Source organism: Eubalaena glacialis, chromosome 13 (assembly GCF_028564815.1).
Source record: "Eubalaena glacialis isolate mEubGla1 chromosome 13, mEubGla1.1.hap2.+ XY, whole genome shotgun sequence".
NCBI classification, from domain to species: Eukaryota; Metazoa; Chordata; class Mammalia; order Artiodactyla; family Balaenidae; genus Eubalaena; species Eubalaena glacialis.
The window spans coordinates 38,756,442-38,900,620 of NC_083728.1; the positions used below are offsets into that span (position 1 = coordinate 38,756,442).

At 38.5% G+C, this 144,179-nt stretch overlaps 1 protein-coding gene across 9 annotated transcripts; it reads right to left on the minus strand.

Moving 5' to 3' along the window:
• Nucleotides 1-57,244: 57,244 nt before the first annotated feature.
• On the minus strand, nucleotides 57,245-116,796 carry GPCPD1 (glycerophosphocholine phosphodiesterase 1). Of its 9 annotated transcripts, none has more exons than XM_061207909.1 (20): nucleotides 116,692-116,796; nucleotides 111,788-111,864; nucleotides 108,427-108,523; nucleotides 103,778-103,862; nucleotides 97,804-97,879; nucleotides 95,889-95,930; nucleotides 93,750-93,873; nucleotides 90,185-90,416; nucleotides 88,019-88,181; nucleotides 87,574-87,706; nucleotides 86,753-86,807; nucleotides 82,781-82,873; nucleotides 78,509-78,586; nucleotides 77,775-77,814; nucleotides 76,053-76,114; nucleotides 73,545-73,610; nucleotides 72,058-72,194; nucleotides 71,460-71,595; nucleotides 70,873-71,033; nucleotides 57,245-58,448 (listed from the first exon to the last, which is right to left on the minus strand). In XM_061207909.1, the coding sequence occupies exons 2-20, from the start codon at nucleotides 111,834-111,836 to the stop codon at nucleotides 58,259-58,261; spliced, it is 2,019 nt and encodes a 672-aa protein (XP_061063892.1). In that variant the 5' UTR covers nucleotides 111,837-111,864; nucleotides 116,692-116,796; the 3' UTR covers nucleotides 57,245-58,258. The 9 variants fall into 9 exon arrangements, with proteins under 9 accessions (XP_061063892.1, XP_061063893.1, XP_061063896.1 ...); XM_061207910.1 differs by lacking the exon at nucleotides 116,692-116,796 and adding an exon at nucleotides 116,503-116,531; XM_061207911.1 differs by lacking the exon at nucleotides 57,245-58,448 and adding an exon at nucleotides 67,325-67,477.
• Nucleotides 116,797-144,179: the final 27,383 nt, after the last annotated feature.

Here is a 144,179-nt window from a genome sequence, read left to right on the forward strand (position 1 = left end):
CCCATACGAGAGAGAGAGGGAAATAGAACACTTTCCAGGTTATTGTGCAGACTCCTTTTTGATGTTGGGTCTCTTCACAAACATCCATGTTAATTTTAAGGTTGTACATATTTTAGTGTTTTTATCTTAATAATTCTGATTTATTTCATGTATTTATTCAATCATTTAACAAGTACTTACTGAGCACTGACTATGTGCCTTACACTGTTCTAGACCCTGAAGAACAACTTTGAAAAGGCAGAGGAAATCTCTGTCTCCTGGAACTTACATTTTAAGAGGGAGGGGAAAACAACAATAAATATACGTAGAGAATGATATTGGGTGGTGAAAATTGTTATGACTAAAAACATTTTTTTAAAATAAATTTATTTATTTATTTATTTAGGCTGCATTGGGTCTTTGTTGCTGCATGCGGGCTTTCTCTGGTTGCGGTGAGCGGGAGCTACTCTTTGTTGCAGTGCACAGGCTTCTCATTGCGGTGGCTTCTCTTGTTGCGGAGCATGGGGTCTAGGCACGCGGGCTTCAGTAGCTGTGGCACGCTGACTCAGTAGTTGTGGCCTGCAGGCTCTAGAGCGCAGGCTCAGTAGTTTTGGCGCATGGGCTTATTTGCTCCACAGCATGTGGAATCTTCCTGGACCAGGTCTCAAACCCGTGTCTCCTGCATTGGCAAGCAGATTCTTAACCACTGTGCCATCAGGGAAGCCCTGACTGAAAACATTTTGACAGAGGAGGAAGGGTAGACATTCTTGTGAACAGCCTTACAGTTACCTGTCACTGTCAGCTGGATGAAAAGTGAAGGATTAATAGTAATGCAAAAATTATTGTATTTGCTGGGAAGTAGAATAGAGGGAACTCATTCTCTGGAAAAGACTTTGGAAAAGAGTTTGGCTTTATCCAATGAAGCTGAATGTGAACTTTGGCCCTGCAATTCCACTACTAGATAAAACTTTGCATGTGTGTCCCAGAAGACAGGTAAATCTTGTTCAAAGAAGCAAAACTGAAAACAGTCCAAGTGTACATTAACAGAAGAATGGAGAAATAAATTGTGGTGTAGACATTGCACTGGAATACTTCACAGATGCAAAAATATACAAACCACCATTCTATGCCACCAGATGCAAGGAAGTCATACACATGGTACAGAGCAGCAAAATGAGTTAGAAGACCAATGCAAAGAACTGAGATCAAAGTAAAAAGAAAGGTAATCAATTGAGAACCATAAAACCTACATAAAACCATAAAACCATAAAAGCTACATTGGGAAAGCTTCTGTAATTAGTTCTCTTTCTGTTTTTTCATGTTAGCTACTGCATCTTATGTCTTCAAATAGAGAAAAACACCCACGCACAAAAACCTTGGCTTCTAGTAATTTATGAGAACCTAGGCCACAGCACTCAATCCTCCTTTGGATGAACTTCCTGCTAAAAACCAATCTGGGAAAAAAACCTCATTCAAAAATAAGTAAAAAGAAGCTGGGGAGAAATATAAAAAACTACAAAAAGAAGTGGAAAGAAAAGGCAAAGCAAGGCTTACTGAAAACACTCACCAGAAAAACACTGCTTTAAAGCAAAGACACAAAATGTTGGAACAAATGGCAGTGTAGCAATTGTGAGATCTAAGTGCTCACACACAGCAGACTGGAGACAGCAGGATGTCTTGAACTAGAGCTGGCCATGCTGGGGCGTGGGGAGAGGGAGGGAATATAAAAAAGTATCTCTGTGGCTCAGCTCAAACAGGAGAAAATGGCTTTCTAAGGGGGCAGGCAATGGGGACAGGCCAGGGGAGGAAGTGGCTATTTCCTGAAATAAAACCTTTTAGAGGTTATTTGTTCAATCTATGTTGAATGAATAAGTTTGATATAAAAAATAGAAAATAATAGAAAGGAACCTCTGGGAATTCCCTGGCAGTCCAGTGGTTAGGACGCTGCACTTTCACTGCCAAGGGCTCAGTTTCAATCCCTAGTGGGGAACTAAGATCCCACAAGCCGGATGGCATGGTCCAAAAAAAAAAAAAGAAAGAAAGGAGCCTATTTCCTGGCCATCACCCAGTGATGACTCACAGATGGTGTTCCCTGCAGGAGGAGTCTCAGACCTCTGTTCACACAGCCAGAACACCCACCACCCCACCTGCCCGGTCCCTTCCAGGACAACCCCATCAAGCACCAAGGTCTTCCAAAGACAGAGCACACACACACCCCACCCACCTCTCCCAGTGTATCTTCCTCAGGCTGGTTCTAGTGCTGGCCACCAAGGACCCAGGAACATATGGGCTCCCTCAGTCAAACCTCACCCATGTTCCCCAAAGCTGCTGAGACCCTGATTTCCTGTGTTCCCTGTCACTGCCACCCTGATACTCAAGTCCAGACCCCCAGGTTTCAGTGCCTCTCCTTTCCTTGTCTGAGTCCTCAAGGCTTGGCACCCTCCTGGAGGATCCATTTCTCTGTGTTCCTGCTCATTGCATCTGTACATCTGGGCTGTCAACCTGTGACAGTATTATACTCTTTGCACCTGTTACTTTTTTCTTGTGCAAATTTGGGATGTGTAATCAACTTCACTCTGGACAGATGGGGGTGGGATGGGGTAAGATGGAAATAGGAGCTAGAAAAAGGGAAGCACTATTGCTGGATTGGTACCTCTGAGACTGGGAGTTGGGCTGGGGCAGGTTGGGAGGCAATTCCCAGAATAAAGTAACTGGGGTAGGGGCAGTGATGTCATGAAGGTCCCATTGTGACACCTACCCACACACTAGGAGGGGAGCTAGGATTGGCCAGGAGGGCATAGAAGGGAATAAAAGACATCTGCCCAGCTATCAAACTAGAAATTCATAACAAATAACAAGAAAATCTCCAAAGTACTTGGAAACTAAACCATACATTCTAAATAATCCATGGATCAAAAAGGAAGTCTCAAGGAAAAAATTTTAAATAGAGTGAAATAAATAAAAATGGAAACACGACATATCAAAATTTATGGGGCACAGTTAAAGCGGTGCTAAGAGGGGAATTTACAGCACTAAATGCTTACATTAGAGAAAAGAAAATATCTCAAATCATTTACCTAATCGCTCCCTCAAGAACCTAGGAAAACAAGAGCAAAATAAACCAAAAGCTAGCACAAGGAAGGAAATAATAAAAAACAGAAATCAATGAAATTGCAAACATAAAAATAGAGAAGATCGGGGCTTCCCTGGTGGCGCAGTGGTTGAGAGTCCGCCTGCCAATGCAGGGGACACGGGTTCGAGCCCTGGTCTGGGAAGATCCCACATGCCGCGGAGCAACTAGGCCCGTGAGCCACAATTGCTGAGCCTGCGCGTCTGGAGCCTGTGCTCCGCAACAAGAGAGGCCGCGATAGTGAGAGGCCCGCACACCGCGATGAAGAGTGGCCCCCACTTGCTGCAACTAGAGAAAGCCCTCGCACAGAAACGAAGACCCAACACAGCCATAAATAAATAAATAAATAAAATTAAAAAAAAAAATAGAGAAGATCAATAGAACAAAAAGTTTGCTCTTTGACAAGATTGGTAAAATTGACAGACCTCTAGCAAGAGTGACAAAGGGAAACAAAGACTACTAATATCTCTCTGATAATAGTTCTTAGAGATTATAATACATAAGCTTCTAATACTGGAGTGAAACAGAAGATATCACTGTTACCAAGCTTGTTCTGCTCACCGCATGACAGGCCAATAAATTGGGAGACGAGTTGTTGTGGCAAGGAATAACAACTTTAATCAGAAAGCTAGCAGACCAAGAAGATGGCAGACTAGTGTCTCAAAAAAACCATCTTCCCTCAGTCCAAATTTGGGCTCCTTTTATACAGAGGAAGGGGAGGAGGAGGGGCCCACTGTGATTCCAACCAGTGGCTGAGCAGGACTGTTAATGGTTACTCACTAACAGCTGCTCCCTAATGGTAGCTCACTAATGGTCACTCGCTTGGGGGAGGGGTCCACTGCAACCCCAACCACTGGCTGAGTGGGACTGCTACTGGTTGCTTACTAACAGCCATGCACCTGTCCTGCCCCTATTACAATTCCCCACTGTCAATGTCCATTTCACAATCTTGTGGGGAAAGGGGTGATGATTTTTCTGGCTACTTCCTGCTGAACAGGGGTGAGGAGGGGGTGACTGTGAAATGGAATTGATCAACTTTGTGTTGGGAATATTCCTTAAAATTCTTAGTAAGTAATACAATTCTTTCTTTATCTACAACAATTTGAACCTGATGAAATTCCTTCTACAATGAAATTTTAATCTCAATACTTACCCTTTTCGAAGAGCAACCTTAACCCTTCTAAGGGTTCACAAACCCATTGCTGTCTAGGCCTCTCAGTGTAATAGAGCAGGGTAATGAGCAGCCCTTAGCACATGGCCATCACTGGGCACCATTACTGGGCAACCCATTACAATGTCTGCCCAAGAGGGATGTTGAGTGGCAAAGATAGAAGTGAAAATTCAGTCATGCAGAGGGGGTCCTCTTGGTAAGAAGGTTTATGATTTTTGCAATTAAACCAATCTGAAATTGAGAATGGCTTGTGCACCCATAGAAACCCAGCTGGTTGGCCATCTGCATTAAGACCTCTTACAGGATATTGGCACAAGGGAAATTGCCCTGCTCTGGAAGTGGGTCCCAGTCCCAATTGGGTGCCCTGTCGGGTCTTAGGTGGTGACACCAAACCAGGCCCCTGTGCCCTGGAGGTTAACACAGAAACTTCTAATTGATCCCCATAAGTAGGGGAAACAGGAGATGGTGAAAGGAGTGAATATATTGGTGGCATGAGGGCAGTTGGAACAACTGCCAATGCAGCCTGCTCAGCCAGTGGGAGAGCTGGGTTTGCTGGAAGGGGGTTTATGTTTTGAAATAACATGTCCTCAGTCTCATTTTCTCCCTCTCCCTCTTGTAGAACAGGTTTTCCCTTTAGACTGCTGTATCATAAGACAACAGCCATCTGACTTCTTTTCCTCCTGATGCAATAGCATAAATGCTTCTACATATTGGAATCTCATTTTAACCTGCTTTTTCACAAAACAACTCTAATTTCAAGATCGTATAATAATTAAGTGAGCCATTCAAGGTCCATCGCTCTCCTGATCCTAACATATATTTGGACCACACACTATTACAATAGAATATCATCTCTTTCTTAGTCACAGGCCCACAGCAATATTTTGCCCACTTATTTAAGATATGTCCCAAAGGCCTTTCCTTAGGGACAGATGGAGTATTTCCCAAATTTATAAGTTCAAAAACAGCAAAACACAAAAAGCACAAGCAAATTCCAATACCAAAAGCACAGATCCCATCATGAATGAATGCAAAACAAAAGCAAATAAACCAGTTCACAAATCAGATAGAGTCCAACAACAATTTCCCTCTCCAACAAGCTACCCCAATCAAATGTAAAACAAATTGGCTTTTCTCCTAAAGAAAAAGCCGAATACCCTAATATATGGAGCCCATTGGCTCCCAAATGTTGATTCATTGCTCCAACTGCCAAGCACTGGGGCAGCCGGTGTCACTTCAAGGAATTTTGAAGGGAAGAGCCTCAGGACAAGTGGTCCAGGCAGCTGCTAGGGCCTCACCCCAAAATTCTCCAACCAGGGCAATTGGCCACAAGCAGCAAGGCTCCTGGCTGGCTTTGCCAAAATTGCTACCAAGCCCAGGCTCGCTCTGCTCACTGCATGACAGCCCAATAAATCGGCAGACGAGTTGTTGGGGCAAGGAATAATGACTTTAGCCAGAAAGTTAGCAGATGGAGAAGATGGCAGACTAGTGTCTCAAAAAAACCATCTGTAATAAGGGTGGGGCAGGCACAACCTGTAGCATCCCCACTCAGCCATTGGTCAGTGTCACAGTGGGCCCCTCCCCCAAGTGAGCAACTGTCAACAAACAACCATTAGTGGTTCCACTAAGCCATTGGTTGGCACTGCAGTGGGCCCCTTCCACTCCCCCTCCTCTGCATAAAAGAAGCCTGAATTTGGACTGGGACAAGATGGTTTTGGGGACAAGAGTGAGATTGGGCTCAGTAACACATCTTCCCTTCATCCAAATTCAGGCTCTTTTTATACAGAGGAAGGGGAGGGGAAGGGGCCCACTGTGATTCCAACCAATGGCTGAGCAGGACTGCTAACGTTTGCTCACTAACAGTTGCTCCCTAACGGTTGCTAGCTTGGGGGAGGGGCCCACTGTGACGCTGACAATGGCTTAGCAGGACCGCTACTGGTCACTCGCTAACAGCCATGCACCTGCCCTGCCCCTATTACATCACTACAGACCATGCAGACATCAAAAGATAATAATGGAATACTATAAGCAACTCTACACACATAAATTTAACAACTACTACTACAAAAGCACAAACTACCACAACTCACTCAATTGAAATAGATAATTTGAATAGCCACATAACTACTAAATGCATTGAATTTATAATTAACCTCCTGAAAAAGAAATATCCAACCCAGATGGTTTCACTGGAGAATTCTAGCAAACATTTAAAGAAGAATTAAAATTAACTCTACAAAATCTCTTCCAAAATAGAATAAGAGGAGTGAACATTTCCCAACTCATTATAGGAAGCCAGTATCATCCTCATACCAAAACCAGATAAAGACTGTACAAAAAAAAAAAAAAAAGAAAAGAAGAAAATGAAGAAAAGAAAAAGAAAACTATGGGCCAATAGTCCTGAATATAGATACAAAAATTCTTAACAAAATATTGACTAATAGAATTCAGCAAAATATAGGGAGAATTATATATCATGAACAAGTAGGGCTGGTTCCAGGAATGCAAGACTGAGTCAATATTTGAAAACCAATTATACAATGTAATCCACCATATTAGCAGGCCAAAGAAGACAATCACATAACTATATCAGAAATTTCCTAGCAAAATAAATGGGTCCTCTTTGTGGATGACATGATGTTCTACCTAGAAATTCCCAAAGAATCTAAAAAAAAATAATAAAAAAACCTCCTAGAACTAATAAGTGAGTTCAGCATACAATATCAACCTACACTATCAACAAATATGTGGGCACTAAATTTGAAAATACAATACCATTTACAATTACTTAAAAAGATATACTTACATGCAAATGTAACATAACTTGTACAAAACTTACATGCTGAAAACTACAAAACACAGGTGAAAGAAATATAAAGAGGTCTAAATAAATGGAGGAACATACTATGTTCATGGATTGAAGACACAATATGGAAAAGAGATCGATTATCCCCAAATTGGTATACAGGTTTAGCAAATCACATAAAAATCCCAGCAGGACTTTTTTGTAGATTTAGAAAATATTATTGAAAAATTTATAAGGAAAGGCAAAGGAACTATGATAGTTAAAACAATTTGAAAAATAAGAATAAAGGGGGAGAAATCAGTCTGATTTCAAGGCTTATTACATAGCTATAATTAAGACTGTGTTGTATTGGCAGAAGAATAAAGATATAGATCAAAGGAACAGAATAGAAAACCCAGAAATAGCCCCACACAAGTATAGTGAATGCATTTTTGACAAAGGTGCAAAAGCAGTTCAATAGAGGAAAGACAGCCTTTTCAAGAAAGGGTGATAGAACAATTGCGCATCCATAGGCAAAGAACAAACCTTGACCCAATTCTCACACCTTATACAAAAATTAACTTGAAATGGATCATGAACTTTAATGTAAAATGCAAAACTATAAACCTTTCAGGAAGAAAAAAAACACAAGAGATCTAGGGCTAGAAAAGAGTTGTTAAATTTTATACTGAAATCCTGATAAATAAAGGGCAAAATAATAAATTTAACTTCATCATAACTAAAAACTTTTCCTGTGCAAGAAATTCTTTAAAGAGGATGAGCATCTCTAGATAGGGAGAAAGTATTTGCAAACTACATATCTGAAAAAAATGACATATCTAGAGTATATAAAGAACACTTAAAACTCAATAGTTTGGGACTTCCCTGGTGGTGCAGTGGTTAATAATCCACCTGCCAGTGCAGGGGACACGGTTTGAGCCCTAGTCTGGGATGATCCCACATGCCGTGGAGCAACTAAGCCCATGTGCCATAACTACTGAAGCCCATGCACCTAGAGTCTGTGCTCCACAACAAGAGAAGCCAGCTCAATGAGAAGCCCATGCACTGCAACGAAGAGTAGACCCCACTCACCGCAACTAGAGAAAGCCCGCACACAGCAACGAAGACCCAACGCAGCCAAAAAAAAAAAAAAAAAACTCAATAGCTTGAAAAAAACCCAAACCAATTACAAAATGGGCAGAAGAGACACACACTGAAGGGGCTATACAGATGGCAAATTGACACATAAGAAGATGTTCAACATTATGAAACATTAGGGAAATGCAAATTAGGACCACAGTGAGATATCACTATATAGTTATCAGAATAGCTAAAATAAAAAATAGTGACAGGAAGAGATCAATATGGTGGAGTAGGAGGAGGCTGAGCTCACCTCCCCATGAACACATCAAGAATACCTCTACATGTGGAGCAATTCTCACTGAAAACAAACTGGAGACTAGCAGAAAGACTCTTCTATAACCAAGGCTCCCACACAGAGTTGGGTAGGAAGGGAGGAGAAGTGATCAGCCAGGACCTGAGTCCCTAGCAGCAGACACAGAAGAGGAGGGGGATTACACAGGCTTGATGATCCTCCCTGGGGAGTCAGTATTTAGAACCACATACTGGGAACCCCAGTCCTGGGGTCCAACACACAGAAGACGAGTGCCCTTCGCTGGTTTGAAAATGAGTGGGACTTAGAGGAGGGCTGTGAGAAACCTAGACTTTGCTCACGAAGATCATGCACCTGCTTGCTTACTCCCAAGAAACAGATGAAACTGCCCAGGGCTCTAGCTGGTTTCCTGCCACCACCCCAGTGTGTCCCCAGCCCATGATGAGCATCCACTCAAGGCACTCTGGCTCCAGCACAGCTCCCTGCTAGGGTGGCTGCCATTGCTGAGGAGAGTACACAGTTCAAGGGGACAGAGCTGGGACTGGAGGGGACAGAGCAGGGACTGCATCTGAATGGAGCAAGGGGCCATTGCTGGTGCTCACAGAGGTGGTGGAAAGGGAGCTGTCCCAAGTTCTGACTGGAATTCTGGGACTATCCCAATGCACAGTGGGCACACAATCTTGTCCCTTTTGATCCAGCACTGCTCCCCCCTTGGGCAAAAGTGCTATTGCTGGAAGGGGGGAGAGTGTACACTTAGAGGGAATGGAACTAGCTCAAACCTGACCCTCAGGGCTTCTGCTCCAATACCTTGGAACCCACCCTTGCCCCCAATAGGGTGGTGATGGTGCTGAGCATAGGAGAAGCCCTGGCTCACACCTGGCTCTGGCTCTAGCTCCTCCTTCTCTAGCCCCACCTCTCACCAAGGTGATAGCTGCCAACACACCCTGGGGGAAGATGCAGCCCATGCTCACTTCACATCAAGCTCTCCCACCAAAGCCACTGGGCACTTGTAGACTACATAGGGACACTCCCACACAAAGACACCCCTTCAAGACCAAAATAGGTAACTGTTTCATCTAATTTTATAGAGACAGAGAAAGTTAAACAAAATGAGAAGACAGGGGTATTTGTTTCAAATGAAAGAACAAGGAAAGAAACTTGAAAAAACAGCTGATGATACAGAGATAAATAATTTACCATATAAAGAGTTCAAAACATTAGCAATAAGAATGCTAACTTAACTTGGGAAAAGAACAGATGAGCACAGTGGAAATTTTAACAAGGAACTAGAAAATATAAATGAACCAGTCAGAGATGAAGAATACAATAACTTAGATGAAAAATACAGTAGAAAGAATTAACAGCAGACTAGGTGATACAGAAGAATGCATAAGTGATCTGGAATATAGAATAGTGGAAATCATCTAATCAGAACAGCAAGAAGAAAAACAAATTTTAAAAATGAGAATAGTTTAAGGGACTTCTAGGACAAAATCAAGTGTACTAACATTCACATTATAGGGGGTCCCAGGAGATGAGAGAAAGGGGTCAAAAATCTATTTGATGAAACTATGACTGAAAATTTCCTGAATCTGAAGAAACAGATACCCAGGTACAGTAAGAACAGAGAGTCCAAAACAAGATGAAACTAAGAGACCCACACCAAGACACAACATAATTAAAATAACAAAAGTTAAAGATGAAGAATTCTAAAGGCAACAAGAGAAAAACAAAGAGTCACATACAATGGAATTCCCATAAGGCTATCAGCTGATTTTTCTGTAGAAACTTTGTAGCCAGAAAGGAGTGGCATGATATATTTTAAGTGCTGAAAGGGAAAAACATACAATCTAGGATACTCTATCCAGAAAGATTATAATTCAGAATTGAAAGGGAGATACGAATTCCTCAGACAAGCAAAAACTAAAATAGTTTGTCAATATTAAACTGACCCTAAAAGAAGTGTTATAGGGGCTTCTCTAAGTGGAAAAGGCTACAAGAAGTAAGAATTTATAGGAAATGAAAAATCCCCTAGTAAAGGCAACTATATAGTAAAGGCTGTGGATCAACCACTTGAATAAGCTAGGACAAAGACTAAAAGATAAAAATTGTAAAATCAACTATAATTACAATAAACAGTTAAGGGATAAACATGAAGAAGTAAAATATGACATTAAAAACACAAAACATAAAAGAAAAAAAAAAACACAAAACATGAAGAAGGGGATTAAAAATGTAGATCTTTTAGAATGTGTTTGAGTTTAAATGATTATCAGTTCAAAACAAGTAGATATAGCCAACATATATGAACCCCATGGTAACTACAAATCAAAAACCTACAATAGATACACAAAAACTAGAGACAGAGGAACACAAGCATACCACTAAAGAAAGTCATCGAACTACACAGAAAAAATGAAAAGGAGAAGAACTACAAAAACAACCAGAAAACAAGTAGCAAAATGGCAACAAGTACATACCTATCAATAATCCCTTTAAATGTCAATGGACTAAATTCTCCAATCCAAAGACGTAGGGCGGCTGATCAAATTTAAAAGAACAAGACCGAGTACTGGCACAAAAATAGACACATAGATCAATGGAACAGAATAGAGAGCCCAGAAATAAACCCACACACTTACGACCAATTAATCTATGACAAAGGAAGCAAGAATATACAATGGAGAAAAGAAAATCTCCTCAATAAGTGGTGCTGGAAAAACTGGACAGCGACACATAAAAGAATGAAATTAGAACATTCTCTAACACCATATACAAAAATAAACTCAAATAGATTAAACATCTAAATGTAAGATTGGAAACCATAAAATTCCTAGAAGAAAACATAGGCAGAACATTCTTTGACATAAATAATAGCAATATATTTTTGGATCTGCCTCCTAAAGCAAGGGAAACAAAAGCAAAAATAAATAAATTGGACCTAATTAGAGTTAAAAGTTTTGCACAGCATAGGAAACCATTGACAAAACAAAAAGACAACCTACAAAATGGAAGAAAATATTTGCTAGTGATATGACCAATAAGGGGTTAATATCCAAAATATACAAACAGCTCATATAATTCAACAGCAAAAAAACAAACAACCCAATTTTTAAATGATCAGAAGACCTGAATAGACATTTTTCCAAGGAAGACATACATATGGCCAACAGACACATGAAATGGTGCTCAACATCGCTAATCATTAGAGAAATGCAGATCAAAACCACAAGATATAACGTCACACCTGTCAGAATTGCTACCATCAAAAAGAACACAAATAACAAATGTTGTCAAGAATGTGGAAAAAAGGGAACCCCTGTACACTGTTGGTGGGAATGTTCATTGGTGCAGTCACTGTGGAAACAGTATGGAGTTTCCTCAAAACACTAAAAATAGAAGTACAATATGACCCAGAAATTCCACTCCTGGGAACATATTAGAAAAAAACAAAAATGCTAATTTGAAAAGATACATGCACACCAGTGTTCATAACAGCATTATTTACAATTGCCAAGATATAAAAACAATCCAAGTGTCCATCAACAAATTATATAGATAAAGATATACATACACACACACACACACACACACACACACACTAAATGGAATACTACTCAGTCATAAAAAATAATGAAATTTTGCTATTTGTAACATGGATGGACTTAGAGGGTATTATGCTAAATGAAATAAGTTGGAGAAAGACAAATACTATATGATATCATTTATATGTGGAATCTAAAAAATAAAGCAAACTAGTGAATACAAAAATGAAATAGACTCACAAATGTAGAGAAAAAACTAGTGGTTACCAGTGGGGAGAGGGAAGAGGGGAGGGGAAGACAGAGGTAGGGAATTAAGAGGTACAAAATATTATGTAAAAAAATAAACTACAGGGATATACTGTACAATGTAGGAAATATAGCCAATATTTTATAATAACTATAAATGGAGTATAACCTTTAAAAATTGTGAATTACTATGTTGTATACTTGTAACTTATATAATATTGTACATCAACTATATCTCAATAAAAAAAAAAGACCCATCTATATGCTGCTTACAAGAGACTCACCTCAGAGGTAAAGAAACACACAGACTGAAAGTGAGGGGGATGGAAAAAAATATTTCACGCAAATAAAAATGACAAGAAAGCTAAGGTAGCAATACTCATATCAGACAAAGTAGACTTTAAAATACAACAAAAGACAAAGAAGGACATTGTGTAATGATTGAAAGATCAATACAAGAAGAGGATATAACATTCATTAACATATTTGCATCTAATATAGGGACACCTAAATATATAAAGCAAATATTAATATACATAAAGGGAGAAATAGACAATAATACAATAAAAATAGGGGACTTTAACACCCCAGTTACATCAATGGACAAACCATCCAGACAGAAATGAATAAGGAAAGAGTGGTCTTAAATAACACATCAGACCAGTTGAACTTAATAGATATCTACAGAACATTCCATCAAAAAGTGCAGAATACACATTCTTTTCAAATGCACATGGAACGTTCTCCAGGATAGATCACATGCTAGGCCACAAAACAAGTCTCAATAAATTTAAAAGGATAGAAATTATATCAAGCAGTTTTTCCAACCACAAGGGTATGAAACTAGAAATCAGTTACAAGAAGAAAAGTGGGGAAAACACAAACACATGGAGACTAAACAACATGCTACTAAAACAACAACAACAACAATAGGTCAATGAAGAAATCAGAAAATACCTCAAGACAAGTGAAAATAACAACACAACTTTCCAAAATCTATGGGATACAGCAAAAGCAATTCGAAGAGGGAAGTTTATAGTGATACAGGCCTACCTCAAGAAATCTATGGGATGCAGCAAAAGCAATTCTAAGAGGGAAGTTTATAGTGATACAGGCCTACCTCAAGATACAGGCCTACCTCAAGTTTATAGTGATACAGGTCTGTATAGTGATACAGGCCTACCGACTATCTAAAGGAATTAGAAAAAGAAGAACAAACAAAGTCCAAAATCAGCAAAAGGGAGGAAATAAATAATATAGAGACCAAAAAAAAAAAAAAATAGAAAATATCAATGAAACAAAGAGCTGTTCTTTTGAAAAGATAGTTTTAGCAAGGCTCATTAAGAAAAAAAAAAGAAAGTACTTGCTTTGGCAACACATATACTAAAATTGGAATGATTTTCCATGTGCATTTGAAAAGAATGTGTATTCTGCTATTTTGGATGGAATGTTCTGTAGATATCTATTAAGTTCAACTGGTCTGATGTGTTATTTAAGACCACTTTGGCCCCTACACAAGGATGGCATGCAAATTCATGAAGCATTCCATAGTTAAAAAAAGAAAGAAAAGAAAAAAAAAGAGAGAGAGAACACAAATAAATAAAATAAGAAATGAAAGAGGAGAAATTACAACCAACATCACAGGGAAAGAAAAAATCATAAAAGAATACTACAACAATTATATGCCAACAAATTGGACAACCTAGAAGAAATGGATAAGTTTCTAGAAACATACACTTTTCCAAGACTGAATTGGAAGAAATAGACAATCTGAAGAGACCAAACACTAGTAGTGAAATTGAATTAGTAATAATTAAAAAAAAAAAAAAAAACCTGCCAGCAAACAAAAGTCCAGGACTGAAAGGCTTCACAGGGAAAGTTTACCAAACATATAGAGAAGAGCTAATGTCTATTCTTCTCAAACTATTCCAGAAAAAACTGAAGAGGAAGGAACACTCCCAAATTCATTCTATGAGGCTACCATTACCCTGATATGAAAACCAAAGACACTACAAAAAAAAAGGAAGTTATAGGCCAATACCTCTGATAAATATAGATGCAAAAATCCTCAACAAAACATTAGGAAACCAAATTTGACAATATATTAAAAGAATCATGCACCACGATCAAGTGGGATTTATTCCAGGGATGCAAGAATGGTTTGATATCTGAAGATCAATCAACGTAATCCATCACATTAATAAAAGGAAGGATAAACTCACATGATCATCTCAACAGATGCATAAAAAGCATTAAAAAAATTCAACATCCATTCATGATAAAAAAAAACTCTCATCAAAGTGGTTATAGAGAGAATATATCTCAACATAATGAAGATTATATATGACAAACCCAAGCTGACATCATACTCACTGTGAAAAGGTGAAAGCTTTTCCTTCAAAGTTAGAAACAGGACAAGGATACCCACTCTCACCACTTCTATTTAACATAGTGCTGGAATTCCTAGCCAGCAATTAGACAAGAAGAAATAAAAGGCACTCAAATTGGAAGGGAAGAAGTAAAACTGTCACTATTTGCAGATAACACAATACTATACATAGAAAACCCTGAAGTCTGTAAACTAAAAAATTATTAGAACTAATAAATGAATTCAGTAAAGCCATGGGATAAAAGATTAATATACAGAAATCTTTTGTTTTTTATACACTAGTAATGAGCTATCAGAAACAGAAAGCAAGAAAACAATTTCATTTAAAATCACATCAAAAAGAATAAAATACCTAGGAATAAACTTAACAAGAGAGGTGAAAAACCTATACTCTGAAAACTATAAAACATTGATGAAGGAAATTGAAGATGATACCAAAAAAATGGAAAGATATCCCGTGTTCATGGACTGAAACAATTAATATTGTTAAAATGACCATACTTCCCAAAGAAATCTACAGATTTAATGTAATGCTTATCAAAATAGCCATGACATTTTCCACAGAACTAAAATAAATAATCCTAAAATTTATATGGAACAACAAGAGACCCCAAATAGCTAAAGCAAACTTGAGAAAAAAGAACAAAGCTGGACGTTCATACTCCCTGACTTCAGACTTTACTACAAAGCTATGGTACCCAAAAGAAATGAAAACTTATGTATACAGATGTTGATAATAACTTCATTCATAATAGCCCCAACCTAATAGCACAATCCAGATGTCCTTCAGTGGGTGAATGTCCAGAGAAGTTTGAGAGCAGATACTGCAGAAGTTTAGACTTGGATTGTTTGTGACTTTCCAGAGAATGAGTACATGACTGGGGCAGAGTTAGGGTGTGTGCTGGGAGGCTGGGAAAGAGCAATGATGACACACTAGCAGAACTGAATACTTCAGTCTATAACTGGTAAATATTGAACTACGTCTCTAAGGCCTTAGGTTTCCCAGATCTGCTTCAGTCCAAAGCACTTAGGAAACAGAGACTCAATAGGGCAGCCTCCTAGGCCTATGGAGGGACATGTGGTTTTCCTTCTTTGGAAGAGATGTGCCTTGTCATCTGTTCTCCTACATTTAGAACAGCCTGTGAATAACTTCATGGGCAAAGTGGCCCATTTTGTGGAACACAATTTTTGTGTGTGGATTTATGGGTGTTTATGTAAGATGTATGTGTATGTAGTATGCAGTATGCAATGCTCAGAAAGGTTAAACCTCACCAAGTGAGCTAACAGCGCCAGAACACATCAGAGAAATGTTCCTCAAAATACCACAAGATGGCAGCACATGCACACAGCATTTAATGCCCCTTCGCCCAGAGAACTTTGCAATTAAACTGTCCTCCGGTAATACCCCTGCCATCCTGGAAAATCCTGCACTTAAATAGACATTTCTCCAAAGAAGACATACAGATTGCCAACAAACACATGAAAGTACGCTCAACATCACTAATCATTAGAGAAATGCAAATCAAAATTACAGTGAGTTATCACCTCACAACAGTTAAAATGGGCATCATCAGAAAATCTACAGACAACAAATGCTGGAGAGGGTGTGAAGAAAATGGAACCCTCTCGCACTGTTGGTGGGAATGTAAATTGATACAGTCACTATGGAGAACAGTATGGAGGTTCCTTAAAAAACTAAAAATAGAATTACCATACGACCCAGCAATCCCACTACTGGGCATATACCCTGAGAAAACCATAATTCAAAAAGAGTCATGTACCACAGTGTTCATTGCAGCTCTATTTACAATAGCCAGGACATGGAAGCAACCTAAATGTCCATTGACAGATGAATGGATAAAGAAGATGTGGCACATATATACAATGGAATATTACTCAGCCATAAAAAGAAATGAAATGGAGGTATTTGTAGTGAGGTGGATGGAGTTAGAGTCTGTCATACAGAGTGAAGTAAGTCAGAAAGAGAAAAACAAGTACCATATGCTAACATGTATATATGGAATCTAAAAAAAAAAAAAAAAGGTTCTGAAGAACCTAGGGGCAGGACAGGAATAAAGACACAGATGTAGAGAATGGACTTGAGGACAAGGGGAGTGGGAAGGGTAAGCTGGAATGAAGTGAGAGAGTAGTATTGACATATATACACTACCAAATGTAAAATAGATAGCTAGTGGGAAGCAGCTCCATAACACAGGGAGATCAGCTCGGTGCTTTGTGACCACCTAGAGGGGTGGGATAGGGAGGGTGGGAGGGAGATGCAAGAAGGAGGGGATATAGGGATATATGTATACATTATAGCTGATTCACTTTGTTATACAGCAGAAACTAACACAACATTGTAAAGCAATTATATTCCAATAAAGATGTTAAAAAAAAGGTTTATGATGAAGTATGCTTTTATGATAATGTGTTGCAAACACGAAGAATTTTGAGATAGATACATAGATTCAAAAGATGATAAGAGATCGTGTAGTTAGAATTCTTCACCTTTTGGTGAAAAGTATGTTTCTTACACCTGAAGCCAGAAAGTAATGATACCAGATAAAAGGTTTTTTTTTTTTTTTTGAAGTATAGTTGATTACAATGTTGTGTTAGTTTCAGGTGTACAGCACAGTGATTCAGTTATACACATATATATATGTATCTATTCTTTTTCAGATTATTTTCCCTTATAGGTTATTATAAAATATTGAGTATAGTTCCCTGTGCTATACAGTAAGCCCTTGTTTGTTATCTACTTTATATATAGGAGTGTATATATGTTAATCCCAAATTCCTAGTTTATCCCTTCCTCTCCCCTTTCCCTCTTGGTAATCATAAGTTTGTCTTCTATGTCTGTGGGTCTATTTCTGTTTTGTAAATAAGTTCATTTGTATCTTTTTTTTTTGATTCCACATATAAGTGATATCATATGATATTTGTCTTTCTCTGACTTACTTCACTTAGTATGATAAATCTCCTAGTCCATCCATGTTGCTGCAAATGGCATTATTTCATTGTTTTTTATGGCTGAGTAATATTCCATTTTATATATATATATATATATATACACCCCACATCTTTTTTATCCATTCATCTGAGATGGACATTTAGGTCACTTCCACGTCTTGGCTATTGTAAATAGTGCTGCAATGAACATAAGGGTGCATATATCTTTTTGAATTAGAGTTTTGTCAAGATATATGCCCAGGAGTGGGAATGTTTGATCATACGTTAGTTCTATTTTTATTATTTTTTAAGAAACTAAAAACTGTTCTTCATAGTGGCTATACCAATTTACATCCCACCTACAGTGTAGGAGGGTTCCCTTTGCCCCACACCCTCTCCAACATTTATTGTTTGTAGACACTTGGATGATGGCTATTCTGACATGTGTGAGGTGATACCTCATTGTAGTTTTGATTTGCATTTCTCTAATAATTAGCAATGTTGAGCATTTTTTCATGTGCCTGTTGGCCATCTGTATGTCTTCTTTGGAGAAATGTTTATTAGATCTTCTGACCATTTAATAGGATTTGTTCAGTACAGGTATCCCTCTTGGGTTCATGGCTTGAGGCTGGCTGTGCCGTACACTGTCCCTGCATCTCATAATTGCTACTGTTCATTTATTGAGAATTTAGCTTGATGCTGGGCATGTGCATTATGCATTAAACTTTACTGCAGCTGTCTGGTGTAGCAATTGTTATCCTCATTTTACACATGGGAAAACTAACTATTAGAGCCACTAGGAATCTTGGTAATGGAACAGAGCTAGTAAAGACTGAGGTGCACTCTTAATCCCATGAACTTCCCAACACTCCCCCAGTACACAAGGACTCCTCCAGGTGGTGCTCATGTCTAAGCTTTTACTGCTTCATGATGGATGAAGTCTAGGACAAATACTCTAACTGAAGGTGTCTTCTTTCTCTTCCATCAAAAATATCTTGGCACTCCCTATCAAGATACCAATGGCATTTTTCACAGAAGTAGAACAAATAATTCTAAAATTTGCATGGAAATATGAAAGACCCCAAATAGCCAAAACAATCTTGAGAAAGAAGAACAAAGTTGGAGGTATCACACTCTTGGATTTCAAACTATACCACAAAGCTACAGTAATCAAAACAGTATGGTACTGGCACAAAAACAGACACATAGATCAATGGAACAGAATAAAGAGCCTATAAGTGAATCCACACTTACATGGTAAATTGATTTATGACAAAAAAGGCAAAAATATACAGTGGGGAAAAAGTCTCTTCAATAAATGGTGTTGGGAAAACTGGACAGCTACATGTAAAAGAATCAAACTGGACTACTTTCTCACATCATATACAAAAATAAACTCAAAATGGATTAAGGAATTAAATGTAAGACCTGAAACCATAAAACTCCTTGAAGAAAACATAAGCAGTAATGCTTTCACAATGGTCTTAGCAAATTTTTTTTTTTTGATATGTCTCCTCAGGCAAGGGAAACTAAAGCAAAAATAAACAAATGGGACTACATCAGACTGAAAAGCTTTTACATAGCAAAGGAAACTATCAACAAAACAGAATGGCCACTTATTGAATGGGAGAGGATACTTGCAAATGATATATCTGATAAGGGGTAAATATCCAAAATATACAAAAGACTCATACAACTCAACATCAGAAAACTCAACAATCCAATTAAAAAATGGACAGAAGATCTGAATACACATTTCTCCAAAGAAAACATGTAGATTGCCAATAGGCACATGAAAAGATGCTCAACATCACTAATCATCAGAGAAATGTAAATCAAATCCACAATGAGATATCATCTCACACCTGTTATAATGGCTATTATCAAACAGACAACAAATAACAAGTGTTGGTGATGATATGGAGGAAAGGTTACCTTCATGCACTGTTGGTGGGAATGTAAACTGGTGCAGCTACTGTGGAAAACAGTATGGAACTTCTTCAAAAAATTAAAAATAGAATTACCATACAATCCAGCAATTCCACTTCTGGATATTTTTCTGAAGAAAATGAACACTAATTCAAAATGATATATGCACCCCTATTTTCATTGCAGCATTATTCACAATAGCCAAGATATAGAAACAACTTAACTGTCCATCAATAAATGAATGAATAAATCAGAGAAGAAAAAGAAATAAAAGGAATACAAATTGGAAAAGAAGAAGTAAAGCTGTCACTCTTTGCAGATGACATGATACTATACATAGAGGATCCTAAAGATGCCACCAGAAAACTACTAGAGCTAATCAATGAATTTGGTAAAGTAGCAAGATACAAAATTAATGCACAGAAATCTCTTGCATTCCTATACGCTAATGATGAAAAATCTGAAAGAGAAATTATGGAAACACTCCCATTTACCATTGCAACAAAAAGAATAAAATACCTAGGAATAAACCTACCTAGGGAGACAAAAGACCTGTATGCAGAAAACTATAAGACACTGATGAAAGAAATTAAAGATGATACCAACAGATGGAGAGATATACCATGTTCTTGGATGGGAAGAATCAATATTGTGAAAATGACTATACTACCCAAAGCAATCTACAGATTCAATGCAATCCCTATCAAATTACTAATGGCATTTTTCACAGAACTAGAACAAAAAATTTCACAATTTGTATGGAAACAGAAAAGACCTCGAATAGCCAAAACATTCTTGAGAAAGTAAAATGGAGCTGGAAGAATCAGGCTCCTGGACTTCAGACTACACTACAGTCATCAAGACAGTATGGTACTGGCACAAAAACAGAAATATAGATCAATGGAACAGGATAGAAAGCCCAGAGATAAACCCACACACATATGGTCACCTTATCTTTGATAAAGGAGGCAAGAATATACAATGGAGAAAAGACAGCGTCTTCAATAAGTGGTGCTGGGAAAACTGGACAGCTACGTGTAAAAGAATGAAATTAGAACACTCCCTAACACCATACACATAAATAAACTCAAAATTGATTAAAGACCTAAATGTAAGGCCAGACACTGTCAAACTCTTAGAGGAAAACATAGGCAGAACACTCTATGACATAAATCACAGCAAGATCCTTTTTGACCCAGCTCCTAGAGAAATGGAAATAAAAACAAAAATAAACAAATGGGACCTAATGAAACTTAAAAGCTTTTGCACAACAAAGGAAACCATAAACAAGACCAAAAGACAACCCTCAGAATGGGAGAAAATATTTGCAAATGAAGCAACTGACAAAGGATTAATCTCCAAGACTTACAGGCAGCTCATGCAGCTCAATAACAAAAAAACAAACAACCCAATCCAAAAATGGGCAGAAGACCTAAATAGCCATTTCTCCAAAGAAGATATACAGATTGCCAACAGACACATGAAAGAATGCTCAACATCATTAATCATTAGAGAAATGCAAATCAAAAGTACAATGAGATATCATCTCACACCGGTCAGAATGGCCATCATCAAAAAATCTAGAAACAATAAATGCTGGAGAGGGTGTGGAGAAAAGGGAACCCTCTTGCACTGTTGGTGGGAATGTAAACTGATACAGCCTCTCTGGAGAACAGTATGGAGGTTCCTTAAAAAACTAAAAATAGAACTACCATACGACCCAGCAATCCCACTACTGGGCATATACCCTGAGAAAACCATAATTCAAGAAGAGTCATGTACCACAATGTTCATTGCAACTCTATTTACAATAGTCAGGACATGGAAACAACCTAAGTGTCCATCGACAAATGAATGGATAAAGAAGACGTGGCACATATATACAATGGAATATTACTCATCCATAAAAAGAAACGAAATTGAGTTATTTGTAGTGAGGTGGATGGACCTAGAGTCTGTCATACAGAGTGAAGTAAGTCAGAAAGAGCAAAACAAATACCGTACGCTAACACATATATATGAACTCTAAAAAAAAAAGTTGGTCATGAAGAACCTAGGGGCAAGACGGGAATAAAGACGCAGACCTACTAGAGAATGGACTTGAGGACACGGGGAGGGGGAAGGGTAAGCTGGGACAAAGTGAGAGAGTGGCATGGACCTATATACACTACCAAATGTAAAATAGATAGCTAGTGGGAAGCAGCCGCGTAGCACAGGGAGATTAGCTCGGTGCTTTGTGACCACCTAGAGGGGTGGGATAGGGAGGGTGGGAGGGAGGGAGATGCATGAGGGAAGAGATATGGCGATATATGTATATGTATAGCTGATTCACTTTGTTATAAAGAAGAAACTAACAAGCCATTGTAAAGCAATTGCACTCCAATAAAGATTTTTTAAAAATAATAATTCCAATTAGGTTAAAAGCTGAAGCAGTATAAAATATTTTTCTGTTAATCACAGCTTTATTGTTTTGGTAGAGCTACATTTCACTGTAACTGTTGAAAACCCAAATTGAAAGATGCTCTAAGTGCATAATACACACCAGATTTCAAAGTCAGTATTTAAAATATGTAAAATAGCTTATTAATATTTTTATACTTTTTGCATGATGAAGTATGTTGGGTTACATAAATATGTTTTTGCATGTTGGATCTGTTGTGTGAGAAAATCTGTTATTAAAATTAGTTTTAACTGCTTCTTTGTACCTATTTTAATGTGACTACTAGAAAATTTAGAATTACATATGCGACTCACATTACATTTCTATTGGGCAGTGCCAACTTAGAGAAAGATGAAGGAAACTCCTAGAGAAGAGATGGGGGACATAGGACACTTAGATGACAACTGGCTGAGTATTCCAGGAGACACAGTAGAAAGACTTCTGGGGTTGGCTGGGGCTGCCAGAGGGGTCAGAGGGGCAGAAGCACAATCATATGGGGATGGGTGTCTTGGGACTGAGGGATCTCCAGGGAGTCCTGGGCCTCTTGTGGTGCCTGGAGAAAGCAGAGACAAACATCATAAAGAGTTAAGTCCTGATTTTCTCAAGGCAGGTACTGGTGGTGAAGCTGTGACTCTTTGGAGGTAAGAAGGCTATCCAGTTCTAGTCAGGGGCCCCAATTCACTCTGCCAAAGGAGGCAGGGAAAACAGGAAAATTTTGAAGGAAGCATATTTTTCGAGGCATGGAAGTAAACGAGGAGTCAGGGGTGACTCCAAGATTTGGCATGAGTAACTGGAAGGATGGAGTTGCCTTTTATTGAAAAGGGAAGACTGCAAGTCAAAGCTGCGGTGGAGGTGATGGATGGCATGAATTCACACTGGGACACGTTAGGTTCAAAGATCCTCTTAGACTTCCAAACAGAGATCTTGAGGCACTTGGTGGTAGGAATCTGCAGTTCACAGGAGAGATGAGGCTAGAGATATCAATCTGAGAGTCTTCAGCATCTAGATGGTATTTAAAGCTATGGAATGTGAATTCAGAGGTCAAAAAATTCTAGATCAATCCAGTTATTTCCCAATAGTTTGCTGAATAACTATGGTATAAATAATAGCCAATTCATTTTTTAGGGCGATTTTTCCCCCTGATGTATCTTCCTGTTGACATTTAGCTCAATCTTATATTACCCTGAACACCTACCAGCTAATAGAGAGTACAAGTGTCTAGAAGCCAGACTGGTGTTTCTACATTTCATAACATAGAGAACCTATCACCATCAACTCATCGAGAACTTTCTAACCACTGCTCACCTTGCTCACAAGTTGTTCCTGCCTCGTTGCAAATATTTCCCTGCATACATAAAATTTTGTTACAAAAAATAAAATGTTGGGTAAGAGCCTTTTGAATTCAACCAGCCATGTCACCCCAGCTGAAGAAAGCCATTCCCTCTGCATTAGGCCAACTGGTGAATAAGCAGTTCTCCTGTCCAGACCCTTAGCACAGAGCTTTCTGCACAGTAATTAACCAAGAGCATACACAAGAGAAAGAAAGAGAGAGAGAGAAAGAGAGGGAGGGAGGGAGAGAGGGAGGGAAGGAGGGAGGGAGGGGGGGAGGGAGGAAGGGAGGGAGGGAAAGAAAAGCAAAAAAGAGGGACATTGCATCCGATGAATCTTTCTTCCCTTTTGTGGCTCCTTGGTTAGCTGAACCAAAACACAAACTTGATTTTCACCACTTAACCCTGGGTTGGTTCTGCATTCCACTTTCCTCTGGAACCTCCCTCCCCTTCCCAAACAACCTGTACTATGGATGCCTCCCGTCACGGACATAACTGGGAAGGCATTTTAAAAACGCCTTCCAAGTCGAAGAGAGGATAAAGAACCACAGAGGTCAGACTGCAAGCTTGTCTTTTTGATTAATCGATTTGCTGATAAGGAGACTGAAGCTTAAAACTGGTGGTGACAGAATCAGAACTAGAACACTTACCCCTTTTCTGCCTCCTCTTTTAGCTTCTTGTTACAGAAAATTACAAACACATACAAAAGTAGACAGAATACTATAATGATTCCGTATATACCCATCATTCAGCTACAAAAATTATCACCATTATCAACATTTTGCCAGTATTGTTTTATCCATTCCCCCTTCTATTTGCACTGAATTGTTTTAAATAAAATCCAAGATACTATGTCATTTCTCTTCTACTCTGGCATGCTTCTCTAACTGATAAAAATATTTAAAAAAAGAAAAACACATGCCATTAAACATTCAATAAAGTTAATAACAACTCCTTTAGTATCATCTAATATCTGTCGATATTCATTTTCCTGATTATCAAAGGTGTCTTTGTAGTTGGGTTGTTGGAATCAGGATTAAAAAATTCATGCATTGCATTTGGTTGTATGTCTCTTAAGTCCCTTGTAGTCTATGGCAATCTTATCTCTCTTTTTGATTTAATGCCATTGATTTCTTCAAGAAGGTGGATCAAATGGCTCCCAGAATGTTCCTTGCTCTGAGTTTGACTTTTTGCTTCCTGGGGTGTCATCTGTGTCCCATGGTTCTCTCTTGTTACCTGTATTTCCCAAACACCAGAAGTCAGGTCTAGAGCCTTACTCAGATTCAGATTCAACTTTTTAGGCAAGAAGACAGGAGGTATTGTGCCTTTGCTATGGCTATCCATCAGGGGCATATCATAGCTCCTGGCTATTTCTGGTGATGCTAAAGCTGCTCACCAGGTCCAGGTGGTATTGGCCTGATCCCTCCATTATAAAGCTTCCTATGAATTTTCACATTGTGGTTCTAGCATCTCTTGAAGGTCACTGCCTACACTCACTGTTTCATTAATGCTTGCAAGATGACGATTTTTCTAATTCTGTAATTCCTTTTGCTTCTATTAGCTGGAATTCTTCTATAAAGGAAAATTTTTCCTTATTAACTACTTGGTTTTCCTGAAATACAGCTGATCTGGTCAAGGATAAATGCTTAATTCTGTCCCTTTATTTATCAATTGTCAGAGAACTGAGTTGAGCCCTGGAAACTTCTAGTGGTGACAAATGCAGGGTTTATGTTTTTTCATTTTGTTCTTGTATCATTATGATACGTTTCAGTCTATTATCTATTTTGGTGCTAAAGCTGTTCAAACTTAGGTGAGTGAAAGTCCCTTCAGATTGGCTCGTGTGTTCTTTGACTTCATTCCATTCTTTGATACCTTCCTTTCTTTGGGCATAATAAGGTATCCCATGACTTCTCCTTCAAGCCCTGCTCTACACCTGTTAATATCTATTTTCTGCTGGTCCAGTGTGACTCATGTGACATTCCACAGCCTTTCCTGATACTGGCTGTTCCTTAGGGCTTATCTGGGCCTTTCCTTTAGCTAACAGTTGTGGTCGTTAGAATCTGGTCTTCATCACCTCTTCACTTGGCAATAAACCTTGGAAATTTTACTCTGTGAGTTTATATAGCCCCTTTCTTTTAAGGCCTCTGAAGCTCTTTGTATGCCCAGATCTCATGCTTTGCTTTTTGTTTTGTTTTTCCTCTTAACATGGCTGCGTCATAGTCACTTAGGCAGACACAGAGGTAAAGGGGGAGAAAGCAGAACATTCTGGAGGTTCAGGTTAGCCCTTGGAAGAATCCAGTTTTGATTCAGGCACTTTCTTCCCCCTTTCCTCTCCAAACACTGCTTCCCTTGACCAGAGTGGATGGCTTAGCTGAGGCAGGTTCTGGAAAGAGCATGTTGACATCCAACATCCAAAGAACAAATTCCCACTTGCCATTACCCACTTCTGACTCTTCCTCTCTCTGAGAGTCAGAGATAAAGTGGGACTCAGGGACAGGAAGCAGTGGGAGGAGCCGGAGGAGCAGGGACGGGCTGGAGCTCCAGGTGGGAGTGGAGGCCCAGGGCAGGAGTGGTCTCACTGTTGGGTGCGGCTCAGGGATGTGGGGCATCAGGAAGGCTGGGGAAGAGGAGGGGAGGCAGAGTGGAGCAGAGTGAGACTCAAGGGTGGAGTGAAATTACCTACTGTCCATATACCAGCTGAAAGTTCAATTGAACAAATGGGAAGTTCAATGCTTTGTTTATTTAGCATGATGAAGTGGTTGTGAAACCATTTTGGTCTGAGATTGCTCAGGACTCGGATTACATCCGTTGTCCTTTGCATATCAAAATATCCACATCTCCAAATGGCACCAGACCATCACACTACCAGTTCAATATAACTGAGGGAGCCACGACATGCCCACTGATGGAGGGATGGCAGGCTCAGCTTGAAAAGATGGGTAGTACTTGGAGTTAGGCAGAGGCTGTGGGGCTGTGGCCCACGAGAGGCCAGCAGCCAGGACTGGGACATCCCAGTGGTGACTCACCTCAGGGTTGGGTCATTAGTAAGGCCTGAAGTAGGAACATGGGTGATGCCACTAGACCATCTAGGAAGTCACTGACCCCAGACTAAGTTCCTTCCTCACTCCCTCCTACTGCTCACCCAACTTTGGAGGGAAGCCCAGAACTTGTCGTGACACCATGGAAGAAGTTGCCTAGACTCTGAGGTCAGAACAAAGCCAATGGGTGTTTACAACAAACACTCATTAAATTTCAATGTTAGCTTTGAAGGTCATCTCATCTAAAAAGACAGTTGGTGAAGCATCCCACCTCATGAAAGGGAAAGGGCCCTCACTACCCCTAAGGCACCTCAACTTTACACTGTTCCAATGGTCAAGGACCCTCAAACTATAGATGAAATGTGTTTACTCTATGGCACCTGGCACATATTAAGAACTCAGTAAAGGTTTGTGGAATAAATGGATGAATGGATAAACAATGTCTTCTAAGGGCTTCCCTGGTGGCGCAGTTGTTAAGAATCCGCCTGCCAATGCAGGCGACACAGGTTTGAGCCCTGGTCCGGGAAGAACCCACATGCCGCGGAGCAATTAAGCCCCTGCGCCACAACTACTAAGCCTGCACTCTAGAGCCCGTGAGCCACAACTACTGAGCCTGCGTGCTGCAACTACTGAAGCCTGCGTGCCTAGAGCCCGTGCTCCGCAACAAGAGAAGCCACCGTAATGACAAGCCCGCGCGCCACAACAAAGAGTAGTCCCCGCTCGTCGCAACTAGAGAAAGCCCGCATGCAGCAATGAAGACCCAACGCAGCCAAAAATAAATAAGTAAAATAAATAAATTTATTTTAAAAAATGTCTTCTTGGTAGAATCAGGAGCTGGAGACAGCCCTCCGGGTACAAGCAGCACGAAAGTGTCCCTGGACCTTTAAGTTTATCCTAAGGATCTCACCTCCCCATCACCTCCTCCGTGTTTTAGGAGAATCCAAACAGAACTGCTTCCCCCACCCACGTGGCCTCTAACTGCCTGCAGCCTAGACACAGGCTCTCAGGGGTTTCAGACAAAGTAGATGAAGAGAAGCAGTCTGTCAGTCCCTCCCCCGAGGCCACCTTCCCAGAGCTTTCTTGTTTCTCACGGAGCATCACATGCCCAGTGCTGGGAGGGGGATGAAGAAAGAGCCGTGACCTTCATACACTGGGGCAACATCCCCGCTCTGAATGGAGATCTCTCACAGCTGCAGAGCACCATCCTCCCTGCTCCCAAGAAGGGAGGTCCTTCATTCTGGGTTACAGAGTCATGGAGTGACTTAGCGGGTCCCAGGCTGACTCTGCAGCTCTCTTGGAGCAGAAGGCAGCTGGGGCAGCACATCACCCCTTCCTGCTCTTCACATCTCCCAGTGTGGTCTCCCAGGGCCATGGCCACATGGTCAGCTCCCCAAGGGCAGCAAAGCCCTTGCCCCCGATTTTAGCCCAGGTCCTCAGCAGGCCCTCGTGAGAAGCAGCAACAAAGACCAAGTGCCAAGTGGCCTTTTTAAATGATGCTGAAAAGACTACTAAAGCAGTTCAGTTATTATTATTCCCAAGATGTACAATTCAGTGGAAATAGGCAAATTACAAGCAATAATATACTGTGTGAGCATACACACTCTTCTGTTCAGAGAAAGGTCTGAAATAGCCTAACCAAATCAGTGTCATTTCTCAGGGATAATGTGTGGCCTTTACTTTTATTTTGTAGATTTTTGTGTATCTATATTCTAAATTTCCTTAAAGTTTCAAATCAAAAAGACTTTTTTAAGAGGAAAAAGAAAATGAGATTGTATCTCACAATGTACCATTCATCCAACGCTCAGAGGTGTTTTTCTGAGAAGCCTGGAAAAGAGCCGACCCCGCCACTCAGCCTTGCCAGGTTCTCTGGGGCCCACTCCAGGCATTCAGGAGCATGGGGGCCCTGGCCTGAGCCCACCTACAGGGGACAGACCTGAGGTGTTATACTTTGGTCATTTTTATTTATTTGTCCATGTATCACCTGGGGCCTAGTGAGTGCCAGGCTCTGAACCAAGTGTTGGGGTTAAATTCTGTCCTGGTGAAGAGAAGGGTGCTAGGTATTGAATTGTGTCCCTCCAAATCACATTGAAGCCCTAGCCCTCAATGTGATGGTATTTAGAGATGGGACCTTTGGGAAGTACTTAAATTTAGATGAGGTCATGAGGGTGAGATGTCCGCTATGGGATCAGTGCCCTTATAAGAAGAGGAAGAGAAGCTCATTCTCTCTCCAAGAGCACACACCAAGGAAAGAAAGGCCATTTGAGAACCCAAAGAGAAGGTGGCCATCTGCAAGCCAGGAAGAGAGTCTTCACCAGGAGCTAATCGTGCTGGCACCCTGATCTTGGAATTCCAGCCTCCAGAACTGTGAGAAATCAATTTCTATTATTTATGCCACCTCTGTCTGTGGTGTTTTGTCATGTCAGCCCAAGCAGACTAAGACAAAGGGCACATAAATCAGAAGTACAAAGCAATGTGCTAAGTGCTGTAGGTGGGGTGATGATGCCAGAAAGTTCTAGATAAACCCCTGCTCTTTTGCAAACTGCTCAGTGCCCTGGAGCAGGGACATCGTTGGCCATATGGTACAGGGAAGGCTGCCCAGAGACTGGATGCAGGTGCAGGTGGAAAGGAAGGGAGCTTTTTGTACAGGGTCCCAGGCTAGCCCAGCACGCGTGCATGCTGCTGAACTGCGGAACACATACTCTTAGTCTGAGTTTCTTGTCAAGGGGACGAGAGAGCAGAGGAAGCCAAAAGACTTGTCCTTTCCCGGTACGGGGCCAAGCTAGGAAAAGTGCTGTTTATTAGTTTCTCTTCTCTTTGGCATCCTCTCAACCCTCCTCTAAATCCTGTAACTGTTTCCCTGGGCTCTTGTCCCCCATACTGTCTTGCTGTATAGAGGGCAGGATAAGACCCACTTGTGCTCCAAAATTATCTGCCTGTCCTCCTAGCCAATCAGAACATCCACTCCCTCAGCACCTGCATCAGAAATTAATCCACAATGAGATGCAAATGACTGATTGGATCAAAATCTTACTAGAGTGTTTCCCAGAAAGAGTATGTAGACAAGCGATTTTTTGAAGTTGGACAGTCTTCTTTATTACTAATTCCCCAGAGCTTCTGATATGCTGTTGGTCAGAATTTCCAAAGGTGTGGAGTGGGACTGTCTCCCTAACCTTTTACCTAGAGAACACGTTTTTTGTACAGCACCTCTTACATCTTACCTTTGTCTCCATAATTCCATAGTAGGCACTATAAAAACTTTGTCCCGAAGTTTTTGCATTTTTAAAATAGGTCTATGACTCTAATAAACTGCTGTTGGAATTTCTGACTGTGTAACAAAGAGTAAAGGAACTTTCCTGGCTTGTGTATGTGTGTAGCAGTCAGATCTACGTGATGATGACTCTGAATTGTCTACCTGACATCCTGCTCAGTTCCAGACCAATATATCCAGCCGCTCTTGGGACTTTCCTCTTGGGTATGCCCAGACACTTCAGACCAGAGAGGCCCAAAGGAGAAATCACTACATGCCCTCATGTCAGCACATGGCAGGATTATCCACCCAACTGCTCAAGACAGAAACCTAGGAGTCATGATCGACACCTCCCTTTCCCTCACACCATGTAGCCACACCAAGGTCTGCAGGTTCTGTTGCTCAGTATCTTCCAGATCTGAACCTCCCCTCCTCCCCCATCACTCCTGCCAGCGTTCATGCTGAGGACCTCATTACTTCTCTCCTGATTGACCAGCAGTCTCTTCTCTGGACAATTGGCGTAATAATGGTATCGGCCTCACTGGGTGGCTGTAAAGAATAAAACACTTAATAAACATAAAGCAATAATCTTCTCACTCCTCGGCTAAATACCCACCCATTCAGTAAATATTACATGTATTACTTCTGGATCAGTGCTTGGTGCTAATGTTACAGAGTAGATATTTTCTGTTCACTCAAAGATCTAAGAGAAGAAACACACGAAAAGTAACTGAGGTAAAGTGTCCCAGGTGATGAAGACACAAAGGAGGAAGCAAGTGGCCAATTCAATCCCAGGGAATTGGGAAAGAGTCCACGGAGGACAGATGGGGACCTAATGGGTCAGAGTCGTTAAGCAATCAATGTCATGGTCTTGCCCATAAAATTCACTTGACGTGGCACACAACTCCTTCAACGAAGCAAGCGAGTCAGACACTGACCTGTCAGCCCCAAGTAGTTTCTGGCTTCTGCCATCTCTACCTCCTCATCTAGACCTTCTCCAGTTCCAACCAGGAGAGTCTGGGGTCCTTGGGGGTCCAAATATGCTATTTGACATTTCTGCTGACTCAGTCATGATGGCTTGCTTGCATGTTTGGCAACTTTTTCGTGTACCAATATTTGGCTTGCCTTAATTTGAAGGATGAGAGTGACTTCTTCCAAGTGAAATTTGCATTTACTTCTGCAAGGTATCCCAGGGTACGACCAACCAGGAAGTACTTGAAAATCATTTCTCAGTCTGGGTTTTCTTCTGATCATGTGGTAGTGTAAATTCAAACCTGGAAACAGTGTGAGGATAGACCTGTTCTAGGAAGGGGGACCCCTTCCAGGGCCCGAGAGTGGGCTCTTGTCTAACACTCTGAAATGAATTGTCCGGGGATACACACATGCTGACAAAGCAAGAGACTTTATTGGGAAGGGGCACCCGGGAGGAGAGCAGCAGGGGAGGGAACCCAGGAGGACTGCTCTGCCATGTGGTTCGCAGTCTCAGGTTTTATGGTGGTGGGGTTAGTTTCTGGGTTGTCTCTGGCCAATCACTCTGACTCAGGGTCCTTCTGGTGGTGTGCACATCGCTCAGCCAAGATGGATTCCAACGAGGCGGATTCTGGGGTGTTGGTAGGACATATGGACTGACGTCCCCTCTCTCCTTTTGCCCTTTCCCTAATTCTTCAGGTTGGTGGTAGCTTGTTAGTTCTGCATTCCTTACCAGGACCTCCTGTTCTAAGATAACTCATGTAAGTGGCTACTATCTTGCCTGGCCAGGGCAGGCAGTTTCAGTCAGTGTTTCCCCTAACAGACCTATGATTTGAAATTTTAGGGAAGACTTTTCTCCCACTTAACCCTGAGCAGAGTCCTGAGAAACACTGACAGTGATTTGCTAGGAGTCATTAATTTTCTAGATCACCCTTTCACCCAAACTGTAGCCTTTTGGCATCCCTGGCATTTGGAGAGTCTCAGTTCTGTCCTCCATCTTGCATGGGCCAAAAACGTTATGACCTGTCCCTCCCCAGGGTCTTTGAAATCCACTCTCTAGCTTTCTGGAACAGCAGACTCTTCAGGGTAGCCATAGTTTCAATTTTGGTTTTGTCTTTTGTGGGGTTTTCTTGCTTTCTGGAGCATTTATTATTTTAAATAAGTTTATGTTTTGTGGTGAGAAGCTGTTCAATGTATCTAATCTGCCATATTGCTGGACATGGAAGTTTCCCTCTGATAATAGATAGATAGATAGATACATAGATAGATAGATAGATGAATGATAGATAGATAGATGACTGTTAGATAATAGATAGATAAACCAAACCACACCTTGATCTTGGACTTCTAGCCTCCAGAACTGTGAGAAAATAAATTTCCATTGTTTAGACTACCGAGTCTATGGTATTTCGTTATGACACCCCTAGCAAATGAATATAGTAGCCATCAGTCAACTTCAACAATTATTAACATTCTACCATTCTTGTTTCATATCACCACCTCCCCAGCTTTCACTTAATTTTTGACCGGATTATTACTTTAAAGCAAATCTATGCCATAGTATTATTTTACCTGTAATTGCATCAGTGTTTCCAACAGGCAAGAATTTTTAAACATAGCCACAGTATCCACATGGCTTTTGACTAAGAATTCCAGTTCCAGGAACTTATCCTAGGTACAGTTGCATGCATGCTCCACTTGGCCTTTGGGAGGGAACAGCGTTCGTGTTGTGGCTTGTTCACAAGATCCCCTCTGTCACTGACCACCTTCTAACAGGCCAGGCTTCTGCTGCTCCCAGGAGCTCGCTATGCCCTCAGCAGCCAGCAGCGTAGCTCAGGCTGTCTACTGAAGCCCCTTCTTTCACCAAGTCTCCTGCACTGGAGCTGTGCAACCTGCCCCAATCCCATGTGTGTGCAGCGATGGAGCCACTAGTATTCCACAATCCTCCCTACTTATCTGGGGGTTGGTTCGGCAGCCCTCCCTACTCTGCCTCAAGGGGAGGAAGTGAGATGCAAGGACCCTGGAGTCTCACCTGCTCACTCTCCCTCTCTCTTTTTTCCCCACACATGGCTGGCTTGGAAATGCTTTCTCTTACTTTCCTTTCTTGTTGGGAAGGGATGTCCCTTGCTTCTTCTTTCCCAGTGTTCTTGACTGCGTAAGGCAGTCACCTTGCGTAAGGCCACATGGCAGAACAGTTGCCAGGGAAGATCATTTGAGGCAAAGAAAAATATCTGGAAGTATAATTCCAAACTGTTATCCTATTACAAACTTTCATATGTTTGAATTCTCTGTTGCATGTGAATATTGTTTAAAAAAAGAAAAAACCTCAGAAGAAAAAAGAAAATTCAGGTAAAACTCAAGCTTCTGTATTCATTGTGATGTTGTGATGTGTGTAGTCTTCTATAGGAAAATTCTGTATCTTAAGCCTACTTATTTGATGCTAGCAAATTAATGCATGCTTACTTCTTTTTGATCCAGTTATTTATTGTTTTTATTATTATTTTGTGTATGTGAACCCAGTTTGCCTTAAATCAGTCAAACAAACAAGAACAATTATTTTTCATGGCATCGGGCATCTCTGATATCTACCAGACAGCTTCATTCCAAAGCAGTGCACTGGGCTAGTAGCAGTCCTTACCACAGGTGACCCGAAATGTGCTGAGCAGAGGCTGGCTCATGTCCACCATTAGTCCTCAGCATGACATGGGATCTGATGTGGCACACAGCTGGGAAGATGTTTGTGGAATGCTGGTGAAATGCAGCCAGCTCTTTTCTGCTCTACAAAAGACAATGGTACCTGCTAAGCTGCACAGAATCCCCCTTTCCTGGAACTGGCTTCCAGGAAGAGCGACAGCGGCCTCCAGCTAGTTCACTTGGAGCCACTGGGGACAGAGACAGCCCTGATGAGCAGTGCTGAGTGGCCACTCTCTCTAGCAGCAAAGGCAGCAGAAACCACCTCGACTCAGAGATCTGGGTCCCTTCGAGAGAAGCAGGTTTGACTCAGTGACAGCTGGTCAGCTGCCATGACATCTGACATTAATTCGAAGAATAAGGAGGAGGTAAAGTACTAAGAGACAAGAGAGAGACAAAGACAGGACTTCCCTGGTGGTGCAGTGGTTAAGAATCCGCCTGCCAATGCAGGAGCCATGGGTTCAAACCCTGGTCCAGGAAGATCCCACATGCCTTGGAGCAACTAAGCCCATGCTCTAGAGCCCACGAGCCACAACTACTGAGCCCACATACTGCAACTACTGAAGCCCGTGTGCCTAGAGCCGGTGCTCCACAACAAGAGAAGCTACCGCAATGAGAAGCCCTTGCACCGCAACAAAGAGTAGCCCCCACTCACCACAACTAGAGAAAGCCTGCACACAGCAAAGAAGACCCAAGACAGCCCTAAATAAATAAATAAATAAATAAATTTATTTAAAAAAGAGAGAGAGAAACAAAGACACGTTTTCCTCCATACTTCTAGAATTACTGGTGTTTTGGTAACTGACATCAACAAAGACTGAAAAAGAATGCATTACCAGGTAGAAGGAGGCAGTCCCAAAATTTTGTCCTTTCCCACTTATTCAACATTTTTGGAAAAGGGATCCCATGACCAGTGTGGCAGGAATAAAGCCTGGCCTGAGCCATTCAGAGACCCCAAGTGCAGTACTAAGGAGACGGGGAGCCCCTCTCCTAGCTCTCAGAATTTAGGACTTGGGGGATAGACTTCTCCTTAGAGGCTCCCTCATAGCCCCTTTTTCCAAGATGAATTGCTGGCTACTGCTACTGCCACTGCCAAGCCATTTAAAAGGTAGTAGAGGGGCTTCCCCGGTGGCGCAGTGGCTGAGAATCCTCCTGCCAATGCAGGGAACACGGGTTCGAGCCCTGGTCCGGGAAGATCCCACATGCCGCGGAGCAACTAAGCCTGTGCACCACAACTACTGAGGCTGCGCTCTAGAGCCCGTGAACCACAACTACTGAGCCCACGTGTCACAACTACTGAAGCCTGTGCACCTAGAGCCTGTGCTCCGCAACAAGAGAAGCCACCGCAATGAGAAGCCCACGCACAGCAACAAAGAGTAGCCCCCGCTCGCGGCAACTAGAGAAAACCTGCACAGAGTAACAAAGACCCAACGTAGCCAAAAATAAATAAATAAATTTAAATTAAAAATAAATAAATAAATAAAAGGTACTAGAACATTCAAAATGTTTTAAATAATGATCAGAAGTGGCAGGGTCCCCAGGAAACCATCAAAAATGAACCTGTAAAATATAGAGTGGCATGGGAATTTTTCATTTTATATATGTACAGTTTTAAACTTTTTATTTTGAAATAATTATAGTTTCACAGGACTTTGCAAAGAAAATAAAGTCCCTCATACCTTTCACCTAGTTTCCCCCAATGATTATGTCTTATGTAATTATCATTATTGTATAAATATCAAAACCAGGAAATTGACATTGGTACAGTGTGTATGTATAGTTCAGTGCATCACATATTTAGATTCATGTAACCACCACTGCAGTAAAGATAAAGAACCACTCCATCACTATGAAGATCTCCCCCTATCCCTACTACTTGGCAACCACTAATCTGTTTTCTACCTTTCTAATTTTATCATCTCGAGAATGTTGTACAAATGGAATCATACAGTATATGACCTTTTGATACTGGCCTTTTTTCACTCAGCATAATGCCCCTATGATCCATCCAAACTGTTGCTTATGCCGATAGTTGGTTCTTTTTTACTACTGAATAGTTTTCCATGATATGACTGTATCACAGATTGTTTAACCATTCACCTATTGAGGAACATTTTGGTTGTTTCCAGTTTGGGGCTATTACAAATAAAGCTGCTATAAACAATTGTGTATAGGTTTCTGTGTGAACAAAAGTTTTCATTTCTCTAGGATAAAAGCCTAGAAGTGTATTGCTGGGTCATATGTTAAGTATATGTTTAGTTTTAAAGACACTGTCAAACTATTTTTCTAGAACGGATGTGCCATTTTACATTCCCACCAGTATGAGAAATCCACTTTCTCCATGTCCTCACCAGCACTTGGTATTGCACTATTTTGTATTGTATCTATTCTAGTAGGTATGTAGTGATATCTCATTTTACTTTGCATTTCCTTAATGGCTAGTGATGTTGAATATCTTTGCATGTCTTTATTTAATACCCGTATATCCTCTTCAATGTAATGTCTCTTCATGTCTTTTGTCTGTTTTCTAATTGAATTGTATTTAATATTGAGTTTTGTGAGTCCTTTGCCAGATATGTGGTTTGCAAATACTTTCTCCCAGTCTATCATCTCTCTTTCGATCCTCTTAACAGGGTCTTTGCAGAGCAGTAGTTTTTTTTTTTTTTTTTTTAAACATCTTTATTGGAGTATAATTGCTTTATAATGGTGTGTTAGTTTCTGCTTTACAACAAAGTGAATCAGTTATACATATACATATGTTCCCATATCTCTTCCTTCTTTCATCTCCCTCCCTCCCACCCTCCCTATCCCACCCCTCTAGGTGGTCACAAAGCACCGAGCTGATCTCCCTGTGCTATGCGGTTGCTTCCCACTAGCTATCTATTTTACATTTGGTAGTGTATATATGTCTATGCCACTCTCTCACCCTGTCACATCTTACCCCTCCCCCTCCCCACATCCTCAAGTCCATTCTCTAGTAGGTCTGTGTCTTTATTCCCGTCTTGCCACTAGGTTTTTCATGACCTTTATTTTCCCTTAGATTCCATATATATGTGTTAGCATATTGTATTTGTTTTTCTCTTTCTGACTTACTTCACTCTGTATGACAGACTCTAACTCCATCCACCTCACTACAAATACCTCCATTTCATTTCTTTTTATGGCTGAGTAATATTCCATTGTATATATGTGCCACATCTTCTTTATCCATTCATCCGATGATGGACACTTAGGTTGCTTCCATGTCCTGGCTATTGTAAATAGAGCTGCAATGAACATTGTGGTACATGACTCTTTTTGAATTATGGTTTTCTCAGGGTATATGCCCAGTAGTGGGATTGCTGGGTCGTATGGTAGTTCTATTTGTAGTTTTTTAAGGAACCTCCATACTGTTCTCCATAGTGGCTGTATCAATTTACATTCCCACCGAAAGTGCAAGAGGGTTCCCTTTTCTCCACACCCTCTCCAGCATTTATTGTTTCTAGATTTTTTGATGATGGCCATTCTGACCGGTGTGAGATGATATCTCATTGTACTTTTGATTTGCATTTCTCTAATGATTAATGATGTTGAGCATTCTTTCATGTGTCTGTTGGCAATCTGTATATCTTCTTTGGAGAAATGGCTATTTAGGTCTTCTGCCCATTTTTGGATTGGATTGTTTGTTTTTTTGTTATTGAGCTGCATGAGCTGCTTGTAAGTCTTGGAGATTAATCCTTTGTCAGTTGCTTCATTTGCAAATATTTTCTCCCATTCTGAGGGTTGTCTTTTGGTCTTGTTTATGGTTTCCTTTGCTGTGCAAAAGCTTTTAAGTTTCATTAGGTCCCATTTGTTTATTTGTGTTTTTATTTCCATTTCTCTAGGAGGTGGGTCAAAAAGGATCTTGCTGTGATTTATGTCATAGAGTGTTCTGCCTATGTTTTCTTCTAAGAGTTTGATAGTGTCTGGCCTTACACTTAGGTCTTTAATCCATTTTGAGTTTATTTTTGTGTATGGTGTCAGGGAGTGTTCTAATTTCATACTTTTACATGTATCTGTCCAATTTTCCCAGCACCACTTATTGAAGAGGCTGTCTTTTCTCCACTGTGTATGCTTGCCTCCTTTATCAAAGATAAGGTGACCATATGTGCGTGGGTTTATCTCTGGGCTTTCTATCCTGTTCCATTGATCTATATTTCTGTTTTGGTGCCAGTACCAAACTGTCTTGATTACTGTAGCTTTGTAATATAGTCTGAAGTCAGGGAGCCTGATTCCTCCAGCTCCATTTTTCGTTCTCAAGATTGCTTTGGCTATTCGGGGTCTTTTGTGTTTCCATACAAATTGTGAAATTTTTTGTTCTAGTTCTCTGAAAAATGCCAGTGGTAGTTTGATAGAGATTGCATTGAATCTGTAGATTGCTTTGGGTAGTAGAGTCATTTTCACAATGTTGATTCTTCCAATCCAAGAACATGGTATATCTCTCCATCTATTTGTATCATCTTTAATTTCTTTCATCAGTGTCTTATAATTTTCTGCATACAGGTCTTTTGTCTCCTTAGGTAGGTTTATTCCTAGATATTTTATTCTTTTTGTTGCAATGGTAAACGGAAGTGTTTTCTTAATTTCACTTTCAGATTTTTCGTCATTAGTGTATAGAAATGCAAGAGATTTCTGTGCATTAATTTTGTATCCTGCTACTTTACCAAATTCATTGATTAGCTCTAGTAGTTTTCTGGTAGCATCTTTGGAATTCTCTATGTGTAGTATCATGTCATCTGCAAACAGTGACAGCTTTACTTCTTCTTTTCCTATTTGGATTCCTTTTATTTCTTTTTCTTCTCTGATTGCTGTGGCTAACACTTCCAAAACTATGTTGAATAATAGTGGTGAGAGTGGGCAACCTTGTCTTGTTCCTGATCTTAGTGGAAATGGTTTCAGTTTTTCACCATTGAGGACAATGTTGACTGTGGGTTTGTCATATATGGCCTTTATTATGTTGAGGAAAGTTCCCTCTATGCCTACTTTCTGCAGGGCTTTTATCATAAATGGGTGTTGAATTTTGTCGAAAGCTTTCTCTGCATCTATTGAGATGATCATATGGTTTTTCTCCTTCAATTTGTTAATATGATGTATCACGTTGATTCATTTGCATATATTGAAGAATCCTTGCATTCCTGGAATAAACCCCACTTGACCATGGTGTATGATCCTTTTAATGTGCTGTTGGATTCTGTTTGCTAGTATTTTGTTGAGGATTTTTGCATCTATGTTCATCAGTGATATTGGCCTGTAGTTTTCTTTCTTTGTGACGTCTCTGTCTGGTTTTGGTATCAGGGTGATGGTGGCCTCGTAGAATGAGTTTGGGAGTGTTCCTCCCTCTGCAATATTTTGGAAGAGTTTGAGAAGGATAGGTGTTAGCTCTTCTCTAAATGTTTGATAGAATTCGCCTGTGAAGCCATCTGGTCCTGGGCTTTTGTGTGTTGGAAGATTTTTAATCACAGTTTCAATTTCAGTGCTTATGATTGGTCTGTTCATATTTTCTATTTCTTCCTGGTTCAGCCTTGGCAGGTTGTGTATTTCTAAGAATCTGTCCATTTCTTCCAGGTTGTCCATTTCATTGGCATAGAGTTGCTTGTAGTAATCTCTCATTATCGTTTGTATTTCTGCAGTGTCAGTGGTTACTTCTTTTTCATTTCTAATTCTATTGATTTGAGTCTTCTCCCTTTTTCTCTTGATGAGTCTGGTTAATGGTTTATCAATTTTGTTTATCTTCTCAAAAACCAGCTTTTAGTTTTATTGATCTTCATTATTGTCTCCTTCATTTCTTTTTCATTTATTTCTGATCTGATCTTTATGATTTCTTTCCTTCTGCTAGCTTTGGGGGTTTTTTGTTCTTCTTTCTCTAATTGCTTCATGTGCAAGGTTAGGTTGTTTATTCGAGATGTTTCCTGTTTCTTGATGTAGGCTTGTATTGCTATAAACTTCCCTCTTAGCACTGCTTTTGCTGCATCCCATAGGTTTTGGGTCATCGTGTCTCCATTGTCATTTGTTTCTAGGTATTTTTTGATTTCCCCTTTGATTTCTTCAGTGATCACTTCGTTATTAAGTAGTGTATTGTGTAGCCTCCATGCGTTTGTATTTTTAACAGATCTTTTCCTGTAATTGATATCTAGTCTCATAGCGTTGTGGTCGGAAAAGATACTTGATACGATTTCAATTTTCCTAAATTTACCAAGGCTTGATTTGTGACCCAAGATATGATCTATCCTGGAGAATGTTCCATGAGCACTTGAGAAAAATGTGTATTCTGTTGTTTTTGGGTGGTATGTCCTATAAATATCAGTTAAGTCCATCTTGTTTAATGTATCATTTAAAGCTTATGTTTCCTTATTTATTTTCATTTTGGATGATCTGTCCATTGGTGAAAGTGGGGTGTTAAAGTCCCCTACTATGATTGTGTTGCTGTCGATTTCCCCTTTTATGGCTGTTAGTATTTGCCTTATGTATTGAGGTGCTCCTATGTTGGGTGCATAAATATTTACAATTGTTATACCTTCCTCTTGGATCGATCCCTTGATCATTATATAGTGTCCTTCTTTGTCTCTTGTAATAGTCTTTATTTTAAAGTCTATTTTGTCTGATATGAGAATTGCTACTCCAGCTTTCTTTTGATTTCCATTTGCATGGAATATCTTTTTCCATCCCCTCACTTTCAGTCTGTATGTGTCTCTAGGTCTGAAGTGGGTCTCTTGCAGACAGCATATATATGGGTCTTGTTTTTGTATCCGTTCAGCCAGTCTGTGTCTTTTGGTGGGAGCATTTAATCCATTTACATTTAAGGTAATTATCGATATGTATGTTCCTATTCCCATTTTCTTAAATGTTTTGGGTTTGTTATTGTAGGTGTTTTCCTTCTCTTGTGTTTCTTGCCTAGAGAAGTTCCTTTAGCATTTGTTGTAAAGCTGGTTTGGTGGTGCTGAACTCTCTCAGCTTTTGCTTGTCTGTAAAGGTTTTAATTTCTCCATCAAATCTGAATGAGATCCTTGCTGGGTAGAGTAATCTTGCTTGTAGGTTTTTCTCCTTCATCACTTTAATATATCCTGCCACTCCCTTCTGGCTTGCAGAGTTTCTGCTGAAAGATCAGCTGTTAACCTTATAGGGATTCCCTTGTGTGTTATTTGTTGTTTTTCCCTTGCTGCTTTTAATATGTTTTCTTTATATTTAATTTTTGACACTTTGATTAATATGTGTCTTGGTGTGTTTCTCCTTGGATTTATCCTGTATGGGACTCTCTGTGCTTTCAGGACTTGATTAACTATTTCCTTTCCCATATTAGGGAAGTTTTCAACTACAATCTCTTCAAATATTTTCTCAGTCCCTTTCTTTTTCTCTTCTTCTTCTGGGACTTCTATAATTTTAATGTTGGTGCGTTTAATGTTGTCCCAGAGGTCTCTGAGACTGTCCTCAGTTCTTTTCATTCTTTTCTCTTTATTCTGCTCTGCAGTAGTTATTTCCACCATTTTATCTTCCAGGTCACTTATCTGTTCTTCTGCCTCAGTTATTCTGCTATTGATCCCATCTAGAGTATTTTTAATTTCATTTATTGTGTTTTTTATCGTTGCTTGGCTCCTCTTTAGTTCTTCTACGTCCTTGTTAAATGTTTCTTGCATTTTGTCTATTCTATTTCCAAGATTTTGGATCATCCTTACTATCATTATTCTGAATTCTTTTTCAGGTAGACTACCTATTTCCTCTTCATTTGTTAGGTCTGGTGTGTTTTGACCCTGCTCCTTCATCTGCTGTGTGTTTTTCTGTCTTCTCATTTTGCTTATCTTACTGTGTTTGGGGTCTCCTTTTCACAGGCTGCAGGTTCATAGTTCCCGTTGTTTTTGGTATCTGTCCCCAGTGGCTAAGGTTGGTTCAGTGGGTTGTGTAGGCTTCCTGGTGGAGGGAACTAGTGCCTGTGTTCTGGTGGATGAGGCTGGATCTTGTCTTTCTTGTGGGCACGTCCACGTCTGGTGGTGTGTTTTGGGGTGTCTGTGGCCTTATTATGATTTTAGGCAGCCTCTCTGCTAATGGATGGGGCTGTGTTCCTGTCTTGCTAGTTGTTTGGCATAGGGTGTCCAGCACTGTAGCTTGCTGGTCGTTGAGTGAAGCTGGGTCTTGATGTTGAGATGGAGATCTCTGAGAGATTTTTGCCATTTGGTGTTACGTGGAGCTGGGAGGTCTCTTGTGGGCCAGTGTCCTGAAGTTGGCTCTCCCACCTCAGAGGCACAGCCCTGATGCCTGGCTGGAGCACCAAAAGCCTTTCATCCACATGGCTCAGAGTAAAAGGGAGAAAAAATAGAAAGAAAGAAGGAAAGAGGATAAAATATAATGAAATAAAATAAAGCTATTATAAAGCAAAGCTATACAGACAAAATCTCACCCAGAAGCATACACATATACACTCACAAAAAAAGGAAAAGGGGAAAAATTAATATATCCTGCTCCCAAAGTCCACCTCCTGAATTTGGGATGGTTCGTTGTCTATTCAGGTATTCAACAGATGCAGGCACATCAAGTTGTTTGTGGAGTTTTAATCCGCTGCTTCTGAGGCTGCTGGGAGAGATTTCCCTTTCTCTTCTTTGTTCGCACAGCTCCCGGGGTTCAGCTTTGGATTTGGACCCACCTCTGCGTGTAGGCGGCCTGAGGGCGTCTGTTCCCCGCCCAGACAGAACGGGGTTAAAGGCAGCTGCTTCGGGGGCTCTGGCTCACTCGGGCGGGGGGGAGGGAAGGATACGGATGGGGGGCGAGCCTGCGGCGGCAGAGGCTGGCGTGACGTTGCACCAGCCCGAGGCGCGCCGTGCGTTCTCCAGGGGAAGTTGTCCCTGGATGACGGGAGCCTGGCAGTGACGGGCTGCACCAGCTCCTGGGAGGGGTGGTGTGGAGAGTGACCTGTGCTCGCACACAGGCTTTTTGGTGGCGGCAGCAGCAGCCTTAGCGTCTCATGCCCGTCTCTGGGGTCTGCGCTGATAGCCGCGGCTCGCGCCCGTCTCTGGAGTTCGTTTAGGCGGCGCTCTGAATCCCCTCTCCTCGCGCACCAGGAAACAAAGAGGGAAGAAAAAGTCTCTTGCCTCTTCGGCAGCTGCAGACTTTTCCCCGGACTCCCTCCCAGCTAGCTGTGGTGCGCTAACCCCTTCAGGCTGCGTTCACACAGCCAACCCCAGTCCTCTCCCTGCGATCCGACCGAAGCCCGAGCCTCAGCTCCCAGCCCCCGCCTGCCCCGGCGGGGGAGCAGACAAGCCTCTCGGGCTGATGAGTGCTGCTCGGCGCCGAGCCTCCGTGCGGGAATCTCTCCGCTTTGCCCTCCGCACCCCTGTGGCTGTGTTCTCCTCCGTGGCTCCAAAGCTTCCCCCATCCGCCACCCGCAGTCTCCGCCCGCAAAGGGGCTTCCTAGTGTGTGGAAACCTTTCCTCCTTCACGGCTCCCTCCTAGTGGTGCAGGTCTCGTCCCTATTCTTTTGTCTCTGTTATTTCTTTTTTCTTTTGTCCTACCCAAGTACGTGGGGGAGTTTCTTGCATTTTGGGAGGTCTGACGTCTTCTGCCAGCGTTCAGTGGGTGTTCTGTAGAAGCAGTTCCACGTGTAGATGTACTTCTAATGTATCTGTGGGAAGGAAGGTGATCTCCACATCTTACTCTTCCGCCATCTTGCCCTCATTGAGCAGTAGTTTTTAATTTTTGATAAAATCCCGCTTAGCAATTTTTAAAAAAAATTATGGATTGTGTTTTGATGTTATGCTCTATGATCTCTTCACCACGTCCTAAGATCTGAAGATTTTCTCCAAAGTTATCTTTTAAAAGATAGAATTTGCATTTCAATCTATGATCCATTTTGAGTTACTTTTTGTATAAGATATGAAATTTAGATCAAGGTTTTCCTTTTTTTTTTTGCAAATGGATGTCCAATTGTTCCTGCATCATTTGTTGAAGACAATCCTTCATTGATTTGCTTTTGCACCCCTGTCAAAAATCAGTCAGCTGTACTTGTGTGGATTCTCTACTGTTTCATTGATGTGTGTTTCTATCCTTTCACAGTACCACACAGTCTTGATTCCTGAAACTACATTAAGTTTTGAACTCAGGTAGAGTGATTCCTCCGACTTCATTATTTTTCAAAATTATTTTTAGCTACTCTAGGCCCTTTGCCTTTCCATATAAATTTTAGAATAATCTTGTGTATATCTACAAAATGTTTTGCTGGGAGTACCATAGGACTTGCATTAAAACTGTATATCAGTGTGGGGAAAATCAACACCTTTTACTAGAATGAATCTCCCAATCCATAAACCTGGAATACCCCTCCATTTATTTAGATCTTTTTTTCTTGTGTCAGTGTTGAATAGCTTTCAGCATACATGCCCTACCTTTTGTTATATTTGTACCTAAGTATTTTTCTTTTTTTAGCAATTGTAAATGGTACTGTATTTAAAATTTTGGTGTCCACATGTACATTGCTAGTATACAGAAGTAGTCGTTTTCGTATGTTGATTTAAAAAATTGTTTTTGATTATTGTATGTTGATCCTCTGACCTTGCTGAACTCATTTACTAGTTCTAGTAGTTTGTTTGTTTGTAGATTCCTTGGGATTTTTCTGTGTAGACTATCATGTCATCTGCAAATAGGGACACTTTGATTTCTTCCTTTCCAATCTGTATGCCTTTTCTTTCTTTTTTCCTTTTTTAATCTATTGCACTGGTTAGAACTTCCAGTACTATGTTGAATAGCACTGGATGGTGGGCATTGTTGTCCTGTTCCCAATCTTGGGGGAAAGCATTCAATCTTTCACCGTGAGTATGATTTCAGTTGTATGTTTTTGTAGATATTCTTTATCAGTTTGAAGAAGTTCTCTATTCCTTTTCTTTTGAGAGTTTTTATCATAAATGCTGTTGAATTCTGTCAAATGCTTTTTTCTGCATCCATTAATATGCTCATGTCATTTTTCTTTTTTTTTTTTTGCTGTGTTGGGTCTTTGTTGCTGCGTGCAGGCTTTCTCTAGTTGTGGCAAGCAGGGGTTACTCTTCATTGCAGTGCAGGGGCTTAGTAGTTGTGGCTCGCAGGCTCTAGAGCACACATTCAGTAGTTGTGGTGCACGGGCTTAGTTGCTCTGTGGAATGTGGGATCTTCCTGGACCAGGAATCAGACCCATGTCCCCTGCATTGGCAGGCGAATTCTTAACCACTGTGCCACCAGGGAAGTCCCGCTCATGTCATTTTTCTAATTTAGCCTGTTAATATGGTGAATTATGTTGTTTGATTTTCAAATATTATATCAGTTTTGCATCCTTAAAACAAATTCCACTTGTTCATGGTATATAATTCTATTTATATATTGCTGAATTCTATTTGCTAACATTTCAAAAGGATTTTTGCATCTACATTCATAAGGAATGTTGGTCTGTAGTTTTTCTTCTTTTCTTGCTTTCTGTTTTAAAAAATTACTATCTTTTTAGTACTCTCTTCATTTGGTTTTGGTTTTGGTATCAGGGTAATAACTAATAACTAGCTTCCAAGAATGAGATGGAAAAACTTCTATTTTCTAGAAGAGATTTTGTAAAGTTTGTCCTAATTCTTATCTAAACATTTGGTAGAACTCTCTGTCTGAGCCTGGAGATTTCTTTTTCAGGTTTTTAAAATTCAATTTCCTTAATAGTTATAGGGCTATTCAATATACACCTCATTTTGGGTGAGTTGTGGTAGTTTGTGTCTTTCAAGAAATTGGCCCATTTCATCGAAGTTGTCAATTTTATGTGTAGAGTTTTTCATAGTATTACCTGATTATCCTTCTGATGTCTGTTAACAGGACCTGTTTTATTCCTGATATTAATAATTTGTCTTATCTCTTTTTTTTTTGTTGCCAGTCTTGCTAGAGGTCTGTCAGTGTTATTGATCTTTTAAAATAATTAGCATTCTGTATCATTGATTTTTCTCTATTCTTTTTCTGTTTCCAAATTTACTCATTTATACTCTTATTATTTCCTTTTTTCTGCTTGCTTTGGGCTTATTTTGATCTTTTATTTCTAGTTTCTTGAGATGCAAGCTTAGGTTATTGATTTGCGATGTTTCCTCTTTTCTAACATACACATTTAGGTGCTATAAATTTCCTTCTCAGCCCTGCTTTTGTTGTATCCCACAAATTTTGGAACATCAGCTAGATCCTGTTGGTTGACGTTGTTGAGTTCTTCATATGCTTGCTGTTTTCTGTTTAGTTTTTCTATCAGTTTTTGAGAGGATATTGCAGTCTCCAACTATGATTGTGTATCTGTTTCAGTTCTAGCAGTTTTTGCTTCACATATTTTGCAACTCTGTTGTTTTTTTGTTTTTTGTGGGTTTTTTTTTTTTTTTTGCATATACACCATTAAGATTGCTGTTTTCTTGGTGTATTGACCCTTTTATCATTATGTGATGTCTCTTTTTGTCTCTGGTAACTTTTGCTCTGATGCCTACCTTATTTGATATTAATAGTTGTTTTACTTGTCTTTGATTTTTTGCATGGCATATCTTTTTCCGTCCTTTTACTTTCAACCTGCCTTTATCATTATACTTGAGTTTCTTGTCAACAGCATATTCACTCTACCAATCTGTCTTTTAACTGGTATGTTTAGTTACATTTAATGTAATTACTGATGTTAATGCTTAAATGTGCTATTTTATTTTTTGTTTCTTACTTGTTCTGATTTTTTTCTTTGCTTTCTTTTCCCCAACATCCTATGGGTTACTTGATCATTTTTTACAATTGCATTTTTATTTTCTTATAGTATTTTGAGTGTATTTCCTTGTATAGCTTTTTTAGTGGTTACTCAACTTATTACCCTTTATATATACAACTTATCAAAGTGTACTGGTGCCATGATTTTACCAATTTCAGTGTAGAAACATCTCCTTTACATGCTTTTCCCTCTCCCAAATACTTCCCCTATATACACTGAGAACCACATTAGGCAGTGTTATAATTTTTGCCTCAAGCATCAAACATAATTTAGAAGACTCAATAGGATAAGGAAATTCTATTGCATTGGCCTGTGTTTTTGCATTTCATCTTACCATTTTCTCTTTAGAGACCTCCCCCTCAGCTCTTCTTTCAGGGTAGGTCTGATGGCAAGAAATTCTCTTAGTTCTCCTTTATCTGATACCTTGATTTCCCCTTCATTTCCAGGGGATATTATTTCTGCTGTATATCGAATTCTGGGTTGGCAGTACTTTCAACACTTGAAAAATGTCATATCCTTCTAGTCTCCATAATTTCTGAAGAGAAACGTGCTGTTTGAATTGTTTTTCCCCTATAGGTAATGGGCCATTTCTCTCTAGCTGCTTTCAAGATTTTGTCTTTAATTTTCGGAAGTTGACCTACCGTGTGTCTTGGTGTGGATTTCATTGGGTTTATTTTGTTTGTGGTTTGCTCAGCTTCTTAAATCTCTAGGTTTACAAGTTAGTTTCCCCCCCAAATTTGGGAAATTTACAGCCATTTTTCCTTCAATTTTTCAGCCCCACCCTATTTTTCCTCTTCTTCTGGGACTCTGATGACATGTCAAGATTTTTGTTTTAGTCCCACATGTTCCTGAGGTCATGCTCATTTTTTCCCCCAGTCTACTTTCTCTCTGTTTAGATTAGGTAATTTTTTTTCTATCTACAAGTTCTCTTATTTTCCTCTGTCCTCTTCATTCTGTTGAGCCCATTCACTGACTTTTAAAATTTGTTCATTTTCATTCTAAAATTTTTGTGTGGTTCTTCCTTATATCTTCTATTTCTTCACTGAGACCATTTTTCATTTGTTTCAAGTATGTTTCTTTTTGTTTGTTTGTTTTTTAATATCTTTATTGGAGTATAGTTGCTTTACAATGGTGTGTTAGTTTCTGCTTTATAACAAAGTGAATCAGTTATACATACACATATATCCCCATTCAAGTATGTTTCTAATTGCTTGTCAAAGCATTTTCTGACAGCTGCTTTAAAATCTTTGTCAGATAATTCTAACATCTATGTCATCTGTGCTGTCTTTTCTCACATGGTTTGAGATCTTCCTGGTTCTTGGTATGACAAGTGATTATTAATTGAAACCTGGACATTTTTGGTATTATAAGACTCTGAATCTTATTTAAGTCATGTATTTTTAACAGGCTCCCTCTACCACAGCACTGCCTCATTACTGCCAGGTAGGAGAAGGTTCCTGTTGACACCTGGGGACAGGAAGGGCTGGGAGTTCAGGCTTCACCCTGGGCCTCCTCTGAGGCCACCCAGTGGGCAGGGGGAGAGGCACCTTGTTACTGCAGGATGGGGATGAAGTCTAGCCTCCCTGTGCAGTCTCCACTGACACTGTGCAGTGCAGGCAGCTTTGTTACCTCTGTGCAGTGGTGAAAACCCTGATTCTCCATGGGGTCTCCTCTGCTTCCATCCCAGAAAGCAAGGAGGATGGAGTCCAGGCTCCTCACTAGACCTTCTCTGACATCATCCTCGTAGAGGGTTGAGGTGCTAAGCCTGCTGGAGTGGAATCTAGGCTCTCCCCTTAGCCTTAACTGGTGGGGGTGAGGATAGGGTTGAGGTCTTTCCTGAGGTATTTGATTGGAATAGAGCAGTTACTGTCTAATGGATTTCTGCCTTCTTAGGCTGCCTTTTTCCTAGTCCTTTAGCTGGAGAGAGCAGGCTTTTGCTGTTTTTTTGTTTTGTTTTGGTTTGGTTTTTGCCTGCATCTACTGGTGTTTCCTGGTTGCCAACTTCACCAGTATTGTCTGGGATAGATGAGGCAGATAAGAAAACCCAGGGAACTCACATGTTGTTCCTTGAGTCCTGAGGTCCCTAGCTAGTCTGTCTTCTCTTCATCTTTGAGTCTTCTTATGCTTGTTTTGCATATAATTGTTCATATAATGTTCAGGGGTTTTAGCTGTATTGGCAGGAGGAATATGGGAAGTATGTATATTCCATCTTTCCTGAAGAAGTTCAATTTTTCATCATATACATTTTAGTCAAAAAATGAAAAAAACAGTAAGATCCACAATTTTGTTAAAAATAAAACATATCTGCCTAGAAAAAATACCAAATTATAATAATGGTAATATGTGGGTAGTAGACTTCTGGATAATATTTATGTTCCTTTTGCTTATCTCTATTTTCCATGTTTAAAATAATGAACATGTGTCACTTTGGAAATAATAAAAAGTCATGTACCTACAAGTTGATTTCTACTACTGTCTTCCCTTCATATGACGCACCCCAGGTTATGTTCACTTTTGCAATGGGAGTATGGGTTCCATTCAACTAACACCGAATAGCATTTGAATCCTTATTTTAGTGTGCTTTTTAAAACTCCCGATAAGCTGATACTTTACAGATTTGTGTCCTGGCCCCTACTTTCCAGGTATGGATCCCCTGGGCTCTTTCTGCCCAAGGGAATCAATGGAACCAGAGGGGAGAAAAGTTGGTATCTTGGACAAAGGTGTAGGCCCTCTGTGATTGTCACCACCGACAAATGACACTTGTAAGTGGGCTAGTCAGCCCGACAAACATGAGTAACCCCCATCTCCCTGTATGGACACGATGGATACTCTTAAGAGTCAGAGTATTGAGAGAGAGAGAGATATATATATCCATATACATATATTTCCCACCCTACAGCAACATGTTCCAGTCTGGGGATCAGTTCTAACAGCCTTTCTTGTGAGATCTGGCTTATCTTCCAAACACCACATCTGGTTTGTTTTATTCAGATGGAGCTGCAGTACAAAGAGTAAAAATTTTTTCAAATAAGCATTTTCAATCAAGATACTAAACATATCCATCACTCCCCCAAATTTCCTCATGCCTTTATAATTCATTCCTCCCTCCCCACTTCACCCCCATTCCTCGGCAAGCACTGATCTGCTATTACTGTAGATTAGTTTTCATTTTCTACAATTTTTTATAAATGAACTCATATGGCATTAAATCCTTTTTTGTCTTGCCTTTTATACTAAGTAAAATTATTGTTGAGATTCTTCTGCACTGTTGTATTGATAGTTTGTTCCTTTTTTTGTAACCATTCAATTGTTAATGGACATATAGGTTGTTTCCAGTTTGGGGCTCTTACCAATGTGCTGCTATGAACATTCACATGCAAGTCTTTATACAGATATTGGCTTTCATTTCTTGTGCGTAAACAATTAGCAGCAGAATGGCTGGTTGTATGGTAGGTGTATATTTAACTTGAAAACTGAAAACGGCTCACACATAAGGTCAAAATAAAGCCATTGTTCATTCTCTTACAGGTCATATGAGATTTTTTTCCATTTCAGCCCAGAGTAGCACACTAATTAAAAAAACAAAAAACAAAAAACAAAAAACTGCTACCTGTTCAGATCCAATAACTTACAACAGGAAACCTTCCTAACTGTCAATATAAACCCTACCTCCAAATCTTTACATCTTTTCTTCTTAGTCTTTAGTAGAAGCAGCGATTTACCATTGTCACCTTCAGATTAGTAACTCTTCCCAGAGACTTCATACATTCAGCTCATTTCCTATGGATATTAACTAGGTGAGATTATTATGAAACTATTTCACCTGTTACAAAAAGTATTAAATATTTAAATACGGACATATTGGTGGGCCCCTGACCATTTGAGAAATCTATTTTCTATTTTCAGGAGACTATTATGGGGGAGGGGGGAGGGATAAATGAAGAATTTTGGATTAAAATATACACACTACTATATCTAAAATAGATAACCAACAAGTACCTACTGTATAGCACAGGGAACTATACTCAGTATCTTTTAATAACTTATAATGGAAAAAAATCTTAAAAAGTACTATATATATATATATATATATATATATATATATATATATATATATATATATATAAAACTGAATCACTTTGCTGTACACCTGAAACTAACACAACATTGTAAATCAACTATATTTCAATGCAAATTTAAAAAATAATTTAGTTAATTTAAAAAAGAGAGACTGTTACCACCTCTAATTGATGTAGGCTGATTTTGGCTTTTATTAGTTCTCAGAAATTAGAGTATCTGAATTTCCTCACTACCAAAGCAAGAAATTGGATTTAAAAAGTTCTCTATATACATGTAAACAAAGCATTTCTAGGAGCCACCCATAGGGTGTGGCTCTATGATCAGAGGTCCAGGTTCCAGGAGTTGAGGACATGCAGGACCTCAGTCTCTCCAACTGCAACTCTCAAGAAAGTTTCTAACAGCTCAAGAACTAGAATCAACCATAGAAAAAATCAGCCATTGGTTGTTACTCATTGGCTAACCCAAGTTAGATGATGCTGTCCCCTCTCTAATCATCAGCTGCTAGAGGGGCAACAGAGATTCTCAGTACCAGGGAGAGGTGGGAAGACAGGAAAAATTAGCATAGAAAGTGAGGGGCCATAAGGGAGGAATGGGTTAGAGATGCTGGGAAGGAAGTTACATGCTAGAAGTTTCAATAAGCAGGTTTCTGAGGTGAGAGTGGAGTCAAATCCTTTTGGGGACAGCTGGTTTCTATCTTTGGCACTAGGTAATAAATTTCCTGTGTGCGTGTGGGATCTGCTTACTTAATAGATCGAGCAGCACAGATATAATTCCCTGATGGGCACTCAAAAGACAGAAGGCAAGTATATGTGTATAAAGCACTGGGACAAGCTTCTCTGACAAGCCATCAAAGCAACGTCTTGTTGTTTATATCCTGGACTCATAGACACATAAGTATACAAGGCAAGCAACTAGAAAAGAGAAAATTAAAAATATATATATATATAAAAATCTCCTTGGACCAGAAATCAAAACGATGCTGCTGGGTGACTCTAGGGTGGGGTGCAATGTCCCCAGTGTCCTTCCAGGCATTAATTGTCAGGTGCCATGATATACCTGGATCTAGACTGAGGTCTTGGAGCCCCTAAGGGAGGCAGCCACAAGACCAGCAGAGAGACTGGAAGAAGGAAGGAAAGACACAGAAACATGATCTTGCATACCAAAACTCCAAAACACATGAGGCACGAGGAAACTCAAAGCCGAAAAAGAAAAAGAAAAGAAAAAGAGATAAAGAAAGAAAAAGAAAAAGCCGATAAAATCAAAATCAGAACAAGAGTTCATTCCAGAACAGCCAGAAAAGGATAAAATAATCAAATAGATTGAAAATGTTCAAAGAGCTAAATGGAAGTTACACTTCCATTTAAAAAAGAACTATAAATTATTTAATAAAAATGGAAGGGAATGAAATAAAATTAGATGGACATAAAGAATCAATTAGAAATCTTGCAAATGAAAAATATGTTTTAATATTTAAAATGCAATTAACTGAGTAAGCTGGATATAGTGAAAGGATGAATGAGTGAATTGGAAGACAACACTGAGGAAATCACCCAAAATGCAACATACACACCTCTCAGATTACATGTATAATAGGCGTCTTAAATATTTTTAGCCAAATCACATCTTCAAATCACATCTCTACTAGAAGAAATAAAATTTGTCAAAGCAGAGCCATTCCAGTTAAAGTGGAGGTGGTAGGACTGATTTATGTCGCTAAATGAGCATTAGGATATAGCTTGGAGACTTTCCTTCTATTGCTCTCTTGGACAACTACTACAATTTTGCATTTTTTAAAATATATATTACCTCAACTAAATAATTAGCATACTGAAAACAGAAGTTAACTTTATTCTACTACCCAAGCCCTCAACAAATATTTGATTTTGGTTATGTTTTAATGAATATAAGGAAATTCAATGCAAGCAGACTAGTTAGAAACTAAAAAACAAGATTTGCACTTTATATAGTGTATACAATATATAGTGCATAGTTTCATTATTATAGAAACATCAGCTCTTAGGAGTACATATTTTTCTTTCTTTTTTTAAAAATTAAAGTTCTTGGGACTTCCCTGGTGGTGCAGTGGTTAAGAATCCACCTGTCAATGCAGGGGACACGGGTTCGAGCCCTGGTCTGGGAAGATCCCACATGCCGTGGAGCAACTAAGCCCGTGCACCACAACTACTGAACCTGTGCTCTAGAGCCCATGAGCCACAACTACTGAAGCCTGCGTGCCTAGAACCCGTGCTCTGCAACAAGAGAAGCCACCGCAATGAGAAGCCCACACACAGCAACAAAGACGCAACGGAGCCATAAGTAAATAAATAAATTAATTAAATTAAAAAATAAAGTTCTTGTTCCATTTCCATTAAAACAATATTTGTCTAAGATCAGTTCTATTATTCCATTGTATTTAATATTGAGGTAGATTCAACTTGAGAAGGTACAAATAAATCAAAATTAGGTAGAATTTTTAAAACTAAATTTAAGAGCAGTAATGAACAGGCAATAACTAAAGAAGAAACTGTAAGGGCAGTAAAAAAACACTTGAAAATATGCACATAGTTTTATAGGAGAGTTTATCTAAACTTTTAATGAATAAATGACTCTCACAACATATAAACTGTTCGGCGAAATAGAAAAACCTGAAGAGCTTACTCATTTTATAAGGCTATCCCAAAGGTCTCTTAAACTAGACATAATAGCATAAGAAAACTAAGTCAATCTCATTTATGAGTGTAGATAATAAATCCTAAACAAACTAGCAAATCAGAAGTTCATAAATACATTTATACCAGTTGCTGAAGGGTAATCCAAATTCAGAAAATATATTAGCATCATTCACTACATTAAAATTCACAAATAACTAGAATTATATTCTAAATCTTCAAAAACTCACTGGATAAATTCAAAACGTATCCCTTGGGGGGCAAGGCGGGGGGGGAAGAGATCTTTTAGCAAACTAAGAAGAAAAGGAAAATTTCTTAACTTGATAAAGGTCACCTACTAGAAACTTCAGCAGCCATCATACTTACTTCCTATGATAGGCAGGAAAAAAACAAGGATGTCTACAACTGTTATTAGCTAATGAAACAAGGCAAGATAAAGAGCTGTTACTTAAAATCAGAAAAACACATTTGCAGATAAAATTTATTTATCTATTTAGAAAATCCCAGAGACTCAATACCTATTTTGACTAATTGAATTCAGCAAAGTAGCTAGATAAGAAAAACAAAAATTAACTGCTAATTATTGGTGAAGAACGTATTTAAGGAAAGTAGTGTTTAAAATAAACTTTAAAAAGTATACAACATCTAAATGAAAAAACTCATTTTACAGGAGGACATAAAAATTCTGAATGGAAACACACCTGTGCTGTAAATATTTAGATGTCATATTTTTAAATGCTAATCCTTCCCACACATTAATCTAGAAAATCAATCCAACACTGATCAAGATCTCAAGGGGACTTTGTTGGCTTGAAAAGGTGATTCTTGTGTTATTAAACAAAATATGTGAATTTTTTAAAAATTGAAAAAGGATAAATGGACCACTGACCTATCACATATCATAGTTAAAAGTTATACTAATCACAAGGAAATAGGAAAATCATGGAAGACTCCTAGGTGCCACTTACTGAGATACAGAACACTAGAGGAGGTGGGATGGGAGCAGGTGTGGTGAAAGGAGGGAAAAAGAGCTTTGTTGAGGTACATTAAATGTGAGATGCCCATTAGACCTCCAAGTGGAGAAGCGGTGACAGCTGGATACATGAATCTGGAGCTTAGGAGAGGTCTGGGCTGCAGAGAGACACATTTGAAATCATGGGAGGCCATGGAACTTTTACTAGGTTTTAGTTTTCTTTCTGTGAAATTATATAATTTGGCTTTGCAAGTAAGTTTCAGAAGTTCACCCATCCCACCTGTGTTTCTGTTTTCTATCTGAGGAAACAGCTAGACGTATGTTTGGATCAATTTAGTAGAGGACTAGACAAATTAATCTCTGTACTTCTTTTATTATTATTCCTGTACTAATATTACTTTCTTCATTATTTGAAAACACATTTCATCTTAATGTCATTTTCCTTTAAAATCACCAATAAAATTTTATCTCCTGCAAGGATGCAAAGCCTCTGACATCCCAAAATCCTTTCCACTGTTGGGATGGCCCCTTGACCCTCTCTGAACACAATAATACTCTGGCCTCTGAATTTACAAAGGCTGTGCCCCAAACTGGCTTCACAACTCCTGACCTCCACCCCATTCTGCAAGGGCTTGAGAGCCTAATGAAGTTTTTGTTCCAATCCATGAGCTCTCTTTCTTACCTCCAACACATACTCGTGTGATCTTAATCATATGCTCTCTTACTTTTTAAACATTTCACATCCATTTCTCAAACTATATAAACCCACTAAGAGATATTTCAACGAATTTTCACTCATGAACACCAAATAATACAGTATTTCTAATATGCATACTTTGCTTTCTACCCCAAAAGCACATGATCCAAACCTAAAACATAAAGGAGTAAATCACTTGTATCCAAATCTCAATTAACAGGACTCCACTGTCAACCTAGCGTACCAAACCAGGAATAATGTGAAAAACAAAATGCAGTCAAGATGTGAAGAGAGAGTCAAGGCACAAAGGACAATGATGGTCCCTCAGGACTCATGAAACAGCGCCCCCCACAGGTCACGCAAGTTCTATCCGAGGCAGTACCTGCTTCACTTAAGGGCCACCAGCTGCAGGATTTAGGTGTATTGCCCTAGAAAGGGACAAGGCCTGGGGGAAAACTGTACCTTATCTGCCACCTATTCCCGTGACTGTCCCCATTCAGCATGGAGTAGAAAATCGGTTATGGTAACCCCTTAACTATGTGACCCCAAGAAACGGGTGGAGTGAGAACTCCATGTGTAAACATGCCACCATACATGCACATGCAAGCACACACACTCCAGACAACACGGCCATGTACACTGTACGAAAACGTATGTATATTGTGAAACAATCTGAGTTAGGAAACTAGGATTGTATTCACCACCATTTATTTATCTAGTTCATAACTAAGTATAGAACACTATGGTAGTGCTAGAAATGCAAAGAAGTCCTTGCCCTTAAGGGGCTTACAATCTTATTAGGGAAATATAACAGGCACATAAAAAGTGGGACTACAAGAAAGCATATGCTAAAGAATGCCACAAAAATTCAGAAGGCAGCGTCGTATAAGAACACGGGTTTAGGAGTCACAAAGCCCAGTTCTAGTCCCAACCCGGTAAGTCAGTTAACTTGTCTGGGTTTATAACCCAGGCTGAAAAAAAAAAGTGGTTAAGATTTAGAGGCTGTCTGTACTTGTTTGCATCATGAGCTGAGGAATGTTTTTTCGAAGAGGTGGCACCTGAGCTGAATGCAGAAGGAAGACAAGGAAAGCGGTACTGAGGTAGGCCTAAGCATGGGCTTCAGAGGGGAGAAGAAAGACGAGTGTCACAAGGAGCAATGGGAGTGAGGTCACGGGTGGCTGTGGCTGCCCTCAGGCACCATTGACACAGCAATGAGCTGTATTCCTCACATTTACATCCAGTCGGTTACAGTACGTAATTCTGGACAGTGGAAAATATCAAGAGAACAATGGCAGCATTTTATCAAACATTTCACTCAGTTTCCAGAAAATATAAAATAATTTAACATTATACCTCTACATTTAAAACTGACATCAATAAACTGTTCCAACTGCCAAATGTAAACCAATTCAAACTTTACATTCTTGGTAAACATAACTAAATCTCTTAATTCAAAAAGACATTTGATACAAATTATCCCCAAAATTCCAAAGTTTAGTTTCTACTATGTTCCATGCACTGTGGAAATAAAAATTTGTAAGACAAAGTCCCTGCCCCTGAAGAGCCTGCAGCCTGGTGAGACAAACCTCAACTATGTCTACCTAAAATGTACTATGATACATGGCATGATCAAGGAATGAACATTGGGCCATGGAGTAGAAAAGGTGGATTCATCCCTTCTTAAGTTTTGGCAAGGGTGCAGCGGAGAGAGGTCAATGAATGGCTTAAGGAGAAATGAGTTTGGCAGGGAGAAAGTATCAAGGAAAAAGAAGGCTTCCAGGCAGAAGTCACATGGCTACAGACAGAAGTAGTGTAGGAATATGGCGTGGCTAGGGCCTAGCACAGGTACAGTGTAGCTGGAGCAGAGTATATGGGGCAATAGCTAGTGATATGGAAGCCAGGACCTAGTCCTATAAAAACGAGAGCCACTGCTTGCTGTGAGTTAATCATCCACTAACCCTGGTGTTTATAAGGTCAGGAAGAGACAGGAAAGAAACTGAGCAGTGAGGTTTTGTCCTTGTCATAAGCAATGGTTGTAAGCTCTTCTCAGCAAATTACACAGTTCAGGAAACTGACCCCCACATCACTTCCTTTCCTGTTCTTTCATGATCTGCAGGTCTTCAAAATGGAGCTGGAACTGGAAAGGCACAGGGGAGGAGCAAACAAACACGACTTGAAATACACATATGGCTAATCAAGTTACTGTAAGGTAATGGTAATTGTACTGTACCAGGTCTGCAGATCAAGAAAAGTAATTCTTTTTCAGGAGTTTTCTAAAAGTGCCTAATTCACACCAAGTGTTGGAAAATCTCGTTCAACATGAGAAAAGTATATAAAACCCCTGCAGCAGACTCCATTTCCTAAACTATTTTCCATTAAATATCAGTGTTACAAACACAATACCATAGGCTTTTAAAGCCTATCTTCACACAATTAAGATCTGACCAAAGCTGCACTGCTTGGCTTAAAAAAATAAAAAGATACAAATATATAATCCAAGTTTCAGGTTCTCAGCTACTACCAAATCATGTCAATACATGAATAAACTGCCTAGTGAGGAACATGCAATAAAAGGTAAATGCAAATAAGCCATCCTTTCAGGGTAGACACTAAATTCCAATTTCTCGTAATAATATAGAACCAATGCTACAAAAGTAACACCTTGAAATTTCATTTTATAATGAAGAAAATAAATCTGTGTATTTTATTCAACATTCATTCATAAGTTACAGTTATGCCAAAACAATCTGCTTCTAATGAAAGAAACCTTGGTATAATCCTAACAACATGCATATACATTTAATAGAATGTTCTGCATTTCTAAATAAATTACATGCATGATATTCATAAACCAATAAAGAATACCAATATAAGAATTCAGGACATTTATTTCTCTGCACAGAGATTTAACTACCGTACAACACACACACAAAACAAACCCACAAAGCAACGGTGTGTAATAGGTAGTGAGAGACACTTAAGCATATTTAAAATGCCTACAAATAGGCTTTTTTTTTTTTTTTAGGCAACAAATTATTTTTCAGTCCTTGACACCTTCTCACACTCACCTAGCACCACAGATGCAAGGACTTACAGTAAACGTGTACTATCTCATGCTTAAAACAAAAAGCATGCATTCAACAGAATTTATACATTATCATCTACTGTACTAAGTCCTCAATCCATACTTCTAATATTTTATACATTTAGTTACCCTGCAGCTTTTTGAAATTTTAATATTTATGCAAAACAACTTTTAAAAGATTTATGAAACAAGTTTTCAAGGATCACCTCTAGGCTATTTACACAGGCATTGGTTTGGTTAAGTGGGGAAATGGCAGCAGCCTCAAGGTTCATACTGAATGAAAATGGTGTGAATGTCAATTCACGTGAAAAATACACAGATGGCACAAAAGTTTGTGCAGTTGGAATCACCAGTGCAAATGCATGCATTTGAGGTACTTATTTTTCCCATGGTCAGGTATAATTATGCATAGTCATGTTCCTTGAGTGTTAAATATTTCAGACCTGATCAAATGAAAAGCTGTAATAAGTGTAAATATGAGATATTTGTATAGTTAATTTCAAAGTTATGTTTTTAATGAATATTTGTTTAACATTATAACTTACATATTTAGTTTAAAATATTTACCAACCAATAAATTTTTTCATTGTAAAGAGACTGACTGGTAATTATACCTGGCCAAGTGATTTAAATAGAATACTTGAAATTCTAGCAAGAACTGTAGTGAAATATTAAAATACTTCATTATTGCTTCACTGGACTGAAAACCTAAAAGGCATAGATAAACAATGCTCAGTGATGAAAAGTGAATACCCAGAACAGCAATGCATGCCCCGAATGGTCTCCGCCCAATAAACACTAAGCATTCTCCACATTATCTATGCCGTTGGCATCCACATGGATGTCAGGCTCCCCACAAAAAGACGAGGGGACAAAGCGGCTAACAGTGGGACACAAACAGCTCTTAAGCTCTGGCAATTCTTGTTTCAGACGTTCCAACTGCTCCACTTGGAATATATTTGGCTGTTCAGGCATCCAATCATATATCCTGTGATGAAAAAAACACAAAACATAAAATAGGGCAATTTTATGGTTTACTTAGGACATGTCTGACTTAACCTTTTCAGGAGAATTTGCTTACCGAATGCCTAGAACACCTATACTACAGAGTCCTTTTATTTTTTCTTTAAAAGATATAAGCATCAGTTCTATTCAAAAATATTTCTCTTCTCCCAGTCTTTCCAATAATCCTGAATAGCAGCACTGCCTTTTGTACCCCTGAAGCAAAAGAGCTGATTATAAATTGATAGAATATGAAATCTGTAGCTTATTAGTGATTCTTCAAGTATCTTCTCTCCAAGTTAATCAGTCAGCAATGCCTCATTTGACAGATGGAAAGTTACTACACGGTAGAGCTGGAATTCATACCCAGTTCTGACTTCAAAGCACTAAAGATCAAGATGAAAAGGACTGCTCGGGACTTCCCCGGAAGTCTCAGTGGTTAACACTCCAAGCTTCCGGATTGGTTCAACATGGTGGAGTAGAAGGACATGCGCTCACTCTCTCTTGCGACAGCACCAGAAGCACAACTAACTGCTGAACAATTCTCAACAGGAAGACACTGGAACTCACCAAAAAAGACACCCCAAAGCAAAGGAGAAGCTGCAATGAGATGGTAGGAGGGGCTCAATCACAATGAAATCAAATCCCATAATCGCTGGGTGGGCGACTCACAAACTGAACAATTACACCACAGAAGTCCACCCACTGGAGTGAAGGTTCTGAGCCCCACGTCAGGCTTCCCAACCTGGGGGTCTGGCAATGGGAGAAGGAATCCCCTGAGAATCAGAATTTGAAGGCCAGTGGGATTTGACTGCAGGACTTCAACAGGACTGGGGGAAACAGAGACTCCACTCTTGGAGGGCACACACAAAGTAGTGTGCGCACAAGGACCCAGGGGAAACTAGCAGTGACCCCACAGGAGACTGAATCAGACCCACCTGCTAGAGTTGGAGGGTCTCCTGCAGAGGCGGGGGGGGCGGCTGTGGCTCACCACGGGGACAGGATACTGGGAGCAGAAGTTCTGGGAAGTACTCATTGGTGTGAGCCCTCATGGAGCCCACAATTAGCCACACCAAAGAGCCTGTAGGCTCCAGTGCTGGGTTGACTCAGGCCGAACAACCAACAGAGAGGGAACTCAGCCCCACCCATCAGCAAACAAGCGGATTAAAGTTTTACTGAGCTCTGCCCACCAGAGCAAAACCCAGCTCACCAGTCCCTTCCATCAGGAAGCTTGCACAAGCCTCTTAGACAGCCTCACCCACAAGAGGGCAGACAGCAGAAGCAAGAAGAACTACAATCCTGCAGCCTGTGGAAGGAAAACCACTATCAAAGAAAGACAGACAAAATGAAAAGGCAGAGGACTATGTCCCAGTTGAAGGAACAAGATAAAACCCCCGAAAAACAATTAATTGAAATGGAGATAGGCAACCTTCCAGAAAAAGAATTCAGAATAATGATAGTGAAGATGATCCAGGACCTCGGAAAAAGAATGGAGGCAAAGATTGAGAAGATGCAAGAAATGTTTAACAAAGACCTAGAAGAATTAAAGAACAAACAAACAGAGATGAATACAGTAACTGAAATGAAAAATACACTAGAAGGAATCAATAGCAGAATAACTAAGGCAGAAGAACGGATAAGTGACCTAGAAGACAGAAGGGTGGAATTCACTGCCGCGGAACAGAACAAAGAAAAAAGAATGAGAAGAAATGAAGACAGCCTAAGAGACCTCTGGGACAACATTAAACATACCAACATTCTTATTATAGGGGTCCCAGAAGGAGAAGAGAGAGAGAAAGGACCCAAGAAAATATTTGAAGAGATCAGAGTCGAAAACTTCCCTAACATGGGAAAGGAAATAGCCACCCAAGTCCAGGAAGCACAGAGAGTCCCAGGCAGGATAAACCCAAGGAGAAACATGCCAAGACACATAGTAATCAAATTGACAAAAATTAAAGACAAAGAAAAATTATTAAAAGCAACAAGGGAAAACTGACAAATAACATACAAGGGAATTCCCATAAGGTTAACAGCTGATTTCTCAGCAGAAACTCTGGAAGCCAGAAGGGAGTGCCACGATATGTTTAAAGTGATAAAAGGGAAGAACCTACAAGCAAGTTTACCCAGCAAGGATCTAATTCAGATTCAACAGAGAAATCAAAAGCTTTACAGACTGCAAAAGCTAAGAGAATTCAGCACCACCAAACCAGCTCTACAACAAAGGTTAAAGGAACTTCTCTAAGTGAGAAACACAAGAGAAGAAAAGGACCTACAAAAACAAACCCATAACAATTAAGAAAATGGTAATAGGAACATACATATCGATAATTACCTTAAATGTAAATGGATTAAATGCTCCAAGCAAAAGACACAGGCTTGCTGGATGGATACAAAAACAAGACCCATATATATGCTGCCTACAAGAGACGCACTTCAGACCTAGGGACACATACAGACTGAAACTGAGGGGATGGAAAAAGATATTCCATGCAAATGGAAATCAAAAGAAAGGTGGCGTAGCAATACTCATATCAGATAAAATAGACTTTAAAATAATGTTACAAGAGACAAGGAAGGACACTACATAATGATCAAGGGATCAATCCAAGAAGAAGATATAACAATTATAAATATATATGCACCCAACATAGGAGCACCTCAATACATAAGGCAACTGCTAACAGCTATAAAAGAGGAAATCGACAGTAACACAGTAATAGTGGGGGACTTTAACACCTCACTTACACCAATGGATAGATCATCCAGACAGAGAATTAATAAAGAAACATAATAGACCAGACAGATTTAACTGATATTTATAGGACATTCCATCTGAAAACAGCAGATTACACTTTCATTTCAAGTGCACATGGAACATTCTAAAGGATAGATCACATCTTCGGTCACAAATCACGCCTTGGTAAATTTAAGAAAACTGAAATCATATCAAGCATCTTTTCTGACCACAACGCTGAGATTAGAAATCAATTGGAGGGAAAAATATGTAAAAACCATAAACACACAGAGGCTAAATACTAGTAAATAACCAAGAGATCACTGAAGAAATCAAAGAGGAAATCAAAAAATACTTAGACACAAATGAAAACGAAAACACGACGATCCAAAACCTATGGGACGCAGCAAAAGCAGTTCTAAGAGGGAAGTTTATAGCAATACATCCTACCTCAAGAAACAAGAAAAATCTCAAATAAACAATCTAACCTTACATCTAAAGGAACTAGAGAAAGAACAAACAAAACCCAGAGTTAGTAGAAGGAAAGAAATCATTAAGATCAGAGCAGAAATAAATGAAATATAAACAAAACAATAGCAAAGATTAATAAAACTAAAAGCTGGTTCTTTGAGAAGATAAACAAACTTGATAAACCTTTAGCCAGACTCATTAAGGGGGAGAGGACTCAAATCAATAAAATTAGAAATGAAAAAGGAGAAGTTACAACGAACACCACAGAAATACAAAGCACCATGAGACTACTTACTACAAACAACTATATGCCAATAAAACTGACAACCTGGAAGAAATGGACGAATTCTTAGAAAGGTATAACCTTCTAAGACTGAACCAGGAAGAAATAGAAAATATGAACAGACCAATCACAAGTAATGAAATTCAAACTGTGATTAAAAATCTTCCAAGAAACACAAGTCGAGGACCAGATGGCTTCACCAGTGAATTCTATCAAACATTTAGAGAAGAGCTAACACCCATCCTTCTCAAACTCTTCCAAAAAACTGCAGAGGAAGGAACACTCCCAAACTCATTCTACGAGGCCACCATCACCCTGATACCAAAACCAGACAAAGGTACTACAAAAAAAGAAAATTACAGACCAATATCATTGATGAATATAGATGCAAAAATCCTCAACAAAATACTAGCAAACAGAATCCAACAACACATTAAAAGGATCATACACCATGACCAAGTGGGATTTATCCCAGGGATGCAAGGATTCTTCAATATATGCAAATCAATCAATGTGATACACCATATTAACAAATTGAAGGAGAAAAACTATATGATCATCTCAATAGATGCAGAAAAAGCTTTTGACAAAATTCAACACCCATTTATGATAAAAACTCTCCAGAAAGTGGGCATAGAGGGAACCTACCTCAACATAATAAAGGCCATATATGACAAACCCACAGCAAACATCATTCTCAATGGTGAAAAACTGAAAGCATCTCCTCTAAGATCAGGAAGAAGATAAGGATGTCCACTCTTGTTACTTTTATTCAACATAGTTTTGGAATTCCTAGCCATGGAAATCAGAGAAGAAAACGAAATAAAAGGAATACAAATTGGAAAAGAAGTAAAACTGTCACTGTTTGCAGGTGACATGATACTATACACAGAAAATCCTAAAGATGTCATCAGAAAACTATCGGGGCTAATCAATGAATTGGTTAAAGTAGCAGGATCCAAAATTAATGTACAGAAATCTGTTGCATTCCTATACACTAATGATGAAAAATCAGATAGAGAAATTAAGGAAACAATCCCATTCACCACTGCAACAAAAAGAATAAAATACCTAGGAATAAATCTACCTAAGGAGGCAAAAGACCTATCTATACTCAGAGAACTATATGACACTGATGAAAGAAATCAAAGACAACACAAACAGATGGAGAGATATACAATGTTCTTGGATTGGAAGAATCAATATTGTGAAAATGAGTATACTACCCAAAGAAATCCACAGATTCAGTACAATCCCTACCAAATTACCAATGGCATTTTCTACAGAACTAGAACAAAAAATCTTAAAATCTGTATGGAGACACAAAAGACCCTGAATAGCCAAAGCAACCTTGAGGGAAAAAAATGGGGCTGGAGGAATCAGACTCCCTGACTTCAGACTATACTACAAAGCTACAGTAATCAAGACAATATGGTACTGGCACAAAAACAGAAATATAGATCAATGGAACAGGACAGAAAGCCCAGAGATAAACCCACACACCTATGGTCAACTAATCTATGACAAAGGAGGCAAGGATATACACTGGAGAAAAGACAGTGTCTTCAATAAGTGGTGCTGGGAAAACTGGACAGCTACATGTAAAAGAATGAAATTAGAACAGTCCCTAACACCATACACAAAAATAAACTGACAATGGAATAAAGACCTAAATGTAAGGCCAGACACTATCAAACTCTTAAAGGAAAACGTAGGCAGAACACTCTATGACATAAATCACAGCAAGACCCTTTTTGACTCACCTCCTAGAGAAATGGAAATAAAAACAAAATAAACAAATGGGACTTAATGAAACTGCAAAGCTTTTGCACAGCAAAGGAAACCAGAAACAAGACAAAGAAACAACCCTCAGAATGGGAGAAAATATTTGCAAATGAAGCAACTGACAAAGGATTAATCTCCAAGATTTATAAGCAGCTCATGCAGCTCAATATCAAAAAAACAAACCCAATCCAAAAATGGGCAGAAGACCTATACAGACATTTCTCCAAAGAAGATATACAGATTGCCAACAAACACATGAAAGGATGCGCAACGTGACTAATAATTAGAGAAATGCAAATCAAAACTACAATGAGGTATCACCTCACACCAGTCAGAATGGTCATCATCAGAAAATCTACAAACAACAAATGCTGGAGAGGGTGTGGAGAAAAGGGAACCCTCTTGCACTGTTGGTGGGAATGTAAATTGATACAGCCACTATGGAGAACAGTATGGAGGTTCCTTAAAAAAACTAAAAATAGAACTACCATATGACCCAGCAATCCCACTACTGGGCATATACCCAGAGAAAACCATAATTCAAAAAGAAACATGCACCCCAATGTTCATTGCAGCTCTATGTACAATAGCCAGGACATGGAAGCAACCTAAATGCCCATCGACAGATAAATGGGTAAAGAAGATGTGGCACATATATACAATGGAATATATTAATCAGACATAATAAGGAACGAAATTGGGTCATTTGTAGAGATGTGGATGGACCTTGAGACTGTCATACAGAGTGAAGTTAAGTCAGAAAGAGAAAAACAAATATCGTATATTAATGCATATATGTGAAATCTAGAAAAATGGTACAGATGAACCTGTTTGCAGGGCAGAAATAGAGACACAGATGTAGAGGACAAACGTATGGACACCAAAGGGGGAAAGCGGGGTGGAGGGGGGTGAATTGGTAGATTGGGATTTACACATATTCACTAATATGTATAAAATAGATAACTAATAAGGAAATAAATAAATAAAATACCTACCCCCCCAAAAAAAGACTCCAAGCTTCCACTGCAGTGGGCACGGGTTTCATCCTTGGTCAGGCAACTAAGACCCTGCATGCCATGCGGCGCCGCCAAAAAAATAATAATAAAATAAAGTAAAATAAAATAAAGGACTGCTCACCAGTGTGAAAATTATCCTAAAGCTATGCAGTACTGGCAGATGTACCTAGAGTTGAGAGTCCAGAAAAAGCCCCAAGTGACAATGGCGGCACTAGCATTGCCTATCAGCAGAGAAAGGAAGGTCTTTCATGCTTTAAATGTGAAAGCCAGACAATTTATGTGAGGCACTAACTCTTTATGACCTCACAGTAGGAAAGAATTTCTTAAACAAGAGTTTTAAAGTATTGATTCTATTAAGTATTTGACTATTCTAACATAAAGACTTTCTGTTAAAGACATACATAAGAGAATGAAAAGTGACCTCTGGGTCAAGGTATCAGACGGAACAAAAGCATCTAAGTTCACCCCCTATATTCTGTTAAAAATAAAATGAAGGTATCAAAAGAAAATTCACGGGGGCTTCCCTGGTGGCACAGTGGTTGAGAATCTGCCTGCCAATGCAGGGGACACGGGTTCGAGCCCTGGTCTGGGAAGATTCCACATGCCACGGAGCAACTGGGCCCGTGAGCCACAACTACTGAGCCTGCGTGTCTGGAGCCTGTGCTCCGCAACAAGAGAGGCCGCGATAGTGAGAGGCCCGCGCACTGCGATGAAGAGTGGCCCCCGCTTGCCACAACTAGAGAAAGCCCTCGCACAGAAACGAAGACCCAACACAGCCATAAATAAATAAATAAATTTTTAAAAAAATTATTAAAAAAAAAAATGCCGACCAATCTTTAAAAAAGAAAAGAAAATTCACTGAACATGAGAAGAACCAAAGAGACAGTACAACAGAATTTTGAAGCTAGAAAACAGATGGATTAAGTAATACCAAAGTGTTTCAGTTAGCAGAATGGATAGGCCAAACCACAAGCCAGTAGTTGACAAAATGAAAAGGGTGAGTTAAAAGCAGCCCCAAACTTCTGTAGAACTTGGGGGGGAAGGAAGGGGCTCAAAGAGGGAGGACGAGATGAAGGCTTGAGCAGCAGCAAGTGGTTCCCTTCCTCTTACTCCCTGCTGCGGAGGCTGCTCTTACCCCACTTGGTCGAGGTTTATTTCCAGAATTAAACAGGAAATCTGGAATGGAGGACAAGACCAGGTTAGAGAGTTTGGGGCATTTTATAAAATGGCCATCAGCATCAGGGATATTAGAGATGGTACAAATACAACACATGCTAAATACAGAGACATGCCCTCCTTCCCCCATCTCTCTTCTCACACTTGACTCCAAGAAACCAGACCTGTATCCTCTAAGCAGAATTTATTAAAGCGTCTTCTACGAGGAATCTGACCAGTCAAAAAGCAAAGTTTTTTAATCTACTGACAGATGTATGACCAAACAAGTCACCCAGATCACCCCATAGTAAAATCCCATAAGCCCTATTCACACGCTCAGAGCTTCCAACAAGCATTTTAGATCTTAATTCCTTATCGTAAGAAGCAGCCAAGAATTTCTAAATATCTGAGGAAAGCTTCTAACAGGTAAAATAGTAAGCAAAAGAAAATTTTTTTTAAAAAGTTCCTTAATGCCTTCAGACAAATAGTACTTTCATCAAATGAGAACAGGATTTTTTAACTATATATAGAAAAAAAGAGAATCCAGAGAAAAAAAGACAGTTCTTGAAAATTAAAAACACAATAGCAGATATGAAAAACTCAATAGGATGAGTGGAAGATAAGGTTGAGGAAATCTTTGAAAGTGGAAAAGACAAAGATAGAAAATATGAGAAAAGATAAGAATTTTAAGTCTTGTCCAAGAGTGTATAATATACAACAAAAGGATTCTATAAAGAAAAAAAAACAAACTCAGAAAAATGGAAGAAATAAAAATCAAAGAAATAATTCACTTACTATTCCACATCTTCAAGGACATATATCAATAGACTAAAAGGGCTGCCAAGTGTCCAGCATGATGGGTAAAACCAGACCCACAAGACCATCTCTATGAAAGTTTAGAACACTGGGGACAAAAGAGAAAACTCTCCAAACTTCCAGAGAAGAAACAAAGAAATCACATATGAGGGAGTAAGAATCAACATGGTTTCACATTCCTTAACAGCACAATGGAATTGTGAAGACGATGGAGAAATGCTTTTAAAAGTCTAAAGGAAAATGATGTCTAACATGGAATTTTATGCCTGGCCACAATACTTCCAGACATGCAAGACCTCAAAAACATTTACTCTCCATCCTTTCTCAAGAAGATACTGAAGGATGTGTTCCATAAAAATGACAGTAAAGCAAGAGAGAAAAAGATTTGGACTAAAGGAAACAGAAGGTCTGACACAAGAACTGTAGCTCAGCATGGCAGCTGTGCCCAAAGAAGTCAAACAATATGTACCGGAGAAGCCTGCGTGGGTGGGCACGTATGCTCAGGGTTATCACTCCAGGAGGGCCCCTGCCCATCCTACCAGCTATGAAACCTACGGACAGAGTGCCCTGAGCCATTTAACATGTGTTGATTCAGTGTCCACTCTACCTGACAGGTTTATTATGGGTGGTCTACTCCTGAGAACTGGTAGGAGGCTCCAATGAGCACAGAACAGCCCACTCCATGTACCCATATTCCTGCTGTACTTCCAATGCCTGACCCACAGACGGATGCCTTGTCATGCTGAACTAGAGACCTAGTGGGTCACAAAATCAGTTCAGAAAGTTAAGAAAAGCATTGAAATAGGTGTGAGCCAGTGGCACAATCATTTAAAAAGCACACACATATAAATAAAATATTCAAGGGGCATTATCTTTTTAATTTAGTTTCAGGTACACACTTGTAGATATACGTATCTATGTGTGCACTGGGCTGCAATGTGAAATGCATTTCTAACTGGTTTTGGGGTCAAAAGGTTTAAGTCATTGCCCTAAAGAAACTTATACACATACCATAGGAGACCTGGTCAACGATGTTTACAGCAAACACTGTAATAGCAAAAACCTGGCAACCACCTCAGTGTTCTCCAATAGTAGAATAAATTGTGGTAGAATCATACAGCCATGAAGATGAATAAATTACAGCTAAACATAACAAATGGATTGATTTTAAGGATATAACAAGTAGGAAAAGAGTACAAATAAAGCTTAAAGCCATGAAAAACTAAATGTTACATTGTTTAGCAATAGATATAAGAATTTAAAAGCTTTTAAAAAAGAGTAATTGCTTGCTTATCAGTTATTATCTGAGGGAGGAGGTAGGGGCATAGAATTAGAGAGGAGAACACAGGGGAGTTCAAATCTAATAATAATGTTCTTTAAATGTGGGTGTCTGTTACTAAATTTTTAAAAATAATTTGAGCAGACACAGTATAAAAAGAGGAAACATTGCTCAATTTACTCTACGAGGCAAGTATTATCCTCATGCCAAAATTAGACAACAACCATTTGATAAAGGTAAATTAAAGGCCACCTTACTCATTACTACAAATGCAGAAATTCCAAATATCAGCAAATCAAGCATAGCAGCTTATATCACAAAACCATGATTAAATGTAAAATCTGTGTTAATGCCTCTGTAAAAGAGAACAAATTGGTTTTTGATAAACTAAAACACATCACAATGCTCCCACATGTAAAATGAAACAAAGGCTCTGAATCACTATCATTCAAACCTTCTATAGGTCTAAATTTGATAATGAAAAAATAACAGCATAAGCACCTTAAGTACCAAGAAATAGTTCCAAAAACAATTAGGCCACAGGAATTCAGCTAGAGACAATGAAAGGGATAGGCATAAGGACTGCTAGTTTGTTTTAATTTTTATTTTGGCTGCACCTCGCAGCTTGTGGGATCTTAGCTTCCCGACCAGGGACTGAACCCAGGCCCTCGGCAGTGAAAGCGCCGAGTCCTAACCACAGACCGCCAGGGAATTCCCAGGACTGTTGGTTTTTATTGTTAAGTCTTGTAGAACTATTTGAAGTATATACACACACACACAACACACATATATGTAGTTCATATATATAAGTGTGGTTGGTTATATATACATATGTAGTTCTTTGACTAAAATTGAAAAAAGAAGAAAAAACTTCCAAGGATAATAAAGACTGACTTGACTCTAACACGGTCCACCTCTCCTCTCATCAGGATTGAACAGGAGGCCAGTGCTGGGCTGCCTCCTCAACATCCTCCACACCCTCAACACAGTCCTGCCCTGGTGCCTGCTTGCACCTCTGCCTAAAATGCAAATCCTGTCAAAGCTAATTTAACCACCACCTCCGCCCAAATCCATCTCAATCCTTCCTCTTTAAAATTATTCTTGTTGACCCTGAGCCAGGAAGAACTCACTTTCTTTAGGGCCTTTTGTATCACATAGTATCTTCCTGTTCTCCTTGCAAGGTCAGTGTTTGGCTACAACCAAGTAAGGCCCTTTAAGTGAAGGATCTAACTAAAATTTGTATACCCTACAACCGCCGTACCTAGTATAATCTCACAATATACTTTTCTTGCCTGAAAATATTTGCAATCATCCCTTCCTCCTCCTCAAAGAAATATTCCTCCAAAATTTGCTAAATAAAGCACTTCCATCAAATTGTAATTTAAACATTTTAATTTTCCTTTAATAAGTTGGAAATGTCTATTAAAAAGAGCTATGAATCATGCCACTTAAAGCAGTATTAACCAAACACTTTAAAAGGCAGGCATTATCCTGGTGGCAGTTTTAAAACCAGACTAATTCAGACAAAATAGTTGGGGTGGGGAAAAGCTTTATTAAGAAAGTGATATAACTTTATAGAACAAACAGTAATATAAACTAAATCCAACGACTGTATTTTTTAAAGCAGGCCTGGTAACAATTTCATCACTTACTCTTTGTGTGATGCTGCTCAAGTATTAGCAAGCCCACTAATCCCCTCAGCAGAACAAATGACATTCCCTCTAACCCAAAATTTCTTTACACTGAGCAACCTTTTCATCTCTTAGAGATCTCAGACTTACATCCTAAACACCCAGGGAGTTTATTTAAAAAGATTAGTTCAACAAATATTTGAGCTTCTACATCTAACCTCTGGTGATACAGCAGTGAACAAAACAGGCAAAGTCTTGCCCTCATGGAGCTTCTGCTTGTGTGGGTGTGTTGAGGGTGGGGTGGGAAAGGAGGTTGGGGAGAAAATAAGTAAAATATAGTATATATATGGATATATCAGGTGGTGGTAAATGTATGGAGAAAAGTCAGGAAGTGCACTGTGAGTAGAGGTTTTGATTTGAATTAGGATATTCGGGGAAGGCCCTGCTAAGAAGGTGACATTTTAGTCTTTCCTGAAATCTTTATCAGAAGAGAAACAGCAGGAGGCCAATTGGGGGCGGGGGCGGGGATCACCTCACATAGGGCCTTTTAAGGATGTGGGATTTTACACTAGGAGACACAGAATAGGGGGGGAAGGTTAAGCAGTAACATGATCTGACTTCAGTTTTCAGTCCTGCCCGCCCCCATAATGGACAGCAGGGTGCATGGGTGGACGCAGTCCCAGTGAGCAGGTTACTTCCATAATCTGCCTGAGAAACGATGTGGCTTAGTGGAGAGTGACAACAGTAAAGGATTCAGGATATATTTCGAAGATAGAATCAACATGATTTGGATTTTGTCTGACTGGATTTGGGTATGAGATAAAGAACAGAATCATGAAAGACTCCAGGGATTTGGCCTCAGAAACTGGAAAGAAAGTTGTCATTTATACTGAAATCAGAAGTCTATAGGAAGAATAGGTGTTGATAGATGGATATAAAAGTTTAGAGGTCAGGGGAAAGGCTTGAGTTGGGGATATACAAAGGTATGAAAAGGCACAGAACTGGATGAGATCACCAAGAAAGTTGGTGTAGACAGAGAAGAGGTCTAGGGCAGCCACCTTCACCCACAAGATGACTCAATACATCTGGGTTAGGGCCCAGTCATCTGAATTTTTAAACAAGCTTCCCAAGTGACTGTGGTATAACTTCAAAATTTGAAAAATTCCACTGACAAATGTTAAGATAATTCTACTACTTTTTTTCTAACAATCCATGAAAATTTTTCATGAAAAACAAATACCTATCATAAATTAGACCATTAACTCCAAATTCCTTTAATTTCTTTCTGTTTTCAGGATCATTGGTATCATCACCCCAGCAGAATATGACCAGTCCCTTAGCTTTTGCCTCATGAATATAGGACGGGTTTCTGAGAAGGTCTTCAGTATGTGCATTTATCCCCTAAAAGAAGAAAGATAAGTTACTCATGAAAAAGAAACTTATTATATGTATAAAATAGATAACTAATAAGAACCTGCTGCAAAGCAGAATGGACAGGGAAAGAAAATGTTAGAATTTTTTCTTACAATTTATGCGATCAAACAAGTTTACAATCTAACCCTTTTAGATGATTCATAAAACCCACTCAGAAAACTAAACTACAAAACTTACTTAACCTAGGCCTGCAAGAAAATTTTTGTTGGTGGTGGTCATTTAACTGTTTTTCAGAGTCTGAGATTTAATATCCTCATTTTAAGTAGAGCCACCTGCTCATTATACATAGGTCAAAACTAACCAATTAGATGTTAAATTAATATATAACTTTACTTACTAGTGCTCTAAAACATTTTTAAAAAATAAATATTAAAATATTCAACCATAGCTTACCAGTAGATTTTCAAACTGTGCAAAGCTCATTGCAATGGGGGTTGTCCGAGATCTGAGGTCCATGAGTTCAGGGTAAATATCAGATTTCCCCTGAGTCAAAAATAATATGGGATATTTGTTCTGCTTTTGCCGAACCCTAAAAAAGACAGTTTAAAAAATACTTTTCATTGGGGAGATAACCATACATATTGTTTTGAAATTATAGAAAATACTAAAAATATAAAGAAACAAAATTTTAAAAGCATACTCATTACTGAGATATAACCACCATTAACGTGTATTGCCTTTTAGTCAAAAAAAGAAAAATTTAAATTATTCTATACAAGAGTTAAAATATTCTCAGAAATGGGCAAAAAGAAATCCCTTGAGGGCTTACAATTTGTTAAGGAGGATATTATACATCTGTAAAATGAAATACAAGGCATGAGGTGCTACAACCCAGCGGGTGTGGAGGGCATCCCAGTAGAGAATATATACAATGGGACTGAGAAAAATCAAGGGTGAAGTCTGGGAACTTCCCCATCTCCAACTACAATCTCTGTACCCTTAGTCCTAGCTACAGTCTAAGCGTATAGGAGAAAGAAACTGAATTACTCACATTGTGCAAATATCTGCATCAAATGAAGAAAATACTATTCTCCTCTTCCCAGAATTTTCTAAGACAGTTTTTAAAATTATATCCAAAAACAGATTCATGTCAAAATATGTTGATAAGTTACCATCCCATATTCCATCCTATATGGAAGAATAGGAAAACAAAAGTCATTAAATACCTTAGAATCACAGGGCTAGGAAAAATTCTCGAGAACACCTAGTCCAACTCTTATTTTACAGATGAGGAAAGCAAAGGCCTGTGTGAATTATTATCATAATTAGGTATAGAGACACTTATATACAAAGCAATTATAACATCAAAAGACTTTTGCTTTAATAAGGTTAACAAAATAAAAACTAAAACTCTGGAAATTTGAAATCTACCATGACTTTAAAATATTTTTATGCAATCTTCATAAACTGTAAGTGGACAAAAAGACTCCACTTCGTTTGCTAACTCACTACCCAAAAAACCCTGGTAATTAAGAATTACCAGTTAAAAATCTCATTCTTTGAGTCTCAGGCATATCAAGTGCCCTCAATAAATAATAAAAATAATTTTCTAATTATAGCTAAGATACCAAGAGCCCTGTTGATATTCAAATATTAACAATTTTAAGTATTAGTCATTACAATAATTCTAAAAGTTCTGAAAACTAAAAATCACCTACTAGAAAAACCATGGTTGTGCACTTACATGTTAGCCAGGACCGGCTTATCATAAATAGCTACAGAGAAGACATGCTTTAAGGGCAGTTATAGATTATTCTGACCACAACAAATACCAGGATTGCCCAATCATGATGCCTGGATTAACTACTTCCAATGTCCCCCCACCCCAATCAGCCCTGTTACCATGCAGCCTTATCCATTTACACATATCCCCATCTGATACATCCAAGAGTTAGTTGTTTTCCTCGACTAGAAGACTGTTAAGTTTCAGGAAGGCAAGGCTTTATTCTGTTTTCTTCACTACTTAAGCACAGAACTCAGAAAATGCCTGGCCCATAGCAGCTTTTCAATAATAACTGAACAAAAGAATGACTAAATTTCAGAGTGATTTAAAACATGTCTGCAGAAATTTCTTTTCCTGATTAATTATTTCTAGCTACTGCCACTTAACAGAAAACTGCTTAGGCAATTATTTAAGGTATATATTGAGACAGGGGGTTAAAAAAACCAGAAACTAATCAGTTATAAAGTTCTGACTGGCCAGAGTTCTCACTGTTCACTTTATAAGTGTGCCCAGAAACCATCCATATTAATGTGCACATGAGACACATGTAAATTAGAATTTCTACTATAATACATTCATCACTACTTTTAAGAACTCAAATATTAGTGTAAGTGTAAGATATGCTTTACTTAAAAGTTCCAGCAAGCCACGATTTCAGTTTCATTTATTCCATTAAAACAAAGAGATAGGAATGAATGCATTTCAAGAAACGGGGAGGGAGGAACAAAGAATGTGCCACATGGAAAATGACTTACCCTTTGTTGGCAGATCCATTTTATTTCTATGTTAAACCCTACATCTTCTGGCAAAGACTCTAAAACCTAGAGTTGTGTTTGTTGGTGGTAAATTTTGTTTCATTTTTGGTGAGATGAATGGTAGAATAAGAAGGAAAAAAGAAAAACGGATTAATTACAAAAAGCAAACTATAAGAAAACATATCACTAGTAAGGATAAAGTGTTTTGTGCCTTCAGCAAAAACCACTATCTTTTCTTATACTCAAACTGACAACCTGGTTGATGATTAAGTTGAATAAGAAAGTCAAAAGAAATTAAATAGCAAAGGCAGTAGTCTTTAGCAATATCTGTGATAATCGATCACTACTAACCGCAAAGATGATCCTAACCTAAAATCCTTTTCACCATCACTACTGAACAGCTAAAGTGAGCAGTAATAAGATAGGCAGCCTCATGAATTTAAAAAGACATTTGTCATGTTCTCTGAATTGCATTCAGGTATGTCAGTCTACTTTACTAAGATATGGTTATATGAAAAACCATGATTTCTAGCTTGTTGTGAAGGTGGTGAAGCTTAACTAACACCACAGTGATAACCTCCTGTAAAGATGTTAACTCCAAATTAAAGAGGCTCATAAATAAATAAGTCTATATCTATATAAATTAACAAATAATATAGTGTCAATATATCTAAATTATCTAGACACTTTGGACTTCCCTGGTGGCACAGTGGTTAAGAATCCGCCTGCCAATGCTGGGGACATGGGTTCAAATCCTGGTCCGGGAAGATCTCACATGCCACGGAGCAACTAAGCCTGTGCACCACAACTACTGAGCCTGCGCTCTAGAGCCCGTGAGCCACAACTACTGAGGCCCATGCGCCTAGAGCCCGTGGTCTGCAACAAGAGAAGCCACCGCAATGAGAAGCCCGCGCATCGCAGTGAAGAGTAGCCCCCGCTCGCCGCAACTAGAGAAAGCCCACGTGCAGCAACAAAGACCCAATGCAGCCAAAAATAAATAAAATAAATTTATTAAAAAATTAAAAACTAAATTATCTACACACTTTGCAATAACACCTCTTGGGCAGCATAACTAGAAAATCCAATCTAAAATATGAAGCTTGGTTATTAACTTACAAGCAGCTGGTTTGTTCAGTCAGTATTTCAAAGTGTAGAAATCACTTAACATGTATAATATATATGGTATTTAATTTTATAATAGCAAATAAAAGAATGCTAACAGAGTAAGAACACAGCCTGGGACTCTGGTGACCTGGGATCTAGCCCCTGCTGCATGAAAAGTACAGTACCTAAAACAGGTTGTACTCAGTCTCCTGTGGGGCTTTTTGACTTTGTTCTCTGATATGTTTAGCCTTATTTAGTTAACGTACCTGCCACAATTTTACTGGACTAATGCAAAATCAGAAAAATAAGGACAATAGTGTATATTAGTGTTGAGATTGGTATACATCAGATTTGCAGAAGGATTCCCCTTTATACTAAGATTGCGTTTGGCCTTTCTTTGGATTTAAACTTTCTGATTAAATTATAGTGATGGCAAAGTGAATGAATAAATGTGTGTTTAACTTATTTGGCTAAACGAAAGTTGTCAAACCTTTGATAAACAATTTTTTAAAAACCTGTTTTTCTGTTCTATGAAATCACAAGTCTAGAAATCATGGAATTTCTAAGAACCAAACGATTTCAGAATTTTGGACTAGAAGGAATGACTTAGCTGGGCTTCATAAATATCTGAAAATTTATACAAATCATGCTCTAAATGCACTAAGACAATGTCTATTTTAGGGGCTCTCTTGTAGCATCCTTTTTTGGAGAATGAATAATCATGATAAACTGAAATTACCTATTTTTGCCTAAGAAGTCTATTGTACCTGACACATCACCAGAAAAAGACAGTGGAGAAGAGAAAAAATTAGGAAATGGAGCCAGCAAGAAAAGGAGACTCAGCATGGCCAAAGAAGGTATCTGGTATCCACGCAGGCTTGCCTGATGCTGTCAAAGGAATTCCTCTATGAATTGGGTCTAGTTTTAAAATTTTTCATGCCAGTTTTTGTTACACATTTTCAGAGTGAATACTTGAAATCTGTATTTCATTTTAAGTAACCAAGGTACTTATTTTCTTTGGTTGGGGAATTTCTCTCTAAAAGCTAAGGACCAGCCTTACATATTGTAAAAATGCCTCTCCCATCGTCACACTCCCCAACCCCTTTTCTGTGCCCTTTCCTTCCTGTTTATATACAGAAATATGTGAATTTCCTATTCTTACCAAATTAACCCAATGAGGTAGGAATTTTATTCATTTGAGCAAATAAGTTTCTCAAAAAAATAAAAAAAGGCACCATAGGCACACTTCACAAGAATGTATCTTCTCTAAAAAGCATCAAACGTAAGTTTACATTAATGTTGTCTTTTATACAGCCTTTTTAGTGCCCATTTAAAAGACCAAAATAAATTATTCAGATATAACAGAATAATGATAGCCTGCCCTAGTTTTCCTAAGGAACTTACCATCTTAAGAGAAGGAAATGGCTGATTTTCAGAAAAGGAATTTTCCTCCTCAACCACAGATTCTGAAAATTTAAATTACAAAAACTCAGTAGATAAATGCCATTTTATCACTAAGACCTTTTCCTAAATTCTGAAGGCAAAAAAAAGGATGAAGTACTTATGAGATCCTTTCATATATAGTATTTTTGAAGGCTCCTGTATTTATTAATTTTAACCATTAAAACCCCCATTTTCAAAATAAGCATCCTTTATGAAGACTGGTTTACAACATTTAGTAGGAACATCACAGTTTATGACCTCAACAGTGATTATTTTCTTATAAAAACTGTAATATAATTTTAAGAAAGAAGTCACAAGCAGTGATTTGTTATTTCTCAATGGAATTAATAAGGGCTGTGTAATCTTGCTAATACTTCTACTTGAGATACCAAGTTAGAAATTAAGAGAATCTATAGGTACCATTGTGTCTTTGGTACCATTACCATTTAATCCAAAATTGATTATGTCTCAAGGCACACAAGAATTTTTTTCCAAAAGAGAAAAAATTTTACATCAAGATTAAAAAAAAAAAAAATCACCCAGGAACAAACAAAAAGCAAAACAAAAATGACAACAAAAATAACCAACCCTAGTGCATTACAAATTCAAAAACTAAATCATGTAAAATTTTCCAGTCAAATAAATTAAAGGTAAAATTGATTTTACTATTAATAGTTATGAACTATTTACAAGCTTGTAAGGTCATATATATGCTCTGAGAATAATCTTTGGAGTCTTTGGCACCTCACTAATTTCTTCATAAAGGCATTCCAACTATCCTGCTATCCTAAATGCAGATTAACATCTAATGAGTACCTACTATAACCAGAGTACTGTAAATGTTTCAGGGAATATAAAAACATTTCCCCCACCCTTGAGAGGTTTACATCCTGGCGGAAGAGGCAGGACATATAGAAAAATAAAGGGTTAAAAAAAGGACACACCAGGCTAAAATGAATGTCACAGACTATTAAATTCTGTGGAAGTAGAAAGTAAAGTGGAATTACAAAAGGATTTTGCGGGTAGGACAAGCTTTGAGGAAACTGAGGCACAGAGTGGTTAAATAAAGTAACCGAGGTCACAGTTGGTAAATGCTAGAGCTGGTTTCAAACTCCTGGCTCTGGAGCCAGATTCTATACTTGATACATTCTGTACTTTGTAATGTTTAAGAATGTCTGGAAAGAGGGATCTCCCTGGTGGCACAGTGGTTAAGACTCCGTGCTCCCAATGCAGGGGGCCCAGGTTCGATCCCTAGTCAGGGAACTAGATCCCACATGCATGCTGCAACTAAGAGTTCGCATGCCACACTAAGGAGCCTGCGTGCCACAACTAAGGAGCCCACCTGCCACAACTTAGGAGCCCACAGGCCACAACTAAGGAGCCCACCTGCCGCAACTAAGACCCAAATTAATTAATTTAAAAAAAAAAGAATGGATACGTACAAAATTATACAGAATTTTTGATCAAGCTAAGAAAATTCATAAAAGTGAAAAATCATGCTTACTATACATATGACGTGTATGCATTTGACAATTAATACATATAAAGCCTTCATGTCTATAAAATTACATTTATATAACCCAGTATTATATTCATTAAGGTCATCAAGAGTAAGTTAAAATGATAAGGAAATTCATAATGCTAATTATGAAATGAAAACAGTGTTTTCACATTGGTACATACCTTTCAGTTCTTTAGATTTTAGTGCAGTCACATGAGTGAGCTAGAAAACACACACATACACAAAATGTAATCAGAAAAAAAGGCCTTAGTTTATGAAGATATGGTTAATAGAACTATAACTTGAAAAGCTAGCAAGTTAGGAGAAATTATAAAATGTAGAATCATCAGTTTAATAAGAATAAGCACTTACCACTGTACATATTTTATATTTACATACATATGCATAAGATCATGATCAAATACCCAAGTAGGGGAGAATATGAAAATTATTAGGTTAGGAAACTGTTTATACTCAATCAACCAATTATTTAGGTATCTAATGAGAATAAGAAGAGGGATCATGTAAAATTACTTAGTAAAATACAGGAGGATCTTAGATAGTAGCATAGTTATAAAAATCAACAATAGCATAGAAGGCCAAGTATAAAATAAAACAGAGCTAAAGCAGACCAGAGACAACCTAAGATTATGGCTAGCCCCTATGGCCTATAAAGACTTATAGCCCATCTCCTTCAAAAAAGCAAAAAAAAGATGGGGTCCACAGAAACTGTTAAAGACAGATAGATGAGCACGAACCCATTCTTCCTAACAGAACAGAAAACCAAAGCACAGACTCAATACATGCTGTATATATCTAGTCATCCCCATGCACAAAGAGAACATTACTATACACAAACAAGTACAAATAGTCCTAAAACTAAAAGATAATTTACATTTTACACTATTATTACTACCTTTAACAACTGGAGTTGGTCAAAGGTTAATTCTTTTACTGGAATTTCAAATAATTCAACTGGATCAGCATCAAATTTCTAAAAGAGAGAGAGAAAATTGGGCCCCACGTTATTACTGAATGTTTACCCTAAACGGGCCTAATATCTCAATTTACTGATGAGAATAACAGTTTGGTGGCCACAGTGAGCCCACGCAGGGGAGCCCCTGCTACCGAACACCACCTCCCAGCTCTTAAATTCTGGCTTTTGTTTTTAATGTAGGTGGGAGTGCCTGGAAGAAAAAAGCTGGGAAGAAGCTGTAGCACTAAAGACACACTGAGAACCAAGCCACAAGTCAGTCATTTCCCCTACATCCTGTCATGCTGTATACATTTTATTTGACATATATCCATGCTACATGACTAGGAAATCAACAGGCATGCAGGATCTAAGTAAGGATTAGTTTCTATCAGTAAGTTTCTAAACTTTTCTAAACCTTTTAAACTGAAGTTTGGTTAAAAATAGCCACAGAAATCAACTGTCATGTCGTCTGGTTAGCTGTAAGTAGTAATATTTAATAGGAACCCTAATCTATTATAAATGCTTTCCCAAGGAGCAAATCTGTTTTATTAGATTTTAATATCATATCAATTGTCACACTGTTTAGGCACTTCTATCTTAAGAAAATGAGTTAATGTATCACCAATAAATCATCAATCCAACAAATATATTAAAATCCGTTACATTTATATTCATTCATGTATATATAGTATGAGGCTATATACGTATAAATTTCTTCTGGAAGGACACGCAAGAACCTATTAAGAGAAGGGAGTACGGCCAAGGAGAAAAAGTAAAGGAAGATTTACTTTTCATTTCATAATCTTCTGAACTACTTATAATTTTATAAATGAACATAAATTGTTTTTTTAAGGAAAATACCAACTTAAAAATTAATACTAAAAAATATATAATTCATTGCTTTCATTCCGCAATTAACTGAACCAGGTTCAACTTAAGAGCAGGACAAAGTCTGGCGAAAACTGGGGATCAGTTATACTACTCTTCAATTAGCCCTCATGGATTTTTAGAAATTACAGCTAGAGTCATTAATCTCAATCTTGGTTAGTGAGTTCCTTCACCACTCCATTCCTTCTCATTTCGCTTTGCATTAACATTTCCCCACAGCAAAAACAACCTGCCCCAATTCTATTAAGTAATTCTACTTCTGTCATCTAAATAGGTGCATCTCGGGAATTCCCGGGAGGTCCAGTGGTTAGGACTCAGTGCTCTCCACTGCCAAGGGCCCAGGTTGAGTCCCTGGTCGGGGAACTAAGATCCCACAAGCCACACAGCGTGGCCCCCCAAAAATAAATAAATTTAAACAAATAAATAAATAAATTTAAACAAACAAATAGGCGCATCACCTTCCTTCCTTCTCCTAATACCATTTCACAGAAAGGGAAGGGTCCTTTTCTATAAATGATAATCCAAACTGATTTGACTGTTTAGAATCCACTAGCAGGCAGAGTTAGGTGCCTTGTCATATGTGCCTTGCATACTACACCATGCAGTGTCTGGTACATGTTAGCAAATCAAACTTTATCTTGAAGTATACTTAATTTACAACATTGTGCTACTTTCAGGTGTACAGCAAAGTGATTCAGTTATACTTTTATATATGTGCGTATATATATATAAGTAATTATATATCTATTCTTTTTCAGATTCTTTTCCATTACAGGTTATAAGATATTGAATATTGTTCCCTATGCTGTACAATAGGACCTTGTTGTTTATCTATTTTATATATAGTAGTTTGTATCTGCTAATTCCAAACTCTTGATTTATACCTCAACCACCCCTTTTCCCCTTTGGTAACTATAACTTTGTTTTCTAAGTCTGTTTCTGTTTTGTAAATAAGTTCATTTGTGTCATGTTTTAGATTCCACATGTAAGTGATATCATATGGTATTTGTCTTTTTCTAACTTACTTCAATTAGTATGATAATCTCTAGGTCCATTCATGTCACTATAAATGGCATTATTTTATTCTTTTTTATGGCTGAGTAGTATTCCATTGTATGTGTGCCTATCTTTACACATTCATCTGTATCCATTCATCTGTCAATGGACATTTAGCCATGTCTTGGCTATTGTGAAGAGTGCTGCAATGAACACTGGGGTGCATGTAGTTTTTCAAATTATAGTTTTCTCCAGAAATCCCAGGAGTGGGATTGCAGGATCATACAGCAACTTGATTTTTTAGTTTTTTGAGGAACCTCCATACTGGCTGCACCAATTTACTTCCCACCAACAGTGTAGGAAGGTTCCCTTTTCTCCATACCCTCTCCACCATTTATTATTTTTAGACTTTTTGATGATGGCCATTCTGATTGGTGTGAGGTGATACCTCATTGTAGTTCTGATTTGCGTTTCTCTAACAATTAGAGATACTGAGCATCTTTTCATGTGCCTGTTGGCCATCTGTATGTCTTCTTTGGAGAAATGTCTATTCAGTTCTTCTGCCCACTTTTTTTTTTTTTTTTAAAGGGTCTCATCTTTTTTATTTATTTATTTATCATTTATTTATCACTTATTTTTGGCTGTGTTGGGTCCTCATCTCTGTACGAGGGCTTTCTCCAGCTGTGGCAAGCGGGGGCCACCCCCTATCGCGATGCACGGGCCCCTCACTATCGCGGCCTCTCTTGTTGCGGAGCACAGGCTCCAGACGCGCAGGCTCAGCAGTTGCGGCCCACGGGCCCAGCCGCTCCGCGGTATGTGGGGTCCCCCCAGACCAGGGCCCAAACCCGCGTCCCCCGCACCGGCAGGCAGACCCCCAACCACTGCGCCACCAGGGAAGCCCCTGCCCACTTTTTGATCGGGATTTTTTTTTTTGATATTAAGCTGTATGAGCTCTTTGTATATTTTGGAAATTAATCCCTTGTCAGTAGCATCATTTGCAAATATTTTCTCCCAGTCAGTAGGTTGTCTTTTTGTTTTGTTTATGGTTTCCTTTGCTGTGCAAGAGCTTTAAAGTTTAATTAGGTCCCATTTGTTTATTTTTATTTCCATTACTCTAGGATATAGATCCAAAAAAATATTGCTGCAATTTATGTCAAACATTCTGCCTATGTTTTCCTCTAAGAGTTTTATAGTATCTGGTCTTACATTTAGGTCTTTAATCCAATTTGAGTTTATTCTTATATATGGTGTCAGAGAATGTTCTAATTCATTCTTCTACATGTAGCTGTAGAGTTTTCCCAGCCTTAACTTTAGATCAACACAATGGAAAATGATACCCAACACAGTTTTAAAGAAAATGCCAAAGAAAAGGGTTTTAAAGAACCCTCCTAGTTTAAGTCCCTCAGAAATCACTTGGTTAACTTGTATACTGAAGTCCAGATACTATATAATTATTACAATTATTTCTGTACAACAGTAATTATAATTTTAAAGAAATTATATGCTTTTCAAATCTCCTTCTGGACTTTCTCCTCTATCATGTCCTCTTTTCCGTTCTCACCGTCTCTACTCCAGTTCAGGCTTGTCTTAAGTTTTGGCCCACATTTCCACTCCCCTTGTCTCTAGTCTCTGTCCTCTTAAGTTGTCCTTACATCAGGTACCAAAATATTCATCTGGAAGTTTACTTCTAAACATTTCCCTACTTGGTTCAAAAGTCTTTCAAAAAAAGCCCCTAGCTCCTAAGTCTAAACCCCTGAGGCTCTCCACTATCTGGCTCCGAAGCACTTCTCCAATTTTATTTTTCACTGTGGCTCTTCCCACTAGTCAAATCATATAAGCCTATTAACTTGAGAAAAAGCTTGAAGCAAAAAGAGAAAGGAGCCTGAAAACAAACACTCTGATAGCTTCCTTTCCTACCTCAACAGAGGGACAGTGGCAGAATGATACAGAAACCACGTGTAATATCCTTTTTGTTAAATAACATAAAAAAAGGAAAGTTCAGCAATACAGAGAAAATACTCTAGAAAATTAATTCCTGACTCCTCCCTCTCTCTCGATGTTGTAGGAAGGAGCTTGAGAGAGGAAAGAATTGGCAGTAATTCCCCAAGAAAATGAACTAACCAACTCTATTAAATAAATAAATAATTAAATATATAGTCATCCATCAGTATCTGCAGGGGATTGGTTCCAGGACTCCTCACAGATACCAAAATCTACAGATGCTCATGTCCCTTATGTAAAATGGCATAGTATGTGTATACAAAACTTCCTAGTTTTAAAACCTATTGTCTAACTGTAAGAGTTTAAAATAAAGGAATTTCTACATACCTTTTTCATAGTCAAACAACAGGTCAGATCATGATACACTACAGGCACAAAATCTTTTGAAAGATGTACATCAAATTCTACAAAGGCTGCACCCTGACAGAAATAAAAGAAACAAGTATTTGAAAAATATTATCTGGCCCACGATACATCTAAAACTATAAGAACATGAGAAATTTATTGTTCACCATAAAATTACAGACTTGTACACACAAAACTTCTTCATGAATTATTTAATGCTATACTTCAAGCTTTTCCTAAAAGGTAATTTCTTCTTTTAAAACAATTATAATTTCTTTTTTGCAATAGCACAGCAATTTTTTCCTGGCAAAATGGATTCTGATCCTACTCGAACACACCCTGGGGCCCTTCTGTAGCAGTGGATAGCCTCCACCAGTGTCACCTCTGCTACTGCTATTAGCAGAAATGGCGCCTGGAGCATGGCTACCTCGCACCTCGTTGCCCCTACACACCTCAGATGGACAGGGGAACCTCAACGGTGAGGTGGGAACAAGAATAAGCTTCAGTCTCTTAGCTCTGCTCCTTGGTGCACTTGAGCAGTACACTTTACAACCTTTCTTAATAAAACCTCAATAATCATATTGAAGAGGAAACTACAACTTCTGCTGAAAAGAAAGAGAAAGCAGAAATGGGCAACAAGAATGATGCATATGCCAAATTTCCTAATAGAAGCCTAAACAGAAGGAAGGTGGACACAAGTTTAGACTTAAGTCAGATCCATCATGACATATGAATTAATCCAAATAAAGGCTGAGAACATAAACTGACATACAAATTTGTGCGTTCATTAAAAGAAAGCCAGCTGGGATCAAAGAATACAAGGTTTGAGGATTCTGTAGTGTGTCTATGGCCCAGAGAAGTGCTGTATAAGAATGGATGGACACGTTTCCATCCCTTACCCTAGCTTTAGGTCAAGGAAGATGCTCAACTTTTCAGTACATATGGATCAGAGACTAGAACCAAAGGAGCCTACTTCCTCAATGACTTCTGAAGCAGGAAATAAGCTTAGCTCCTTCTGTTGTCAACAAGACAATGACACAAATCATTTTTACCAAAGAGAACAAACCCTATGTCCCCTAAATAGTTACAACGATTAAAAGAAATTATAACTTCCCAGTTTAAAAGTTTAATTTTACATGATCACCATCCTTTAGAAAGATAAATTTACTAAGAGATAAAACTTGATCTCAAAATTCATGTGTAAGGGACTTCCCTGGCAGTCCAGTGGTTAAGACTCCGCGCTTCTATTGCAGGGGTGCGGGTTCGATCCCTGGTCAGGGAACTAATCCCGCATGCCGTGCAGTGCAGCCAAAAATTTAAAAAAAAGAAAAAATTCATGTGTGAGCAAGCTTTAAGAAATAAGCCAATAATAACCAAAATCTCTTCAAAGATGTCTTTAACATTAAATCAAACCAGCCTTTCATAACTAACATAAGATCCATAAGAGTACAAAGGGTTTCAACAGAAGAAAAGGGCTTAATGAAATCCTCTCTCAAAAAGCAGAGACCCTAAAAATTCTTTATCAGGGATCTTCATGTGTTGACAGCTAATAAAACCACGTTTAGATTACTTAGCTACAATGAACTAAAACTGGTTCCAAATAATGACCTACAGCACAACATACTCACAGATTTAATATCCTTCCAATACAAAGAACTATCCACTATTAACATTTCTAAACATTAAAATAAATAATTATGATAATCAATCTAATATGTCATGAAATACAAAATGCATCATTATTTTATATACCACTAAGATGGAGAAAAAACAATGCCAATCAAACCATGACAAGCTAAAACAGCTGTAAAACTATCCCAATTTTAGAGAGATTAAAATATGAAAAAAGTATGTCTTAGAATAGATGTTCGCTCATATAAGTGATAAAGTTAAACATCTGACAAATCAAATTTATTTGGTGAACTATTTTAAAAAAGGCTAAGTTTAAGGCATGTGGAGGACACTGGAAAAAAACCAAAATAAAATGAGATGCTCCTCCATTTTCCCCTTAGTTTAACTTGAGAACATGAGGCTTAACTTGAGGTATAGTGGAATGCGGGGGGAAATACACAGGTTCTTGATTAAAAATGTCAAGTTTCAGGTGCTGAAAAAACTAAAAGCTAAAAAAAAAAAAGGACTAACTCTGAATAATTATATAAAAGGAGTTAAGAAATTCAACATAATCAAGTTGGTATACAGGATGCAAACTGACAGACTTTAAAAAGTGTTACATAAAATCACTATCAAATCCTTCTGTAAACATTATTTCCAAAGTGAGTATCTAAATGAGCATAGTAATTCAATTGATGAAATGCAGTGCTTAATGTGGAATGTTTTTCATGCCTCAAACACTTAAAATGATCTCAAAAAAAAAGGATGCTTAAAAAACAAACAAATGGGACAGAATTAAACTTAAAAGCTTTTGTACAGCAAAGCAAACCATCAACAAAACGAAAAGACAACCTACTGAATGGGAGAAAATATTTGCATGTGATTATGACTCATGAGGAGTTAATAGCCAACATATATAAAAAGCTCATGCAACTCAACATCAAAAAAACAAACTACCCAAGTAAAAAACTGGCAGAAGAAATGAATTGACATTTTTCCAAAGAGGAAATGCAGATGGTCAACAGGCACATGAAAAGATGCTCAGGGACTTCCCTGGTGACGCAGTGGATAAGACTCCGCGCTCCCAATGCAGGGGGCTCAGGTTCGATCCCTGGTCAGAGAACTAGATCCCACATGCATGCCACAACTAACAGTTCGCATGCCACAACTAAGGAGCCTGCCTACTGCAACTAAGACCTGGTGCAACCAAATAAATAAATAAATAAATTTTTTTTAAAAAAAAAAGATGCTCAGCATCGCTAATCATTAGGGAAATGCAAATCAAAACTACAATGAGTTATCACCTCAAAACTGTCAGAATGGCTATCATCAAAAAGAACACAAATACAAATGTTGGAAAGGATGTAAAGAAAAGGGAGCCCTCCTACACTGTTGATGGGAATGTAAACTGGTATAGCCACTGTGGCAAACAGTATGGAGGTTTTTCAAAAAATTAAAAAGAGAACTACTATATGATCCAGCAATTCCGCTCCAGAGTGTACAAAGAAAACAAAAACACTAATTCGAAAAGGCATATGCACTCCAATGTTCACAGCACATTAGTTACAACTGCCAAGATATGGGAGCAACCTAAGTGAATGGATAAAGAAGGTATGTGTGTGCGTGTGTATACACACACACACACACACACACACACAATGGAATACTGCTCAACCATTAAAAAAGGATGACATTTTGCCATTTGTAATAACATGGATGGACTTGGAGGGTATTATGCTAAGTGAAATAAGTCAGAGAAAGACAAATACTGTATGACATCACTTAGGTGGAATCTAAAGAACATAACAACTAGTGAATATAACAAAAAAGAAACAGACTCACAGATACAGAGAACAAATTAGTGGTTACCAGCGGGGAGAGGGAAGGCGGGAGGAGGGGCAATAAAGGGGTAGGGGGTTAAGTGGTACAAACTATTAGGCTTAAAATAAGCTACAAGGATATATTGTACAACACGGGGAATACAGCAAATATTTTATAGTAACTATAAATGGAGAATAATCTTTAAAAATTGTGAACTACTATATTGTAGAGCTGTAATTTATATAATATACATCAGCTATACTTCAAATTAATTAATTAATTAATTTTTAAGAGGATGCTTAGGATTCCATTGTTTTAACTCCAATCTTCACCATGAATCTAAATAAAAATGCCTAGAAATACTTTATCTTCACTTAGGAATATATTCAGAAAAAGCATAAATATTCTCCCTTTTAACCTATTAATGCAGACTGAAGGAGGCTCTCCAGACCTACATTTCTCTACTTTTCTACCTTTGGACCACTAGTCCAAAGTTGTTTAAAGAAAGAGAGATTCACTTACATGACTAGCAGCATTTCTTAAAGAAGCGATAGTATTTTCTTGAACTTTAGCAAGCCTGAAAGAAAAGAAATATATAGAAATATAGTTATCATTACTATAGAAAAGATAAATTTAGTAAAGAAGTCAACTACATTTTCAACAATGGACATAGTACTTATTCTCTATTTTGAGGCTAACTTTGCCATCCCCAAAATAAGACTGTGACCATCACTTGGTTGGTGTGTGCATTCATTCCATAAATCAAGCTCTAACAATTTTAGGTATTTACAAGCTGAATACAGACATATCCTATACCACCCTATACCTCCCCAAGTGAGGTGACCGGTTAAGGAAAACAATCCTTTGCAATGGGCATGAAGTAGTGGAGAAACTTGCTCCCTGCATTGAAGCCTCAGGTGACTTGATACTGGCAGACCAGGGAAGGGTGGAAAAAGGCAGATACAGCAACAAGGTGAAAGTATGGAAACTGTACTGAGAACAGGTGAGGAAACTAAGACCCTGAAAGAACAACATGCTGAAAGTCAGGACCACAACACAGACACACTGATGTCATCAGGCTGACTGCATCAAGCTCTCCCCTCCTGGCTTTCTAGTTTTAATGTCTCTCTCATCAATTCAGCAGAATACTAAAAAGACTGACCAGAATCTTACAAGAGGGTTAGTCTCTAATTAATTTGAACTGGAAACCCCAATTACCAAATTACGTTTAAATCCCAGGGTAATAATTAAAAGGATCATTTGACCTTTTAGTTGGTCAAACCTATTTAACTTTATCAACCATGAGCTACCAAATGCTAGTACTACTCAAATATTCAACCTACTGAGCCGTTGTTGTAGAATTCCCTGCACCTCGATGTCCAACATCCAATGGTATTCTTGGCTTCCAATACTTGGAAAATGAAGATTTCATGTCACAATTGTATCCTGGTAACGGCTTAATAATTATATAGTCAACTTTCATATGAAAAAAAGGGGGAAGGGAAATAAAGACAATTAAAAAAAGGCTATGACGAGCTCAATTACACTTAAAAACCACTCAAAACTGCTTTATCAATCGATCAAATAGAAAGAAATCAAGTCAAAACGCATTCAAATTAAAGCTTCCAGAAAATTAGATATGTCCTCATTGTTATTGTATTTGTTAATATTCTAAAACAACTTATTAATTTAATTCTTTACCATTCTCAAAAGCTCAATTTGAAACTAATTAAAATCCTAACTTAATCTGCTTATTTGTAAAGGGTCACCCTGCTTCTCCAGGCTTACCTCTCACTTTGCCTATTGTTTTTCTGGAATTTCTGCTCATGATGGGAAGAGTAAGGATTCCAGCACTCTTCCCACTCTCTGCAATGGTGGATGATAAGAGGCATGCTGTACCCACATGTCCAGGAAGAGCATCGCCCTGAACTATGTGTTCACTGAGATCTTCCTGAAAAATGAGGTTAAGAATAACCCAAATTCTTTTACTTCAATATTTTCCATTTAAAGATCAAAAGACACCCTTTAAAATCAACTCGGAATCTATGGAGGAAGATGAGTAAGAAATACAACCAAATTTATATTCAGGTAATTTAGATAGCTTTGTTGTAATGAGTAACACATTTTCTTTTAGCATATAAAGATATTTAGTATATAGTATATTTAAGATTTTATGTGTTACTTTATTGATCAAAACTGTTGATTTGCACTTCTGATCCTCTAACATGTATTAGGCGAATATAAAGCTCAGACTGAAAGTTTTTAAGTACTTTTACATTCCAAGACTAAGATATACCTGTAGTGACTTTTAATGTATACTTTATTCTTTAAAAATGCATCTACACAGATGACACAGAGGGATAGGACACCGAATACTCAACTTTGAGATTATACAGCATATTTTATCCGCCTAGTCTATGAATAAATGTGTATTTCCAAAACTGCTAACCAAATGAAAGGGAAGTTAGGCTGCTCGAGAGGTTATTAAGAGGTAGGTACTAAAAGAACAAGGAAATGTTCAACCAAAACCTCATATTTTTAGAATAAAAGTCTCACAGATCTTATTAATTAGGCAAGATCTAATTATAAGGTTATAACTTTATTATAAGTGTTACTTACTGGATTCTAATCCATCCTGCATTTTGCTATTTTAAGAAACAGTGGCTAGGTGCTACTGTTGGGCAAGGAATATTCCCTATTCTCAAAAAGCTAAACTCTAATCTAGTGGAAATGAGAGTGGAAACACCAAAGAGCCAGGACCTTAGGGGAGGACCCAGTGCTATTCGTGAGGAGCAGCTGAACAGCCCATAAGCAGAGAGCTCTAGTGTAAAGTGGCACAAGCAGCTCTGGAAAGTTGGCAGCACAGATTCTGAATAACCTGGCACAATTTTCATAGCAACTATTTTTTCCTACATATTTATAATATCAAGTAAAGTTGCAAAAATGGGTCTACTGTTAAAATGAATTCTTATAAAATGCTTCAATAAACCACAGACTTCAGTCATAAAGGACTCAATCATGCTAGCTACATCAGTTTGCCACCAAGAGTTACACAGCCTGCCCTTACTTCTATCCTTGGAAGCTCCTCTGGATACAATTCATTTATATTTAGAATAGACACAGACATCAAGACATCTGGTCTTGATTTAAAACATCAATTCTGAATTCTGCAGCCTGTGGAATGAAAACCCCATTTACAGAAAGATAGACAAAATGAAAAGGCAGAGGACTATGTACCAGATGAAGGAACAAGATAAAACCCCAGAAAAACAACTAAATGAAGTGGAGACAGGCAACCTTCCAGAAAAAGAATTCAGAATAATGATAGTGAAGATGATCCAGGACCTCGGAAAAAGAATGGAGGCAAAGATCGAGAAGATGCAAGAAATGTTTAACAAAGACCTAGAAGAATTAAAGAGCAAACACCTAGAAGATTAAAGAACAAACAAACTGAGATGAACAATACAATAACTGAAATGAAAAATACACTAGAAGGAATCAATAGCAGAATAACTGAGGCAGAAGAACGGATAAGTGACCTGGAAGACAGAATGGTGGAATTCACTGCCACGGAACAAAATAAAGAAAAAAGAATGAAAAGAAATGAAGACAGCCTAAGAGTCCTCTGGGACAACATTAAATGCACCACCATTCGCATTATAGGGGTCCCAGAAAGGGAAGAGAGAAAGAAGGGACCCGAGAAAATATCTGAAGAGATTATAGTCGAAAATTATTGAAAACATCAATTCTGAAGTTCTCAATTATATTTTTAATAGTACCTGAATCTGTCAACTCTTGCGTTTTTAAAATCTGCTAACATGTATAGAGTAAACATCTAAAAAGTTGTATGAATGTTGCATTTACACAAATTAAACTATGATAAAAATCAAAACATATGTAAAAATAAGCTCTTGTCTGCATTGTCTCTCACCCCCCTCAGTGAAATATACTCACCTCAAAAAAATCAAATATTAGTTCCAGGTTATCTGGTTCCATTGTCTGTATACTATACTCTGTCCAACGATCAGGCTGTAAGCCATACCCACACTCCGGCTGTGAATGCCTGCACTTGAACTCATTGTCGCTTATTAAGGATATCTCCAGAGTATTGGACATTTTGTGAAGAAGAGTGGGAGATACCCTATCATCGTCATCTTCCTCCAGACCCTCTAGTGTCAGCTTTACCCTACATAAAAGGAAAAAATAATGAAATGCAAAAAGTGAAAAAGAGGGAAAATCCATATAAATGTTACCAAAACATTAAATTTAAAAATGCTCCTTGTATATGCTAAACCCTCAAATAAAAATATTACACAGACTACACATACTACAGGTTAAGGCATTAGTTATACTTTATAAAATAGTGATGTTTTTATCTCCACACATTTCTGCAAAGTATTAAAATGAGATAAATGCTCATTATGCCTAAGGCTGTTTCCATTAATTCTTTAGGTTTTTTAAAATGAATCTAAAAGGACATTTACTATTATCCATTTATAATTGGCTATCTAAATTTCTTATGAGAAGTTTCACAAATATATATATAAAACAAGTACAAATTTGAACCATATTCTGTTAGTGTGCATTAAAAGACTGTTAAGAGTTGGTAGTTGTAAATTTTTAAATTTCCTCTTTCTTCTCCTCACCACAGTGAGTCCAGGTACTTTGTGAACAGCACACCATTAAAGAAAATTATTGTATTAAATATATATATTTGTATGTATTCATGGTTTTATGTATACGTATGTACCTTTTTAATGAAACAAATGAATAAAAAAATAAACCAAGAGTCTAAAACTCTTATAGACTCCACAGCAATGAAAACAAAAGACAAGTTACCCAGCCTATTGGGTCACAAAGACTAGTTTACTCCCAATGAGAAGCGATTAGTTGCACAGAGCACTTGTAATGCCAAACAGTCAACTCAATTCTAGAATATTTCTTGCACCAACTGGAATGTACATAGATTAAACAACTCTAATACCAGTGATGTAGAAGCAACGTTATTGTACAGAATACAGCTGCGCTAGGAAAACTTTTCATTCTAGATTTAAATGAGCTCCACTTAATAATACAAGTAACAGAACTGTATTAGTGAGGCCTGCTCTCTCCGAATGACATTGCTGCCTTCAACCACCGTGCAGACTTGCCTCACAGGCACACACTCTGACACCTTCCAGAGGGGATATGAACACAGGTTATTCAATTAGTAATAATGTTCCGTAATCATACTGTAAAACCAAAAGTAGCACCACTTTAATAATCCAAACAAAAATGATCATCTCTTCTCTCCAAACTCTTAGGAACAGTTCTGAACAACTAATTTACTGATTTTGTTGGTGAGCCTGAAGGAACAAACATTCTCTACCAGGACATATGAAAAGCGACCACAAGTGGATAGTAATGAACAAGCAAGGAAGGGATGGAAGATTAAAAATGGCTATTCTAGGGACTTCCCTGCTGCTCCAGTGGTTAAGATTCCACGCTCCCAATACAGGGGGCAGGGGTTCGATCCCTGGTCAGGGAACTAGAATCCCACATGCCGTAGCCAAAAAAAAAAAAAAAAAGGCTAATCTACAAATAGCAATGTGCATCTATCCCCCCCCAAAAAAATCAAGTTTAAAGGGATCTATGAAAGAATTTAGTTCTAAATGAACTAAATATTAAAGGTTTTACTCAAACAGCTATATAAATGTTATAGTCTATCATAAGTAACATTGCTTTCCAAGTTCTGGTGGAATCAAGTGAAAGAGAAACTTGTGTTGTTGAAAACGTGGTGGTAATGAGATAAAACATCATGTCTAGTGTTTTATTTAAAATGTAAATGCTGTTGCTAAGTTTTTAAAAGTCCTGATAAACTTGCAGATAAATTTATTTTCTAGCCATGGAAGGCTTAACCTATCAATAATATGAATTTGGGGGAAAAAAGATGGTCAAAACAAACATTGGTTTCTAGCTATGCATAATTATTTCAGTAGGAATCAGTCACTTAATTTGTAGAGCCCAACTAAGTATGGTTATAAAAATCTTCCAGTTTAAGCCTAAGCAATACAATAATACATACAAACACTCAATTACTATATAAACAAGAACAGTACAGGACTCAGTATGCATGTGCAATCCAATCAGAACCCCATTAATTATCTATTAATTTTTTTTTTTGGCCATACCGTGGCATGCAGGATCTTAGTTCCCCAACCAAGGATCGAACCTGTTCTCCCTGCAGTGGAAGCAGAGTCCTAACCACTGGACTGCCAGGGAATTCCCTCTATTAATTTCTTAATTACAGTCAAAGAAAAAAAAAATCCTAATAAGCCCAACCAACCAAGGCTTTATCTTCTACTGCTACCTTTATTTCAAGGTCTTATGCTAATAAAACACTTTACAGCGGTTAATACAATTTATTTGCTTCCTTTAACATGTAAATAAAATATTCAGTTATTTATGACTAACTGGTTAGAGAATCTTTGTGATCAAATGGATCTTGCAGATCAGCCACGTGGTCCAATTACCTAGGTTTTTCAGAAGCAAAGCAGAGGCCTAGAAAAGCTAATGAACAGAGGCAAGGTACACCCAAAACTCTTTACTCACAGAATAGCCAATGGAAAGGACTGTGAAGTGTTACCCACCCTCTCCCTTAGGTATTTTATGACTGGTATAGGTACGTACTATAATATTTTCAGCAGTTATTGTAAAACATTTATGGATTTACAAACTGCAACATCATTATCAATTTTATTCTGAAGATAATAAGTATTACTATTAATTACTTCAGTTACTGAAAATGGCCCTTTCAACCCAGCCCTGACATTTTGTCAGAAAAAGCTGCATAACGTATCAAGACTTAGAACTCTCTGTCCCAAAGTTACAAAAATTCAAATGATAGGGCTGCCTCGGTCGTTGAGAAATCAGTTCACTCAAAGATATACATGGTGACATTACAGAAAAATTAAGTTACTTACTATTTTGTTATTTATACAAAGCTTGACATCTAAATCTTCTTAAGATTAAAATTAAACTAATCTGGAACTGCTATGGTAACTGTGACCTCTCCTTAACGAAAAAGTTTCTCGTTTTCAAGCCACCGGAAAATTTAGGACACTGAAGTATATTTCCAACAATCGTTTTTCTCTGTTCATGCCATTCTCCCCTCATTTAGCACAAAATCATTTCGTTACGTCAATTTTAAAACAAAATATTTATTGCTACACTAAGAAATTTTAAATGGTAGAAACTACAAAGATACATAAGCCTAGAAATCACTTATCTAAGTAAAAACAAAATTTTCTGGTTTCCAATTTGGAGATTAAGACTAACATGAGTACATTTAAGTGTAGCAATCTTCAGGCAGGGAAGCAGTTCACTCTCACAAGACACCATATTTATTAGAAAATGTGACATTATCTGTAAGTGTGTTATTTTCTTAGTTTATACACATAAAGGGTATAACCAGATGGATCAGAAATCTACAGCATTAGTGAAAATAAATAGCCTAAGTAACAAATACACATGGTCATACCTAAACCTAGATTTTTTTAATTTTTTCTTGGTTATTGAGACAGGAGGTTTCTCAGAATAATGCAAACGTAATCTGATTTCAGTCTGACATGTCAGCCATCCAGAATCCAGAGTCTCAACACCATCTGGCAAAGTACATATGAAGAACAGTAATTAATATACACATTTTTAAAGCCAATCCAATAAGTACAATATATATTGACAATTCTAGTTCACATTCACAGTTTAATATACTCAGGTTATCTATCACTGGTATTTCTCTCCAAAGCAAATATATAAGTAGTCTTGTCATTGAAAAAGAACTTTTATATCAAGTAGGGGGGAAAAGTTAAATGAACATTAACAACTAGCCAAACTTTAGCACTAAAGTAAATTAAAATACTTTTGTTGAATATATTATTGAAGTAATACAAATCTATCTCAGAAAGAATACATATTCCAAGACAGCTTCTAACCTAGCATTTGTTCCACTGGCAGTGGATCACTACTACACTTCCAAAGCTTCACATGAAATATTCAGCTGAAACTAGTTATTCCACTAGTGCTGGCAGTGGAGATACGAGGTGGTAATAACAAAACAAATGTATTCTCCATTTACATATTCTGCCATAGATAAAACTGCATGATTGTGATAACACTGTTAGCACTGTTTAACTTGAAGTTTCTTACTAACAAAGGTAATAACATTTTCATAAATACCAGGGAGCTGACAACTGTTTTGGGCCTAAGTTCTTCATCAAGAGGACTTCAAAAAAAAAAAAAAAAAAAAAATCAAGAAACTTTTCTCCTTAGGTATGATTTCATAACTATCAAATTTCATACATGAAGAGAAACCACTACCATCTCTTAATTTTAAACTGTTTTCAGAAATGGACAGAGTTGGAGAAATGGCTTTCTATCCTGAAGGCCAACTAAAGCTGAATTTAGGAAGATGACGACAACAGCAACAGATGACAAAAGAAATGCCATGTGTTTATAACCATGCATAGTAACTAACATATAATAGAAGGATATAATGTCATCATCACAGTTGAAGAAATGAGAAAACAACTTCTCCATTAAAAAAGCTCTCCAAAACATGTAGCATAAATTTTGTGTAGTCTCTAAAACACTAAATAAAACTATTTGAGTATGTTAGACTACCTTATGATGTGCTATAAATAATCCCAACAAAATCAAGAAAAATAAGTTAAATTCCTGCCCAAATACTGCAAAAGCATGTACATTTCTAAAGTGGATAAACATATGTACTTAGTAAAACCACAACCAAAACATTCAGGCCCTATTCCTTCCTGTACTCAACAGGAATGCAAACTGGTTATGAGCAATTATCTCTGGTTCACAGTCAATGCAAGCACACATTCTGTCCACCCCCTTTACACCTTTTGACTCCTACAGTATAGTATCTAAAATGAAAATGCAGTTTAGCATGATAATGCTGATACACTGTGAGAATTCCAGTCATTGAAGAAACAACTTGAATCCTTCGGATAAAATATTTACTGATGCAGAAAGTATATGAATGCATATTCCACTGTAAATTAATTGTTTAAATACTCAGCCATAATTACTAGAACATTCTGCTACTTAATCTTGATTTTACTATAAATGCACATACAAACACAAAATGTACAAACGTAGCTTATGAGTAACATTTCACACTTTAAATGTTGAGAACAATTAACATCATTTTCAAACATAGTAGTGTTAAGTGATGATATAGTAACAGTTAAGTATAATACTTTTAAATTAATTATATTAATTCATATACCTAAAGTCACCAGCCAAATAAAAACTAAAAAATAAATAAAATTTTAAAGCGTAAGAATTATACTGGAGGGAATTCCCTGGCGGTCCAGCAGTTAGGACTCTGCACTTCCACTGCAGGGGGTGCGGGTTCAATCCCCCTGGTTCGGGAACTAAGATCCCACAAGCCACGTGGCATGGCCCAAAATAATAATAATAATAATAATTATACTGGAAACTATTATTTAACACAATGCATTTGTTTTTTGGATCTAGTCTTCTAGTCTCTATTTTCAATATCATACTGTCATATTTCTCTGTGCTGTTTCTAATGAAATGTAAGGTAACATCTCAACCATGTGAATAAAAATTTTCAAAACTCAGTCTCACTTACTGTGGATTCCAAATTGTCCATCGTCAATAATAATTTCACTTTCTAAAATTGAAGGAAAATAGAAAATCTAGTTAAAATTCATGATGTATATACAGAATGAACAATTGAGAAATTACCCACCTTAAGGATTTTTTTAAAAATTAATTTAGAATTTAAAAGCAGCCCAAAGTGAATAAGCATATTTATTGTAGCCCTCAATAAAGAAATCCCTTTTAAGGAGGCTATCAAACAGTAATGGTTCTTGTATTCGTGGTGATTATTCACAATGTTGTAAGGAAGAGAAAGAAAACTCCTCAGAGAGGTGCTCTAGAGGCACTGGTACAAATGTTTATACCAACCAATGTATGAGACTGACAAGTTGCTGGACAACAATATCTCCTGGTTGATTTTTCAAACCAAAGGTCTTGGCACAATTAAAATGCTTATTCTTACGTAGTGCGTATTCTGAACTTACCTAAAATATAATGCTCCTCAAACCCCAACTATTCTCTATAGCCAGCTAAAAGCTTTTTAAACAGCATAAACTTACCTGTATATATAGAGCTATGAGGAATTACCAAAAAGTAAGTGTTTGCACATTGCCTCCTAACAGAAATTTCAACTAAATGAGAAAAGCTGTTAAGCCCCACCCTCTGAGTAAAATACTAATTATCTTCCCTGCTATTTCCTTTCCCAGTTTACTTTAAACATAAATCTGAATTTGTCAAAATAAGTGTGACAGTTCCCAATAAAGATTCTCTGGTATATTTCACGCAGCTCTTAAGTTCAGAAGTTATATTTTCCAAAAGTATAAAATACATTTATTAAAAAGACAAGAAACAAAATCATCCTACTTTCTCAAAATAAGAAAATAATATTTAACTGCAAGATGCTTCAAAATGCAATTTTTAAAATATCCAATTCCTAATAATTTCCAACCTCAGGATGGCACTATTTTAATTCTAAAGTACACTACATAAAAATTCTAAATATACTATCAAAAATATATTACAAAAATGTATATACAAAAAGAAAATCCAATAAAGAGGATGGAATGAGATAGCTGTTTAAACGAGATGTGTCCTTGCTACATATAGGGTAAAGCAGAATCTCTCACTACTTTCTAATCTAAGCTAGTAACTAACAAGCCATTTATTCTTTAAATTCTAATTTTCTCTGGAAACTAAAATAGAGTTTTCAGCACACTAAGTCAATTTATAGATGAAACCAAGTAGGTAATTTAATGTATGTGAAAAGAACTTCAAATTTTAATCTCAGTATGGAAAAGGAAATTCAAAAATACTTGTATGAAGAGAAATGCCATTTTTAGGCACAAGAAAACTAAATAACGTTTAAACAAACAAACAAAAATTATCTGAATAGCAACTTTAACACAGCCAGCAGGGTATTGGGGGAAAATGTCTGCTACAACCAAGAAATCTGAATTCATTCATACAAGTTTATTCAAGTATTTACTAGTTTAAAAAACACACACAAATAGAATAACTTATTCTATTACTATTCAAAGTTAAAAATGTAAGAATCATTGTTTTGGATTAATTCTTTCCTCAAATGTTCTAAGTTCTCTGAGCAAGTAATATCAAAGCCACGGATGGATGCTCAGTTAAATAAATGCTATTTTATAAACTTTTGTAAATACTCCAAATGTAAATATATATTCCACAATAAACCCATCTAATTCAAGAAATTAAAAATAACTAGGCAAGCATTTCTAATAAAGTTTATGAAGAAAGGCAATTAAGAACTGTTTAGTTTTGAAAGTAAGACCCATGATATGCTAAGTGAAACTTGTAGTACTGACAATGCATTGACCTTAAACTTTAAAATAAATATTTATTAAATCCCACTAAGCCATTGTGCAGCATATTAGTAACTTTATGCATATGCCTCAAACAGATGCAGTTAATGCCCATACCTAAAGGGGTTATTGATCGTGGTTGTAGATGAGTCTCCCACTTGTGAACTATGACTTGACATGGACCACCGATAGTCTGCAATTTAAAAGTTAAACGTCTGCAATAATTTCTTGTATCTTATTTTCTACCCATGACGCCATTAGATGTTTGTGGCCTAAGTCTTATACTAATTATGAAACCAAGAGATTCATCTTGTTAATATCAATATTATATGCGAAAAATCAGGAATGTACCAGGTCAAAAAACATGATGAATGCTGGAAGAAAATGAGGGTGAGGCAGTAAACAAAAATAAGATGAACTGGCACATAAAACCATTTTAAACCCATTCTTAAATCTGCCTACAATACTCAGTTTTAATCTTTAACTGATATTCTGTCGTAAGTTAAAGTTAACAGCAAATATACTTTATGTTTGTTATGTAGGAAGTCAATGAAGTATTACTGGAAGATTGAAGTAACTCCTCAAGTGTTCGGAAAAAGCCTAAACTCTCTGATAGTAGAAATACTGAGAACGAATACTTCAAGATCAATTATCACAAGTTACTCAAGGAACTAGAGGGCATAATAAAGTTCTTCATTACATATATTTAACTAGTAAGTAGGTAACAGGAAGAATATCAGATTCTCGTATCGTAGTAACCAGTGTTTCTAAGGAACACAGGAAGCCCTTTCCTTTAGGAAAGGACACATGCATGGGTAAATCTGAAGAACAAGTTTGATTAAAGGGGAATGAACATCCAGTTTTACTCTTAATGCCTTAAAGTTTATAAGTTCATACAGTGTGAAAAATTTTAATACTGTCTTGTTATCAAATTCTCTTACTAAAAAAGAAAATAAAGCTTTATGTATTGTTGATAATGTCTACAGCAATTTAAAAGCAAGAATGAACTACCACAAGGATTCCCTTGTGTGTTCCTAAAGTACTGAAGTATGAAGTGTTTCCTAATTTTCCTTGAAGTATTTAAAACAAAACAAAAAACCCTGAACTTGTCTAATTAAACTTATGTGCCAAAATACAATCCTTAAATACATATTTTAAAAGCAAAATTTCAAACTATATCCTTACAAGGTATTTTTCTTTCTTCTTCTGAAGAAATTTAGTAAAATACAGAGAAGCAAAAAGAAACAAAAATCACCCATTATCACACTACTTAGGGATAATCACTATCAATATTTTCACATATCTTTAAACCCTTGTCTAGGCATATATATACTCTTAAGTCTGGAACATATAAGCCTCTCTCTTTATTACATCTGTAGATGGCATTAAATACTCTTCTATAACATTTTATAGGATCTCAATATTGATTTTATTTAATAATAAATGTGCCAAATGATAACAAATAAGTATGTAACAAATTAGGCAAGAGATAATTCCGTCACTTAAAATAACCAGAGGTTAAAATCATTTTTAAAACTTGCAAACTTTTGAAGTTTGAAAACTAAAATTGCATTAGATATACATTCAATTCCTTAATCCTGGGATAATACAGGAACTCATTTTCTCTAGCTGAATACATCCTTGTTATAAGGGTTCACTTGTGAATTGATAATAAACTGTGTAGACGTTTTTAAAAATGTAAATGTGAAAGTGCTAATCTTAAAATATGGTGAATTACGCTAAAAAAACAAGAAACATCTGATCCTGCATCTGCTAGATGTTTTTTACAACTTTTTGCTGTCACTTTTTTGAATTTGTTTTCACACATCAAACTTTCTAACCCTCAAAAGATGCAAATGTATACATTAAAATAGGAATGTTTCTTAGCAATAATGGGCAACCAGAAATAACTAATCTATTCCCTTCTTCCACCCCTCCCATGTCCCCTGCACTCCCCTCAAAAAAAAAAAATCCTCTTTGCTACAAAAGTGGTGTAGATCCATATTCTTATAAAAGTTACTAATTAAATATGACTTGAAAGGGTGCCATGAACATAATAGTAAATATCAGCAGGGATTAAAAGTGGGTAGAAGAAAGGAGAGACTGTTTTTGTTTTAACTTTTTGTTTTAATTCAATGAACATAATAGTAAATATCAGCAGGGATTAAAAGTGGGTAGAAGAAAGGAGAGACTTTGTTTTTGTTTTAACTTTTTGTTTTAATTCAGGTATCAGGGGAATTCCACAAAAAGTGTTGATTACAGTATCTATACTTAATCATGTAAGAATAGCCCTGTGGATTAAACACTTGAGAGGGAACATATTTTAGTAGTAATTTTTAAAACTCCACCCCTAACTGTTTTAGTAACAAACCCACTAATCATAGCATAAAGCAAACTAGGCTTGAACAGAATGGAGTCTTGAGGAGCAGTCCAAAGGGCCAATTCAACAGATGGCTTATAATTGTGTCTACTGGCGTTCACACTACAAATTCATGGTTGGTACATAAAATGTTATAATATTGACAAATGAACCAAGTTTTAAAACACACTGAATTTCCAAAATTGTTATAACTACTTTATTAAACTTTAGTAGGTAATCTTAAATTTTAGCTTACCAATGTTCTTTAAAACAAAAAAAACCTTAACACCTGAGCATTGGGAAATTAAAGATCTTAGTAACGATTCCAAACATGCAATCCTTTTTAATATGCTAAATGCAGTAAGTCATTCTTCAAGATCTTAGGGAAAAAACAAGAGTTCCATTCTGTAAAAGACTGCCACAATTTTAAGCACTTTGGAGTCAAGTGGAAAATGGCTCTTTGGAGACAAAAGTAACAATATCAGTCCAAGACAGTACTCCACTAACAGGACTGGTAGAGTTATTTCACATTTTAGCATGTGTTAAATCAGATGATTGCTGGAATGTTTCTCAAACATGCATAATAACAAAAATACAAAAAACCTGTTTCCACAAAAAAGTCATAATGACTGCTTTCTTAAACAGTTATTGATTGACATCACTCAGCTATATCAAGCACTGAGAAAAAGAAACAAGATTATATAAGAGGTAGACTGGGGTTTTTGTTTTTAACAGACCACCAAGCAAAACTATCACTATTGTGGAATATCACTGCTTTCAAATATCATAAAAACTGTTAAGCGTAAACTTTAAAAATTTCAGTTTCCTTTCTATGATTTTGAAAAAAATGGAAAAAAAACGCCCATGTGAAAGGGGCTCTGAATTTTTAATCTATGTCAGAGGCCAGAGCCAGTTAGTTAAAAATCACTATTTTTAACAAGACTAGGAAGAAAAACGGTCACTTAGGAATGAGTAAAGCAAAGAAGGCTAGGCCTACATACATCTCTGAGATGGTTCAAATTCAAAGTTAACAGCTGAGGGTATTTAGCATCCAGAAGAATTTTATTAAGAAACCATTGTACAAAATGACAACCTGGGCTATTCTGAAAATAAACAATTGTCTGCCTACCAGATGATTGATTCTTTTGTTAAAGGATTTAAATAAAAATCAAGGGACATTAAGAACAAGGTAAAAGAATTTGTAATGAATGTAATTATGAGTGAATGTTAACACCTGTAAAAATTAAAAGCAGATGTTACTGAAAAATAAAGAGCTATTTCACTGAAATGAATGAAAATTTCAAAGACAATATAATTAAAAAGTGGCTAACATCTCAGTATGAGACAACAATCCCTAATTCCAGCCACAAATAAAAAGGGGTAAAAAAAAAAAAAAAGGGGGTGAACATGGATTAAAAAAATGTTTAAATTACACATTAATTCAAAAATTATCTTTGGTGAAGATGTGAAATTAATGGGTTATCTGCAGACTCACAGCAATGTTTCCATTCCAGGAATATCTACTACCTTTGTTTGTTATGTTTAAATAAGATAATATTTGTCACATGTAAAAAATTATTTTAGAATTTAATATATTAACACCTTATTCTAATTCTACAAAGTATAAGAACATACAGCTGTGAGAAATTAAGAGAAAAAGGACTTCAAGACTCTTTAACTTCTAAACTAAAAGGAATATGCCAGAAAGAGCAAATTACGGAAGAGGAACTATGAATGGTAAAATTTTATTTATAGAAAAATTTTAGCAATGGAAGGGATGTAAGAAATCTATAGTTCAAACCCTTCATTTTATAGATGAGGAAGCTGAATTCTGAAGGTCAAGTGACAAGATCACAAGATTTTTAGCTTAGGTTCTACAACTGCTTGGATAACCTAAAACTTTTGACCCAGTAAAATTAACCTTATTACCCATTTCAGTTTTTCAATGCTTTCATAATTATTTTGCTTTCCAATCATTCTTTATATTCATAAAATATATACTCCAATAATTTACATCATTTCACGATTTAAGATTCCTTGCACATTAGTTCTATCATTTGACAATGCACAATTGAGACAAAGTTTCTAATTACTTCTATTAAAAATTATGATTCATTTAAAAAGCGCCACCAACTTTAAAAAGAAAAGAAGTGTCACTTTAAGCTGGCATGTGGGAAAAAAAAAACCTCTAGCCATATGCATGGGATTTTATGTGGCTATTTACTCTATTCCATGAAAAACATACTTACCATGGCAGCCCCTGCATCACACGGTACATGTGTACACGATACAGAGCACCTACTTAAAGAAACACACTCACCAACACATACTGTAAACTTTTGCAAGTATTACAAGGGGAAAAACTTGTTTCTTACGGTAAGCAGACTTCGTGCCAATTTTTTGGAAAAGGCATTTTGGACGGATTTGCTGCTTTTGGTTACATTTTCAATGAAAAGAGAAAATACTGTAGGTTGGCGTAATTTGACATGTGTTGACAACAGTCTTACTTTAGGAAACTACGCCCAAAAGACTCATTATGATTTTTCTTGTCCAAATGCCCCCTTAAGTAAAATTTAGTTAATTTCACATACGAGGATCCTCAAATAAGCTTTCAAAGTCATGAGTGTTATGATCTACATAACTATGCACAAATGTTCACTTTATACTAAAGAACTTTGCCACAATGCACAACCCCTATGCCAAATAAATGATCTTTTTCTTAGTCATTAAAGTGAGACTATTGTCAAGATAAGCCAACATAATGATCAACTATAATGTAATTTAATTTTAATTACTGAGTATATTCACAATATATTCTTGGAATAAGAAACGTAATAGGTGCAAAAGACAGCTGAAGTGGGTTTGTCAGTTTTTCTCTCTTTTATAATGGTGGCTAAGAGACTGAGATAACAGTGGCTGCTTGCATTTTTTTTTTTAACATGTAACAAGTATTCAAGGACCCCAAAGGGAAATAAATTTTTAAAAAGATCTAATCCATGTTTGCTTCCTAGACTCCTGCCTAAGCCCTTGTTCACATGCAGCCCAAAGTGTGCTCAAAGGTAAAAATCTGAAGGAAAAGAATCCTTTCAGCAAATAAGTATCTTTAAAATAAAGAATCAACTTTCTTTTTCTAAATATGAAAACGTTCCCAAAATAATAAATAAATCATTGTGAGCAAGCAGATTTAGATCTAACTGATATTCCAAAGGCCTTCAGAAAAGATCCTGGTCTATCAACACTATCACTGAAAAAAATCTAAAAGGAATGACTTCAGTTTTGATAGGAGTTAATGCAGCCACTAAGAGATGGCTGCGTTGAAATAATTTTTTCAAAGTTACTTAAAGCTGGCTATATACACCTCTAAATATATCTATACCATAGACGAATTAAAAAAATGAAACAAAAAGAAAAACCCTTACTACTGGTTACTAACTAGTTTACAAAAGTTATAGAAAATGCACACCTATCAAGAACACATCATTAAAACCAATTTCATGATAAGAATATTGCAGAACATACTTACTATTAGTCTTTTAAAAATTCCATTGCACACACTATTTGCCTCTGAAGAGGCTACTTCCTTTCTTTTTGGTACTAAAATATTATTAATCTAGAGTTCTTTTTTCCTTATTTGATCTAAACAAACTCATTTTATTTTTAATGTTTCCAAACTTTAGTTGCTTTTGAAAGAAGTCTTCTAAAGAAACTGGAAACTAGATAAAGAAAACATACCTTTGGTTCTAAAAAGCACCCTTTGAAGTAGCGGTACTGAACTGATACTCCTCTACTAAGTACAATGGTTGCTTTCCATAACATGCTGTGAGAAAAAAGAATTAAAGCAGCAGCATCAGTATCAAACTAAAATGCATAAAGTCTTCATTAATTCATAAAACCCCTCAAGTAAGGTCTGTGATCAATACCATTTATTTATTCCTACACAAAATTTTACTCCAGGCCTGATCTGAACCAGGTACTGGGAACACAGTGATGAATAAGGCAGAAAGAGCTCCATCTTCAAGGAGATTGCTTGCTTATGTGGATAGACAAATATATAAGCAAACAGCACACATGGGAAGGGCTAGCTGACCTTTCTGAGGTAACAAGTTTTGGAGGGAGACCTCAACAAGAGAGAACTGTCTGAGTTGAGACCTAAATGATGAGCCATACAAAGAACCAGGAGAAGCAGTATTCCAAACAGAAAAGGCAAGCAGTGCAGACCTCTGAATCTCCTCTAACTTTCCACTTAGCTAGGGATGTTACATGGCTGCTAAGAGGCTTTGAGGCCAAGGCCACTAACTTAAATGCCTGTTCCCAACTGTCCCTTATTCTGTCTTGCCCAGCCTCTGGCTATTTCCCTAGCCAAGCAATCAGTGTCTGTATCTTACTTGTACTTGTATCTTACTCAACGTCTTCCTCTGAACTATGTCATTCTACATATTCTAATGCTAATTCTAAAGCTTGGACTCAACAGTGAAAGAATGCACTACAATTCATGATTATAACTGATTTTTAGCTTCAAATCATAGGCCAATGATATTCAAAGTGTGGTCCCAGGACCATCAGTATCAACTGGGAGCTTGTTAGAAATGCAAAATCTCAGGCCAGGGCTTCCCTGGTTGCGCAGGGGTTAAGAATCCGCCTACCAATGCAGGGGACACGGGTTCGAGCCCTGGTCCGGGAAGATCCCACATGCCGCGAAACAACTAAGTCCATGTGCCACAACTACTGAGCCTGCGCTCTAGAGCCCACATGCCACAACTACTGAGCCTGCATGCCACAACTACTGAAATCCACGCGCCTAGAGCCCGTGCTCCACAACAAGAGAAGCCACCGCAATAAGAAGCCTGCGCACCGCAACGAAGAGTAGCTCCCGCTCGACGCAACTAAAGAAAGCCTGCATGCAGCAACGAAAACCTAATACAGCGAAAAATAAATTAAAAAAAAAAAAAATCTCAGGCCACATCTAGACCTATTGAATTAGAAACTCTGGGGGAGGGCCCAAGCACTCTGTAATTTAACAACCGTCCAGGTGACTCTGATGATGAACACAAGTTTGAGAGCCCATGTCATAGACCATTACCCAAACATTAATTCAGCATGAATAGTTCAGTGACTAAACGGCAGTTCCAAATATTCTTCCATGATACCAGATGGCTAGCACTGCTCCCCACCTGGCTCTGCCAAGACAGACTTAGGGCGTTATCCTCACTCTGACTCAATTCTGGTTTCTAACAAAATATCCACAACCAGCTGTCACCCCTGGTCCTAGCTTCAACAATCAGATTAACCTGGTAATAATAAAATACATATGCCCTGGCTCCACCCTGGGAAACTCTGGTTTCATAGATCTGGGGTGCAGCTTGGTCTCATGGAGTTTGATAAACTGGACATATGTGATTGGTTGAGAAACACTGCTGCACAACAAGGACAGCCTAAATGCTCGGAACATGTGCCCTGACTACTTCTCCCTGATAAGCCTCAGAATCCTTTTCAACACAGGGCTCCAGGCAGATTCTACCAACTCTGAGATGAAATTTATTTCCCATCTCTGCTACCAAAAAAAAAAAAAAGGCAAATTTCCAGTATTATTTCACCCATAAAACCAGCCAGAGTATGTGAAACTAGCCCCAGATGTGCACAGCAGAATTAGTGGGAAGCTTTAAAAATGTGCTGGGGCCCCTCTCTCGTGCAGTATTTATCAATCTTACAGGAGCAGGGTCTAGGCATTTTTTAAAAAGCCCCCTTTTTTAAAGTGCTTTAAACCAGTTAAAGTGCTTTTTAAATCATTTTTTAAAGTGATTCCAATGTGCTCCCCTGGTTCAGAACCACCAAACGAAAAGATAAGATGGTGAGAGCAATAAAATGAGTCTTTTTACTTTACTTCCCTAAGCAAATATAGCAAAGTTATAAATGAACCAGAGGGACTTCCCTGGTGGAACAGTGGTTAAGAATCCGCCTGCCAATACAGGGGACGCGGGTTCGATCCCTGGTCTGGGAAGATCCCACGTGCCACGGAGCAACTAAGCCTGTGCGCCACAATTACTGAGCCTGTGCTCTAGAGCCCACGAGCCACAAGTGCTGAGCCCACGGGCCTAGAGCCCACGCTCCACAACAAGAGAAGCCACCGCACCACAACAAAGAGTAGCCCCGGCTCAGCGCAACTAGAGAGAAACCCCGAGTGCAGCAACAAATACCCAATGCAGCCATGAATGAATGAATGAATAAATAAAATTACTTAAAAAAAAAAATGAACCAGAACTGTTCAGTGACGTCAAGAATGAACGTAACCTGATGAAACTCAAGAAAAACCAGGAAAGAGGGGCAGTGAGAAGGTTTAGTGCACCTGTCTGATTTTGAATTGCCCTCATATCCTCCCCACAAAAATACCATAAAATCTCCAAGGAGGGCAAATAAAATCATAAGTGACCCACATTTTCTGCATTATTAGGAAATAACACCACAACCTTCAAATTGTTTGTAAGAAAAAAATTCCAACAGAGCTCTTGTCACCACAAACCTGTAGGTACAGAGAGACTTAAGAGACTCTGAAAAGGAGGAACAGAGGACTTAAATGCAGAGTACACTGAAATCCCAAAGAAACACAGTTCTAAAACACAAGACTGGGGAATTCCCTGGTGGTCCAGTGGTTAGGACTCTGAGCTTCCACTGCAGGGGGAAGGGTTCAATCCCTGGTCCAGGAACTAAGATCCAGCACGCTGCCAAAAACAAACAAACCAACCAAAAACCCCCACAAGACTGTTGTTTACAGGCAAACAGATTTGTTTACCTTTTGTATCATCTTGTATCAACTACTTATATCAACTGTGTCACCTACTTCCTTTCTCTTTGTGAAGCACTGTTTATCTGCCATATATGAATCAATTATACTTCATTGTACAGCGATGTCAAAATGGCTGCTTTCTTAAAATTAAGACGTTAACTGTTCTCATTCTGTTCACGTCTCTTTGACCAGGTTGGCTAGAAAGGACTTAAGACAGGTAACAGGGCAGCTCAAGAGTTCAGAGCAGAGGTAAACAAGTTTAGAAAGACATGAGGTTTCACTTCAGACGGGAGTGACTAATCCACAAATCAAGGAAAAAATAGCCACTAGAAGAGAATAAACATCTTGTTTTCCTGTGATCCCAATATCATTTGTCAACAGAACTTAACTTATAAAAACAGAAGAGAATTGGCTGAGAAAATGTGTCACACTAATGACAAATAGAGAAACGGGTGTTCTACGTATGTTTTTTGTTTTCTTTTCCTGAGCTTACATTATGGTATTGTTTTACTTTCCTTGTTATTTCCCTCTGCTTTGCCATCAGTGCTCCTCAAACTGTCTGCTGTGAAGGACCAGTTTCTGTTTACTTGTTTGTGTTACCCTACTTGTCCCGTGACCAATACTTCTGGTCTGTGATGTACCCAGTTCAATGAGGTAAGTCCATGACATGCATGGGTATCCCAGCAATGTCAAACTGCCATAAACATTTCTAAATGCTTGCTCTCAATTTTTGTATTTCTCACATCGTGCACTGATAAAAAAATGTTTTTTGTCTAGCACTGAGTCCACAGGCCACATTTTTAGTAGCACTGCTTAATAATCATCTAATCTGATGTTTCTCCCTGGGGGCACTGCATGTACTTGTATACTATTTAGAATCTCCTCATCTTTCCTTTACCCCCACACATACATCTTGACAATCCATAACACTTCCAAATATCCACACAGAGAAGGACCACCTTTGTTGACAACACTGATTCTATCCTAACCCCTTTACCATGCAGATAAAGGAACCAAGGCTTAGAGATATGAGATCTGCCCAAGATCACAGCTAACTGCGGACTGAAACTGGCACCCAGACCCTCCTTTCCCCACTCCAATGCACCAACACACCCATGCTAAGTTTAGTGCTGTATTTAATGTCAGTAGTAAACTCATTTCATTACATTAGCTAAAATTTCTAAGGATGTGTTCCACTCTCTGCTACTTTTAAAAGAATATATGTCTCAAGAAAATTATTTCATAGGCTAAAGCAAAAATTAGATCTTTTATCAAGAATAGTACTGAGAAGCCAAAAAATGCCTTAAAAAGTTTTTTAAAATAAGAAATAACAATATAAGCCTGTTTAGAAATATGGTATTAAGCATCAAAAGAACCAGCCAACAGCCAAGAGTTGAAAATGACTTTTTGCGAGGTGGAAATTGAGAAACAGAGGAACTTGTTTATTCACAGCAAACTTTGTAAAATGATTTCACTCTTTATACATATGTGATAAGTTTGATAAAAATTAAAAGAAAAATATACCAAGGTATCTTAGAAACCCCCAAGTTTATAATCTGAATGTCACAATTATTCAGTATTATGACATGTCCATGCTTACCTTTCACCTGTCTCGTTCTCTGGAAGAAGAGCCACAGCATTTTGAGGATTCCAGTTTCCCAAAGCGTCAGAGCTTCCACATATTGCAAAAACCTCTCCTAAAGAAACGTAACGAGTTATAGTGGGTTAAGTAGGAACATCTCATTTTAGTTTTAGGAAACTGCACTAATTTAATGGGATGCAGAGTCCCTTTCAGTGGGGATGGAAGAGCTTCAGCAGAGAAACGGGTTTGGACCCAGGTGCCACTCACACTAGCACCTGCGTTATTAACCTGACCCACCTCTACAGAACCAAAGGCAGAGAAAAGGAAGGATGTATAGGGACAGACTTTTCTTCATTTTTCAACTACTTACTGAGCCAATAATGAGCACCAAGAAGACAAGGTGATCAAACGGCAGTCCTTGCCTTCAAGGCAGCTTCCAATTTAAAGGAGCATGTAAGTATCCTACAGAACCAGTACCTGATATTTTCCAGGAACTCAAACAGTAGCTACCAAGAAGCTAAAGATCAAGAAAATTATCAATGGGACATGAGCAATGTAACAACAACAACCAAAGAAAAAAAAGTCCCCAGAACAGAGACTAGTGAAAAACTAGCCAAAAATCTCATATTCCTTACTAAAATAAAGACTATCACACTTCATCTGAACACTTGTCATCAACACACAAACCAACATATAGCCATCACCTATGTTTGCTAATTTCCATATATTTAGCAAAAGTCTACAACTTCTTGAATATAAGTATGCAGATATCTTTAACTTACATATCAACACATTCTGAATTACTATAACTAAAATCCATAAAGAAAAAACAAGGAACTGAGCCCAAATGAACAAACTTCAGGACAAACTCCTCCACACTCTGAGAGTAGCTTGGTTTCCAAGCTCTGGGCACTACTATAGTAAGACTAGAGTTCTAATTGGCTTTAGCCACCTGCATGGCATTTTATATGCTTGGACTGTCTAAAACTTAACTAAAATCCCAAGTGTGGTAGTCATTCAGGAGTTTTCAGGGTTCTAAACACATGTCTGTAAAAGCATACGGTGGTTACGTATAAAGATTTCATGTTAAAATATTCACCAATCCTTTAAAGTAACCAGATTTTTTTTTTTTGCAATTAACTTAGGTTATCACTACCTCTTCGGATTAAAAAAAAAAAAAGATAAACACTATTGCTAAATACAAAGCACAAATATTTATTCTCAAGATCATATATGTTGCTCTGCATATGTACAGCATATACAGCTCAAAGTACAGATTACCATCTGTACTCACTGTAGCTCAAAGTACAGATTACCATCAAATCACTGATTCAGGCCGGTTACACTTCCTTTGTAAAGGAGATTCTCATTAACCTTTCTCATGGAGTCAGTTATTTCTTATCCCCATACAAAATAGCAGCTATTCTCTGCTCTGGAAAGAACATGTATGCCACATGGAAAAAGTGAAACTTGGACAATCTGTGGTTACTTTCCTTCTATATAAGTGCTCCTGCATTTTACCAATTCCCTCCTGCAATGTTACTCTTTCTGCTGATTGCCTTTGAATATGGCTTCTATGAGAAAAAAAGGGAAACTTTTTACCAGAACAGACCTCTTTCTTTAATTGGATTTCATTTATAGAAGATTATAAAGACCTGAATGCTAACTAAAGGAATCTGCAAACAGCACCCCCACATATTCTTTTTACTTGTTCCCTCTTACTTCACTTCTCTCTGCAGTCTCTCCACTTTCAGCAGAGAACACTTCCTCCTTGCTTTGGGGAGGAAATCAAGGTGACATGAGATCTGGGGGGTAGGTAAGAATCTACCCCAACAACCCCTCCCTGTCCCTCTACCTCCTTTCCTTCCAACCTACAGATTCACCTACATTCACATCTGCCACTAGTCCTTGAGGAGGAGTTCCACCTTGTCAAGCTGACCCTTCTGTGGCTAATTCTGTGGTCACCACATTTGCCTGATGTGGCCAGCTCCTTCTAGCTTAAACTGCCTATGCACAAAAGTATGATATAGGTCTGCAGTCTTCTCTCCACAGAAGAGGTTACACACAGGACAAGAGGTGAGTACTAGACCCAAGGGAGCAACCCCATCAACTGACTAGCAATCTTCAATCTGCAGAATCTTGCCCAGAGGTGGAGCTGTACAAAATCATCTCGGCTAAGAATCTGAACTTGGACAAACACACACCGTCAGGTGCTGTGATGGATGCTGTATCAAAGATGCTTGACATACAGAATGAATCATTCATTCATTGTTCGAACACATACTTACCCCTGCTCTGAGCCAGGCACTGTGCTAGGTACAGGAATTCAGCATGAATAAGATAAAGTCACATTTTTTTTCATAGAGCTTACAATCTGTCCACAAGAAAAATTACTCAAATAACTCCATAAAACTCATAAGAGGTACTACAAAAAAGAACCTTGAATTTCACAGGGACCTTAACCTAGTTGAATACGGAAAGTTGGGATACAGAGAGTTAGGGGGGTGGCAGGTGGGGGCACAGATCTAAACAAAGGAAACAATTTGAGAAACCCCCAAAGGAGGAAAGGAATGCAAAAGATTTGAGGAACTGGCCAGCATAGCCAGAGTGTATTAAACAAGGAATTTTTTAACCCAGGTGTGATACTGTTTGTTTCTTGTTTTTTTTGTTTTTTGGGCCGCACTGTGCGGCATGTGGGATCTTCGTTCCCCAACCAGGGATCGAACCCGTGTCCCCTGCAGCAGAAGGGAGGAGTCTTAACCACTGGACCACCAGGGAAGTAGCAAGGTGTGATACTGTTTTGACATGCTACCTTACACTAAAATTATTTCACACTGCTTCAGTAGACAGCAAAAAATACAATAAAGCTTTAAAAAAAAGATGTACAAGTAAGGAACAAATTCACCTTCGCCAAATATTTCACCAACTTCTCAACACTAGAAAAATTTCCTTCATTTTCATGACTTAAAAATCATAGCTCAGAGAATTCCCTGGCGGTCCAGTGGTTAGGACTGCACGCTCTTACTGACGAGGGCCCAGGTTCAATCCCTAGTCGGGGAACTAAGATACCACAAGCTGCACAGTACAGCCAAAAAAAAAAAAAAAAAAAAAAAAAATCACAGTTCAATTATCTGTCCTGTGCAAAATTCACAGCTTTCCTGGAAAACATGAGACTAAGACACTTACTGTTTGGGAAGCTTTTTTTTCTTGACTTTGTTATGCTCCGAGCACATTCCTGTTATCAGGCATGTCCTAAAGATACTTTCATCTAATAATTAGGCTCACTCTAGTAACAACTCTATATTTAAGATAATCCAGATAAGAAAAATGCTCATTTATTTATTTTTTTTAAGTGTTTAAAAGTAAAGTTTTACAATACCTGGTAAAAGAGCTCCTCTTATTTCAAAGGTAACCTGAGAAGGTGTCATTCTGATGGATTTATTTTAGGATGTCGTGCTAGAAAGAAAAAGATGTCATTTATAGTACATGAATATCAGCTCTAGATAGCTACCACCAAGAAACAAGTTAAAAAACACAAAAACAAAAATCAATCTCAACTGTGAGCAAAAGATTTCAGAGACCTTATATAAAGAGACTGAATTATTTAGGAAGTACCTAGCAAGTTTTAGGACCTAGTGTTACAAACCTATTCTGTAAGAATGTATGGACCAGAAAAATCTGCAAAACAAGTGTGTCCAAACTTTTTTTAAGAATTCAAGATTATCTTGTCATATACCTTCTCCTCTAATAAGCGGCTGTTCTGAACTCAACCTATCTTTCCTGACCAGGCTCATGTTTACAGTGGAGGGAAACACACACACCAACAACTAGAGACAGAAAAAAACTTGGCTCTAGAGAGCATTTCTACTTTAATTAAGAAGGTTCCAATTTTAATAACAAGAAAACAACCAAAGAACTTAAGTACCACCCACTGAAACAAACTAGTTACATTCTGAAACAAGTTTGAGAACCTGCTTCTAAGTGACCTAACCAATGGCTTAAAAAAAAAATAACAAAAATCCCTTCCCCCTCACAAATCACTCTTTTCAAGTTTCTCTTTATTAACCACAGGCCCATCATTACTGTAGTTCTGCAGACTTGAATTTAGAGTCTCAACTCTGCAATCGATTGGGTTGGCCAAAAAGTTCGTTCGGTTTTAAGTAGCCATTTTTCTTTTTTTTTAATATATTCATTTTTGGCTGCATTGGGTCTTCATTGCTGCACGTGAGCTTTCTCTAGTTGCTGGGAGCGGGGGCTACTCTTCACTGCGGTGTGCAGGCTTCTCACTGCGGTGGCTTCTCTTGTTGCGGAGCACGGGCTCTAGGCGTGCAGGCTTCTGTAGTTGTGGCACACAGGCTTAGTTGCTCTGCGGCATGTGGGATCTTCCCGGACCAGGGCTCGAACCCATGTCCCCCGCATTGGCAGGCGGATTCTTAACCACTGTGCCAGCAGGAAGTCTGCCATTTTTCATTTTCACCAAGAACTTTATTGAACAACATATTCCTTAACCGAACGAACTTTTTGGCCAAGCCAACATTATCAAACCCTGTAGATTTTAATTGCTCTTACACACATGCCTTTCTTTCTAAGTTTAAACTTCATTAAAAACCCTAAGTCTCCTACTTATATTTTGGCTTCTCGATGGCTTCCCAACAATACATTTTATGTCAATTAGAATATCCCTCACATCCCTGGCTTGGAATCACTTCTATTACTTATAGAAATCTAAATCCCTAAGTCTTTGATGTCCTTTATTCCTTATCCACATTTTCTCTCCAGCTTACTTTTCATTTCTTCACTGTTTTTCCCAGCCTAACCAACCTATTCACCTTACTGTCCCTTAATTTAAGTACTTAAGAAAAGATAGGAAATTTAAAATTTTTTTATTTTTGGCCGCGGCACGCGGGAACTTAGTTCTCCAACCAGGGATGGAACCCCATGCCCCCTACAGTGGAAGCACAGAGTCCTAACCACTGGACCACCAGGGAAGTCCCAAGATAGGAAATTTTTTAAAAATTTTAATGTACATCAATTCTCATGCAGTTTGTAGAATTTAATTATAGAAAGAACACATACTCCACACAAGGCCACATCATATTGTACATAACTTCTCCAACACCTCCAAAAAAACTTTTGTACCCCCAATCCATCAATGTTCCTAAAATAATTCCAATGATGTCTTTACATCATTTCCTTTAATTTACCAACTGAAATTGCTTATCTTCATTTACACATTATTTTATTCAAAAAAAAAATCCTCAAGTACCTTTCCTTGCTATTCTTTCTTCCATTTTCGCTATGTTCCCCTCCCTGTGAACACATGTACAACTCTGCAATGGTCATTTAATGAACACTAAAACCCACAGTTAACCACGTTTCCAAGTCAAGGCAGATAGATCGATAGCAGCAGTTGCCACTGGAGGCAATTTTGTCCTCTAAAGGATATTTGGCTAGCAAAAAAGCTTGGCTTTTTAAGTTACTGAATTAATTTTGAGACACAGCAAAAAGCCCCATCATCCAGCAAATTGCTGAAAAACCAACCACCATCTCAACGTATAACCTGTACTTTCACCCAGTGTTTACTGCCACAGTTACTAAGAACAATCTCATCTACATAATTAAAAGTTGGTGTTCAGTTATTTGTTGATCAATTTTAAGTAACTATTTTAACCAATTTTAGGGAAATCAGATGTAATTATTCCTATGTATGAAAATCAACACCTAGTACAAAATTATCTCTAAAGTTCTACTGCGTTAAATGTGAAACATGTAAATTTAATGAAAAGGAAATCAACTGATTAAAATTGAGCTTCTCATTCTTAAGGTTGCTTGTAAAAGTGGCTATAGTAACTTGACTGGAACCAGCTGCAGTATCCAGTATTTACTACACCAAAGCTACATACACAAGCACAAAATTACCCCCCCCAACCTCCCCAGGTGTCAACAAAGCATCATCTCCAACTTGGATTGCCTTAAGTCATATAATCTGGTTAATTTCCATTCCCCCCATTGCCCAAATTTAATACCGTACCAAGTAAGAGCCTGCAGAGCTGCTCCTACAACAGTTTACTTGATCGTGGACAGGGGCCAAAATTCTGGTGCAGAATTGAAGCGTACAATTTTGGCACCCTGCTACCACCAAAGTAAAATACTGTTCTGCTGTGGAACGAAAAATTTATACAACCAACACTTCCTCTTCTTCCAAACAAGCAAAGAAAATCTCAACTTGGACGGGGGAGGTCTTCTAGATATACATACAACAAGAATAAGATGAAAAGTGCTAGTCATTTTTACATACATGAGCTGACTGCATATGTAATTTAACCAATTTACCTATAACCTCACATACAGACTTTCTGAGACAGGTTTTTGGTTTGGTCTGGTTTTTAAACATAACCTCCACTTTGTGCTTTTTGAAGATAAGCATTAAACAGCATTCTCATCTGGGACTTTGAGTAGCATTTTACACTACTTTAACTTTTTTAAGGACTCACGTAATTTGCAAAATGACATTGTAATTTACATTTAAAAAATATTTCAGAGTTCACACTACCTGAAATAAGTTTTACTCTATTCTTTTTGTCAAATAAACTATCCCAACACATTCCTTTACTGGTTTGCCAGCTTGGGGAACAAAAGGGAGATTTAAGCAAACAAAGGTACAGGAACATTTACTTTAGAGCTAAACTGAAGTCACAGATATTTTCAGCTAAAATGTGTTTTTTTTCTAGCCAAAAAAATTTCACTGTTTTCCTTCAAATACTTTTTCAAAGAAAAAAGCTGTTTCCAATTCTCCTTGCTCTTTCCTAGGCTCCAACAGCCTAACTGACTAACTGACTATATGAAATGCCTGTATTTTCCTGAGTTAATTCTTGCTCATCCTGTTGGAGGATCATTATGACCCCACTATTCAGACCCCAGTATATTCTGAGCCAGTATTTTAATCAAATGTACACAGACATGAATGGATTTTTATTAAGAAAGCAGTTCTGGAGATTTCATTAAGCCGGTTAATTCTTTAATCACCTTCTAAACAATGCCATAAAACTATTCCAAATTTTTTCCATTTCATCTTGATATTATTTTCATATGCATTTCATTTATTTTTCCTGGTTAAGTTATACACAAAGATTTGATTCATCAACTTACTTTTTGTACATATCAAATTTTACTCACTCTGCCACTGAGATTTCCTTTGTGGTCATTATTGGAGTCTAACTTTCCTAATCTTATTTTGTCTAGAATATTGGTTCTCCCTAGTGAAGTTGAGAACCACTGAACCACCGTGTAGTTTTACCTGTTTGTTTTATCTTGTGTTATTTGTACCCAGAGTGTTAGGAGTTGGAAAAAGGACTGATAGTTTGTATTTATTTCTTAGCTAAGTCACAACTGTCAGAAACGTAGCAAGATACATAAGGGGTGGGGAGGGGGGGAGTAGTGGATAGGAACTGGGCAGAAATAGGAAGGGCTAAAGAAGAATATGAAGAAAACATCAAGTCCAAACATCCTGCTTCGTTCTATCAGTTCCTCTATGTGTTACAGACTAGGCAGCTGCCTCAATGGTGAAAGATTTCTCTACAATTCGTGGCTGAATTCACGCCTAATTTCCTTTATAACCGGGCAGTGGGATAAGAGGGGGCCGATGAAGCACCTAACTGATGAAGGCTTTCTCCCAGAAGTCATCAAGGCAATTTGAAGAGCTTTGGAAAAAGTAGAGCTTTATAAGAAGGGGAAACTGTCTTAAAATTGTATCAAGGGCACTGATGACTGTTCCTGGAACCTTTTCCTAAGAGACTCAGGCGCTTCGGTTTCTTGGAATAACTGAATTATACAAGCACACCCTAGACTACTTGGTTAGGCAATTTCAGAAAATAAGCAGTTGTCAAAACACTATGAATTACTTATGGATAAAGCCAGAGACTGGTGGTGAGCGAGACTCGTTTCTTTGAATACTCATGGTGGTCCTACGGTTTATGCATTCTCGTATATCGAAAACGCTGCAAAATTTTCGGAGGGGAACGAAGCACCAGCAGCCCAGCGGAATCGCGGCAGCAAAGGATAAATACAATAAACATGTGTCACCCACCGACTTACCGGGGCGAACGTCCAGGCCGCTGTTTCCCTGACGGGCAGATCCCGCCCGGGCTGGGGGGACCCTGCCCATGCCTCGCCTCCCGCCCCGCCCGCGTCCCCCAGCCGGGTCGCCCTGACAACTAGGCCGCCACGTGAACGGCCGCCACAGCCCCCGCACCGCGCGCCCGGCCCCCCAGCCTCCCGCCTCACCTGCCGGGTCCGCGGGTCCGCGCCGCCACCGACGCCGCACCCGAGAGCCAGTGCCGCGGGCCGAGGTGCCGGGCGCCCGCCGTCAGCGCCTCGCCAGCGCTCCCCCAGGCGGCCAACCGCGGCGCCGAGCGGCAGGAAGCGACTCCGCTCAAACCGGTTTCAGCTGCTCCAGACCAAACCGCCAGGCCACTCCGCGGGGCGGGGCCGGAGAAGTGGCGGGGCGGGGCCTGACGTCACGCCCGGCGCCGTCGGGCCAATGGGCGGCCGCGTGCGGGGGGCGGGCCCGCGCGTTCCTGAAAAGGGCCTGCGTCCGTGGCCGAGGGTGGCCGGGCCTCCCCGAGGTACCCGGCGCTGGGTTTTCTGCTGGCCGGGAGCCGCCGCAGAGACCTGGCCTGGGTTCATAGACGCCTACCTTGGTCCCCTAAGCCGTCTTAGGACAACCTAGGATGGAAGGTGGAGCTGCGATCCTGAACTGCGTTTTTTTCCCATTGGAAAATGAGGGAAATTAACAGGCCTGACGTTCTGTGGAAACTTTCTTTCGTTACAAAATAACAAGCACACTTGGATCAAATCTTTAGCGTTAAGAAGGAGAATTAGGTGACCTAAGATGGTTGAGAGTTTATACCTCTGCTAGGCAAAGCATGGTGTTCGGACCGGCAGTATCACCTGAAGGCTATCAGAATTGCTCTCTCGGGACCCTGTCAGACCTGTCTATTGGAATTGCGTTTAACAACATCCCCAGGTTATTTGTACGTAAAGTTTGAAGGAAGCTTTCTGGAAGCTAGAAAGAACCTCTCTGCAAAAGTTGTAGTCATTTATTTTCTGGAAAAAAAAAATTGGCCCTACCAAGAAAAAAAAAAGGCAAGAATTGTTCTCTCCTTTGACGGTTCCAAAAAAATTAATCAGCATTTGCTACTCACCCAAATTAAACTGTTACTTTCCAGCATCAAGGTTAACCGCTGGTTCACCCGTAATAGAAAATTGTTATCAGATTTCATTTAAATCGAGTGAGATACTGAAAATTTAAAAACAGATGTTGAAGGACTCTAAGAGATAGCTCGAGCAGCAAGTTGTGGTCCTATTGAAAAGGCGTTTGAGTTAGATAAGCTCTAGCTTTTAGACAGCTAGTTTTATAAATCGGATCGTTCATGACGGAATTTGATATTTGAGCTTGGATTAGATCCCAGAGCATGTCTGTTATCCATTCAGTTAATAAATAATTACTAAGTGCCTGCTTTGTGCGAGGCACAGAATGCAATGGTTTCTTGATGGCACTCGTTTTAATCCCAAATTTCTTAAGGAATTAAAAATTCCTCCCAATTATGTACTATAAAGTCTGCTGTTGTACATTTCATAAGAGCTTGGAGTTGATTTCATTCCTCTGCTGTTAGTCACACTTCAGTGATGAATTTCTCATGAGTTTGCTTCTTTTAAATGTTTATAGTAGATATTTATTTTCCTATAATCACCATTTAATCAAGCTATTATTTGCCTAATGTTTATAGTTCAAGTTGATGATCTAATCCATGCTCCTTCCCAAAATCCTATTGAAATAGCAGAAGAATTACACATATTTGAAAGTTGCTATCAGTGGGCCAGAAACTGAGGAATATCTAGAAGATATAAAACAAGCCAGCAGCATTGGATAATTGAAAAAATGAGAACAGAGAAACCTGGACCCATGCAGGGGAAGAAGGGACTCCTGGAGCTGCCACTTTACACAGCCTTGCTTAAAAACTCTTTAATAATGCAATATATTTTAGATTATATCATGTATACCCTGTTCTGATTGAGATATTGGAGTAAAATATAAACAATAAATTCCTTCTTCCTACCTCTGTGGAATGTTATAACTATTCTGAGAAATGTTTAATGAGATTAAATTGGCTCTTACCTCATTTAAAAATATTTAACATTATCTTATTTGATTAAATAATGAAACATGTTATCTCATTTGTCTAAAATCAGCTGCATGATCTCACTTTATACCTTCATTTTTTTAAAGGTGGTAGTGGCATTGGTGGAAAAACCTCTAGACTTAGGTCCCAGACTTGAATGTAAATCCTACTCCTCACTATCTGTGATTAAATATAAGTCTTTGGAAAAATTTTTACCACTATTGACAAATTTTGAGGCTTTATTCTGGAGAAAACTCTATTAAGCCCATTTACTTTCTTACTTAAATTTTCTAGAAGGTAGAGTTAAGTTGTTGCTAGTTTGTTCCATTTTTATTTTATTGAAATTATTTTTATTGGGTTCAGTTTTTTTCATATAAATTTTACTGCAAAAAAATGCTTTATGTTGGTATCATTTTCTTTTTTTTTTTTAACCAGCTATAGCTTCTACCATTGTGAGTTTACTTTTGTGGCCCTTATTTTACCAAGTCTAGTTTTGCAAGCCTATATTTTTGTCGCAAAGTATTGGTTCCTCCAGCAATATTTAAAGCACATTTTACTTTGGCGATTTTAAACATCTTTGTTTTGTGCTGAGTCTTCTCCCAGAAATACTCATTACGACTTGGATAAAAGACTGATCATTTGTACTTCTCTCTTGATCAACCCATGAAAATACTATGAGTATTCTCCTGAGATACTTCACAATTGCTGTACTGTCAGAATCCTTTTACAGACTCAAAAGGCTATCAATTTTGTGTTTCATTCACCTCACTGGTGGCCCTGTTCCTCGAAGGTAAGGTCCATGCCTTTCATTCCCTCTACATGAGTCCATGAGCAATTCCCAAGTTATAGGAGGCGCCACTTATTCATCATATAAGTGACACAATTGTTATAGTTCATTTTTGCTGTTAATTTTTCTTTCATATGAGATCAACCCTACATGGAGGAAACCAAGGAAATTGCAGATTTCCAAAGAAATTTAAGTGCTGCAAATGTGAACCTTTAAACCAATTTCAAATTGGCTGCAGCTTTTCTGGTGTATACTTTCCAAGCTCTCAACTGTACCATTAGATCAAAATGTAGCGGGAAAGATTCAAATGGGAAGCTCAAAATGCTTTCTTTGACCTGTTTTTTCATCAATGAAGTGGAAATTTAAGTACCATAGGTTATTTCAAATGAAGTTTGAGAAGGCACCCAGCACACAGCACACAGTACCTGCTGCTACCTAATGCCTGTGTCCCTCCTAGACTTTCCCGTGCCTCTATTCTATGAAAGAACTACCAATTTCATCAAACCTAAAAAGTTGATTGTAAGACAATACTAAGAATCAAAAAGTGCTGCCCTTTAAACTATGCCAAAATACTTATACTTTATAATGTTTCATTTTACTTACTGAAAGTGTTCTTTTATACCTTTTTTTTTTTTTTTTTTTTTTTTTGCCTGTGGCTGCTTTCACATTGCAACAAGATAGTTGGGTACTGTCAACAAAGACCTTGGCCCACAACCACTACCTGGCTCTTTTATACCTATTTAGACATAAATTTTATTATATATTATTCTTGTGCATATATACGAGAAGGAAAATATAAGTGAAATAAATGGTTTAGGTATTTTTCAAACTTCTTCACATTTATAGTTCAACCATAAAAAATATTGTAATGCCCTTGTTTTCTATACAATATTATCCAATAACATTAGTGACACAACGTTTTTCTAAGTGCTCAGATATTATCTCTAGGACATAAACCACTGATAGCCATTGGGCAAGTTTTGATGCCATTGTTATTTTTGATCCTAAGAGAAGTTATCAACAAAGGTCTACAGATAATAGCCTGGACACCTACTCCATCTACAAATGGTCTTCAGGGAAAACAACCGCATTCAAGTGTGTCTAAGGCATGACAACTATGTCAGGGCTGCTGCCTGGCCATCAGTGATTTCAGAGGTTATATTTTAAAAAGGGGACGATAGAATGCATGAAATAAGGTAATGTCCACCCTAACTCACAGAATTGTGGCAATTAAGCTAATTGTTTAGATAGATACAGTTATTTACCCATTAGCTTTCCTTATCCATATTTTATTTTATTTTATTTTATTTTATTTTATTTTTTTATTTATTTATTTTTTAAAGATCAGTTTTTTTACCTCCTGCGCTTTGAGCATGCTTTTCCTGTGGCCTGGCCTACAGTTCCTACAGTTTCTCATCACCTGGCTGAGTCTTTCTTCTGGCTCCTCAATCCTTGATTGAGCCACTTTGGCACTCCCCATGACCACTCGTTTTTTTTTTGTTTTTTTTTAACGCATTGTTTACTTTATTTATTTATTTATTTATTTTTGGCTGTGTTGGGTCTTCATTTCTGTGCGAGGGCTCTCTCTAGTTGCGGCAAGCGGGGGCCACTCTTCATCGCGGTGCGCGGGCCTCTCACTATCGCGGCCTCTCTTGTTGCGGAGCACAGGCTCCAGACGCGCAGGCTCAGTAATTGTGGCTCACGGGCCTAGTTGCTCCGTGGCATGTGGGATCTTCCCAGACCAGGGCTCGAACCCGTGTCCCCTGCATTGGCAGGCAGATTCTCAACCACTGCGCCACCAGGGAAGCCCCTTATCAATATTTTAAATGTATGTAACCAAAAAGGGAGAGCTTCAAAAAATTTTTTTTAATTTAATGGAAGAATAATCTAGAAAGATTTGTCAATTACTATATAGAGTCTCCTCTACAAAAAGGGGCAGTAGAATAACCATTTTTTCATGAATGACTGGGAAAGTCTTTCATTCAATTTTGACTAAATTAACTTTTCATCTATAAATAAGTCATCTGTGGACCAGCAGCCCCATTCAAGGATTAGTTCAAATTTTCATGTTTAGCTACTGTAGCATGCTACAGAAACATCCTGAGTAGTGAAGTACTGTTTGTAAATGACTAGCATATTGATAAAACTGGATATAATGAAGCAATCTCTGAAGAAAAATTGCCATGTGTAACATAATTTAACATAATTGTAATTCTGGAAGTCCTCTGTCCTATGGACTCTTTAGGAGTTAATACCTTGTAAAACTAAGTAGCAAAAGTTATATCAGATTGAAACCACAAAACTCCTAGAAGAAAATAGGCAGTACCTCTGACATATGTCTTAGCAATATTTTTTTGATCTATCTCCTCAGGCAAGGGAAACAAAAGCAAGAATAAACAAACAGGACTACATCAAACTAAAGAGTTTTTGCACAGTGAAGGAAACTATCAACAAAACAAAAAGGCCACCTACTGACTGGGAGAAGATATTTGCAAATGATATATCTGATAAGGGGTTAATATCTGAAATACGTAAAGAACTCATACTACTCAACATCAAAATAAAACAAACAAACAACCCGATTAAATAGCGGGAAGAGGACATGACTAGACATTTTTCTAAAGAACACATACAGATGGCCAACAGACACGTGAAAAGATGTTCAACATCACTAATCATCAGGCAAATGCAAAACGACAATGAGATAGTGCATCACACCTGTCAGAATGGCTATTATCAAAAAGAGAAGAGATAAGTCTTGGCTAGGATATGGAAAAAGGGAAACCATTGTGCACTATTGGTGGGAATGTAAATTGATGGAAAACAGTATGGATGTTCCTCAAAAATTAAAAATAGAACTACCGTATGATCCAGCAATTCCACTTCTAGGTATTTACCTGAAGAAAACAAAAAATACTAATTCAAAAAGATACATGTGGGCTTCCCTGGTGGCGCAGTGGTTGGGAATCTGCCTGCTAGTGCAGGGGACATGGGTTCGAGCCCTGGTCTAGGAGGATCCCACATGCCGCGGAGCAACTAGGCCCGTGAGCCACAACTACTGAGCCTGCGCATATGGAGCCTGTGCTCCGCAACAAGAGAGGCCACGATAGTGAGAGACCCGCGTACTGCGATGAAGAGTGGCCCCCGCTTGCCACAACTAGAGAAAGCCCTCGCACAGAAACGAAGACCCAACACAGCCAAAAATAAATAAATAAATTAAAAAAAAAAAAAACTCCATCCCACACCACAGTCTTTATTAAAAACAAACAAACAAACAAACAAAACCAAAAACATACATGCACTTCTATGTCCATAGCAGCATTATTTACAATAGCCAAGATATGGAAGCAACCTAAGCATTCTTCAAGAGAGGAACAGATAGGGGCTTCCCTGGTGACACAGTGGTTAAGAATCCGCCTGCCAATGCAGGAGACACACGTTCAAGCCCTGGCCCGGGAAGATCCCACATGCCGTGGAGCAACTAAGCCCATGTGCCACAACAAGTGAGCCTGCGCTCTAGAGCCTATGAGCCACAACTATGGAGCCCACATGCCACAACTACTGAAGCCCGCACACCTAGAGCCCATGCTTCACAAGAGAAGCCACCGCAATGAGAAGCTTGTGCACTGCAATGAAGAGTAGCCCCCACTCTCCACAACTAGAGGAAGCCCATGCACAGCAAAGAAGACCCAACACAGCCAAAAATAAAAGTAAATAAATAAAATTTTAAAAAAAAGAGGAACAGATAAAGATGATGTGGTATATATACATACAACAGAATATTACTCAGACACTTAAAAAAAGAAAAAAGAAATCTTGCCATATGCGGCAACATGGATGGACCTGGAGGGTATTATGCTAAGTGAAATAAGTCAGACAGAGAAAGACAAATACCGTATGATTTCACTTATATATGGAATCTAAAAAACTAAGGAAACAAAAACAAAAACAGACTCATAGATTCAGAAGGGGGGAGGGTGGGGATGAAATAAGTGAAGGGAATTAAGAAGTACAAACTTCAAGTTATAAAATAAATATGCCATGGGGATATTAATGTATAGTATAAGGAATATGGTCAATAATATTGTAATAACTTTGTATGGGGATGATGGTTACTAGATTTATCATGGTGATCATTTCATAATGTATGCAAATGTCAAATCACTATGTATTACATCTGAACTAACACTGTATTTCAATTTTTTTTTTAAATTATTTATTTATTTATTTTCTTGCTGCGTTGGGTCTTTGTTGCGGTGTGCGGGTTTCTCATTGCAGTGGCCTCTCCCATTGCGGAACACGGGCTCTAGGCGTGTGGGACTCAGTAGTTGTGGCACGCGGGCCTAATTCTTCTGCAGCATGTGGGATCTTCATGGACCAGGGCTTGAACCCGCATCCCCTGCATTGGCAGGCAGACTCCTAACCACTGCGCCACCAGGGAAGTCCCTCAATTTTTTTAATACACACAAAAAAAGTTATATCAGAAAACACTGAACACTTTGTCTTCAGCCTGTTCAACTTATTACTATTTTTTGTCTTTCCAAATGCCTCTCAGTCTTGTGCATTTGGCACTAAAATGAATCCCCCAAAGGAGTTCCCTTTACTGCTCAAATTGTTCCACATTTGACTGGCTATCATCATTTTACAATTTTAGTGAAAATATTGATGACTCTCCACAGAATGAGTTGCTGTTTTCAGGGCATATTCTTACTCTGAACAAAATAACACTAACAGCACTGCTACCACACACCAGGCTCACAAGCCCAGCTGCTCACTTCAGGCTGGCAACAGGCCAAAGAATGCTGGAACTGGAGTCAGGAAGGCAGAGGTTCTTGGCATTGGTGGTGCCTTTATTATGTGAGTGATTTAGAGGTGGTGATTCTACTCTCTGTTATGCTGTCTCGCACCATACCTTTGTTATTTTACCTATAAAATGAAAACAAGCCCGAGAACTAACACTTCATTGCTTTTATCTTTTACATTTCTGTTTTGCCCTCCTGTAATCAGGCCTTCAAGAGCAAGAATTACTGATCCCAGCACAGTGCCTGGCACATAGCAGGTATAAACATGCTTGTAGGAATAACTGAAAAGTTCAGGAAAAAATATTAAGTAGTTTGTCAATGCAGATGTCAATATTTAATAATAAACAATGTCACGTGTACCCATTGGAGAAGTAGGGACTCACTGCTACATGTTCCATAGCATGGCCTCCCCTTGCACCCATATCACCGTGTCCAGTTACCAATAATGACATTTAGTGATATGATATATTTGACCCACAACTGTAGATATATAGTGATTTTTTTAAATTTAATTTTGAATGCGCACCGTAACCCAACACAGAGCCAACTCCCTGTTACTCACCCACTGTACTAATCAGACATGTCATATGTCCTACCTGGCCCAGATAGGCCTGGAGTCTGGGTTACAGGACAACAAAACAAACTACTGATTATCCTAGTCCTGCTGTGTTAAAGAGATCCTTATTTTCCTTTTATGAAAATAGGCGGATGCCATAGCTATGCTCCTTACTGCATTTTCCTGCTAAAAGAACAAATGTAAATTCCAACCCACGGGGCATGGAGAGAGGGTGGAGATCATCCTCTTGGAATTCATCAACATGGCCATGCAATCAATTAATGTGATTATACATAAAAATGCTAAGACATCAAAAATAAAAAATAAATCAAAAAATAAGAAGAAAAATAAAAATAATCAAAATATTTTCCTTAAGGAAAAGAAGAAAACCCCAAGGACCTATGAAAATGATGGTAGAATTCTGAGGCCATCTTTTTTTCACCAGATTTAGTTAACTACCAGGCATTTTTAAAAATATCTGAATAAATGACCTTTAACACAAATATTATATCTATGATTCATGGTTAGAGGACTCAGTTATAGTGTGTGGAGTCAACCAAAGTCCATCAGAAATGGAAATCATCACCCAAGTTATTTTATTACCCAGCCAACTACAGAAATGAGCATTAGTAAATACAACTAATTAGTTGGTTTTAGAGATGTTTATTTTACTGGATTTGGGGAGAGAAGTTCCCAGTTGGGAGATTATTACAGAAACGTTCTTTAAGAAAATGGCATCATGGTCTCATAAAACTTATTAAAATCAGTGATTATTTTTTTTAGATCCCAGATCCCTGTCCAGAGAATCCACTGTCAAGTCACCAATTCATGTTTCAAATCATAGAATAATTGAAATTGAGCAGGACCCTGTGGGGCACTCCCAGGTACAAATCATTTCCATGTCCCTTTCTTTTATTTATTTATTTATTTATTTTTATTTATTTATTTATTTATGGCTGCATTGGGTCTTCATTGCTGTATGCAGGCTTTCTCTAGTTGCGGCGAGCAGGGACTACTCTTTGTTGTGGTGCGCAGGCTTGTCATTGGGGTGGCTTCTCTTGTTGCAGAGCATGGGCTCTAGGCACATGGGCTTCAGTAGTTGTGGCACGTGGGCTCAGTAGTTGTGGTGCACGGGCTTAGTTGCTCAGTGGCATGTGGGATCTTCCTGGACCAGGGCTTGAACCTGTGTCCCCTGCATTGGCGGGCAGATTCTTAACCACTGCACCACCAGGGAAGTCCGGTGTCCATTTAAGGGAGGGAGTGCAGGAACAAAGGAAGGGCAATCAAGAAACAATAGTGCAGGGATGGGGCAGGGTCCTGGTTCCTCCTTAAGGAATATACATAACAATATATCTTTGAGTTCTTCTGTACGAACTAAGGGCCCCACCCAGGTGGAGGATGGTAACTTCAGGCTGAGCACAAGATTCCTGGAACAGCACCCTGTTACCTCACCACTAACCAATCAGAAGAAAGTCTGCACACAGTGGAAGATAGCAAAGACTCTTGACACCTTCCCCAAATGATTAACTTCCCATTTCTCCCTTTAAGAAACTTTCATGGTCAACCAGAATCTTCAGAGTTGGTTATTGGACATGAGTCTGCCTTCTCCCCAGGTTGCTAGCCCCCTAAATAAAGCAAACTTTCCTTTCCAACCAACACTTGTCTCTTGACAAGTTGTCTCTTGCATACTGGCTTTCAAGCAGTGAACAGCCAAATATGAATTCAGTAACATTAATGCCAAAGCAGGCACCCACTGTATAAGACAAACAGCCAAAATTCCTTTTGTAGGAGACCAAAACTCATCTTGGAAATGTTAAGGAATTCAGAGACCTAAGAATTCTGTAATAGCCAGAAATTTCTGTCTTCAAAACAGAGAAGCCTTCCTCTTTACTTGCTTCATGTAATTCTCCACTTTTATGACTTAAATGCAAGATGAGGAGGAAGAGGGGGAGGAGAAGACAAAGAAAGGGAAAGGGTAGGAGATGTATTCTTATACTCTGCCTCTCTGGATTAGATTTCACCACCATCCCCAATTAAGCACTCCTTTTTTAGTATCCCAATGGCTCTCCACAATTAGCTGGATCCTACCTAACCCTAAAGCTTTATCTCTGATCCAAGCCACCCCCTTCCCTCCCACTTATACCAAAGGATTTAGGGCCACCTCAGCCTAGAAATTTGCCATTCTAAGTGTGGTCCTTGAACCAGCAGCACTGATGTTTCCTGGGAGCATGTTAGAACTGCTGAGTCTCGAGGCCCCACCTGCTGAACCAGAATCTGCATTTTAACAAGATTACTAGGGGTTCACTGGACACAAAGTTTGAGAAGATCTGCTCCAGAGAAGCCTTCTTCTCTGCCCATCCCCCCCCCCACTTGAACCACTGTAAAATTAGTTCCAAGAAGCCATCAAGTTATCTGCACTTTATCTTGGAAGCCTTTCTTTACAAGCCTTTTCTTTCCTCCTGCTTTCATCTTAGTTATTTTTTTTTGGGTGTGACAAAAATTTATGTGGGTAAATTTGCATAGGCAAATGTCAACCACACCTTCATTGGTATGGCTTTTGGTTTTCAGTCTCCCCCACCCTCCCCAACTAATTTGTAAACTCCTTGAATTTACTGAATCTTACCTTATTTTATTTGGAAGCCCAGTGTCTAGAACGATGCCTATCAAATGGATTTGGTAACTTCTGTTGCCTGAGTAAATAAATAATTGACTTCTAAAGCCCACTCTTTCTTGTAATTAGACTCAGCCACCTGAAGGGCCATCTAATCCTTAGTAGAGTTTGAAGGGATTTCAGAATCACACATCTTTAATCTCACATGACTTCTTAAATTTGGCACTAAATTATTCTTAGAGATGCAACCCCTCCTCATCCTGTTTCTAGTAGAAAGGATGCTGCCCTGAGCCAAAATGAAGGGGTCTGCCATCTTACTATGCCACCACAGGCTTACACTCTCTGTAATCCTTCGGTCTAAGGGCAAGCATGAGTCTCTTCCTGCCCAGACCCCAGAACGGCCCTCTTTGACTCTAAAGCCAAAACTCTCCTAGCAGCCAACAGAGCAATCCATTCCACCACATCTAGTTCTGTGACCTTCAACCTCCTGGGTTTCCAAGAATCCTTAACAAGGAGAAACCACAGGAACTTATCAATAATAGAAGTAAGAATTTATAACACCCAGTTTTGGAAGGATGTGAGAAAATGAATAATCTGGCACATTAATGCTAAGGGTGTTCATTGATAACACTCTTGGAGAGTATTTGAATCATAGCTGTGAAAAATTTGTGTGCATAGCTACCAACCCAGAATTTATATTTCTAGAAATATATATTTACAGGCACATAAAGATATACCAAGAGTATTCATGTAACGTAGCTTGAAATTGCCACACACACACACACACACACAAATCCACAAAAACAAACAAACAAAAATTTAAAAAGTAGAAACAAAGTAAACATCCCTCAATGGGATGTTTGGCAATGGTTACATAAACAATGCTCATTTATTTACATGAGAAATAAACAGCCACGAAAAGAATTTGATTATTCCTTATGTACCCACTTAAAAAGATGTCCACAGTCTATTGTGGTTTTTTGTTTATTTATGTATTTATTTATTTATTTATTTGGCTGCATTTGGGTGTTTGTTGCTGCGTGAGGGCTTTCTCTAGTTGCGGCGAGCAGGGGCTACTCTTCGTTGTGGTGCGTGGGCTTCTCATTGCAGTGGCTTCTCTTGTTGTGGAGCACAGGTTCTAGGTGTGCGGGCTTCAGTAATTGTGGCTTGCAGGCTCTAGAGCACAGGCTCAGTAGTTGTGGCACACGGGCTTAGTTGCTCCGCGGCATGTGGGATCTTCCTGGACCAGGGATCGAAACTGTGTCCCCTGCATTGGCAGGTGGATTCTTAACCACTGCACCACCAGGGGAGTCCCTCATAGTCTATTGTTAAGTTAAAAAAGCAAGTGGTAGGTTATATAGTATGAGCCCACTTCTTAATAAAAGTATTTGTTGATATATGTATATATGTGTTTACAGAAATATAGTTTTGGTATACTACTTTTAAAAGGCTGAGTGAATGCACAAAAAGGTAGTGGAAATATGTGAGGTTGTTGCTTTTTTGTGTGCTTCTCAGTTTTTCAAATATTCTATGTGAATATGTGTTAATTTTTTAACCATGCCTGAGAACAATAGAAAAGACATAAACAAGCAAACTAAACTACAAGCTCATCTTCTACTGAATTACAGAAACAAATTGTGGTAACACAGATAAAACAAGAAATTTGTTTGTTTTGTTTTGTTTTGTTTTGTTTTTTGGCCGCACCACATGGCTTGTGGGATCTTAGTTCCCCAAACAGGGATTGAACCCATGCCCTCAGCAGTGAGAGCACAGAGTCCTAACCACTGGACCGCCAGGCAAGTCCCAAGAAATTAGTTTTGAACACAAAAAAATTGTGAAATTTTCAGAACAAAAAAAAGTATCACTTCCTGGATTTCCCTGGCAGTCCAGTGGTTGACTCCACACTTCCACTGCAGTGGGCATGGGTTAGATCCCTGGTTGGGAAGCTCCTCATGCTGCTGCAGTGCAGCCAAAAAAGAAATCACTTCTTGTTTCCCCTGAAATCCACTGAAAATCCTCAGTCAAATCAGGAAGAGAACTGTGATTTGAAAATAACCCACAGCCCCCCTGCACCCCCTCCGCCCCCAACCCCAGAGGAGAGGCTCCACTATCCTTTCCAACACAGTGCTCCAGGGAGCTCTTACAAATGACTCGGTTTGGAAGAAACACATTAGCTCTCCTTAACTGTGAATCTGTTTGACTCAGTTCTCTCCCCATCTTTCTTGCAGCATTCACCAGGGATATAATTTACAGCCACCATGTGCACCCATGGATGTCCCATCCATGGTTATTACATGCCCTGGACCTTGGCTTCATGTTCTTTCTTAGGACTCCAACTCCAGAGAGAACATCATATCATACTCAGAGTGACAATGACATTATTGTTCTTGCTCTAATTTATTTTTAGCAGTAATTTGCACACATTCATATGCAACTTAAGCTTCCATCATGATCCAAACAGAATTGCACTTAATAAATTGCTCAAATGTTTCATCATTGAAAAAGTATTTTGTATGCTTGGATTGCCCTTCATAAGCCAGAACCAAAATTCTGCACCAAGATTGTTAACAGTGAGAAGTATTTTAAATTTTCTTCTTTTTTGCATATTGGTACTTTTTAACGTTCCACACTGAATATTTATTGCATTTGAAATAGAGAATGACTGCACAGCAGGCAATGTGCTAAGAATTTTACATGCATCATCTTAGAAAATCCTCCCAACCGTGTCTGAGGTACTATTATTAACCCACATTGCAGAAAAGGAAACAAAAGCCACTGAGGTTAAATAACTTGCCTAGTTCAGCTCCACTACCTGACTTTACACAAACCACTCATTCTCTTACGCTTTCAATTTTATAGCCTATAAAGCTAAGATAGTATCTACCTCATCAAGTATGAGAATTTAAAAAGAATGACAACTGTGAAGGAGTTCTTATGTGAGACACCTGGTATAAAGAAAACAAATTCTAGGAGTTCCCTGGTGGTCCAGTGGGTAAGACTCCACGCTCCCAATGCAGGGGTCCTGGGTTCAATCCCTGGTCAGGGAACTAGATCCTGCATGCATGCCACAACTAAGAGTCCACATGCCACAACTAAAAGATCCCGTGTGCCGCAACTAAGACCTGGCGCAGCCAAAATAAATAAATAAATATTTTTTAAAAAAGAAAGAAGATAAATTATTTTAAGTTCTCTAAAGATGTCAGGTACAACTATTAAACAAACCCCTAAGGAATCCTGTGCAGGAGCTAGCTGTGTGTAGGTGGTACATATCTCCCAACTTCAAGTTCACTGTCTTCAGGTTAGTGACTTGAAATCAGCCGTGGTGGGAGTCTGAAACCAGCAAATGCTGCAAATCAGGGCCTTTCTCCCAGGAGAACTGGTTTTGGGGTATTTGCCAGCACACCACAGCTCCCAAATTGAAAGAAAATGGAGTTACTGGTCTGGCTCAAATTCAGGTTTTATTTATTTATGTAGGGGGAATGATTCATAACTTGGATCTGCAAGTCATGAGGCCTATTTTCCCAGCTTCAGTATGAAGGAATTCCAAGAACGGCAAAAAATCCCCAGAAAGTGATTTTTCCCATTTCAGCTGTTTCAATCTGATTAGGAAAACACAATATGCCAGACACATCTTTGGGTGTTGATGTGGGTTTTTTGTTTTTCTTTAAATCTCTATCCTGTTTATTACTACCATAAAGGGCCCAGATTAATAATTTTATGAATAGCCCATTTTGTTTGGCATACTTGTGTCTTGGAGTAGTTAGCAGTTAGCTCATTAACCAGTGTTTCTTCCTCTGTAGAACCATATCTTGCAAGAATGGCTGGCATGGAGAAACTGAGATATTTTGTCAAAATAAGGCAGTATTGGTCAACATTATTTCAGTGGTTGGTGTTCCCAACCCCAGAAAGCTTCCCTTTCCTCCAGGATAAAATAATGAGACTACTTTATTATGGCTGAAGAAATGGGAAACTTTCTGTTGGAGTTCACTGTGCCCTCCTGAAACTCACGCTTCAACCCAAGGGGTTAATAAAGGTAAGTCCTGCTTCCCCCTCTATGTCATCCAGCAATGGCCACCTTCACTGGCCTTTCTCCCATGGGTCCTGCCAGCTTTCCTGTACTAGACATGTAGGTCAAAGTGTCCCACTCATAGTTACTTAGGCTGGGAGGCAAAGCTAGGCTGGCCTCTGACTGGACTAGTGTTAGGCACCCAATCAGAGGGAAGCTTCTCTCAGCAACTTCAGTTAGGATGCCACATGTTTCCTAGGTCTACTGTAACAAAGTACCACAAACTTAGTGACTTAAAACAACAGAAATGGGGCTTCCCTGGTGGCGCAGTGGTTGAGAATCTGCCTGCCAATGCAGGGGACACGAGTTCGAGCCCTGGTCTGGGAAGATCCCACATGCCGCGGAGCAACTAGGCCCGTGAGCCGCAATTACTGAGCCTGCGCGTCTGCAGCCTGTGCTCCACAACAAGAGAGGCCACGATAGTGAGAAGCCTGCACACCGCGATGAAGAGTGGCCCCCGCTTGCCGCAACTGGAGAAAGCCCTCACACAGAAACGAAGACCCAACACAGCCAAAAATAAATAAATATTGGGGAAAAAAAAAAAAAACACAGAAATTTATTCTGTCACAGTTCTGGAGGTCAGAAGCGCAAAATCAAGGTGCCAGCAGAGCCATGCTCCCTCTAAAGGCACTAGGAGAGAATCTGTTCCATGACTTTCTCTTAGCTTCTGGTGTTGCCAGCAATCCTTGCCATTCTTTTCTTTTCTTTTTTTTTTTTGGCTGTGTCGGGTCTTAGTTGTGGCACGCAAGATCTTCATTGCCGCGTGCTGGATCTTCATTGAGGCATGCAGGATCTTTAGATGTGGCATGCGGGATCTTTTTTTTTTCAGTTGGGGCATATGGGATCTTCAGTTGTGGCATGTGGGATTTACTTCCCTGACCAGGGATTGAACCCAGGCCCTGTGCAGTGGGAGCGTGGAGTCTTAGCCACTGGACCACCAGGGAAGTCCCAATCCTTGGCATTCTTTAACTTGTAGATGCATTACTCCAATCTCTGCTGCCATCATCCTAACCCTGTGTGTCTGTCTTTACATTGTCTTCCCTCTGTGTGCATCTATCTCTGTGTTTCTTCTCCTCTTCTAAGGACATCAGTCATATTGGATTTCCCACCCTAATGACCTCATCTTAGCTTGGTTGTATCTGCAAAGCCCCTATTTCCAAATAAGGTCATGTTCAGAGATACAGGGATTGGACTTGAACATCTTTCTGTGGGACACAGTTTATCCAATAACAGATACTAAGAAGGAAGTCCTGGGCTTCCCTGGTGGCGCAGTGGTTGGGAATTTGCCTGCCAATGCAGGGGACACGGGTTCGAGCCCTGGTCTGGGAGGATCCCACATGCCGCGGAGCGACTGGGCCCGTGAGCCACAACTACTGAGCCTGCTCGTCTGGAGCCTGTGCTCCGCAACGGGAGAGGCCGCGATAATGAGAGGCCCGCGCACCGCGATGAAGAGTGGCCCCCACTCGCCGCGGCTGGGGAGAGCCCCTGCACAGAGACAAAGACCCAAAACAGCCAAAAATAAATAAATAAACAAATAAATTTATTAAAAAAAAGAAGGAAGTCCTCAGTGAATGCTTTATAGGCCAGGAGTTTGTAAATAACCAGGCCAAGTCGAGATGAGTCAACAGGGGAAGGCAATGGGAAGAGGAAGACACAGGCAGAACAGATATAAAGAGGGAAACAAAGGGTACAATCTCTGAATCTCTGAAAGATGGACAGTATGGCCTCCACTGCGTCCCTTCCATTAACTCATTAATTCCCTCCTTTGGTTTTGGTTTTGTTTTTTTTTAATTTACTTATTTATTTTTGGCTGTGTTGGGTCTTCGTTGCTGCACGCTGGCTTTCTCTAGTTGCGGGGAGCCGGGGCTACTCTTTATTGCAGTGCACGTGCTTCCCATTGCAGTGGCTTCTCTTGTTGTGGAGCACGGGTTCTAGGCATGTGGGCTTCAGTAGTTGTGGAACGCGGGGTCAGTAGTTGTGGCTCACGGGCTTAGTAGCTCCGTGGCACGTGGGATCTTCCAGGACCAGGGCTTGAACGTGTGTTTCCTGCATTGGCAGGCGGATTCTTAACCACTGCACCACCAGGGAAGTCCCCCCGCCTTTGTTTTTGTTCACTTGAGAGACTTTCTTTTTCTATACTGTAAGCCGTCAGAACCTTGATGAGAAGAGAGATTGCCCCAAAGTCCATGTGGAATGGGTAATGATTCCTGAAGACATGTTTACCAACCACAAGAAAAGTGAGAAATGCAAAGGAAATGTCATTAGTTCTTCATGAAGCCAAGTTTATCTCATAAAAACATATCCTATGATGAATGACATTTATTTCTACTTTTTAAAGGTTAAAACATCCTTTGAAAAAACAGGAGTTTGTTTCATTTTATAAAGTTCTCTTTGGGGCAAAATGTAAAACTGGCAATCCTATGTCTAGATCCAGAATTTTTTAAAATTTACTTCGTTAGATCAAAATTTCTAGAAGTCTGATAAGCACTGACCTAAAGCACACTGAAGCCTGTGAGGTGCACACACACAACATCCACAAGCTTTGCTGAGTAGGAGATTCAATTCCTTTCTCTGATGAATTCCACATCAGCTTCTTTCCCCCAAAATGTCTCATTTCATATAAATTTTCACCAGGCTGAGAGTTACTTCAGGTTCCCTTGCAGTAACTATGGGACTCATGACAATTCTTTGTTGCTTAGAAACTGCACTCATCTATAAGGGTGGATATTCAGTGGCCAGCTCTGTGCTAAGAGGCCAGCCTCCCTGACTATAGCTCATTGTTCCAACAACAATGTCAGCTTGGAATCACCTGATTTTTCCTTCCTATTGTTTTAGTTTGCATTACTCTGAGACAAAGAATTGTGTGCGAATGGCTTATTTGCAAGGTGATCTCAGAAAGTATTGTGAGGGAGGGGGAAGGGGACAGGGGAGGGAGAAAAACCAATAAAGAATATATAAGTCAGTGCTTTAACAGTTGGCTCTCCCAAAAAAATTCCGATTTGTAGCGTTTGCCAGTTTCCATGGTACAAATACTCTCACCATGGCCATTTTCCAGCTACCTGTGCAACATGACTGAATGTTGAGTTGGGATGAGATGCATAACTGAGGACATTATACAGTATTTCCACCATGCAAATATAATAGTATATGCACCCCAAAATATGCCCCTTTATTTTGAATTAAAGGTACTTGAGAAACGGTGGTGCAAGGAGGACACTCTGACCCTACTTTGTCCCCCTGAAAGCAAGAGATGAATCTCCCCTGTGAAAGGCACCTTCCCTCTATCAGGAGGGTAGATGGCATCCTTATCAGCAGAGATAGGGAATTTAGGGCTGAAAGCCTATATTAAAAAAATTGTTACTTCTTCACCGATTTACTACCCAAGCCCAAACCCCTTTGTCTTGTCAATTCTTCACAAATTTGTTGTTTCTTTGTCTAAAAGGTAGTCCTGCTCTGGTCACTTCTTTGAGTCTCATATCTTTTTGGGGCTCCCATATGTAGTGTTGACAAAAAAATTAATCAGTCTATGTAGGAAAGAAATGAAAAATTTTATTTAAGCCAAATTGAAGAGAATCTCCTTGTTCTTAGGAAATATACACTGAAGTATAAAAGGGTAAGAGGCATGATGGATTCAGCCTGCTAACAAATGGTTCAGATAATAATAATTTGCATATATGTGTATGTGTGTGGAAAGAGAGAGAGCGTGCAAATAGGGCAAAATGTTAAAAATAGTGAATCTGAATAAAGGATGTATAGGAGTCCTTTGCATCATTTTTGCAATTTTCCTTAAGTTTGAAATTATTTCAAAATAAAATGGTAACAAAAGAAAGCAAGGGGGGCAGAGTCACAATGTCTAGCCTCCTCTTCAAAAACCTGAGTAAGTGATGAGACCTCAGTGACCGACCTCAGGCTGATTTCGGACTCACGCAGCAATAAGCGGCAGCTTGCAGAAAGCAGCAGTGAGCAGTAGCTGGAAGAAAGATCTTAGTTCCTGGACAGGGAGTCCTAACTGCTAGACAACGGAGGCCACCAGCCAGGGCCTAAACCCCCAGTTCTTGCCTGGCTTGTCGGGAAAGAATTCAGGCGAGGAGGCAGAAGGTAATGAGAAAAGTAAAAAGTTTATTGGAAAAGCAGTGTACATGCGGAAAGACGCACGGGCTAACCCTGAGAGAGAGAGAGTTGTGTCTTTAGGAAGTTTAAATCCTTTATAAAGAGGCACTTTTCTGGGTCTTTGTCTTCCTTCTGGCCAATCATTTTGTTGCCCCCCCTGCTAATTTGTCTCAGGACCCTCCCCTTAGGTGCACACGCACCTCTCAGCCAAGATGGATCTTGACATGAAGGCTTCTGGGGGAAGCAAGACTCACTACGGCCTGGCATTGTCCCCTGACTTTTGACCCCAAGGAGCCTTTCTGTGCATGTGTAGTGTCTCCCTTGCCTCAAGGAGGGGGGAAGTAGAGATCCCTTGATCCTTTATTCAAACAAAGTTTTGCCCCTCTTTGTTCTTGCCATGACTGCTATCTTAAGGTGTCCATAGGAGACAAAGGCTGGCTATTTACCCTATTTCTGTTGTTACTTCCATTTCAGAGAGCAAACAGGAGGCTGATTGTAAATGCCTTACCTGGAGCCCACCTATCTCCTGTCTCAGGAAATGCAAACAGGAGGCTAGTTGTAAGAGTCCAGCCTGAAGCCCACTTTTTTTCTACCTCAGGGCTGGGAAAGAAGGGAGGCAAACCCCACACCTTCTGGCTTCCACCTGTCATTCTCCTTCCTCACTCTGTTGCACTGAAGAGAGAGCATCTCAAACTCAGTGGTAAGAACTATAACCCCACATTCTTCACCACTGTTCCAAGACCCAGTCTCAGCTCCTTTACAGATTCATGTTCCATGTAAGCTGAGTTATTTGGTTTTGTGAATATGCGTATGTATGAGTGAGTTAAAAGTCTCTATTTTCCTAACATATATTCTATAGATGAGAGAAAGAGGAGAAAGAGGATGGGGATGGCAGGGGGAAGAGAGAGAAAGAGAGGGAGGAGGAGAAGAGGGAGGAGGAAGAGAAGAAGGAAGAGGAGGAAAAGAAGATGGAGGAGAAAGAGGTAGAAGAGGAAGAGATGGAGAGAACAAAAGAGAAGAGGGTAGAAGGGAGAGAGAGAGGGTTGTCATGGGTCACTTGGATAATTTGCAGAAATCAAATATAATTATGGAATGCCCTAGAATCTAGGACCTAGAGCAGTGCCTCTCAAACTTTAACTTACCCTTGAATCACTGGGGATCTTGTTAAAGTGCAGATTCTAATTCAGCAGGTCTGGGGTCTGAGATTCTGAATTTCTAACAAGCTCCCACAGGATGCTGATGTTACCAGTCTCTTTGAGTAGCAAGTACTCTTTGATCAGAAAGGTTCACCACAGTCTAGACACAGTGGATCAATGTTCAAAGAATACATCATTCTGTAGGCCTTTGGCATCTGTGATCCATCTCTCATCTGATGTTCTTGGGTTAGTTCATATATTTTCAGGAGTTCTATCAATAGATGGTAGAACACTAACCGAACTTGAAGGCGAAACCAAGACAAATCATCAAAAATTACATGCACCTAAAATCGTAAGGTCATTTCTTAAACAAAACAATTAGTCACTGCACATGACCTGGTGCTGCAATACTGAGTTTAAATTGTCTCCCTGCAGGCAGAGGCTAACTGATAATTCACACCCCACTGTTATGCAGTCACCTTAGCATAATGACTCATGAAAGCAAACAAAATGTGGGAAAATATTTGCACAGAAGGTAAATAACAAATATCAGGACTGTATTCAATATCTTTGCTTCCAATTTCATTTACTTTTTCCCACATTACATTTGTGGAGAACTTAGATAAATCACCTAACTTCTTATGTTATTTCTATAGCTAGTAAGCAGAGAAAATAATATTTACAACCCATCAAAGATGTTGGAAGCAAGTGGGTTGTGTGCTCTCCCTCCCCAACCCAAAAAAAAAAAAAAAAAAAAATTGTAAAAGCTGGATGCAGAGGTCACAAATTCAGAGATAAATTCTATAAATTTCCCAAGTCAAGTAGAAATTAAGGTGAACTAAATTATACCATGTCATTTTTACCTACACAAATCTTTGGTATGAGCTTGCAGATCCCATACATCTTGATTATTTGGGGAAAATGTCCTCCTATTTACAATCTCAGTTGCTAAAAAGGATAACTATTTGCGTTAAATATGTATAATCAAAACACTAATTTGGAAAGATATATGCTACCCAATGCAAGGATAGTTTAATTACTGCCAATCAATGTGATATGCCACATTAACAAATTGAAGAATAAAAATCATATGATCATCTCAATAGATGCACAAAAACTTTTGACAAAATTCAACATCCATTTATGATAAAAACCCTCAAGAAAGTGGGTGTAGAGGAAACATGCCTCAACACAATAAAGGCCATATATGATAAGCCCAGAGCCAACATCATACTCAATGGTGAAAAGCTAAAAGCATTTCCTCTAAGATCAGGAAAAACACAAGGATGCCCATTCTCACCAATTTTATTCAACATAGTATTGGAAGTTCTAGCCACTGCAGACAAGAAAAATAAACAAAAGGAATCAAAATTGGAAAGGAAGAAGTAAAACTGTGACTATTTGCAGATGACATTATACAACACATAAAAAACCCTAAAAATGCCACCAAATAACTACTAGAACTCATCATTAAATTTGGTAAAGTTGCAAGACACAAAATTAATACACAGAAATCTGTTCCATTTTTTCTTTTATTAGATCCTGACTGTTTCATTTCTGTACACTAACAATGAACTATCAGAAAGAGAAATAAAGAAAATAATTCCATTTACAATCACATCAAAAAGAATAAAATACCTAGGAATAAATCTAACTAAGGAGGTAAAAGACCTCTACTCAGAAAACTCTAAGACACTGATGAAAGAAATTGAAGATGACACAAACAGTTGGAAAGATATACTGTGCTCATGGAATGAAAGAATTAATATTGTCAAAATGAACACACTACCCAAGGCAATCTACAGATTCAATGCAATTCCTATCAAAATACCAATGGCATTTTTCGCAGAACTAGAACAAATAATTTAAAATTTGTATGGAAACACAAAAGATCCAGAATAGCCAAACAATCTTGAGAAAGAAGAAGAAAGCTGGAGATATCATGCTCCCCAACTTGGAACTATACTACAAAGCTACAGCAACTAAAACAGTATGGTACTGGCACAAAAACAGATACATAGATGAATGGAACAGAATAGAGAGCCCAGAAATGAACTCACACTTATTTGGGCAATTAATCTATGACAAAGGAGGCAAGAATATACAATGGGGAAAAGACATCTTGTTCAATAAATGTTGTTGGGAAAACTGGACAGTTACATGAAAAAGAATCAAACTGGACTAATCTCTCACACCATGCACAAAAATAAATTTGAAATGGATTAAATACTTAAATATAAGACCTGAAACAATAAAACTTCTCGAAGAAGACATAGGAAGAACACTCTTTGACATTGGTCTTAGTAATTGTTTTTGGATATGTCTCCTCAGGCAAGAGAAACAAAGCAAAAATAAACAAATGGGACTACATCAAACTGGAAAGCCTTTGCACAGCTAAGGAAACTAAACAAAATGAAGAGGCTGCCTACTGAATGGGAGAAGATATTTGCAAACTTTATGTTTGATTAGTGGTTAATATTCAAAATATATAGGAACTCATACAAATTAAAAAACAAAAAAATTAATTGAAAAAACAACCAACCTGATTAAAAAATGAGCAGAAGATCTGAATAGACATTTTTTCCAAAGAAAACATACAGGCATATGGAAAGATGCTCAATATCACTTCCTTTCCTTGTATTCAAGGAAATGAAAATCAAACTCACTATGGGATATCATCTCACACCTCTCAGAATGGCTATTATCAAAAAGACAAGAGATAACAAGTGTTTGCAAGGATATGGAGAAAAGGGTACCCTCATGCACTGTTGGTGGGAATATAAATTAGTGCAGCCACTATGGGAAACAGTATGGAGATTCTTCAAAAAATTAAAACTAGAACTACCATAATGATCCATCAATTCCACTCCTGGGTATTTATCTGAAGAAAATGAAAATTAGAAAAGATAGCTCATTGCAGCATTATTCATAATAGGCAAGATATGGAAGCAACCTAAGTGCCCATCAACAGATGAATGGATAAAGAAGATGTGATACACACACACACACACACAGGAATATTACTCAGACATGAAAAAGAATGAAGTCTTGCCATTTATGACAATATGGATGGACCTAGAAGGTATTATGCTAAGTGAAATAAGTCAGACAGAGAAAGACAAATAATGTATGAGTGTCACTTACATGAGGAATCTAAAAAATAAAACAAAATAGAAACAGAGTTATAGATACAGAATTCAAACAGGTGGTTGCCAGACAAAAGGGGTGAGAGGAGAAGAAAGAAATAGGTGAGGGAGATTAAGGGTACAAAATTCAAGTTGCAAAGTAAGTAAGTCACAAGTATGAAATGTACAGTATGGGGAATATCGTCAATAATTGTGTAAGGGCTTCCCTGGTGGTGCAGTGGTTGAGAATCTGCCTGCCAGTGCAGGGGACACGGGTTCGAGCCCTGGTCTGGGAGGATCCCACATGCCGCGGAGCGACTAGGCCCGTGAGCCACAATTACTGAGCCTGCGCGTCTGGAGCTTGTGCTCCACAACAAGAGAGGCCACGATGGTGGGAGGCCCGCGCACCGCGATGAAGAGTGGCCCCCACTTGCCGCAACTGGAGAGAGCCCTCGCACGGAAACGAAGACCCAACACAGCAAAAAATGAAAATAAATAAATAAATAAATTTATTTTAAAAAAAAAAAATTGTGTAAGATCTTTGTATAGTAACAGACATAACTAGACTTACAGTGGTCATCAATTTGAAATGTATAGAAATACCAAATCACTATGTTGTGTAACATAATGTTTTAGGTCAATTATACTTCAAAAACAAACACACTCATAGAAAAAGAGATCAGTTTTGTGGTTACCAGAGGTGGGGTTGGGGGGAGAGGGAATTGGATGAAGGCAGTCAAAGGTACAAACTTCCAGTTAGAAGATAAATAAGTACTAGGGATATAATGTACATCATGAAAATATAATTAACACTGCTGTATGTTATATATGAAAGTTAAGAGAGTGAATTCTAAGAGTTCTCATCACAGGAAAATTTTATTTCATTAATTTTTTATCTATATGAGATAATGGGTGTTCACTAAACTTATTGTGATAATCAATTCATGATGTATGTGTGACAAATCATTATGCTGTCCACCTTAAACTTATACAGTGCTGTATGTCAAATATATCTCAATAAAACTGGAAGAAAAAATTTAAAAATAGACTTAAATGCATGGCATGGTGGTTTACCAAACATTTGCTCTTCCCATATTTCTGTGAATTGTTTTCTTCCCTTTTGAAGTCCCAGACCCCTACTTCCTTCTCCTTAGCTCAGGATGACATGTAAACCTCAATAGCCTGACTGTCGGAAGGTCTCTAATCTTTGGGCTCCCCCTATGTACAAAGTTAAATTAAATCTGTTTTTCTCCCCTTAATCTCTCTTTTATTACAGGGGATGTCTCAGGCAAGAATGTAGAAGGGTAGAGGGAAAATTATTTTTCCTTCCCCACACCATAAAAATCTACCTGTTTTAATTTCACAATGCCACTTTTTTCAATAACAAAAGGATTAAAAGCTACTAAAAACTACATATGGAAGAGACATATTGGTACCTCTTTAAAGTGTTCTTTAAATGACAAAAAACAAAGTTTTCCGAGTTGAATGAGAGATTCACAAAATATCCTACACATTTATTTTATCTGAGATTATAGAATTATGGTTGATTTGGTTTTCAAGATAAGTTATCTATAAAAACTTTTTTAAAAACCCAGCTCTGTAGGCATCTGTAGTACTTATTTTATGCCCAGTCAACACAGTCATGGGATGAAATCTTGGGCTTGGTCTGCATTTACTTTTCTCACTTTTGTTTTGTGAAATTGTAGCTACTTGCCAGATAGGATGGGTTTAGGCCTGTTTTAATCATTTGGGAGTGGCTGTTGTGGAGTTTGTAACTTACCTGCCAACACTGAGACTGCTCCTACAGAAACGCCAGACAATAAGTCTCACACTTTGTTCTCCAAGTAGAACACCCTCAAAATAGTGGGTGGTACAAGTCAAGAAAATAAACTTCGGTCCTATGGACTCTCTCAATAGCATGTCCCTGCATGTTCTGATAATAAACCCCCTTATTCTTGACTATCCAGTAGAAACCATCCACTTGATAAGCCTAGGGACACTTAGCTCCAAAACTCCTTCTCTAACCTCTCAGGTGCCATCCTGTTGCCAGCCAGAGGCCCTGCCAAAGGCTCATATTGATAAAAATCATCCTGCCTTTCCCTACCTCCCTGAAGAATAAGCATTTTCATTATTAAATGGTATGCTTAACATCCGAGTCTGAAGTATTTTCCATTAAAAGCCTGCACCAAAGTCAAGAGCTACCTCAAGACTGAGGAGGTTAACCTGACCAAGAAAAGTCATCATAGTGACCAACGACAGTGATGGAAAGCATATCTTTAGTTGTTTTGAAATCTTCCAGCACTCTGCTTCATGATCAAGAAAAATATTAATAAGAGGATGTTGATGTTTCTTCTTAAAGACCAAATACCTAGCAGCACTACAAACTTTTGTTGAAGACCTGTGTAAAGCATAGGGCATGAAGCTACTATGATGTTCAAAAGAATAAGACAGCCCTTGTCCTATTGGATGTCACCATTTCATAGCTGGGATAACTCAAGTGCCCAAGTAACTATAATAGAAGACACAGAAGTGTGGATGAAGCAAGGTGACCAAGAGTTCAGAAGAGAAATGCTAATGGTCTGTGACTAGCTTTTTTTTTTTTTCCTGTAAATCTTGTAAGATTTTATTATATTTATTAAATTTTTTTTTTTTTTACTTTCAGCACAGTTTTATTTATTTTTAAAATATAGCAGTTTGTACTTTTTTTTTTTTTTAATAACTTAATTCTTTGGGCAACACTGGCTCTAGACAACAAGTCTTTGGGCACCACAGCTCCATTTTCTGGATTCCTTTTCTCCTTTTAAAATCAACCAAGTCTTGTTATATGCCCATTTATCACTCTTTCAGTGCTTAATGTCTCTTCATGCCATTGGCAAAATAATAATCTTGCAAAGCCTTGCAGCTTCTGCCTGTGTCTCATAGAATGTTTGCTCTGAGGGATGCTAGCTGCTATGTAAGAAATCTGAGTACCCTGAAACACTATGCTGTGAGGAAGCCCAAGCTAGCCATGTGGAGAGATTGGGTAGAAAAAGAAGCCCTCTGACTGCCACCATCTGAGACACTCCAAGTAAGAACTGCCCTGCTGAGCACATCAGGCCCAAAATTCTAGAAGATAATAATAAATTGTTGTTTTAGCCACTAAATCATCATCATCTTTACCATCATTATCATCATCATCTTGCATAAGTGCTACTATCCATTCCCTCTTCCTGAAACTAAGAAGCTGAGCTAGAGAAAGTAACACAGCCAGACAAATGGCATCATTATAAACTAATGATCACCAGCATAAACAGGCATTCCTAGTGTTCTCTGATCAATTTCCTCTTTCAGTGTTCTAATTATTTTTGCTGCAGAACAAACCATTCCAAAATTTGGTGGCTTAAAACAACCATTTTGTTATCTCTCTAGTTCTGTCAGCTGACTGGGCTCAGCTGGGAGGTTCTTGCTCAGAGTTTCTCGTGCAGTTGCAGTTAGTTGGCAGCTGGGGCTGGAGTTGGCTGAAAGGCTGAGTGGACCAGATATCCAAGATGGCTTCTCTACTTGCGTGTCTGGCATCTTAGCTGGGATGACTGAACAGCTCAGGCACTTCTCTCTTTTCAAGTACTTCTCCAGATAGATAGCTTGAGCTTCCTCCCAGCATGGTGGTCTAAGGTAGTCAGACACCTTACATGGTGGCTGGCTTCCCTAGAAAAGACTATGTTTAATCTACCATGATAATCTACTTCAATGAAATATTTTTTTAAAGGGAAGGAAGGAAAGAAGCTCTGACAAGAAGTACAGGTTTAGAAGAGGTTTGATCTAAAAGCAGGTTATCAGGACCTACTTAACTATATATTAGTATCTTCTGCCCTCTCCTACTTACCAAAACATACATATGCCCAGAAAATTGTCTTCTCTCCTTTTTCCTTGCCTTGAATCTTTCATTGCACTTTTTCTGTTGTCTGAAAGTTATCAATTATAGATTTGGGTTTTAAACTATCCTCTTTAGAATATGTAAACTTTTCTGGAAGGTTGTGGAACTCTTGTTAGTAATTCAGTTTCAGTGATGCGTTTGTTATCTATTCCTACGTAAACTCAAAACTTAGTGTTGTAAAACAATTTTATACCACAGTTCTGTGGGTGGGTAACTTAGAAGCAGCTTAGCTAAGTGGTTCTGACTCCAGGTCTCATAGGAGGCTGCAGCAAGATGTTGTCTGGGGCTGTAGTCTTCTGAAGGCTTGGCTGGGGCTGAAAGATCCATTTCCAAGATGGCACATTCGAATAGCTCTGCTTATAGGCAGGAACTTTTAGATCCTCCCAATGGGGACCTCTCCATGAATTGCTTTACTGTTCTCATTACATGGTGGCTGCCTTCCCCCCGAGTAAGCAGTCCAAGAGAGAGGAAGGTGGAGGCCACA

Coding starts and splice junctions, on each gene's coding strand:
- GPCPD1 (XM_061207909.1), bottom strand. CDS start 111,836: ATGACACCTTCTCAGGTTACCTTTGAAATAAGAGGAGCTCTTTTACCA. Junction 103,863..108,426: donor GAGAACGAGACAGGTGAAAG/GTAAGCATGGAC, acceptor TTTTTCTCACAG/CATGTTATGGAAAGCAACCA. Junction 58,449..70,872: donor AATGGTCTAATTTATGATAG/GTATTTGTTTTT, acceptor TTTTCATCACAG/GATATATGATTGGATGCCTG.